This window comes from Mya arenaria, chromosome 9 (genome assembly GCF_026914265.1).
Source record: "Mya arenaria isolate MELC-2E11 chromosome 9, ASM2691426v1".
Taxonomy (NCBI): domain Eukaryota; kingdom Metazoa; phylum Mollusca; class Bivalvia; order Myida; family Myidae; genus Mya; species Mya arenaria.
Window position 1 is genome coordinate 458001 of NC_069130.1, and position 144179 is coordinate 602179.

At 36.2% G+C, this 144179-nt stretch overlaps 2 protein-coding genes, 1 long non-coding RNA gene and 2 pseudogenes across 14 annotated transcripts in view; 1 reads left to right on the forward strand and 4 right to left on the reverse strand.

The window, feature by feature from the left end:
* The window catches only part of LOC128203638 (NACHT and WD repeat domain-containing protein 2-like), a 19120-nt gene extending 5019 nt beyond the window's left edge, over positions 1 to 14101 (forward strand). For both annotated transcript variants that reach the window (XM_052905143.1, XM_052905142.1), the window contains exons 4-12: positions 593 to 709; positions 1556 to 1642; positions 2311 to 2427; positions 2582 to 2714; positions 3185 to 3425; positions 4650 to 4809; positions 5457 to 5627; positions 6040 to 6174; positions 7378 to 14101. In XM_052905143.1, the coding sequence (XP_052761103.1) occupies positions 593 to 709; positions 1556 to 1642; positions 2311 to 2427; positions 2582 to 2714; positions 3185 to 3425; positions 4650 to 4809; positions 5457 to 5627; positions 6040 to 6174; positions 7378 to 11058 (4842 nt within the window). In that variant the 3' untranslated portion in view covers positions 11059 to 14101. The remainder of the gene's footprint in view (positions 1 to 592; positions 710 to 1555; positions 1643 to 2310; positions 2428 to 2581; positions 2715 to 3184; positions 3426 to 4649; positions 4810 to 5456; positions 5628 to 6039; positions 6175 to 7377) is intronic.
* Positions 14102 to 15877: 1776 nt separating this feature from the next.
* LOC128246625 (tripartite motif-containing protein 2-like) lies at positions 15878 to 83302 on the reverse strand. Of its 11 annotated transcripts, none has more exons than XM_052964923.1 (6): positions 83199 to 83302; positions 64105 to 64229; positions 39688 to 39726; positions 26822 to 27049; positions 22140 to 23940; positions 15878 to 20834 (listed from the first exon to the last, which is right to left on the reverse strand). In XM_052964923.1, the coding sequence occupies exons 4-6, from the start codon at positions 27045 to 27047 to the stop codon at positions 20831 to 20833; spliced, it is 2031 nt and encodes a 676-aa protein (XP_052820883.1). In that variant the 5' UTR covers positions 27048 to 27049; positions 39688 to 39726; positions 64105 to 64229; positions 83199 to 83302; the 3' UTR covers positions 15878 to 20830. The 11 variants fall into 11 exon arrangements, 9 of the variants coding, with proteins under 9 accessions (XP_052820883.1, XP_052820882.1, XP_052820879.1 ...); XM_052964922.1 differs by lacking the exon at positions 39688 to 39726 and adding an exon at positions 62923 to 62966; XR_008263299.1 differs by lacking the exons at positions 39688 to 39726; positions 64105 to 64229; positions 83199 to 83302 and adding an exon at positions 55602 to 55741 and having other exon boundaries at positions 15878 to 17178; positions 17306 to 20834.
* Positions 64198 to 65740, reverse strand: LOC128202777 (uncharacterized; annotated as a pseudogene).
* Positions 65987 to 69085, reverse strand: LOC128202779 (uncharacterized; annotated as a pseudogene).
* A 21844-nt stretch (positions 83303 to 105146) lies between the features above and the next one.
* Positions 105147 to 107429, reverse strand: LOC128203527 (uncharacterized). The gene is made up of 3 exons (XR_008255969.1): positions 107264 to 107429; positions 105913 to 106119; positions 105147 to 105468 (listed from the first exon to the last, which is right to left on the reverse strand). It is a non-coding gene; the product is annotated as an uncharacterized LOC128203527 (long non-coding RNA).
* Between the last annotated feature and the right edge of the window lie 36750 nt (positions 107430 to 144179).

Here is a 144179-nt window from a genome sequence, read left to right on the forward strand (position 1 = left end):
CTGAAACTACCAGGCCCTAATTTAATGAAACTTTACAGGTAGCTTCATTACATGACCCTTTACAAATATAAAACAAGGCATCGTCATCCATAAAGATATGTTTAAATTGCAACATTTTTTTTATGCTTTATCACAGAGTTGTGGCCCTTTCCTTAGGTGAGCGTTTTAGGGCCATCATGGCCCTCTTGTTTTGAATAAGTCATATTTGCAATAAAACCTATTTCTGCTTGTTATGTTTTATATTAGGGATGAACAGAAACAGCATGTGAATAATTAAGAAATATTACACACCATGAGGGTCATATAAAGACTGGCCAGTCACCCAAGAAGGTGGCAATACATTTCAACATGTTTTTGCCATTGTGAAAATTTCAAAGCCGCACTCAACAGTTTTATGATGTCAGTGGTCCATAAAATATTTTTGGACAGGTGATGTATGGACCAGCCAAATGTGTTTAAAGAACTATTGACATCCTAAAACTGGATTTTTATTAAAATACAGTAATATACTGATCGATTGACATTATATACAAGGAGGGACATATTTATGTGAGGTATAATATTAAAAAAATTCCTTTCATTGCTTGTACAGCTTGTGGATATGCGGTGGGGTGTGCCTATCGAGGCTTCCGATGACCACCTGGCTACTGACCTGTGTCTTGACGAGATACGAAACTGTCAGAAACTCTCCACTGGACCAAACTTTGTGGTAGGATTGAATGTTGTTGCATGTATTTAAGCTTATACAAGTTTACTCTCTTAAAGCTGCACTCACTGCACTCACAGATTGGCCATTTTAACAACTTTTTTATTTTTTGTCTTGGAAAGAGCAAAATTTTGCATAAATATCTGCAAACCAATGATATAAGATTGCTGACAAAAGATCAAATCGTAGATTTTCATATTTCTGTTCGAAAATTAATGTTTTATGGTTTAAATGGTTTAAGAAACATGCATAAAACATCAATTTTTGAACTTAAATATAAAAATCTGCGATCTGATTTTTTGTCAGCAGTCTTATATAACTGGATTCCATGGATTTTCGCAAAAATTGGCTCGTTCCAGGACAAAAAATAAAAAAGTTGTCAAAACGTTCAATCTGTGAGAGTGCAGCTTTAAGAATGATATACAGAAAGATGTGAAATGGCCAAATATTTTCCACCGGACTAAACTTTTTTGTATAATTGTGCACGTTTAAGCTTACTCCTCTGGCTTGTACAAGTTAATTCTTCTTAGTTTCAATGATATTTCAACCTGTTAAGTTTACTTGAATATTAAGTATAAGTTCTAATATAAAGTGTCTCTCAGTCTGTCTACATGGTTCCCTTAATAGAAATCTAGAATAAAGTGTGCCATGAATAACAAGTCTCATAACTCTTGCATCAGTAACATTGGAATTATGTTCCAAGTTTTACTGAAAAAGTAACAGATGAGCATTGTGGTTGCTCCATGAGGTTCTTGGTCTAATGATTTGAAGGCTTCATTTCAAATATTTAACCCAAAAGTTTTTTTTTATACATTCAACTTTTCAAAATCACATTTCCTATTGTTGCAGACATTTCTGAACCAGAAGCACGGTTTTCGACCCCTGCAAGCTTCCATCGTGGCCACCGAGTTTCAAATGCTGTGTGATGCACTCAAGGTAGGATTCAATAATTCTAAAAATGAAAAATAATACAATGATAATAGTGTACCGTAGTAATAAACAGCTAAATTTTATTTGGGCTTTGCAAAGTGAGGTGCAAGTCAGCACACTGAACTCCTACACTCAACAGTAATACATGTAACAAGTATACATTGTTTGTCATTAGAGATAGAAGGAATCCAATCTAAGGAATATTTCCCATACAAGCTTCTAATTTTTCTTGGAAAGCATTGTATAAAAAGTTTGATTATTTATTTATTTCAATAAGGCCTAAAAAAAAATACATTTGGTTCGGGTTACCCGACCCTACCTATGGAATAGGCGCCGACCCTACCGTTTTAATAATCAGTTTGAAAAAAAATAATTGAAAAACTAATAGTTTTTTTGTTTTTTTTTTATTGCTTTTCAATATGTAGTTTAAAACCTTGAATGCTTTATACAGAAGATTACTTTATCACCATTCTCAAATGATGAAAATAACATTCTTATATAGAGCCCCCCAAGAAATAAAAAAAATGAAATAAAAAGCCTACCTACCCTACCTATTTTTGAAAAAGATGTAACGAAACCATTTTTTTTAAGGCCTAATTAAAAATCAGCCACATATTTTGGTTGAAAAACACCCATATGTGTTCATATAGCAACTGATATAATTCTGTTTACAGGAACTCGGAAAAGACACATCCCAGCTCAAACAATGGTATAAGAAAGACGAGAACCAAGTTCCCCCTGTCTACATCCTCCAGCCAATCAGCACCTACATTCCTGGTTACAGAGACAAGGTAGGCACCCTTTACCTTCCATCTTATATTCATATGTATACCACCTTAATAACCCTTTCTTGAACACATCCTTTACTCTACTTAAATAACTTAACAATAATTTCAGAGTAACCAGTCTTGAACTCTCCTTTACTCTACTTAATGATCATTTTAGAGTAACCAGTCTGCGAGAGAGGAGTGGGACACAGTCTTCAACCATCTAAGGGAGAATTTGCGGACGGCCAGTCGAACCTCCCACCAGCAAGGCAAACTTAGCAAGGAGGACATGCACAAATACTATATGTCAGGTTGGCCAGAAATGTATTTAAAAAGTCTGGAATGGTATAAAATATTTTTCAAGCATGCTCAAAATAATACCTTCTGAGCTTGTCTGGGGTTTTTTGAAGAAAAAAGTTTGGGTATTGTGATAGGCGTGGTGTTTTTGCTTCACCTTGTCCAGATGCCACTTTTTCAAATTAAATGAAACTCAAACTTTTGAGTTAGCTCTGAAGCTCGTCTTGTATATGGTAGTTTGAATGACAATGGTTTTTTATTTTGATACAAAATGATGAAAATGTAACCATGTGGCAACTGTTCCAATTTGCATTAGGAGCAATGACTTAAAATAAAAAAACATCAAATCAAGCTTAAATAATTCAACTTGATAAAAAAATATGTTCAAGTACCCAATGTATATATGGCTTTGTCAAAGAGATTAAACTGTGCAACAAACACCTATTGTTGTCATTAATGTGATTGGTTTAATTTTCTATTCCAGTGACAGAGGCTGAGATTGCTAGTGGAATCCTCAGGCTCCCGGACAGTGCGGCAGATCACTGCCTGTGCTTTGTACGCATTATCGAAGACATCACAAACCATCTGGATCACAGCAAGGCTTGGAGATTTATCGATGTGCTCACCGAAAATCAGCGCGCCCTGGATAATGAGGCTCAGACAATCCTCGGGGAACTAAGAGATGATAAGATAGTGAAAAAACTCAACAACTTCAATATTTCCAGGTAATGAAGTTTTTATGATTGGTTTTCAATTAAGGCCACACTAAATTTATATTTCTTTTGTCTGATTCACCACACATATGTTTAAAAAAATCTATGTTTTTTTGGATTCCTATTTTGTTCACTTTAATAAGAAATTACAGATAGTCTGAGTATTTTAGGTACTTAAATGCCCAAAATGCTCTCTTGTAAAACCATGTTGTGTCAAATTAAGCTGAAATTGTTATTTTATTGTTCTGATGATTTCAGGAAGACTTAAACAGTTATCAGTAAAGTCGAACCCCATTGGCTCGAACTCCTAGGGACTGGCAAAATAAGCTCGAGGGTTGGGGACTTCTAGCTAGGCGGGAATGCTAACTTTCAGTATAAAGAAATCGGTCCTTCACATCCATTTTGAGCAAACAAGGAAATCGAGCCAAGCCAGTTCGAGCCAAAGGGGTTCGACTGTATATAAAATGGGTACTTTGTGGGGAATCTTCATAACATAACACTAAGATGGGACAGTTATAATGGCTCTGGATTTATATTTTAAATATTGATTTATAATATCTGTCATGTGTTCCCGTTTCGGATAGAAAAATCCGACCCGAGGGCACCTGCGTTGCCAGGTAACGAGGCTTGCCGAGTTACCGGCTACGCAGCGTGCCCGAGGGGTCGGATTTTTCTATCTGGAGCGGACACACATGATAGATATTTTTTCTAGCATACATTAAATTACATTTTTTGGTGAAGAAAATACGTAAAAAGCGCATTTTTGTACATATCACCAAAAAGCGTGTGCGATGATGTTTACTGACGTCATGATGCGCAGTAATTTGTATTCACATATGTCAATAAGTTCCTTCGACATCACGTCTTTAAAGGGCTATTTTGTTTTGTTTTTTTACAATTTATTTTTTGTAAAGTTAATGTTAATGGAACTCATCTTTTTAAATCTCATAATTATGATTACGTAAGGTGTATTATAAAAGAAATTGAAATTATTACGTCACAGCGCGTGACTCATCTGGCATGGGGGTATGCCAGATGGAGTTTTCCAGCACGGCTGATTTCACCGGAAATGCCTATCCGGTGTGCTAGAAATAATTATATAGGTAAAAAAGTAGTTTTGGTTTCAGCCACGACTTTTTTTCAACTAATTGTTTAAGCATAAGTTAATATATCTTTCTTCACAGTCCATGTAAAAAATATGATGTTTGAAATGAAATTGAAAACTGCTTTTCGCAGGCATGTTGTGAAATGGAGTGAAAAAGATGGAATAAATCGTCTCGATCATGAAGAGTATCTGAATGCCTTCAAGCAATCGTTCTTCGACAGTATGGTGGCTAAAATCGACGCTGCTGTCAATCGAGAGAAATCTTTGAATACTGATGAGATTTACATCGAGGTAGTTACCTTAAGTTTCAGATCAAAATTCCAATTAATATCAATTGAGGATTTTTTCTGACTTTGGGGAAGAGACAATAGATCTCTATTTAGGAACTTAAGCACTAATAACATCCGGTTAGGGGAATACTCTTTTTAAAACAATGTTAGGCTACACTTTTTACTAAGATGTAAGTCAAGTGTGGATATGTTAAAGCTACACTCTCACAGATTAACTGTTTTGACAACTTATTTATTTATTTCTTGTCTTCGACTGAGCCAAGTTTTGCGTAAATATCTAACAATGATATAAGACTGCTGACAAAAGATAAGATCTAAGATTTTCATATATCTTGTTAGAAAATTAATGTTTTATGTCTAAAAGATTAGGTACTAACGTTTTAGGAAAAAGGAGTAAAACATCAATTTTTTATCATAAATATGAAAACCTACAATCTGATTTTCATAAGCAGTCTTATATCACTGGTTTCTATACATTTTTGACAAAATTGGCTCTCTCCAAGACAAAAAAATAAAAAAGTTGAGAAAACGTCCAATCTGTGAGAGTTCAGCTTTAAAACAATATAAGATTGTAGAATCATGAATTATGCAATGTAAACCTGATTAAATTTCATAAAAGACAGTAATTCAACTTTCCACCAATTCCAGGTACTACAACACTTAAGTATGGCACGAGAGCGATGTGAAATGTTCCATGGTCGAGAGGAGATATTGGAGATGATCTCCGAATATCTCCATGGCAATGAGCAGCAGATTCTCGTACTTTACGGACAATCAGGCTGCGGAAAAACCTCCATAATGGCTCAAACCATCAAACTGGTGGGTATATAGATTAAACAGGAGCCGATTTTTTTAAATATAATTTGCGTCACAAAAAATTAAAAAAATTGAAAATGACCTTGACCTAGTTTTCCTTTGTACAATTCATGCTAAAACACAGAGTGGGTAGACTATTGTCTTGCTGCCCACTCACAGAGATTGAAGTTGAACCGAGATCATTTGAATGTTGACAATATATATATATATATATAGAACTGCACAGTTAATCAACTGTATATCATACCCTTGATTCCAGATAAATTGTTAGAGGGAAAGTTTCAGTTGGTAGTGATGGGTGTAAGTTCCCAGGGATCATTTCCACACAGTTTTCCCCGGCATCCTTGTATGTACATTCCATATATAAACTAATATACATGTATATAAGCATCGATCATTATATCCCCAATTCCAGGTGGCGGGCATGTTCAAGTCGGTGGCTGTGGTCGTACGTTTCCTGGGAACATCTCCACACAGCAGTAATCTATGGCGACTGTTACGAAGTCTTTGTGAGCAGATCACAGCCTGTTACGGCAAGGATAAATCAGAGGTTTGTTTACTGATATACATTTTCATTATGCATGTATAAAAAGTGATGCTTTATTTTTGACATTGTCACAATGTGTTTTGATACTACTATTTTGATATTGATCTCCACTATTATTATTTAATGAAAAATTGAAATATTTTCTGGTTTGTGTACCCTTTGGTCTCTCAGGAGCTGTTTCATGAAAAAAAAATAGGAGTAATATTGTTCCTAGCAGAAATCTTCAATAGTAGTAGAAAGCGAACATGGGATCAGGGTTGGGGGTTATTCCCATCTGGTCAGTCAGGCTCATCCTCATGAGGTATTGGTCATCCCTATTATGGTGAGGGTTGGGGTCATCCCCATGGGTGCACGGTCATCCCCATGTGGTCAGTCTGGGTCATCCCCATGAGGTCAGGGTTGGGGTCATCCCCATGTGGTCAGGATCGTGGTCATCCCCATGTGGTCAGAGTCATCCCCATGTGGTCAGGGTTTGGGTCATCATGGGGTCGGGGTCATCCCCATATGATCATCCCCATGTGGTCAGGGTCATCCCCATGTGTTCAGGAGCAGGGTCATCCCTTTGTGGTCAGGGTCTGGGTCATCCCCATCGGGGCAGGGTTATCCTGATGTGGTTGGGGTCATCCCCATATGGTCAAGGTCGGGGTCATCCCCATAATGGCAGGGTCATCTCCAGGGGGGCATCCCGATGTGGGCGGGGTCATGCCCATGGGGTCAGGGTTGGGGTCATCCCCATGGAGGCAGGTTCATCCCCATTGGGGCAAGGTCATCCCCATGGGAGAGGGGGTCATCCCAATGTTGTCAGGGTCATCCCCATGTGGTCATCCCTATGGGGGAGGGGTCACCCCAATGGGGTCAGGGTTATCCCCATGGGGTTGAGGCCATCTCCATGTGCCAATACACTGTCTTGAATGGTTATGTTTTATTTGTTTATAATATGTATAGGAATCAGTGACCAAATTCTTTAACACGCATATAATAAATGAGAAATATAACTCACAAAAATTATTTCATTTTTTTTTATTCTTCGGAAGCAAACTCCATGTTTCAATGTCTGTTTTTTTTTAACATAAGTCTAAAATATTTTAATTACATGAATTCATAAAAGAGATAGGTACTACAATTTTCCAAGAAATCTGCAAACTATTATGAGTACAATGAATTGTTAAAAGAAATGCTATGTGGTTACTGGTACATGTTTTGCAGATCCCAGAGGATTTTGATGACCTCAAAGACTACTTCCTGAAGTCTCTCAAGTTTGCGACTCCCACAAAGCCACTGGTGCTCATACTCGACTCCCTCGACCAGCTGACGAGTGAACACAACTCCTACAAGCTCCATTGGCTCCCTCGTAAACTTCCTGCAAACGTTCGCTTCCTCGTGTCCACGTACACTGAAGCCTCAAACTTGTTAGACACACTACGTCTGGTCTTCAGTGGACATGTTTTTGTCCAAGTGCCGGTTTTCTCCCAAGTGTTGAGCACCGAGGTTTTGACGGCCTGGCTGAAGAATAAGAAGCGAACTTTAACGAAGGAACAGTTTGGTTTTGTGGAAGAGGTATTCAAGAAATGCTCATTGCCGCTGTTTGTGAAGTTGACTTACGACCAGGTGCTGCTGTGGAAGTCGTACACTCCATCAAATCTCTGCCAGCTCAGTTTCACAGTTCAACAGAGCATCCAGACTCTCTTCTCACAGTTGGAGAAAAAGCATGGTGTTACCATGGTTACCAGATCTCTGTCATATGTGACAGCATCAGCGTCAGGAATTAGCGAGACAGAGCTGGAAGATTTGCTCTCTCTGGACGATACAGTTCTCACCGATGTGTTTCAAATCCATATCCCTCCTCTCAGACGAATCCCCCCACTGCTTTGGGTCAGAATTCGGCACGATATTTCACAATATCTTGTTGACAAGGAAGTAGATGAGGTTCGATCGTTCTTCTGGTACCATAGACAGTTCTTTGAAACTGCAAAAAAACGCTATTTGTCAGACAAGGTATACAAACAGGAAATACATTCACTGATGGCAGATTACTATCTTGGTAAATGGTACGGAATAAAAAAGCCATTTCGGTACACACCAGAACAGATGAAGAAAATTGGAATTACCTCCCCTGATGATGAAGCGGATAGAAAGATATCTGCGCAACCATTGATCTACAGCAAGGAGGGAAAGATTGTTCGGTACAACAAAAGGAAATTAAACAAGCTGCCGTACCACCTGTACAAAGCAAACAGAGCGGGTGAGGTTCGATCAGTCTGCTTGTTTAACTACAACTGGCTGCTGAACAAGATCAAAGCAGTTTCGTTGCAGGATGTTTTACTTGACTACACCCACTTCGGGGAGAACAATGGAATCATACACAAAGCACTGAAAGCTGGGAAGTCAACTCTGAAGCTGTTCCCAGAAACTATCGCCATTGAGCTGTGCGGTCGTCTGCTTGCTCTACTTCAGACAAAGACAGAAAAACATGAAACAAAGCTTCTAGAAGACTCTATGCAAGCATCTGCTAAACAGTGCAGACTGGTACCATATGTCTCCTGTTACACCATACCCAGTCAGTCTGAGCTGTATTCTATTGAAAATTCACAGGTACCAGTCAATGCATATATTTCAGATATTTCCAGCGAGTCTTCACATTTTGCGACTCTAGCTGAACAAAACACTGTAATGATCTGGGATTCAGAAGTGGGTGAGTTAGAAACTACAGTGACTCTGATCAGCACTGATGAGGCAAACCTAAACGTTATGAAGAAACCTTCCGGAAAAGATGTTGTCATAGTTGGTACCACTCATCAGGAAAAATTGAACCCGGTGTTTGTGGTCAATATTAATAATGGCGAGGTCGAACACCGTCTGATGCTGGATAAACTTTACAAAAAGATTGTTTTCAATGACCAACTGCATTTTAGCGTAACTGACAAGCTTCTATTGGTGCATGTGAACAACCAAGCTGCTGATGTATTTGATCTGAAATCGAGCAAACTTCTCCATGAATTTGATGGTGAGCCTGATCAAGCCATTTTTGTTGCCATGGATACCATGTTGGTGTTACATCCAACGAAAACAAACTTCTACAAAATTTACAGATCAGACACATTTGAGCTGGTTCACCAAGTGAACTGCAAAGGAACTCCGAAATCACTGTTTATCAATGACAAAACAACACTGGGGTGCGTTGTGATGGAAAATTTGCCAGATATGTTGATACTGAATCTGGAAGAAGGCAGCCAATTGGGCAACCAGAAGGGTCACGTCAATGTGGCTAGCATGTCGAAAACAAAAAACCAGCGGGTGACAATGGAAGCGGGAGTTGGCCTTGTCACTTCTTTGGAGGGCTTTTTGGTGTTTGATGTAAAAAGCTTGAAGAAATTGAGGGAAATTAAAGTACCAGATCAGTTCAAACCTAGGTACAGAGTTCTGGACTTTGATGCTGTTTTAACCCCAGATCAGGCTTACATTATTGCAGGTTACGATCGGCATTTAATTGTCTGGGAAACAAAGACAGGAAAACTCGTTGATTCCATTGAGGCAACTCGGAGTCGTATATCCCATCTGAAAATTTCACCGGACGGCAAATATGTGATACAGACGAATGGCAGAAATAACCAAATTACTGCCTGGAGTGTGGAAGCATTGAAGAAAAACATACACAGTTACAAACCCTTGTCCTTATCCAACAGTGCTCGCTACATGTGTGTTAACCGAGAAGGGACAGTTGCAGTGACACGGAGCATCAATTCCACAGATTTCTCCGTGATTGATGTCATACAGGGTACGAAGCGCTGTGATATCTCGCACGATTTTGAAGGCATGTGTCCATTTGTTACTGAAGATGGGATATATGCCGTCATCAGGGAATATAATTCAGAAAACTGTCTGAAAGTCTGGGATACTGTCAGTGGGGAAATGGTCAGCCAAGTCGCAGTTTCCAGTCTGTATTTGAAAGCTTACATCCTTGGCACAAAGCCTGAAAACATGGTTGTCATGGTAGAAAACGATGCCACACAGCAAAACATACTGACATTCTACAATTTACCATCAGCAACCGAAACGGGGATCAGTGTCACTCTAGGAAAATACAACATGTTGCAGATATTTTTTGCCGATCATGACAAATATCTGTTTGTTGGGATTGAGGAGCACACTGACTCTGGAGTTAAGATTTACACGAAGGGGTATTCAGTTTCTACAGGAAAGGAAATCATGGTTTACCCCAAGATGCACCCAAAGAAGGTTCAAATGATCACACCCGATAGTGACTGTATAATGGGGCAAAGAATTCATGTGGATAAAAATGGCAAAGAATCATGGGAACTCGCTGTGCTAAAAATAGAAACTGGGGACGCCATTGCTACATGCAGGGATTGCCCAGAAAGTGTGCTGTACATAGGGAACAAGGGGCAATATGGGATAGATAGGAAGCGATTTGTGTATGACATTAAGAAAGGGAAGAGGTTATTCCAGTTTGACCCAGAATGCGAAGAATCAAAAAGCACTCCAAAACCGAAACTTACGAAAGATGAGAAGCTGGCTCTATGGATTGACATGAAATCTGGATTGGTAAAACTTGGAAATGTTGAAACACAAGAGTTGATTGGAATGGCGCCAACACACAGCTTAGTGTTGAATCTAGAAGTCACTCCCAAAGGAATCATTCTGGTAGGGTGTGAGGACGGAAGGATTATGCTGCTACAGATCGTTGATGGTGGGAAAAACAAGGATGCGTTATTCCATGGGGTGTTCACCCGATCTATGAAACGTGGGCTTCAAATGCGGGACAGTCTTCTACAATCACTGAAACCAGGGAAAAAAATTGAAAGGGCTCCTGAGACATCTCAGCAGAGGGACGGGGCAAAGACCAGTAAAACTTGCTCACTACTGTAGCATAGCATGACGGGGATGTTGTTGTGGAAATAAGCTGTTATATTTCTGCTCAATGTAGAATCTCTGTATTGTTTTCCAGTGTTATTGAACTCGTGACAAAAGGTTATATGCCACATTTAATTTAGTTTATAGTTTATGCTAATTTGTTTTAGCTCCATTGTGAAGATTTGAATCAATCTCTCCTCTGTTTCCTAGGAAGAAAGCAGTACTGGGATCCTTTTTGAGAGGGGATGAGAACTTCTTGCATACCGGATGTGTGTTTCCGGTCATGTGACCAGTGCTGGAATAACCCATCTTACACCCCAAATGTAAGATGAGTCACACGCAACAAGCGCCACTACTTATTTCTTTTAGTGTAAAGTTTGTGATCGGCAAACCTCGTTACCAGCTTACGTGCGAGCTCTCTGGTCGGATTTTTCTATCCGTATTTGAAACACATGATAGATACTTATATTATGCCTGGTGGGGATCAAACCACAAACTCTTGGGTGAACCAGTCACCTATACAACTAGACCACTCTGTAGCATAGAATAATGGCCATGTTGTCCTAGTGGGATAGGTGTCCATGCCCCTCAAGAGGTCAAAGTCTCAAGACCTGGGGAGAGCACTTACTCATGATGAACATCAGTTCTGATTTATACTGAGGAAACGTGCTCAAACACGCTGACTTTGTTGTTAACTTTTAAATTTGAAATATTTTATCCTGATCTTGTATATATGCATCAAACACATACCTTGTTAGTTAGAGTTATACATGTGCAAGTCTGATTTAGAAATAACAGATATTCCATTTAGACAAGAACATTCCAATTCCATTTTGTAGACATACACAAATAGCTAACTGCAGTACAGCAATGTCTATTAGTTTACATAGTTTGTTGGGTCAAGCTCATTTTAACATTTTCCACCATTTTCATTCTGTAAAGGCATTAAAATTTGACTGCAGATCACAAGTGTATCCATTAAACTTCCAGGGTAGTAACAATTTTAAGGTTAACAATGAAGATGTTAACAATGTTGTTAACTTTTACAAAGTTCTGAACTATCAGCCCCATGAGTGTTTTCAATCATGTATTGTATTTGCAACAAACTGAAAATGTACGAGAAAGTGTATAAATACATGCTTTACAAGGGTTTTTCTGGAAGTTTACAAGTTTCTCCTTGGTTTAACAGGATTTAAAACTTATAACTTCAGAATATGTAGTCATACAGATTTTTTCCTCAGACTTCTTTAAAAGGCGTCTATAATAGTGGCTTTACCCTGCATTAGGCTTCAATCCCTCATACTCAAACAGACGCCCGCTTTTTTCAGGTTATGTTGCTATCATGCCATATAAAATATACCCTATTTTGCATATGTTTTGACCTAGTCATGATCAAACAGGTTTAATTAATTCAGATGTTTAATAAAATAAAAAAAGTCTACCATTAACGTAGTTTGCATTGAAGTTTGTTTACTTTACGAACATGATGTTAAAATTCTTCGAATTCCAGAACAACCCTTGAAAAGAATTGTGTTTTGCACCCATAACTACCTCTTTGTGTTTAGAGCAGAACTATTTTAATGTGAACCAAATAAACCACTACATGTATGTGGAAAGTCATTACAACCAAGAGCTTAATTTATTTTGAGGTTATTCCTCAACCTTCTTAGGGAAAATGAATTTGTGATAGTTATTTTTATTGAATCTCAATATTTACAAAGTTTGATATATTATTTCTGTAATGGAATGCAGATCTTTTTCTGTTTATATAACATGCACAATTTTAAGATTGATTATATACACAATCAAAATTCATTAAAGGAGCTAGACACCAGATGGTCCTAAAATTGGCAAATACATTATTTCCATAAGACAAGCCTGTAATTGTCAGTACGAGCTAGTATGAGCCCGATAATACATCATTTGACATGATTTAAAGAGTATTTTGTCGCTGTCTCTAACCCGTTTAAAATACCGGTTAGCGCATTATGGGTTTCCCAGTTTATAGTGTGTATATTTAGCATGCAAAAGTCACATTATAAGGACAAATACATATGCCGATACTATTTTTAAATTAACTGGGATTTATGTGGTAGACAACCCCAGTAAATTTTGATTCGGAAAAATACGCAAAAACTGTGAAAGACGCATGTGTCATAAACAATGTATGGATCAGTAAGTAAGATTCAATGCGTTGCATATAATGATGTCAAGTTTTTGACAAATTTCATTTTTTCTTGCAATTGTATCATCTGGTGTCTAGTCCCTTTAAGCAATACATATCACAAACTATGTTCGACTGTGGTTGATGTAGTGCAGTACAGCCATATTCCACTTTGCTGGCGTCACATCATATCAGATGTCAGAGAAAAAAATTGTGCATCATTAAAATGAAATTTATTATGATATTAACGGGCTTCTTATATTTGATTGCAAAATGTAATGTATATGATAATAGGTTTATTACGGGTAGTGCTGCATTTGATTTGAACGGTCATATTCAGCTTTCATGGAATTTTACTTAGCAAGTGCGTCATGAAATATGAATCCGCAAAAAATCGAGTGGAATGTAACCTCCCGGAACAAAATGCAGTGCTTATAACCCTATTGTATGTATACTGGAAATATTTTACATGATATTAATACTTTATAGCTTCAACTTTACATAGAAGTCATCATAAAGTCTTCGTTTTGAGGGTTAGTTTTTCCCTTTTTTTCGCCATAGTCTACGTCTTTTATTCAGTACAGGATATGTTTAGAGTATGCTTTTAACTTCCTGTTTTGGGAAATTTGTTTTATTGTTTATGAAAGAGGATTCAGTTTATTGTTACTATTTTTCAGTAAAAAAAAAGTGCATTATAACAATTTTTGGTTTGTTTTATTTTTGTTAAAGTTATTATAGCTGCTAGTGTATTTAATTTACGGTATTTTATTTTTTTTATATTTATAACACTTTTTTCTTAGATTTTTTGCATTAAGTTATTATAAATGTTAGTGTATTTAATTGCTGTATTCAGTTACATTAGAATAAGCTGTTGTGTTTCTACTGAATAAAGTTTCTTTGTATTTGTTTTGCTGTTTTTATTGAGCAAAAAAGGTTACAGTCAACACATTCCAACAGTCTACAAAACTATAAGGCATCCATTGGACTGCTTATATTGCCTTCATTAAGTTTAATATAGGTACTTATTTATGTTTGCCTTATTTTGAAGACAGCTGAAAGCTGCTATGAACAGTCTCAAGGCCAGTTCTAGGGTAGAAACCAGTACAATGGTGTCCTTTTTTAGAGGCCATGAGAAATTACCCTTATGGGGGTTGAACCCACAACTTCTAAGATGAAAGGCAGACTCCAATACTACTAGACCATGATAAATTACCCTTGTGGGGGTTGGACCCACAACTTCTAAGATGAAATGCAGACACCAATACCACTAGACCACTGTCACCTCTTGCTTTTATTTAAGTCCTGTTTTCTCTCTGTGTTGGTCTAAGAGTAACCTTAACCTTCAAGCTAAGGAGAACGATTGCATTAGCTTTTGACTTTTAAAGCAACCATGGGTCTTGCATGCAAGAAATGTACTGCAACAAGCAGAGATGGGTCTACATATCATATGGAGATGTACATATAAAGTGAAATGTTAATTGCTTTGAAAGTACCTATGACCTAAAAATCATGTCACCCCCCCCCCCACACACACACACACACACACACACTCAAACAGAACCTCCTGTCCAGATACAAAAAATATGGTGCAAAAGCTGGAAGACACCAGATATCTTTGACAAAGTTATAATCCCACTCGCCACCTTAAAATAACTTGAATAGACTTTTTACAATTACAAATAAAAAACAAACAATACCAGTCACAGAAAGTAAAAAAAAATGCCCTGGAAATGCCAAACTGGTCAATGGATTATGCAATCAAATATATGCCTATAGACATGTGCAATCCATGGTTGACGTCAAGTGTGGAGGATTGATGCAGTAAGAGGTGGGGACTTGGGTCTTGAACTTGACACATCATCTTTGTGTACCAAAGGCATGTGCAAAGTAATCTTAAAACTTATCCATGCATGACGTACAAGGATACTCTATCTAGATGCATATATGCAGCATTCCTTAATGATAAAACTGTAAGTGTGACCTTGAACTTTGAGGTAGGGACATAGGTTTTGCATGTGACATGTCGTCATTATGTACTGAATATAAAAAAAATTTGCCAAGTAATTTCAAAATCCCCCTGTACAAGGCAAAGTTACAGCACAGAGACGACCAACTATACTTTATACTATGCATCATTCAACAATGAATAACCTTTAAGTGTGGCATTAAGTAAGGGACATTGGTCTTGCATGCGACACGTCGCCGTATGTACTGAACATATGTGCCCAGTGATGTAAAAATCCCTCCCTGCATGCCTGAAGTTACAGCCTGGATGGATGGATCGTGCGGATTTTAATATGGCTTCCTTCAGAGGCATGAAAAATTTGCCAAAATGCACCTTTTCAGGATTAAATAGGCAAACATTCCTATGTTCAGGGATGTGAATGCAAGGTCACGAAATCCACTGAAAATGGGGTCGCCGACCACAAAAAACGTTAATCAATTTTGAACATTTCGGACCAGCTTCAACACATTTTGAAGGTTTTTTTTTTTTGAAAAATACAGCTTAAATCAGCTGATCCACTGAAGATTCTGATGTCTGTTGAAGACCATCCACTGGTGAGTTGAACCATAACATTTTGGTTCTTTGTGAGGTTATGCTTCCAATTTGAGAACACAAAATTCTGGATCTGCCTCTGAGGTGGATGCATCATAAGAAGGAAAAGTCAATAAATTTAAAAGTTTTTATTTGCAAAAACCAAAGACTACCCATAATAAAACGAATTGAAATACAAAATAATTTGCATATACACAAAAAGGTCATGATCAAACCAACGAATCATCTGCAAACAAAACAACAGTTCTCAAGTAAAACTAATATCATATCTTCACATTCTGTACACCATAATATCCATAGTTGCTGAGCACCGTATAACTGGTGGTCTTTCTTCTTATAGTAAAACAAATAATTTTCAGAATTTTTCTGCTCATTATTTTTTGCTAACAGGGGAGGTATTCACCATGCAACTTAAGTAGATCTTACGGTCATACATCATTGGCTCCATTCACTGTATAGGTCTGTTATTTGTATCAAGCAATCCGATTAGCTACATCATTCTTTAGATAGGGGTGGTATTCAATATTGGTCGTAATTGGATCTAAGAATGATGTAGCTTATAGGATTACTTCTGACCAATACAGTGAATAAAGTCAATAATGTATGACCATAAGATTATTTTAAGATGTATATTGAATCCACCAGCCTAGTATTGAATACGACCCCAGGTTCTTTAACATTTTTCATACTAGTGACAAAACCTTGATTAAACCTAACATATTCAAATATTGATTAATTAAACATGCATGGTAAACATTTTTTAAGCGAAATAAAAGTGCAAAAAAAACCTTATATTAATGTCATACAGTATCTCTGTAACAAGGAATAAACTATTCAGAAAAAAACTGCAAAAAAATAAAACAGTCATAAAAAATGGTTTTAAGAAATATATAAAACACAACATAATCAAATGTGCAGAATGTAAACAATACCGTATACACGAAATTATGACTTAAAACTAACAAAATAACACAGAAATTTATCTGTGTTGACACCACTGTGGTCTATTGATGATTCAGAAACCGTAAAATAAATCTTGTTCAGTATTTTTCGCACATACCATGTGGTTTAAACCGGAATGATAAAACACCTGAAAATTTAGTCTGAGTATGAAGGATTCAGGCTCCTGGCAGGGTTAAGGGGCTTAGACCCCTGTTGCAACTGTTTCCAAAGCATTTCATATCCAATTCAAGGTACTATTTTTCAAGCAAATATCCAGCAAAGAAATTATATTTTTACAACTGTAAAATGATCTGTTATTGAAAGCTCAAAAAACTCTCAATTTCAGAACTAGACATTTTTTTCCAATTAAGCTTGTCTGGCCCATTGTTTGGTCATAGCTAAGAAATAATCAATGAAGAACATGAAATTTGTACTTTTTGAACCAACAGTGACCTTGAAGTTTAGCTGTGACCTTGAAGTTTAGCTGTGACCTTGAAGTTTAGCTGTCTTGAAGTTTAGCTGTGACCTTGAAGTTTAGCTGTGACCTTGAAGTTTAGCTGTGACCTTGAAGTTTAGCTGTCTTGAAGTTTAGCTGTGACCTTGAAGTTTAGCTGTGACCTTGAAGTTTAGCTGTGACCTTGAAGTTTAGCTGTGACCTTGAAGTTTAGCCTATTCACTGAGATACAGCAGTAAACACCTACTGCATACGAGATAAACCTATGTTATATATGAAATAAAAACATCTACTCAAAGAATTGTTGTTTTTGTTGTTGTTCTATTCCGAACCCCTAGCTGTATTCCTGGTAGAAATTTAATTCCAGCCCGTTTAGAATGGTTTTGGTGTGTACACAGATACCAGCAGTTGGCTTATTTAACATTGCCCATTCACCTGGATAGTTCAGTTACCAATTCAAAATGGTAAAAAATCAAGTTTTAATCTACAATCCAACCCTGTTGGCTCAAACTCGCTTGGCTCAATTTCCTTGTTGGCTTGAGCTGTATGTAAAAGATCTGTTTCTTTCTACTAAAGGTAAGCATTCCTGCTTGGCTCGAATTTTCAGAGGCTGAGATTTTTTTCGCCTGTCCCTGGGAGTTGAGCCAACGGGTTCGACTGTATAGAAATGCATTGACTTTGTTGTGATATTGTTGCAAAATCCATCCAAAATCAGTTCACGCAAAAATGTCTCATAAATTCATAACTTGTGGTGTTCGCTACTTTGCATAGTCTTACAATCTTCAGCCATTGTGCTTTCAAATTATTTTCATTACATCACAGGATATTTAGCTCTAATTCTGAACCCTTGAATTGGAATTAAAGTTCAACATTGCACTTAGAAAATACTGAACTATTATAATCATGTCAATCACTCATCTTCATCAATATTTACACTTTGGGTCAAATTTCCAGTCATAATTAACATATTTTGTTACATTGGGCTGATTTTTTAGAACTTTGTTATAGGTAACAACTTTTGACTTCATTGTTGTTAACTTTCACATCGTTACTGATCTGGTAGTTTAAAATACTCACTTTTGATCTGATGTATTTCTAACAAGATATGAGACAACTGTGTCAGCTGTATGTGTTTATATTTAAATATTTTAGCACATGATCACAAAATTTACGTTTAAAAGTTAACAACGATGTTGTTAATCCCGTTGTTAACTCTAACAAACTTCTGAACAATCAGCCCATTATGTTAGTTAAGCAAAACCATTTTAAAACAAATAAAGTGATCAACCTACAATTTTAAGACAATACGGCTGAAAGCAGTTTGATATCAGTTACAGTGCAAAAGAAAAATTGGAAAATTGTACAAAGGAAAATATGTATGAAAGCAACAATATTTCACACTTAATTTTTGTATGTACATTGTACACATAAATTACAACATAGAATAGTGATAATGAAATTACATCGCAGTGGCTTTCAGCATACATCAACTTAGACGAAAGTCAGTTTTAAGGACAAGAAATAGTTTCCAGATTGCTAGTTAATCATTTTCAAAATCAGGGGCTTAACATGAAGGTAGTCTTTTAATGCTTTTTTATGTATATTTACATGTACAACATTACATTAAATTAAACAAGAGTGCCAATGAGCAAACTCCATTGCTCGCCTGTTCTTGTTGTTTTGAGTTAAACAAGGGGCATAACTCAAAAACTATTCATGCCAAAGCTGTGTGTGTTGCTCTATACATGTACATATTATATCTGGCAATATGTTCTAAGTTTTGTCTGAATATCTTGAACAGTTTTTGAGTTATGACCAAAGTTTGTAGGCTGACGCCGTCGACAACGAAGCCATAAACTATGACAATAACTTGGACAGTTTTTTTGTTCAAAAACAACAATAACAGATGATGAGCGAACATGTAATGGTCTAACAGATGCCTCGTCAGCATCATTCTACAGTCTTACATGTATTTATACATTCAGACGAGCAACATTTAGACTCGTGACATTTAGACGAGCGACATTCAGACTCGTGACATTCAGACGAGCGATCATACTATTGCAGCAGAAAATGGCACAATCAAATCCAATACATGAGCAAGCTTCTTAGACTGGTAATACACTTTTGTGAACACAACAAGCAGAAAAAGTTGTTATCATGAAAATGTTTCAGAGTTTGCGAAATCATTTCAAAATCTTAATCAGTTTTAAAGTTCTGGCCAAGGTTAAAAAAATTACATAGGGCCGTAGACCAAGGCTATGACACGTTAAAAAATATTCAAAATATTGTATAAAATTGTCAATTGTATAAAACTGGAGAAGTCATCAACAGGATATCTTTTGGCTTGTTTGCAAATAAAAGCTATTTCATTGGTCGACAGTAATTATTCGATAAATATTGACCAATCAATAAATGTCTAACTTTGTCCAAACCAAAACCTTTACCAGTTTAATTAAATTGGCTGGAGATTTCCAGTGTCATTCGGAATTTAATAACCCCTGTTCATGTAACTTACTTTCCAAAAACATGTATAAAATAAATTTTAGAAAATACTTTTGTGATTGTATAAAGCAGACGTTTGAAAATACTACCCCTACATTTCAATTGGCATTTCATGTTAAAGATTTATGTACAAAGTATCAATCATGCATTAATAACGTAAAGTAAGAGAATCTATTTATAGATATGCTTGTTTGTATGGGCTGAGATTAGGTTCCGAAAAACAACACTTCAACATGATTTGAAGGAAATATATCTATTTCTAAATGGGAAAATGTTCGATTAAGTATGTACCACATAAATAACAACATACACATTGTGATTGTGAAAAAAGTTAGAGTCAGTGGGCAAAATGCAAGATGTACGTACAATATTGGTACAGTGTAACCACATCAAAAGCATCGTGATTCTTACTGGCATATTTATGTGCTGAATTCGCACCAAAGATCCAAGATTTACTCAAAACTGTAATGGCCAGATGTGCTTATAGGATTTACATGGCTCCCAAAACAATAACTGAGAAAGGAATGGAATCATTTCAAATAATTTCTTATCTTTGATAATTTAATAATAGCACTAACTGGTGGAAATTTGCAAAAAAATAAATAATCAAAACTCAAATATGACAATTCCAGGCCGGCTAAAATATTAAATGGCAATTTGTTGCACTAAATTCGTTCCGAATTCTCATTAATAATCATTGATGTTTCAAATAGCAGACAATGCCACTTGGAAGCGTAACCTGCCATTACAGTTTTGCTCACATAATTAAGAGAAACGTCGAACATGAACGTGCACTGTCTTAAAACTGACAGAATATAAAAAATAAAGCCCAAAGAAATATTTGAAACTTTCTTTTTTTGATACAAATGTCTTAACATTTTAGATTTTCTTGGCTGATGGTATCCAAATGTCAAAATATTTCAGATTTTCTCGACTAAAGAATTCCAAATGCTCTAGTATTTGAGATTTTCTTGGTTGAAGGCGTCCAAATCTTTCAGCTTTTCTGTGCCGAAGGTATCCAAATGTCCAAAGATTTCAAGTATTCTTGTCGAAATGATCAACATGTCTGTAGAAGGTTTCAGATCTGTGTAAATTGAACATGCAGGTAAACATCACAGTGAAGCTTGTTTCATTCATCATACAAGGTCAGACCGGCTGATGCATCTCATCTGAAAACGCAATAGAAACGTAAACGGTCATTTATTTATATATATATATATATATATATAAATAGTCTCTTAAAAGACCACTATAAAAAAAATGACGTTCCATATTTGTCTCCATGTTAATAGAAGTTTATCGCAATGATGACCAAATATATATTGTTAAATATTACGATATTTTTAGTTTTGTGTAACTTATTATAGTTCAAGAAGGTTTTAAGATGCCAACCACAATGACAGCAAGGTTTCTCTTACATTGGCTCAAGAAATATAGGGATGGTAGGTAAGGATTTATTGGGGGAAATCCAGAGGGCATTTATGGAATGAATTGCGTGATTGATGTCATTATCGGCGTATGAACGCAGTTGTGGTGGTTTAAGTGTGTGGAGTCTGAAGGACTCCCACAATTCATTACTTATATTTACGCCAATAGTTCATTATTTCATTCAAGAATTGTTTAAAGAATTCTTTATTTCATTTAAGAAAACCTTACAGTAATTCCAACCCATTCTGTAATAGAACGACCTGACCATAAGTGGAAACAGTTTATCAAATGACCTCACAATAAAGCGGGAAAAGATTAACAACTTGAAATCACTTTTAAACATAAAATTGAAACATTCCTGGCAACATGACATTTAACATATCATAAATTATTACTTTTTGAAATGTTGATTTGTTTTTTTTCCGGGACCTGCTAACACAACAAACACAATAACAAGATAAACAGTTTTCATCTGTATTGTTTTGATTTGCGATCCGAACATAACCGAAAATGTTGCGTTCATCAGATGATAACAGCAATTGCCAAAAGGCAGTTCATTAAAGGAACGGAAGTTGAGATGTATATATTGTGCTATAAATTCCTATGTGTCCTGATTGTGCACATCAGACAGAATGTTGCCCACGGTCTTCCTGTGTGGAATAAGCTTTAGTAAATATTGAGCTTCTTATTGGCAGCATGCAGTACAAGTTATTGCAATTAAATTGATTTGCGTTGCCATTTAAACTGGAAACAGAAGTCATTGTCACTAAGCAACAGTCTAGTATTTATATTTATAATAGAGTATAAAACTTAAAAATAGTGACATTGACTATTTTTTTCACAGCAAAAAAGAAATATGGTCACCGGCTTTTGAAGACGGTCGGTAGGGAAATTGGAAACATAAATTTTCTTTTTAGGCCTAACCCCCGCTGGTTATGTTTTTAAATGCGGGCAATGCCAATGAAGACACTATTAATCGATTGATTAAGAAATCAACCTTTTTTATTTCAAAACAGACCAACTAAAAATCTTGTCATATTACTGACCTGTATCGGTATTTCTTAATGCAGTTGTTGCCGAGGTCAACAACGTACACATGATGGTCTTTGGTCACGCAGAGCCCACTTGGTCGTTTCAACTTGTCCTCGAAACTGTCGATACATGACATGAGCTTGCCACTAGAGTTCAGTACTTGCACAAATCCCTTCCCTTTTTCTATACGAGTGGCGAGAATATGCCCCGCGCCATCTACACAAATTCCCCCATAATCCCCTTTGGCCTGATTGGGAACAACACGGGAAAATTTCCCGTCTTTTGTGAATACTTGAATTCTGTGGTCTGCGACTAGGATTTCGTCACATCGTCCAATAGTGACGGCTGAAATGTTTTTGAATTGTCCATCCTTTTCTCCCCTATTGCCAAACGTTGTCTGCAGTTTGCCATTTCGATCAAAGATAAATATCTTAGTAGCTCCAATGTCTGCAACAATAATCTCCCCTTTGGAATTCACAGCTACATCAATAGGTTCAACCAAGCACTCGTGTGAAAACTTACTTATAGTTTCCCCATCCTGTGACAAAAACGACACAGATTTTGTCCTCCAGTTTACAACAACAACTTGATTGTCCGACGCAAGAGCAATGCCCATACCACTTTGATTTTCAAACCCCTCCGGTCCTATATGGCGTACAAAGTTTCCACACTCGTCAATAACTTTAACTCTACTATTGGCCGTATCCAAGACAAAAACTTGACCCTCGTCGCCCGTAACCACTCTCAGAGGCTGCAGAAAGCCACACTCTCTTGTACCCTTTTCACCGAACTTCATCACTGGATTGTTATGATCAGTAACTTGTATTGAAAATGGACTGCCTTTTATAGGTCGGTTAAATATTCCAATATATATCTTGTAACTGCCACTCTTTGGGGGGACATACTGGATTTCATAAGTTCCGTCATTCTTGTCCTTTATTTTTGCATCAAATGGCTCACCTTTGTCATTTTTCAAGTCCGCTATCACAGGATCCGAGCCACTTGTTCTAGGGTTACCATGGTAATCAACAGTATTCACTGTAACCATTGACTTCAGGTGAGTAACAGCCTTGCCGATCTTTGCTGAGCACAATGCCGGAAATGTTGTGCTGACCTTAACTCTTCCTAGGCTTTTGAGAGCATTTGTTATATCATTCACAGCAGAATTATGCCTATATTCATACTTCAGAAAGCTGTTTTCTCGAGGCTCTGACAGCGTACTGGTTGCATCCAGTTTCTCGTTAAGATCGCTGATTTTCTTCGTGATATTCCGCACCTCGACTTGATACTGCAGCCCATCACAGTCCCCTTGTACCTTCTGTTTCTCAGCTTGAATTAAATCCAGCTGCTCTTTTAGAATGGTTTTCTTTTCTTCCCGTATTTTTCTAACCATTGATAAACACTCCTGTCTCCTTTTTTCAACTAGAGATATCACATCTTGGAACGATCTGTTTATATTTTCCATAGTTCTATCCACCGAGTTTTCCAGCTGGTGAACTTCAGTGGACACATTGTCAAAAGCATTATTTAGATTTTTTATGCACAGATGAGCTTTGTACAGCAAAATCTCCGACATACGTTTGATCGCGATGGAAAAGGGAATGACAGTATGCTCGCTCGCTCCACGTCCGTTGTGCTCCTCCCCCGTACACTGCACGCAGAACACCGAGTCACATGACTCACAAAAAAGTAGTTCCTCTCCAGAGTGCACGGAGCACTTAGGTATAACATCGCGACGTTGTCGAGACATCAGGTCCAGCAGCTGGTTTACGATGAAGCTCGGCGGAAACGAGATTACACCTCCCCTTGGGATTCCTGGAAAAACGATGACAAGTTTTTAAACACAGAAATTAGAAGCTTATGGACAGTAAGCAATTATTGCTACATTGTTTAATTTCTTATTAACACACGGCCTGTAAACACCAGCTCCACCACTTTATGGTGGTGCAAAGAATAAAAGCTGTCGACACTTCCGTGGTGGAGCTGTGCCCTATGTATACATGGACAAACGTGAGTATGATTTATATTTTATTTGATAATTTCATTTAACGGACATATTTCGAAAATCGGAGAATGTGGTACCGTGTAAGAACACTTCTACTGTAGGCTGGTTACTATTTCGTTTCAGTATTATGCAAACTGTGGTGCCAGGAGCTTTTCTCCCGAATCAGACTTGTGCATATTTTGAGATCTGATTGCATAGCAAGTACATTTTAGTGCTTACACACCCCGTAATAACATTCTCACGCATGCAAACATAACTGTTATGTATAGTACCTATGCAGGAACACAAAAAACTAATAAGCACTTCTTAAAAAGGAAAAATGCACATATTTATAAAAGTGGTGGCGCTGTTGCCCTAGTGGTGGCGCTGTCGAGTAGTGGTGGCGCTATTGAGTATGTTTTGCGCTTGAAGTATAATACAAAGTTAACGCTTTTCGAATGAATACAAAAGTTACTGTGTTTATCATTCATTGGACATTATGCTGGTATGCATACTTCTTGCGGAAACAAAACTCTTCGCGAACTACCTTAACCTTACTTAAAACTATTTCGAAATCAAACGGCTATTATGAAAATGTGGTTAAGAATATACAAATATGTCTTTCAAAAGAAATAAAAAAAAAATAAAATAAAAAATAAAAAAAAAATTCAAGGGCCATAATTTGTATTTAGGGTTAAAATGAGGTTATGTTTCTTGTTGTAAGATGGTCGGAAATAATAATTTTGAATTTTATTAAGTGCATTGAATGAACGGTATAGAAGTTTTTTTTATTAAAATCCCAACTTGCCCTTAACTTTTACTTGCCTAAAACTTTAACCTAAGTCAATCAGGGGCCATAACTTGTATTAAGGATATGGAGTTATGTAACCTCATTGGGTGATGGTCCTGAACAATGAAGTATTAAGTCAATTGAATGAAGGGTATAGAAGTTATTAATAAATATCCCAACCTGCCCTAAAACTTTAACCTAAGTTCCATAGTTAATCAGGGCCCATAATTTGTATAAAAGATAATATGGAGTTACCTAACCTCATTATGTGATGGCTCTGAACAACTGTGTGAAGTATAAAGTCAATTGAATGAATGGTATTGGAGTTTTAAGTGAAAATCCCAACTTGCCCTAAAACTTTAACCGCAGCACTAAAACTTTAACCTAAGTCAATCAGGGGCCATAACTTGTATAAAGGATAATATGGAGTTATGTAACCTCATTGTGTGATGGTCCTGAACAACTGTGTGAAGTATTAAGTCAATTGAACAAAGGGTATAGAAGTTATTAATAAATATCCCAACCTGCCCTAAAACTTTAACCTAAGTTCCATATTCAATCAGGGGCCATTATCTGTGTAAAGAATAATATGGAGTTATCTAACCTCATCATGTGATGGCCCTGGACAACTGTGTGAAGTATTAAGTCAATTGAATGAAGGGTATTGGACTTATAAGTGAAACTCCCAACTTGCCCTAAAACTTTAACCGGACGCAGACGCCGGGGCGAGTAGTATAGCCCACCTATTCTTCGAATAGTCAGCTAAAAATGTATCAGAAAATGCTCTATTAGACAGAAAGGCATTAATAACCCTGTAAGGAATCATGATCTACAAAATTCTTGAATAAGAATCTGCCAGTCTTTGTTTGGTGAAAAAAGTAAAATAACTCTTATTTCAACAAAGTTTAAAAGAAAATGTTGCAAGCAGAAGATCTGTTGAGTAAAGTCCTTTAAGTCAAAGAGTTACATAAATTATCTGAAATATTGAAGCGTAGGCCTATCTTGCATGGATGTATACACTTATAATCTGCATTTGTCCTTTTGTTCGATAAAACCTCCTACTGCATTGCAACATGATCTGCCTTTGTTCCGTTAATGTTTAATATCATATCACCGACGTAAGTCTTCAAAACCTAAGATCAATTGATTGCACTTTAAGGAACTGCACAACTGTTTATTTAGCAGTCAATACAGGCACTGTTCCATGCTTTGCAGACATTAAATGTCTGGCAGTCAGATCTGCATAATTATGTGCATTTAGTTTTGTAAATAATTGCAATATGTTGTTTTTTGTACAATTCCCAGATAATGTTTGTATAGATTATCTCCTATACTATCTAAAAGTTTAGATAAAAATATTCTACATTTCAACAACAAATGATTAAAACTGGGAATCAACTAAACTTGTTCTCTTTTGCAGATCAGATTTTGCGAAAAACAAACTAAAGCACCACGGATTGAACATTAACACTATCTGTCATTTGGTTGTCTGGTTCGCTCAGTGGTTAGCACAATCGCTTCTCACCTGGGCAACCTGGGTTCGATCCCCAGCTTGGGCACATGTGAGTTTGGTTTTTGTCACCAAGCCGGACAAGTGGGTTTCCTCCGGGAGCTATGCTTTCCACAAGAACACAAGGCCACACTCTCGCGTAAATAGTGCCAATGAGAGGGATTAATATAATGTTGTAACAACTTGTTTCACAATCGTTTTAAGTTTAAACTAAGTGCAAAACAAAAGTAGAAAAACTCAATAATTACTGTAAGTCAGAGTTATGGGTCTTCCACAAGTGTGTATTGTCTGTGTATTAAAAAAATTGGATTCAAATTTTTATTGCCTGTGAACAGAATTGTGAAAAAAAGTCAAATCACCCTTGCTTCTGCACTTACGTATAAATCCGAACACTTTCATAGATTACAATTACCTATAGTTTCTCGACAAATAGGACAACGGAAGGTCCCGGTATCATGTATCTGGGTGTCAACGATTCGCTCGAGGCAGTTCTTACACACAGTGTGTGAACAGGGGAGGAGTTTCGGGTGGTGCTCCGCGCCGTCGTACACACACAGGCATGTACCACACGTCAGGAAACTGTCGTTAAAGTCCTCATAGTTGATCGACACGGTCTCGACGAGGGTTGAGCTCATCATAGCTGAAAATAGAAGAAAGAAAGATTAGTCAGAGTAACTTTTAGTTTTTTTAATCTGAAAATTTCAGTCATAATTTACTTTCTGACCCATACTTTAAATAATCAATCTTTTCTTTAGCAACATAGAAACAAGTATTTGTATCAGAATTTGTAAAACTATTTGTAATCCTGAAATACTTTGCAAAAATATGGGTATTTGCACGATTACAAAGAAATTCAATATTGCGAAAATAAGTTGTAATATGAAAAAAACTTTAGCCGAAACAATTTAAAATATTATTATTTATATTGTCATTGTTTTGTTGCTTTATATTAACCACACAAAAACTAAGGTCTTAAAAATAAAGTATAAAGGTTTCCATAATAATATCACCACAAGAGCCAATAAAAGACGCATGATACATTAATTGTTTCGAGAATGCATGAGTAAATGCAATTTCATCTTACACATCTTTTATCACAAATGCATGAATCAGTAAATGAGGAAAATAATTTAATCCAGAAACAATCAACTATCCTTAAAACCAGGAAGAGACATACATGTGCTTTCTTTCAATTATTCACTATATCAATGTTTTTTTTAAATTAAAAACTCATCAATGAATGGAACAATCAGACAAGGAAGTTTTATAACATGACTTAATTTCCGGCCACTTATTCTGCAAAGCCCAACATCCAAGTAATATTTTTATTGTTTATTTTTGGTCGGTGTCTGGTTTCTGTCATATTGTTTGGAGCTTAAAGCTGCACTCTCACAGATTGACAGTTTTACTGTTTTTCATCAGTTGATTTTGATATAATTGCCTTCAAATTCAGGCATATAAGATGATTCACAATTGAACAGATCTCAATAGTTTAGAAAACTGCCGAAATCTCATTTTTTAACGCTTTTGGCCATAAATATCAGTTTTCGAAAGTAAATATGAAAAACTGCAATCTGATCTTTTGTCAGCAGTCTTATATCACTGATTTTCAGACATTTACACAAAAATTGGCTCATTCCAAGACAAAAAAAGAAAAGAATAAAAGTTGCCAAAACGATCAATCTGTGAGAGTGCAGCTTTAAATCTCTACACCAGCCAGCGGGCCTGCGCAATCCCCTGAAAGATCCACTTCATAAAAATTCTCAATGACTAACTATAACTTTGGAGATCAGATGCTAAAATTCCAAACCTATCCCAGGCAAAAACCCAATTGCAGAGACAAAAGGGTTAGCACTAAAATGCTTAGTGTTTACGCCCATGCCCCTGTCAATAGAATCACTGGACCGAATCTGATTTAATCATTTAGAAAGCCTCTATTGAAAACAACCACTACATTTCCATTTAGTCATTGGTTTAATTAATGAATTGAGGAATTAATAGGTTCACGCATATTGCTTGGTCTACAGTTTATCTGTGACTTATAAGCCATACAATTGTTTTTTTTTAGAAAACTACAAACATTTTCAGATTAATAATCTCTAAAAATAGTCATTATTATACTCTTTTTTAGAGCTTTGTTATTATATGGTTTTAAAAACGCTGGTACATTCACTAAAATGAAATTTTGTACTTACTATGATGCAAAATTTTAGTAAGTTGACCTCTATAAAGTTCATTTTAATATTGATGAGTAAAATGGTCTTCAAAGAGAGAAATTTATCTCAACTGTGTACCTATAAAATTAAAATAAACTGTGTATTAACAGATTTAATGAGGAAAAATTTGCTACAGAAGGACACAGTGCAAGCAATTAAAACATTTTGCAAGGTTAATTTCAATATAGTGACTCAGTCCTACTGAAATATTGACAGGTAGCTTGGATTCCCAGCGATTATTGCACTTTTAGAAAATACCAGTATTTAAAATAATTCAGAAAATCTATCTCACAAAATGTTTTATACAAAACATTTCCATTATTACTCATCTATAAAAAAGACCAGCTCTTAATGTTAAGTGCATAAGCACTTAGTTAATTATAAGCAATTAACCAGGTCTGTTATTTTATTTACATTTTAGAAACCTCTATTTATCGTGTATTTCATTGACACTCTTTCAAAGGTTTACGTACCACTAAAATATATCATAAATGCATAATGATTTCAAGCTGCACTCTCACAGATTTACCTTATTGACAACTTCTTTATTTTTTTGGTCTTGGAATGAGCCAATTTTTGCATAAATATCTGCAAACCAGTGATATAAGTTTGCTGACAAAAGATCAGATCGCAGATTTTCATATTTGCGTTCGAAAAAAAAAAAAAAAAAGACCTTAAATATGAAAATCTGTCATCTATTTTTATGTAAGCAGTCTTCTATAACTGGTTTCCATGGATTTTCGCAAAAATTGGCTCGTTCCAAGACAAAAAAAAAAGTTGTCAAAACGTTCAATCTGTGAGAGTGCAGCTTTAAGTACAAAAGAACAAAACAATAAACAAACAAAAAAGCAAACTGATTTTTTATTACACTTGGCAATTTATCACAACCAATGTCCTTAAACATTCGAAGAGACTCGTTGAAAATATGTACTTACAGAAATTGTGTTAAATCCTTCAATAGTGTGATTGGTTACAATGTTATATCACTGGTTATCAGATTAAACCATTATCTTAAAACTACTTAAAAATTTATCACCAAACATTACAAGAAATTCCATAATGGTGGTGTTGAAGTCAACAAGTATCTTTATGTAATATATTACAACTTTAAATATGTCAAGTTCAACATTGTAATATCCGATGCCACATAATTCAACATGCATGTTAAACAAATTTAATTTTCACTCAGTTTCACCAACAAGAAATTTTCCATAAATGAAGGCAATTGCAAAATATCACAATATTGACAACTATTTGCGTGACTGCATTTTCTATATCACACTCATTACTCATCAAAGTAAAGCATTACTTGTATGCACATTAGCTTAATATGACACTTGCGTTATTCGTCCCCAAAAGTTGTATTCAACCCAAAACTTATCGAAAGCCACAACTCGAATACCTTTTCAATGTCGTAAGCTGACTCAGGGTATCATATTGGTACATAAATTAATATTAACATTAACCGTAAATTTCCTAATATAAACCCAGCAGACGAACCATATATGATCGTTCTATTTTTAAAACCACAGGTAAATTTAGTATGCCACAGCCTATAAACACTTTGTAAATCACTGATGTTGTAATTGAACATTGAATAACAAATATGTGAAATATTTTCGTTTTACAAAAATGGGTTTATATCCACAGAGATTGTTCATCATAAAGCCCAGCAACTTCAAATGTCCACAAATTACGAAGCAAATGCACTTCAGAGAAGGGACTTAATGACACTGGGAGATTACACCAAATTAAATTGATGATTCAGTTCCAAAATAATATAATATAATGGCTTAATACGTCACGAACAAGTGCGAAAATACTGGCACTGGATCACCACTGACTGACACAAATATTCATATTATATATATATATATATGAATATAATATATATATATATATATAATAAAATACAAAATCTGACTTCATGGAGTTTTCTTAAACTGACACAGTTCCAGAGTCAAAAATATCAGACACCACAGAGTGACCAGCACTGACCACTCAAAAAAACACTAACAATTTGAAATCAATTTAAAACAGAATATATACCTACAACAGAATTCGTATATACATCAGTTCCAAAGACTCTAAACTAACTGACCATAGAGAACAAACTGACCAGCACACTGACCACTCAGACACATTAGCAAATTACATTCATAACAATTTAAAACAGAAAGTAACCTACAATACAGGTCTTATTTACATCATGCAGTTCCGAAGACTTTAAACTTGCTGACCACAACATCTGATTGACCAGTACTGACCACTCAAGAGACACAAGCAATAAATTATTAACAACAGAAAAAAATGTACCTACAATAATATCAATAAGTCCACTGACATCAGTTCCATAGAGTCAGAAACTAACTGACCACAGAGTGCAGCCTGACCAGCACTGACCATAAAGTGACCAATAACTAACTGACCAGCTGTTTATCTAGTTTACCTAGACTGATTTACATCTCCCTCAAGTCCCAACTTGTGGGCCAAGTCAAATAAGTGAAGTCAAACAAACCAAGCTGGTTCTGTTTGATAATATCCACATCAATAGAACAGAAAGAAAATATCCTTTTACAAGAACATAATGTTCAGAACAGAACAGAACAATATTATCATGATATTAAATTCATAAACATTTTGTCTATGTCATATTTTTTTACATAAAATGTATTGTTGTTCCAATGGAAATAAATACAGAAATACCATGCAGAAACAAAAACAACAACAGAAATACCCAAAACAGCATGACAAAACAGATTGTTATTTATGTTCCATTCAACATGACTATACTGAGTCTATTGATCACTTTTTATGCCTCCTAAAATTTAAACAAATATTTATTGCTCATTTTTTAAAAAGAAGAAATTACTAACCACATAATTAACTATATCAAAGTAAAAACATCTTTTTTATTAATTAAGCCATTGCTTTCAATTCTGTTCTAATCTATATGATTTCATCTTTATATTCAAAATTTCATTCTATGAAGTGAATAGATAATTAACAATGCTTACTTAAGAATTACGATACATTCCTTGATGTCAGAGTCAATTCACTTCCGCAAGCTATCAAACATGGGATCAGCCCACAACTGGCTGTTTATTGGGCTTATCTGACTAACCCAAACAAACTTAATTACTTAATACACATCGTTCATAGTTGTTCCTGCCAATCCCAATTAAAGGTAATCACTGAAGTATCTGAAAGTCCCAATATAGCTCTGATATCATGGGAAGTGTCTGGGTTTTATCATGAGGTCATAAGCAGGGCTCAGAGGTTCAATTGGCAATGCCTGGGTTTTATCAGAAGGTCATGGGCAGGGCTCTGAGGTTCATAGGCATTGCCTGGGCCTTATCAGGAGGTCGTGGGCAGGGTTCCAAGGTTAATAGACAACCTAAGAGACAGCTAGCTTAACAACCATAAATTTAGAAAATAAAAAAATTCACAAAAAAAGTTTATTAATATTCATTTAATTAATATTAAGCGTCATGTAGTATTAATAGGATGGCAGGCTCACAGATATGTCTATTTAGTGTTTTGACTTAAGCCTCCACCAATCAGATCGCAGGACAAGATTGCATTTAATCATTTAGAAAACCCCTGATGAAAAAAACAAAAAAAAAACACCAAATTTCTGTTCAGTAATTAATTGATTTTGTTAAGAGGGTTATTTAGCAGTTAGCGCTGCCTGCTGGCTGGTATACAGACAGTAACAGTTGGCACAACACTGCAAACACAAGAAAGTTATTATTTATTTATTTTTGTTTCACTAAACCTTATATCAGCTTTTAAATTATTAAACAAAAACTGTACCAGCAGAAATAAGACACTGCAGTGCATGATTGGAAAACTACCAAAATATTATATACGTAGTGTTCACTATTAAGATGTTTCAATATAATGTATAGCTATTATTTAGCATATTTATTACAAATTGCATCCTGTAGTATTACATAAAGGACATTCCCTCATAACATGTATGACAATTTTAAAACTTATAATATTTATCAACATTTATATTTTGGTTTCTATAGGATATATACAGTTAATCTTACATGCAAAGTTTATCTATTCCACTTATATATAACTAAAAGTATGGTACAGCTTCATAATCAACCAATTTGTCCATACATTTGCAGACAATTCAAAATTCTTCCACCTCCTTGCCGACTTTTTTAATTAAACCCTGCCAGCCGATTGCTGAACTATTATTTAAAGTCTGATCCTCTAAAATGCTACCTGTTTAAATTACTTGCATCCCAGTTAAAACTTACTCTTAAAACCCCTTAAATACCACCTTTATTTCACTCACCCATTATGGGCAAAAATGATTTATTTTTTTAAACTTAATACTAAAAGTTTCTATCATGTGTTTCTGGTACAGATAGAAAAATCAGACCCCAGGGCACGCACGTAAGCCGGTTACGAGGCTTGCCGAGTTACTAGTCACGCAGCGTGCCCGAGGGTCGGATTTTTCGATCCGGAATGGAAAAACATGATTAATATTTTTTCTTGCATACCGAAAAATTTGAATTTGTGGAAAAATTCATGTAGAAATCGCACTTTTGTACATAACACCAAAAGGCGCGTGCGACGTTGTGTACTGACGTCATAAAGCGCAGTAATTTTAAATCACTATCGACGTCAAATAGTTCCTTTAAAAATCCTTTAACGATTATTTATTTTCAATTTTAATTAAAAGTATTGTAAACTTATATTTTTTTATCCGCTTTAATGAAATTGCATAATTAAAAATACTTGCCATAAACAATAAAAGAAATAAGAAGTGGCGCGTTGTTGCGCGTGACTCATCTTACATGGGGGGTGTAAGTAATATAATGTGACCTTAAGTCTGAGCAAAACTGATCTCCTACCTTACAAGACAATGTTTATTCAAAATAATAACAAGACTTAAAAGCTTGAATCATTTTATAAGTAAATATATAATAATCTCTAACTTGATACCCAGCCCTCAAGAAGATCAAAAGGCATTAAAATAAGCTGGAGTCAAAACCCGCTGACCACAAAAAGCTTAAACAAGCCAGTACATGGTATCCCAAATATTTTAAGGTAGTATAAAACTGAAAGGCTAAACATCCGTATTTATTTGGGTGAGTCTTGGGTGAGGCGATATAAATCTTGATTTTTCAATAAACATGGAAGGCTGTTTGTAAAGATTGTCTGCACCATGAATTCACCGAAAAATTTCTATTCAAAACCATAAAGTAATACAAAATTAGTTTTATGATAATTTATGTGTTTAATATCGTTTTCACATGCCACAATGCCCTTGCATGCTATTTAAGTCAATGGAAAATTCTTGATGAAACCTAAGTGGAAAACTCATTATTACAAAACCATACAGACCAATACATAAACAGTTACAAATATAACCATAGGACAATGAAAATTAATGATTTCTAGTCTGGCTCTCACTCACAGGATTTCAAACCAATAAATTAATCTTGATTTTCAAAATCTTCCTGAAATTCATGACATAATTTATATTGTGGATACAGTCAGGATGGCATCTCATAAATCTTGAAATCTTGAATTATGTAATCCTGTTAAAAATGGAAGAGCCACAACAGGTTTTTAACTGTTCAAATGGACCAATTTCTTCCAATTCATCGCAATTGATGCCACTACCATAAGTCAGCGGAAAATTAAGGCTATATATAATCATGACAGTGTGAGTCAGGCTTTACTTACTATTTAATTACAACTGAAGAATCTCAACACAGCAAGTAGTGACAGTCTGGTGAGATGTTAACTATGCAAGGGCAATAACTCTAGAGTAAATCATGCAAGATGCTGTGTATCAAACTTGGTCAAGGTAAGATACATGTGAACATTAATACCAAATTTGATTACATGGTCAGAAATCGCTGAAATTTAAAAGCAGTAGTCATAAGTTGACAATGCAAATGAAAGCAAGATTATCATACAAAGACCTTGACAATTTAAATGGACGATGACACACTTTAATGACTGCATAATTCAAAAGTTTGGATGGATGTGATTTTTTTCTCTCTCAAATTGGAGTGATTTTTGATTAAAAAGAAAACATTCCAGATTCACTTAGCGAAGGTGTAAACACTACTTGATGATCTCTGGCCTGATTTTGATTCATGTTCTAATCTGACATTGACTGAATGATAACATGATGAAAAGGTCTAGCCATAAACCTGTCACATTAGTCATAAACACCTGAAACTCTAATCACCCTTGAACAATTGGTTGGTTGTAACCTAGTGTTAACTCCACTAAAGCTAACATTACAGGCTTATGCAAATAAATACCTTTAACCCTTTACTTCATAGATACGCAATTTTACTTATCTATCCATAGCTTCATAGATACGGATCTTAACGTTTTATCCATAGCTTCATAGATACGTAATCCTACGTATTCGTAATGTAGGGGCATTTATTTTCATACCTGATGCTTGTTTATGCGCTATAAATTCATATTCATGAAGTATAAACATCGATAAATACAATGCACTAAAAAAAACACTATGTTACTATTTAAAGAATTTCGGAAAATCGCGAAATAAGGTCACTGGTATCAAAGATGCGTAAAACGTTGACTGCGCAGGTTTGTGGGCATTTCTGTCTCGTTTTCCTCGTGGAAATTTACACAATACTGCAAGTTATAATTAACTACCAATAATACAACTATATTTTATTGATCACGCGCCTGACGTCACAGGTCATGGTTCGAAAACGTGTCAAAATGTCGGCCATGTTGGATAAACAAAAAATCATCTGGCTTGTATAAACAAAGGCCATAAATCATTATATGGGACATATGTGTCACTTCTGTTTCGCTAATCCGGTCATAAAAATGCGCATCTGCTTCTACAAATTGAAAGTAAGTACAAATGTGTTATAAAATAATGACTATCCCTATTGTTAAACTTTGACATGACCCAATTTAACATCGATCAGCTGTTGAAACACGTGTTTTCGAATACACAAGAATGCAATGTAGAGCTAATTTCTGCCCTTGTTAACTTCAGTTTAAAACAACATTCCTGAATAATGTCATTTATATTTCAGTGTTTGTCTGACGAATCGGAACATTCTGGCTTCAATTAAAATGAGTTTGAGACATTGAGTACGACGTCGAGAATTCAGACCTCGGCGTCACGCACACAAGGATACGAGAAATGAGGATTTTTAAAATCAAACCCAAATGACAATACATGGACATGCAATAAACGATATAAATTTAGTAAACAATAACATGCAGGCCTCATTTAGTAGTTGAATAATAACTTTATTTGTTCATTGTAGTGTTAAATAACCGAAAGTTATACGTACTGTGACTGTTGATCAACTTTTTTTTTCGTCTGTATCATATATATAAATATACCGTGCTTCTTTGTTGTGAACTATTTTTTAATTCTGTCCATCTTTGTTTCAATTCAGGTTGCATTAAATGAATTATAAAAATATGTTGTTTATATAATATTTCGTGTTGTGTTTGATAAATAAAAGTGTAATAAAAATTAATTTTCATCAAATTTGACATATTTTTCTGTTTGTTTATGAATATCATGCGGAAATAATTTAGATAACAAAATAAAATTTATATGACTGGATTGGAAATTTAATTCTCTATAAACTTTACATTGATGACTTATTGATTAAACCAAAAGAAATACTAAGAAAATAGGTTTGTAATACATTAGGGTTAAAATTCCAATAATATCAATAATCTCCTATGAAGTAGGGGTACTGATATGAACTGATAAGCCATGAACTGGCAGCCTGAAATGGCTTAGGTTTACATGAAGTAAAGGGTTAAATGACTTCTCCTTGGAAACCAAATTGTCTGTAAGGAATTCAATTAAAAACGTCACTGTTTTCATCTTCAGATGTGCTACTTTTTTCACTTATTATGCGCTATCATGAAAGATTACATAACAGTTTATATCGTAATTGATCTAGGCTATAACCGGATATTGTCCAGGCCTTCAAAATTTTATATTTGTTTAACAAAAAGTATATTTAAAGCTGCACTCTCACAGATAGAACGTTTTGACAACTTTTTTTTTTTTGTCTTGGAATTGACAAATTTTTGCGTAAATATCTGCAAAGCAGTGATGAAAGACTGATGACAAAAGACCAGATCAGATTGTTAGGAAAAATGGTAAATCTGTGAGAATGTAGCTTTAAAGTCCATGACTGTGCATTTGTTTGTCTAGGGCATCTCCTTATTGGTATAACGTTTATCATTATACATATCAGGGCCATTTAAGGGTTTTTTGGCATCATGCAAATAATCTTAGTCAGAAAAAACACAGTGCTCAAAAATTTGAATAGACAATATATGTTTCACACTTCAAGGTAATATACAGGTTTTTGCAAGTTCCAGAAATCATATGACTTAATGCCATGAGTATGTAGTTGCAATTGTCATTAGCAGCATTATACTGAGTCATGCAGTCTATTGTCCATCCCTCAAGTCTGAAAGGTGGATCCCAGCTTGGGCACTTAAGAATGATTATTGAATGCAAGTGCTTATATGCTCCTAGGTTACTACATAAGGAAGGGATGAAAGTGGCGCATATTTAAGATATAGCATGTTTTCCTAAAAAATATTGCTATCAGACGACTAAAAATTAATTACTAGATTTTCATACTCGCTCATTATATACTGTCTCTTATGCAATAAGAAAGAGCTGGTATGAACACATATTCAATGTTGAAACAGTCAAACAGAAAAATAAAATTTCAACCCTACCCCTATTAAAAATAAGAAAAAAAGAGAAAATCTAGCAATTCATTTATAATGGCCTAACTTAAATGAAATTGCAGACATTCTGAAGTATAAAATAAACATAAAGGAATATGGAGGTCCAGGGAACAACAGTGGAACATAACATGAACATAACGTGAACATAGCATGAACATAACATGAACATAACATGAACAAAACGTGGACATAACATGAACATAACTATTTATTGTGTAAAAAGAGTTGTTGTTTTTCTTTTGGACTCTGCAAACTCACTACAATCTTAATTGTTATAATTGCTTTCATACCTATCTTATTTCATTTAATAGCTAAATTATTGACTAAAGCATTAATTATCATGGTAAGCTTAAACATAATTACCTCAGCTTTATCAAAACTTTTCAAAAACAAGAGGCCCCTGAAGGCCCTGTATCGCTCACCTGATCCAATTCAATTACCTTGCTGTAATAAGTGCATTCTGACCAGGTTTCATAAAGATAAAGTAGAAAATATGGCCTCAACAGTGTTTTAACAATGTTTTCTATGATTTGACTTTGTGACCTAGTTTTTGAACTCAGGTTACCCAGTTTCAAACTTGACATGGACTTCATAGTTTCATGGTGATCAAAGAGAGAGTGTAACCTCTACAGTGTTTACAAAGTTTTTCTATGATTTGACCTAGTGGCCTGGTTTTTGACCTCTGATTACCCAGGTTCAAACTGTACCTAAAGATCATCAAGAATAACATTCTGATCAAGTTCCATGAACATAATGATCATAAATGTGGCCTCTAGAGTGTTAACATGCTTTTCCTTAAATTTTACCTGGTGACCTAGTTTTTGACCGCACATGACCCAGATTTGAACATGGCATAAAGCTAATCAATATAAACATTTTGACTAAGTTTCATGAACATACAGTCATAAATGTGACCTCTAGAGTGCTTAAACAAGCTTTTCCTATGATTTGACCTAATGACCTAGTATTTCACCACACATGACCCGGATTCCAACTTGACTTAGAGATTTTTAATACAAACATTCTGACCAACTTTCATGAAGAAACATTTATGAATGTGACCTCTAGATTGTTAACAAGCCTTTCCTTCAATTTGACCTGGTGACCTAGTTTTTGACCACACATGACCAAGATTCGAACTTGGTCTAGAGCTAATCAATAAATACATTCTGACTAAGTTTCATGAACATACAGTCTTAAATGTGACCTCTAGAGTGCTAACAAGCTTTTCCTATGATTTGACCTGGTGACCTAGTTTTTGACCACACATGACCCAGATTTATTCTTGACTTAAAGATTATTGATATAAACATTCTGACCAATTTTCATGAAGATACAGTCATAAATGTGACCCCTGGAGTGTTAACAAGCTTTTCCTTAAATTTGACCTGGTGACCTAGTTTTTACTAGATTTATGCTGATCAACAACCAAGCTCCATGCTGATCAAGAACAAAGCTCCATGCTGATCAACAACCAAGCTCTATGCTGATCAACAACCAAGCTCCATGCTGATCAACAACCAAGCTTTGTGGTGATCAACAACCGAGCTCTATGCTGATCAACAACCAAGCTTTATGCTGATCAACAACCAAGCTCTATGCTGATCAACAACCAAGCTTTATGCTGATCAACAACCAAGCTCTATGCTGATCAACAACCAAGCTTTATGCTGATAAACAACCAAGCTCTATGCTGATCAACAACCAAGCTGTGCAGATCAACAACCAAGCTTTATGCTGATCAACAACCAAGCTCTATGCTGATCAACAACCAAGCTTTATGCTGATAAACAACCAAGCTTTATGCTGATCAACAACCAAACTGTGCAGATCAACAACCAAGCTTTATGCTGATCAACAACCAAGCTCTATGCTGATCAACAACCAAGCTTTATGCTGATCAACAACCAAGCTCTATGCTGATCAACAACCAAGCTTTATGCTGATCAACAACCAAGCTTTATGCTGATCAACAACCAAGCTCTATGCTGATCAACAACCAAGCTTTATGCTGATCAACAACCAAGCTCTATGCTGATCAACAACCAAGCTTTATGCTGATAAACAACCAAACTGTGCTGATCAACAACCAATCTCCATGCAGATTAACAACCAAGCTCCATTCTGATCAATAACCAAGCTTTATGCTGATTAACAACCAAGCTCCATTCTGATCAATAACCAAGCTCTATAGTGCACACAGTGACAAAACAAACAATGGTGGCAAGGTACACAAGGAACTTACATGCAAACAAACAGTGCCACACTACTGAGGCCATGCATTGAAACCTACCATTTTATGTAGAAACCCTTCTACAAATAGCATCGTAATCTGCAAAAACAAGAAAAACCAAGACTAAAAGCATGGCAAAAGCAAACAAAAATAAAGCACAAGCAATCTGGCATAATTTGAGAATTACAATAGAAGGGTGAGTTTAGATCAAATCGTCCTCTAGATTAGGTGTCTGCCTCTCACCCAAGAGTTTGAGGGTTTAATCCCCACATTATGGATTTTTTTTTTCATGCTCAAAATCAATAACAGTATTGGCTCAGCTATCTGATCGTTCGTCACAATCAAGCAAATGGAAATATGTAGGAACTAATTTCAATATTACAAAACCAAAGCACTTTTATTTTATGTTTTAAGGACCAGTGTTAAAATGCATTATAATTTCTAAAAGAAAAAAAAACACAGAAAATACAACAAACTTTTTACATAAGTATGTGGTACTTTAGGGTATATAATTTTCTTACTTTTAATAAAAAATCAAGCTGAAGTCTTAAATTTAAAAAATCTTTATTTTACATTGTGTAAAAAGCCCAAGTTATTAAACAAGAGCGATCCAAAGGGAATTTCAACGTTTATCTACATTAGCAGATCCAATCGACCCCCTTGAACTAGAGTCAAATTCTGGATCTGCACCAGAGGTGGTATTCAATATAGTTCTTATCCTTATCCTTAGACATGCCTCAGTGATTCCATTCAGTTGATTGGTCAATTTATTTTACAGTCTAATCAAAAAGCTTAGATTTCACTCTTAAATTTAAGATTGATCTAAGTTGTTTATTGAATATGGCCCCAGGGATCTATTCTTGTTTTTTCCTTTGAACAAGGCATTCAACACGACAGTTATCAAACAGAGAGTTGGGAACCTTGCTGTAAATGTGAATATTGTGTCTGGCAACATAAGTACCAAGTTTGATTTGATTAATCTTAAATGATTTTTGCAATTTGGCCAAAACGGCCACTAAAAACTTTTGCACTGACTGACGACAATGACCTAAAGTTACTGACAATTATAACGCGATTTTGGTCAGATTTTATGCTGAAAACCAGACTGGCAAAATTATCTAAATTTTAATCTTACTTCCACATTAAAATCAACAGAAGCGAAATTTCATTTTTATATTGTATTCTTAACATACTTTTTCTCTTTTATACATGTACATTTCTCATTAAATGTTATAGCATTACAAAGTGACAACAACATGAAAAATTCATTAAAGCATAAAAACCTGATGCTCCGGATAATTCCATCAACTGTCAACATATATAAGACAAACATTAATTGGTCCGGCAAACTTTATCAAACATTGTTCCCTCATCCCACTAAATAATTCCCAAGTTCGAGAGACAATTCTGGACACGTGCCCAATCAAATTATGAGATCGAAGTCTGCTGCCATCCCGCCATCCCACCATGCAGGCAGCAGACTTTTCAAGTTTGTCAGAACTCTTCTCCGACCAAAATCAATACCACTAACTGGGGAATGTAACAATCCATAATGGCTTTAGTTCTTTTTTGACATCAACAAACAAACTGCTTTTTCAAGACAAGCAATATTTCATGAGCCATAATGGTCCAAATGACTTCCCCTTGGTAATATGTCACATTTTTGCTGACATTTTTCTATTCTGATAGTCTGATGGTTTCCGCTAATATGAACAGAAATAACCACCAACGTGCATTCACAGTGAAAAATTCCAATAAATAATACTCCAGTTTTAAAAGAAATAATGTATCTCCATGACATGGAAGGTCTGATCATTTTTATTCGACTATGTTTGAAAGAATGGCAAATCATTTTAAATTTTTATGTATAGCTTAACCATCTTTTGTGAGCTCGACCTTTTTGAGTGACCTTGACCTTTTTGTGTGACCTTGACCTTTATTGTGTGACCTTGACCTTTTTTCTCTGACCTTGACCTTTTTGTGTGACCTTGCACTATAAAGCCAGAGACTTCAGTCTTGTGTGAGAAATATTTTTTCAATGCACCTTTTTCGTGCCAAAGTAAACACATTTCAAAATTCCTCCTCAGTACTGATGATTGAATGTAAGTTTCGTAACATTTAGGATTTAAACGGGTATACATACAATAATTAAAACCAGAATTTAGAGATACCTCCAACACTTTATTTATTAATTGGCACTCAACAAAGTCACTTGACATTCCTTTTCTGTTATTTAAGTGGTTGAAATAATATTTTGTCCAACGAGATTGGCAGGTCTTTTCAAATCTGCCCTACATTTATTTTGTGAAATCAGCAATAATCATTGTTAATTAGATGAATCGGTAATTTTAAACAGGGGCTGGGGCCAGTGAACAAAATATAACATCAACCACTTAGAGCTGATTTAAGGGATTTTAGTATGTATTTTCCAAAATAAAAGGTTTAATTTTTTTGCCACATGCATCACGTAAATACATACCAATAACCTTCAACCATTTTAAACAGGGGCTGGGGCTAGTAGACAAAATATAACATCAACCACTTAGAGCTGGTTTAAGGGATTTTAGTATGTATTTACCGAAATAAAAGGTTTAATTTTTTGCCACATGCATCATGTAAATACATACCAATAACCTTCAACCATTTGTACTAAGGTCATGAATATTGGAGCTGGACCAGATTAATTATTCATATTAAACAAACATACATCTCACAAACTGAATATTTACTAGGAAGCTGTCATTACCCAATCAATACTTATCTCCTATCTGCTCTCATGAAAATGAAGTTTTCCCTGAACTACTGAATGAAGCTAGTTATAAGTTTAAATTAATGCTATATATTTAATAACAGTTTACTGTCAGACCAGACATTAATATTGAGCCTCCTAAGTGCCAATGGAAATTAATTCTGAATGAATGTTTATTAATAGAATAATAAAACACACATTCAGGGATGTGATTGACTTGACAGCTGAAGGGCTGAAACTATTTCAGTGAGGGGTTAGGGGGCCGTTCAGGGCCTGGTTGGACATCAAATCGGGTAAAAGGTCCTGGGGACAGCAGAATCATTTAACAGGCCAGTACGTACTGGCCTGTAGAAACACTCTGCTTGCTTCAAATTGGAAGCAAACTGGAGTGTCAAAAAAGTAACACTTGTTACCGAAAGCAACAAGTTAACTTTATTATATTAAATCACATTTAAAAAAAGGTTTTCAAAAAATACACAACAACAACAACAACAACAACAACAACAACAATGCTGTGAAGAGTATAATATGTGTTTTCAGGGCTTCTAAAATTTTGAAATCTCAATCAGTCCAGGCACGTCAAAATGACACATTTTCGAGATGTGAATTCTGTCAATAATTTGCGCAATGTAGCAATTCCCAAGCCGTGCTTTAGAACAATCATAGCCGATTTACATTGTAATTTATACAAAATTGATTTCAAAGTAGATTCTTATCAAGTTTCTGCAGTGTTTCCTAAAAATGTGACAACAAATTTTTCATAATATTTTCTTAAAATGATGTAAGCGGCGCAGAGTCTGCGGTCTTCAGTCTCTTCATACAGTTAATCAAGCGTGAAGCTTTTAATATCCTTTAATTATGGCACCACTGGGTTAATTTTTTTGGAATTTTACAGCTTCCTGGAGAAAACAATGACATCCTTTAATGATAATATAACTGTATGGCTCTTTGTAGCTGAGTGTGACATTTGTTTACATGAGAAAAAGATGGGTAAGTTGAATTATCTATGAAGTAATAAAACAGCTAAGTCAATAAACACAGAGCAAAGATATGGCCCTCAAGGATGTCTGTTTGGCGATGTGTGAATGACAATTAATATAAGTGTATTACAATTTCTACATTTTTTACTGACTTAGCCATTTTGGAATATAAAAAAATGGCGGATTGTTTAGCCATTTGCTGCTAGTCTGCAATCGGTCCAGCATGGTCAAAATTGATCCAGACCGGCAAATTGTCAGTTTTATAAAGCCCTTTTGTTTCAATATATTTTTATGGTATTTATATCAGGGTAATGTTTAAACTAATGCCATATGGCTATGACAACACATTCACTTTCTTTTCTTTAGAAAAAAAAACAAGCTAAAATACTGGTCCCAATTTCTCGAAACTTCTTAAGCTTAACAGGCTTAAGTCGCTTATTTCAATTAGCCAAAATACATACCAATAATGGATTTTGATAAATGAAAAGTGGTTTCTTCTAAATAGCATACAGATTTTTCTTATATAATTTCTAAAAACTCCTAAAGAAGTAAATATAACACATATTACAGAACAACAAAAATAGTGAGTTTAGCTTAATTTAGCTTAATCCTGTTATAAGGGACTTAAGAAGTTTCGAGAAATTGGGGCCTGGTGATCTTGCCATTTTTGGTTCTAATAGGATTGACACATTTGGTTGTTTTAACTTTAATATGTACGTCATCTGGCCTCACAGAGTCATGTTTCATATGGAAATCTGTGTTATTCCAACACGAAAACTCCATCAGCCCATATTTAACAGTGACACCCTACATAACATTTTTTGGCATTACGGAGAAAAAGATACAATCCAAATGAGTAATTTACACAACTACAAAATTATTGTAACAATGCTTGAGTCCAATAATGCTGATCAATCAGACATGTCCGTCCTCTATCTCACTTATGTGTGACACAGTCTTTTGTGATTTTTGTGAATGACTTTATTCAGAATCAACAAAACATGTCAAAGATCGTGACTTTATCGTACAATTGATAAATAAGCAAATTACAATAATTACATGCTCGTTTATCTTTGCCATAATAACAGAATTAAGTTGTCTCATAAAGTGTAAACAAGATCTTTATCCATTTGGTACCAGTTTGACTGTAGATCTCGGACTTTTTTTGAAGTGTTTTTTTTTTCAAGATTCCTTTCTGATGTGTCAAGATTATAAACCCAATATTTTTTCCTACATGGGAATCTCTTTTATAGTAAGAAACATACAAAGTTGGCTGATTTTTTTCTGTTGCAAAGACGCATCACAACATCCTGGTTCATTTTCAACAGGCACTTGACATGTTTCCTTGAAAAAGAAAGAAAAATTGTGCCTGTGCAGCTCTACTCCTGTGTGAGATGTATCCCACTACTTGTACAAATATGTCTGTTAAAGGCAACTCTATCATCGCAAACCCTATCATCGCTGATTCTGCCATATTACACACCTGACCTTCACAGACCCAAACATCGCAGATCCTACCATCGTAGACCCTACCATCATAGACCCTACCATATCAGACCATAGCATCACAAATTCTACCTAACCCTACCATCGCAGACCTTACCATAACAGACATAGTCTTCACAAATTCTACCAGAACCTAACATCCCCGGCGAAATAATGACCATGGTCGACCATGGTCCCCACGGTTTTTGACAGTTTTTGACGGTCAACCATGTTTTATCATGGTTAACCATCAAGTACCGTGGGAAAATCATTGCCTGGACCACGGTCGACCATGGTCGACCATGGTCTACCATGGTCGACCGTGGTCGACCATGGTCTACCATGGTACAAAAAAATATCACCATGGTATACCATGGTTTGACCATGGTCGACCATGGTCTACCATGGTACAAAAAAAGATCACCATGGTATACCATGGTTTTTGAAGGTCAACCATCAAGTACCGTGAAAAACCCCACAGTAGACCATGGTACAAAAGTTTTACTCCGAGAGTCACCATTTCAACCATGGTCTACCATGGTACACCAAGGTTGACCATGGTCAGCCACTGTGACAGTTTACCATAGTCTACCATCATCCTTTTTTATCTGATTATTTACTTTGGATAAGTCTAAAAATGATTTGTTGATTTTGGTAAATAACAGAAATAGCAACTTAATAAATGTGGTCTTATTCTTTACTGATATTTAGTAAACACACAACTTGTCAACAACAGAAGTTGTGTTTCAGTATTAACCCTTTACCAGCTGTTCTGCTAATTTTAGACTCATCCACAACGAAAGCATCTGATGGAAAGGAAGAATATCTATTGGAAAGGAAGAATGCCAAATTTGAAAACCTTTGAAAACAATTTGTGGGAAATAGAGCATTTGCTCATTAATGAGCATCTATGCTCCATTCCTCTGTGAAATGATGTTCTTGTGTTTAATTACTGTTCAAGAACTATGCAAAACTGTACTAGAACAGTAACTGATCACTTTTAAGAACAGTTGTACTTGAACAGTTCAAGAATACTTTTTAAGAACAGTTCTTGAATTTTTTAAAGACTATTGTTGTTCTAATACTGTTCTATATTAAAGTCTTAAGTACAATATAAGAACAGTTCATGAATAGTGTTTGCACTTAAAATGTTCTTGAACTGTTCATAAAGACAAGTTGGCACATTTAAAGAATAGTTAATGAACTTTTATGTTCTTAATATGTTCTTGAAATGTTCTTTTTAAACAATTTGGCACATCATAGGAACAGCTTATGAACATGGCAAGTTCTTAAAATGTTCTGCATATGTCTTTGAAAGGAAACTTGTACAAAAACAAGTAGTTGCATCAGCAACAGGCAGGAAGTTGAGGTAGCTGTGGTTACAACTGGCTGGTGCATTTAGTGTAACACATTTGGCCCAGTTATAACCCAAAGATTATAAATAAAAAATAACAAACGTAAAGAAAATTCCATATCAAAATAACATGAACATTAAAATTAAATTTATTTTAATTAAAGCACCACATATATCATATGTATCATGTAAGGTGCCATGGATTGCTGGTCACCTTGCCTGGATACAGTAATTTATATTTTTTATATATATTTTTTTTTTAATAGATTTATTTATTTATTTTTTGTCAAGATTTTGTCAAGTTATTAGTAACTTTTTTTCATGAAAAATGTGGAATATTTTTTTAAATGACATATATTCACTATCTTGTCAAAAAAAAAAAAAAAAAAAAAAATATTTTTTTTTATTTTATATAAAATTACTGTATCCAGGCAATGTGACGAGCACCAGTGGTCAACACTGGTTAATTAGTTGTTAAACCGGTTAAATATAATATTTACAAAATACTATAGCCATATTCTTACGTAGCTATATAACTATATTCTAACGGTTACGCATTTAAGACGAAACGCTCTTCACTGGCGGAGATAGTTTCGAACGCCCGCCATTTTTGTCGAAATAATGCGCCAAATAAACTGATGTCTTGTTTCGTTTATTTAAGGTAAGTTCAAGCGATGTAAGGAGTATAATTCAGTAACGTTTATAACGATCTTTTACGCTAATATTATTGTTTAAAATAACATAGCAACATTTTGAAGTAATGAGCAAATATGTTTTGTTGTAATACATTTTCGCGACAAACATACGAAATACGTTTGTGTAGAAACACAGTTAAATGCTTGTTTTTGGCTAGCGTTCAGCTAATACTTTATTTATATATATATTAAAGCAGCTTTTAAATTTGTTTCTTAACGTTGGTAAGCTATTTTTGTCGAGAAAAAGGATCAATTGTAATGGGCCGGCAGCGATGCAAAAGTGGGTGGGGAAGGTCAAAAACTAAAACCTTTAAAAAAGTTTTTATTGTTTTGAGGAACGATCTTTTAGGGGAGTGAAACATATATTTTTGGCGACATGTTAGTAGGGAGTTAACAAATTTTACAATAGAATATTAATATTTTTTATAAAAAAACTTTCACATTTACTCTAAAAAGTCTGTTGACATTATCACTTTGTTTTCATGTCAAAATGCTCCAGACTACCTATTTAACAATGTTGTGAGTTCGTTATTATATCTTGTCAAATAAAAAATAAAAGTTCTTTAGGTTAATAATGAAAAGTAGTGGATGAGAGATCATTTCCGGGTTACAAATATGTTAATATCTTTTTAAATATAGCTGCAATCAAAACAAAGACATTGTTGATTGGACAGTTTCAATAACTTCGACTCAGTCACAAATATACTCTTTATGTTTAAAGACAATATAGCTTTTTGATTTGAAATCTGATAAAATCTTATATCATAAAATATGCTCAAATCCTAATTACAGCTTCTCATGTTGCAATGGATAAATGGGTATGAATCATGCTTGTTAAATATTGAACCTCAAAACTAAGAAGAAATTGATTTTTTTAACATTTTTAAATTTTGGTCCTTCAATGGACTTTTGCATCGCTACCAACCCTTGACCTTTTAAATAACCACTATGCAAGCAAATTATGGTTAAGTGTCTGAAATGTTGTTTCGTCTATTTTAGCCAACCCAAAGGAGCTAACAAATAAATCATCAGTCCTCAAACGAATCAACCAGTGAAGGAGAAAAACATTCAAAGCCGTAAATTGTCAAATCCATCAGTGAGTAGACTATTTTTTAAAGCAAATGGTAAGATTTTCATTCTGGTTTTGAAAACAATATGGTTGGATGTGTGGAGTGGATTTTATATGTAACAGACAAACACTAATGAGAATCTTTAAAAAAAATCAGACTCAATAAATTTGAGTTCTTTGGTTCGAAAGAATTAAATAAGCTATCATTAATTTATATACCTGCAACATTGAAATCTTAATTCGCACTGATTTGATAACCAACTGGCCGTTAGTTATTTGAAAATGTTGGCAGTACAAATAAATAAAAGAAATATTTTTCAGGTTGGAAGATGGATGTCAAAGTCTTAGACAACGAAAGGCTTCCAGAGTTAAGAAAAGACCACTTCAACAAAAATAATCATGCAAAGAATGACTGCAAAAAATCTTTTCGCAGATGCGTTTCATCATCAAGTGTATAAGGAAAAGGGACCTGGGTACAGAGACTAGATGTAAATGTCAAGGACTGAAATGAGCAATTCAATGGTTTCTTACTAATTGTGTTTATATGCGTCATAAGAAATTAAAACTGTTATAAATGGATGTGTAGTAATGATGAAATTATCACCTTGTGTCGAATGACATTAACTATTCATGAATTTAGTTCATGAATGACATTTTGGAAAAATAATGTTCATGAACTGTCAAGTTCATTTACTAAGCAGGAGTTCATGAACTTAGTGGGAGTTCATGAACATGATTTGTCAAAATTGTCATTCATGAATAGTTCATGTTATTCTCATCAAACGCTTGACGTCACTGACATGGATAAGTAATTTGCTGGACTAAAGAAGCTCGATACATGGAAAATGATAAATGCGAATCAATTAATACGCTGTCGTTCTAGAATCAAAATAACAACTGTATGACTAACTTTTATCAGTAAATACAAAACTGAGTTTGGCGCGCTGATGCAAAAAATTAAGTCATTAATAACTATGCATTTAAACTCCAGAATTACCTTTAAGAACCATTAATGTACAGGTGCATACTTTTTGTTTCTTAAATACAATAACTTTATCAACTGTGTTAGTTTGAATTTTTTATCCATGTTTTTATGCACATTGGTTAAAAGTACATGTTTGAAAAATATAATGATATAATTAAGGAGAGATAACAGTTTTACTTGCGTCTATGCTGTAAGAGCGCAGTACTGGGCATGTGAGCAAATTTCATAAAGCATGTTAGAGCATCTTGGGTCATTTGCTTTCTTACCCTACTGCGTTCATACAGCATAAGCGCAGTAAAATGTGAGCAATACTTGTAACTTTAATACATAATCATAAATGAAAAAAATGTTCATTGTGGTAAAACAGAAGCAGTTAAGAAAAGTAATCTACTTTTCATGAAGAATTGAAATTGGTTACCTAAAACTGGAGCTTATAAGAAAGTGTTTTCAATTTTCTTGTTGACTATTTCTTTCATAATAGTGGTTGACATTTTAAACAAGAAAGTTATAATGTAACAATTGTTCAAGATTTGTTCCTAAAACGTTATCGTTTAACAATTGTTATCACATCTAGTCAGGAATGTACTGGGTAGATTTCAAGATTTTAATCCATGCAAGAACATTTCTAGATCCCTACTTGATCTATTCTTAACGTGTACAAGAACCACTAGAAAATGATAAGAACATTTTAAGAAATGTGCATGAATTGTTCTTGGAACTGTTCAAGAACTGTACTTTTACTACTATTTAAGAAATGTGCATGAATTGTTCTTGAACTGTTCAAGAACTGTACTTTTACTACTCTTTAAGTGTGCAGGAACAATTCAAGTTCTTGAAATGTAACAGTTTCAGTTTAAGAACTATATTGAAGACGCTCCAATATTTTACATAATGGACAGTTTGAGGCCTATATCATACTAAATATATATATATATATATATATATATATATATATATATATATATATACTATAATTTTGTTCTAGTCAAAGTTTGGCACAAGTTGTTAGCTATTGCAGAGAAATAAGACATTTTTTTTTCCTTCTCATATACATGTAAATGGGATATCAACAGAATACAGTACTCGGCATGCTAAACTAGATGACGCCATAAACATATTTTAATCAATACAATTCCATTTCACTGATTTTGATCTTTGTTAAGTTTGTTGTCAATCCTATTTATGTGACCATGGTCTACCATGGTATGTGACCATGGTCTACCATGGTATGTGACCATGGTAGTTCATGGTCTACCATGGTAGTTCATGGTCATATACCATGGTAGTTCATGGTCATATACCATGGTAGTTCATGATATATCATGGTATACCATGTAACGTCAAATGGCCGCCCCACGGTTTATGACCATGGTCTACCATGGTGTGCTACCATGGTCTACCATGGTGTGCTACCATGGTCTACCATGGTATCAAACCATGGTAGACCATGGTCTACCATGGTATAATACCATGGTGTGATACCGTGGGGCGGCCATTTGACGTAACATGGTAGTCCATGGTAGTCCATGGTCATATGACCATGAACTACCATGGTAGTCCATGGTAGTCCATGGTTATTGGCCATCATTTTCGCAGGGGATCGCAGACCCTACCATCAAAGACCCTACCATTGTAGGTGCTACCAACACACACCCTACCATCACACATCCGTCAGTCGTTGACCCTACCATTGCAAAGCCCACAGTTCCAGTAGCTATCATCGCACTCCCTACCATTGTAAACCCTACCATCGTAGACCCTAGCATTGCGAAGCCCACAGTTCCAGTAGCTACCATTGCAAACCCTCCCATCGTAGACCCTACCATTGTATATCCTACCATTGCAAACCCTACCATCATATACCCTACCATCACAGACCCTACTATCGTATACCCTATCATTGAAAACCCTACCATCGTAGACCCAGCCATCGCACACCCAGAACCCTCGTAGACAATATAGCTTCTTGTGATTAATCAATAATTAAACCAATTTCTAAGAATTTATATCCTGAATGTCACAACAAACATAGTTACTTTGATATTAACAAACCATACATCCTTGTTGTCATCCAAGACACTATTCCATAATTAAAAAAATTCTTTGTCTTGGAACCAAGGTAACTTTGAAGTTTCCTTCTCTTCATATTAATTAATTACGATCCACTTAATATCCACATATATCATGTAACAAAATCCACTTACTGGAAACTAGAATGATACATCATGCAATATTTCATCAATTAAAACAATGACGAAGGTAAGGTCACAAGAAGATCAATTTCTTTTTGATTTCTGTGGCTGTACCTGAGCACCTAGAGTCAGAGATTGGGAACAAAAGTGTTCTTTCTGTAATGATATAAAACAACAAAAAGTGCCATCTATGAGCTTCTGATGTTTTTCCTGCTATAGAAAACCCAGAACACTTCATCCTGTTTCTGACACTACTTATTCCCAATAAAAACAAACTACTTAATTAGTAGTTCATCAATCCTGACATGCAATCAATTAGAATAATATAGTATCTGTCAAAACATGAACTCTGACGCACATTTTTCTGTAAAAGAGGTGATGCAAAATGGGAAAGTTTCTAAAAGAAATCCTATTAAAGTGTTAGACACTAAATGGATTTTACGCAGGAGTCCTTTACGAGTCCTATAACACATTTAGGAGTCCATAATTACAAGTTTTAGACATCCATTACAAGTTTAAAGAGACCATTATAAGTTTTCCATTACAAGTTTTTGGAGACCAAGTTTTAGTTCATTACAAGTTTAAGGAGTCCATTACAATTAGTTTTAGGAGTCCAAGTTTTAGGAGTCCATTACAAGTTTAAGGAGTCCATTACAAGTTATAGGAGTCCATTACAAGTTTTAGGAGTCCATTACAAGGTTAAGGAGTCGAGTCCATTACAAGTTTTAGGATTCCATTACAAGTTTTAGGAGTCCATTTCAAGTTTAAGGAGTCCAAGCCATAATTTAAGAGTTCATTCAGGGTGATCATCTATTTATTTTTCCTATTCTGTATGACTATGAATTGAATAATTTTACAAAGGTGAACATAATTCAATATTTAATATAGATTCCAGAAAATGAAACAAATACTACCTTGAGAGATGTAATAGTAACCAAAATATATATAATCATTACTTTTTCATTGCAAAACTAGAGGACTCAAACTCCCAAAATTTAGGGGTATATAATATTCCATATTTCCTATAACATAATAAGTGATTGTTATAGGACTTGCCAAATGCATGCATTAATATCCATTGCCATTGTTTATTTCTTCAAACACATTTATATCACTTACAATTTTTTCACTCTCTTTTTCAAGAAATAATACAGCAAATCTGTGCACTGTTAAATCTCGCTAAACACCATTTCTATTTTAGCTGAATGTTTCACACTGATTTAAACTATTAAATAGTTTCTGGCTCTCCCTATGTCTAAATTTAACAGCACATTTTATTTACCAGACATATAATTATCACACAGCAAGTTACAGCCTTGGCCAAACTAAATGATAGTGTCCAAGTTAACCGGTACACTAGCCATTCAATTATTGTTTCATTTCTTACTTATTTACAGTCATTTGAATAGCTGTTAAATTTGATACCAAATCTTGAAAGACCAATAAAATTTTATCTTAAGGGTCGTGTTAGTTCAAGCTATAAAGAATCAATGACTTTGAAACATTAATGAACAGACAAGAATGGGCAACAGTAAGAGTATAATAGTCTGTCAAATATCTGAAGTATCTCTGTAAATATATTCTCAATAGTAAATGATAAATTAATATCTTGGTCACCAAGGTAACCACTGAATACTTCAAATAGTGCCTAACTGTAATTTACAATATATTTCCTAAATTATATAGTTATCTAACTTGTAATTCAACAAATTATTTAAGGAATGAATTGCGGGGTTGATGTCATTATCGGGGTATGAACGCAATTGGGCTGGTCTAAGTGTGTGGAGTCCGAAGGACTCCACGCATACTTTGACCAGCCCAATTGCGTTCATATCCCCGATAATGACATCAACCCCGCAATTCATTCCTTATATTTATACCAATAGTTCATTATTTTGTTAAAAAATCTTTAAAAAAATACTTCATTTCATTTCTGATTACCTTTCAGTAATCCTTTCTTACCCATTCTGTAAATAGGACGACCCGACTGTTACCGGAAACATTTTTTTTAAATGACGTCACAATAACGCGGGAAAAGATCAACCATTTGAAATCACTTTTAAACGTAAAATTGAAACACCTTTGGCAACAGAACGTTTAAAATATAATAACTTAGCACTTTCTAAAATGTTGATTTATATTTTATGGGACCTGATGACACAATACAAACAATAACAAGATCAATAGTTTTCATATATATTGTTATGCGATGAATTGCGACCCGTACATATCCGAAGATGTTGCGTTCATCGATTGATGAACGCAATTGCCGAAAGGCAGTTCATTTAAGAAATGGAAGTTGAGGTGTAAATATTTTTATATGAACAATGATGAATCAATATCAAATTATATTTTTCTTATAAATTAAGGAATCTTTTGAGTCACTTTATTTGCTATATTAACAGTTATTGTAGGTTGTAGCCTATTTAGGTTTGAAAAAAAGCCAGGATGTATAGACAGCAGAGGTGGCTAGAAAGAAATGGGCACCTATATTCTATATAACCTAATATATGGAGGACATGAAAATTTCGGATTTTGACAAAAAAAAAATGTTGGCAGTTGTGTTTAATTGAAGTATAATTAGGTTTAAACTGCCAAATAAATAAATGATGAATTATTTGGAGTCAAATTCTGTTCTACTACTACTATAACAGGTTTTGTGTGTGTGTGTTTGCTTTACTTAACCATTTATTTGGCGAAAGAATCTCGGCACCAAATCACTTAGCAAAGCAGTATAAAACTTAACTTTATTAGTGTTTGGCTTGAATGGTTTAATACAAGCTACACAGTAACACCTGAAAAAACAACTAATAAACAATGAAAAATTAGGGGTTGTTTGTGTCAGAGGCTCTCTAGATCAATAAAGCAGAATCTGACCAGTGATTTCATTGGTTGAAACATGAGCATAAACACTAATGAGGTTTTATATGGCGCAAAGAACATGAAGAACCTTAACTGTATGTGGAATCCTTACTTTGCAAAGATAATGCCTTACTTAATAATTGTCAGGAAGTTTATGTTTTTATCAGAGCACGTACAAGCATAATAACAGTGCCTGCAACTTTATATAAGAAATCGAGTGCATTTACATATAATCTTAACTTCCCATCTGCATAGAGATCAAAAAAGTACTAATGTCTTCTTATTATGCAACAGCTTGAATATATAATCCGGATACTAAAATAACACTGTTGCAGAGTTTTTGAATTACCAGGTATAGAATAATAATAGAATAATAGAAATAGGCTGCAAGGAAATCAATTCATGGAGTGAATAAGTAAAAACGAAATGAGGCCTATAGGGTTACCTGAGTCCGTTGAGGTTCAAGCCCTAGTAATTAACCCTCGTAAAAATACTTAACGATTCTTTATATCCACAAACTTGATTGAACTGATTGTATTTATATAATGAAGTAATTTGATTCCTATATGTTTGCTCTACATTTATGTAGAAATACTGATTAAAGGGACTATACACCAGATTGGCACAAAAAAAGTTTTTTTTTCTGTAATGAATCTCAGGACAATTATCTAATAAAATGTTTTACTCTTTGATATCATAATTGTAAAAAAAACCCACCAAAATATGTAAACAAAAAATCAAGTCGGAACCAAGGTTCGAACTGGTCTCGCCAAAATTGCAGTCCAGTGTTGTATCCACTGTGCTACGACGGCTTACCCCTCACCTTTGGAATATTTAAGCTATATACCTAACTTGGTAATATCATGTGATAACATCGACTAGTCTGAATCACGCATCAGAATGAATTCTACTAGGTATACATACCTATCTTTTTTAATGGAAAAATACCAAAAAAGACTGCGAAAAAATAAATTAATTGTTAACTATGTGGTTACTACTTCAGTTAGTTAGTTTCAATGCATTGTACACATCGATACCACGTTTATGTAAGCTTTCGACAATTTTCTTTCTTTTTGCTATTTCATCATACGGTGTATAGCCCCTTTAAAAGATAATTAAATTTCAAAATACTTACCACTTTATTATACCACTTAATAGCTCTCAATGTTTGTTTTTTCCTAAAACCATTTCTTATAATGTTGCAACATTGCTGAAGAAATTAAATATTCATGTTAGAGGCAATTTTGGATCAGCTGATTTTCCTCTAATTAATCTCTACATAACGAGAATAGAACCCTGCCTTAATCAATTAAACACTCCACAAATCTTAATTGGTTTTATAGTTTATTGGCGCATTTGGGGGGAATTCTGGCACTATCTTTATCATTTTCAGGAAGCTCGGAAAAACAAACAATCGGAATCCAACATGTGCTATTCCTCATAAATATTTCCCGAGAGTTATCACGACTTTTTTGTACCTGAAATATTGCAACCTGTTTGTTGAACTTGAAAATGTCATAATTAGGTTAAAAACAAATAGCACAGAAATTAGCGTCACTGTAAGGCATGATAAGAATGTTTTCTACATATAATGGGCACTTACAAACTTCATTGTTGGTCCACATGCACTTCTTGTATTAGTACACAATATCTGTCGGGGCAGATTCTGAGGATTTATATAAATCTCTTTGTCCGTCATAAAGGTTATTTAGGGTCCGTCATTTACGCCTTAACAGTCCGTGACCACTAAATTGGCCCTGTAAATTAAAATCTTATTAAAATCCCTAAACAAATCAACAAATCACTCCAGTCAAGATGACAGAATTTCTTACACTATATCAAGCCTATAGAATCTTCAAATGCTTGATCCACATTTCCTGACTGTTTTTCAATCTGTCTTACAGAATCTGATGCCTCGATCTGACCTTACTCAATCAGCTATCACATCCACAATCTCCTGGATTTATAACTTTTATCAGCAATATCCTGGAAATCTCTTCAAATGAGATTCTGTTTCAAACTAAATAACAAGTTGTTTAAACTTTAATGAACACACTGGGTCATTGGCCAATCTGTGCAGAGATGTTATCTTTGTAACCAGCACAACATTGAGGATGAAGTTCATTTCAATAAACAAGTGCAAAGTTTAAACAAGAGCAGAAAATGTACACTGTGACAACATAAGCCAGTTTGTGCAAACATGTATAATTCTTAGTAAACATAGGGGATGAAGTTTATGTCAATACATATAGCCCGGAATTAACATAACTGGGTTTTCCCATGCCGGTACAAATAAAAGGTGAATTTCGAGCTATTGAAATTCATGTAACAGTCCAGTGATTCTATTGTTTCCGAAGTAACGTGTGTATATTACAACGGTTTAATTCCGTTTGTACCGGGGGGGGGGGGGGATTAATAGGTTGGGAAAACCAGAATAGCTATAATTCCGGGCTACAACTATTAATAACTTTATAACAAAGAATTAACAATTACAACTGTAGTTTAATTAAAGAGATACAAGACCAAGGATGGCTTTGACCAATAGACTGACCATTGACCAATAGATGTGCAAAAAAATGTATTTTTTGTAAACAGCAAAGCATTTTTAAAATGTAGTTCATTTCAATTATAAATTCAAGTGAAAACAAGTAGTGCAGAACATTGGCTACTAGCTCTGCAGCTGTAATCTTTGTATCAGATCAACGTACAGGATGAAGCTCATTTCAATTTAATTAATACATTTCAACCCGAACTAATTGGAACCTGAGAAGCGAAATTATAAGTTCACATCAGTGTGTTAAATATAAAGCTGGCAAGAATCAGCTGATGACCAAATAGGCACGAAGTAGAAAGGACTATAAGTATCTTCCATGGTTGAGAGTGTAAGATAGGTTCATTCCAACCCGAGCATATGGTGTTTTGCGGAAACGAGGTTTACCGATGTCGGGATGAACCTATCTTACACGAGTGGCTATGGTAGATGCTTTTTCTCCCACCAAAGTTAAACAAAATTAAGTAAAAATATATTTTTTGCTGGAACTCTTTTGTGCATAGTAAAAATAATTGCGTCTGGATATGTGATGGCACGTGGTTGTCATGGATACGTGCGTAGTGATCCAGTTAATGTTAATATTTAAATCGGTCTTTTTAAATAGTTCTAAGGAGAATGAAGCATTATTTCTTGAATGATGCGTGAAAACTATTTTATGGTGACATTTGAATCGAGAAATAATTAATTAGTGCTCTAAATATTACCATAAGACAAGATTTCCTTGATGCTACTGACGAAAGTCTTCAACAAGGCTGGTAATAACAATGAGGTGACCATTAAAAAGGAGTTCCGTACGGGCATTTTATCTTCGCCCGTGGGCAAGACTGAGGTGGGAGAATTCAACTTCTACCATTTAGTATTTTACTGAACATAATATTGTTTTACTGAGAACTTAGTAGATAAAAACAACATTGTTCAACAGCAAAATGTCACTGTTCAAACAGGCACATCATGGCAAAATGAGAGTTAAATTATCAGTGTGAGGGAAGACTGATGCGTCTGTCCTGTCACTCTACTAGGTGTTATAAGGTGTTATATATAACATAGAGGTACACCTCTGAATTATTCATGTACTCAAGTTTGTTTGTTTTCTCATTTATTTTCTACATCGAATGTTGACATAAAAGGCAAACGAAAATGATATTTTGTAAACATTTCAATGCTTAATACATTTTACAAAAAATAACAAACATATACACACACACACAAACACACCACACACACACACACACACACGCACGCACGCAAGCACACTCGCACTCATACATACACACCCACGCCCACACAAAAGAAACTCATGCACGCGCATTTACACACAGGTACTCAAGTTAACAATATTTCAACAGTACTCATTCAAACTTTTGATCTGTGAAGTGTGACCTTGACCTTTGAGATACTGACCTCGGTCTTGTTTGGGCCACATTGCCAGTCACTGTGGTGAACTTTCATGGCAATTAAGTTTTTACAAAGTCCTACAATGCATGCATGGTCAAGATACAGCCTGGATTATAAAGGCTCAGGATGTTCTCACACACTTACATACACACTTACACTGTCAGGACTCAGACCTTTCTAAAGATTAAAAGTGCAAATGAACATGCATGCCCACAAGCATTCCATAACATGAACAAGCAGGTGTTCCATCTTGCCGCACCAATATTTACATGTTCCTGGGTTTGCTATAATCACCAATGGTACGTTGATGTTTCTGGCTTTCCACAAATAAATCACCTACTAATTATCTTCCATCTATTAATATTCTATAAGCAGCTAGAAATAAGTAGGCAGCACCTAAACAATGTTTGAATGATGTGCTAATGGTCGAGGCCACAATAAATAAATCATTTTTATCTTAGTTTGTTTGGCATAACCTGAACAACTCATAAAAGAAACCCTGACTCCCAATATTTTTGAGCCACATCATTGGTCATTTTTAATTATTTTTTTCATTATGGGTTTAAGGCTAAAGAGGTCAACAAGAAAACAAACCTACCTACCCACCCTTCAAAATGTGAGTTGAATGAAGCCTAACAACTTTTTTTTAATTTGGCCTTAAGCAATCATATTTTTGGGACAGGAGACATGGCTTTTTTCAGAGTCTGAACCCACAACTATCAGGACCAGTTTTTTACCAATGAGTGTCAGCCAGGGCCGACTACTTTTCTGAGTCTGCATCAACAACCATCAGACTAGTTCTATACCAATGAGTATAACGCAGGGCAGACTTTTTTTTTCTAAGACTGAATCCACAATCACCAGAACCAGTTCCTTACCAATGAGTGTCATGCACGAAGAGCAGACTACTTTTTCCAAGACTGAGTCCACAACCATCAGAACCAGTTCTTTACCAATGAGTATCAAGCAGGGGCGGACTACTTCTTCCGACTCTGAATCCACAACAATCAGAACCAGTTCTTTACCAATGAGTATCACGCAGGAAGAACTACTTTTTCCGAGTCTGAATCCACAACTGTCAGAACAAGTTCCTAATACTAATGAGTGTCATGCACCCAGGGCAGACTACTTTTTCCACGACTGAATCCACAACCATCAGAACCAGTTCTTTACCAATGAGTATATATATATATGCAGAGCGGACTAACTTACTGAGGAACTTTTCTGAGTCTGAATAAACAACCCACAGGTCCAGATCTTTACAAGTGAGTATCACTTAGGGTGGACAACTTTTTTCTGCAGATATTGTAAACATGTGCTTCTGATTGCTTAACTGAGTAAGAATACATTTAAGATACACCTAAAATAATCAACCTTAGCAACCTTTGAGCAGCTTATCCAGAATTAACTGTGCTTGTTGGAGATTTAATGAGGCATTGTTCTTGTTTAATTGAGTTTGAAGGCAAATTAATCCCTGATGGGCCGGAGATTATTCCAAACTCCAAGATGCAAGTTAGCAGAATTCTGAGAACATCCAACTGTCACAATGGATTACAATTACTACACTTGCCTGGGAGTTTACACCATCTCTTCCGGAGCCTAATGATTCTGCTATGATTCATAATAGGAACGTTTCGGAAGTATCATTTTTCTTCATATCCATTTTTTTTTCTTTTATTTCTATTTTGACAATTTAATAATTCTGCGTCCATCAGTCATATGCCATATCTCAAGGCGTGGGGAATTCCGATCCATAACCTGGCCCCAATATCACGAAAATACTTAAGTCAAATCTCAATCTCAGTCTCAACTCATTTTTCCACATTACAGTATGACATTGTTAAAAATTACTAATGTTTTATTATTTTTAAAAGCACATTCTCACAAGCATTATGTTGATTAACATTATTGTTCAATATTCTGAAAACAATTATTTCTTCAGCACAAAATATACTTGAGTCAAACTCAAAAATAATAAATTTGACTCAAGTACAATTTTTGCTCTCAAATATTTTTTTCTTTAAAATATTTATCAATTTTTTTAATCAGCATAATGAATGAGAGAATGCAATTTTAAAAAAGGTAAAACATTTACAATTTTGAATCGTATGATACTGTTATTTGATAAAAAGAGTTGAGACTGAGAATGAGATTTGACTTGAGTATTTTCGTGATATTGGGGCCTGGTCCTCCGGCCTGGATGTATAATCGCCCGGAATTTTAAAACTGTGAGTGTAGACCTAATGACTTGGAGGAAAAACAAGATTTTCTTATAACCTATAAAAATAATACAGCTCTTTTCAACTGACATAAAATGCTTTTAAAAGTAGAACATGCAAAAAGGAATGCCCATGCCGAAGAGATTAATGATGATACCCCTCCTAGTTGAGGGGAAAACAACCTAATTTCCTTTCCAAACTCTCTGGGAAAACATCCAGAAACATGACATGTATGAGATATCTAAATGTTTTAAATGCATAAGAAATCCCCTCGGCAAATGACAAAATCTCCTGGTTTTCTGATCAAAATCCCCTGGTTTTCTGATCAAAATCCCCTAGGAAGCCTTCCAGAAATATGGCATGTATGATTCCTTACATTTTGAAGTCTCTGAGTGGATAATTTATTTTTAAACAGATTTTATTATTCATAATAATTCACAAAGATTTAGGAATAAATATATTTGAAAGCATTTTTCTTACCATTACGGGTAATTTATTCCTCCATTTTAGTATGTTCTGGATTTGCACGTTAAAATCAATATTTAATGTTAGTTCGGCAAGTTAAGCACCTAGAATACTTTTTTCAACTATCTATACCAGTATAATAATTTATATCAGAGCCATCTAGTCAACTTAATTTATGACACACATTTAACTGCCTCATTAGTCACAGGTCACATTATACCAATAGTTACAGCCATCAAAGTGATCGTTATCTGATTAGGACAAAACGTTCACATCCCCACACTGGGCCATCCATATTGTTCTGTACAGATTTGGTAATAAAACCAGCTCAAATAATACAATATTCTATTGCTTCAGGTCTCTAGTAATAAATAGAAAATTGTCTATTTCAATTTTAACAGCACTGTGGATAATACAATTTTACATTGTCTAACAAACGATTAAAGAATAAAAACATATCAATTTGAAAATAAACCAATATTTTCGACACTTGATTAAAATCTTTTATCACAAAAACACACCTGAGTGTCATAGACCAGGGTTCAGCTGATAATTGTCCATCATGAAAAATAGATAATTGTCCATCATGAAAAAATTGATAATTGTCCATCATGAAAAATTGATAATTGTCCATCATGAAAAATTAATAATTGTCCATCATGAAAAAATGATAATTGTCCATCATGAAAAGTTGATAATTGTCCACCATGAAAACTAGCCTAGCTAGGGGGTCTGATTGAGTGTGGGGAATTCATGCCCAAAGCAGAATTGTAAAAGGGGCTTTGACCCCTTTAGAAATTGTTTCCATATAAATAATGAAACTACAGAAGGAAACATAGTTGCATGTAAGGGTGTAAAATGATAAAATTCCATGTTAACTAGTGGAGTAATGGTACTGGATTAACTCTTGACACACAGAAGTAATTTACAAGCTACCGGACCCAAGCATACCTTTGTCACCATAGCAGGTGATGTCACAGAAACTATTAAGCTACCCTTGTTACTTTTCCCACATTTATAATGAATGTCAGTTATGTTCTCATGTATGTACCATGCTCAAAACAAAATGGTTTTAGAGGAATGAATCTAACTTAGCTTAGAACTAAATTCAACAGGAGACTAATCAATAACACAAGCCAGCCTACCTTAGAACCAAACTTAAACAAGACCAATGAATAACATAAGCCTAGCTTAGAGCTAACCTTTAAACAAAATCAATAGCACAACGCCAACACAAGACCAATTAATAAGACATGGCTCAAATCAAACTTCAACACAATACAAATCAATAATGAAAATCTAGCTTAGAACTCATGTTATCACAAAACCAATAAATAACACAAATATAGCTTAGTTCTAATGTCAACCAATTCAGCAAACTATAACATAAATCTGACTTAGAACTAAATGTCAACACAAAAGCAAACAATATATTTATAACACAGGCCTACCTACCTGCATACCAAGTTTGAAGAATCTATGCCAAGTAGTTCAAATGTAATTGATCAGAATGAAAGTACCAATAACTTCTCTAGTAAAGGTCACCGTGACCTTCACCTTTGACCCCAAATCAATAGGAATCATCCTCTAACCTTGAACAATGTGGATACAAATTTACCAAGTAGCTCAAAAGTTAATGATAGGAAAACAATAGCGCTCTTATCTTTTCTAAGTAAGGTCGCCATGACATTACTTTTGACCTTTGACACAAAAATCCTAGCTTAGAACTGACAATCATAACAAATCAAGAAAAAAAAAACTAGCTTAGAACTGAAAATCCACATTTATCAAGAACAACAGCCTAGCATAAAACTGACAACAAAACTATACAGTACTAGTTCATGACAAACCGCACCTGTCATTCTATATAGAACACAATCATGCCAAGCCTAGAACTAAGTGTGGACAACAACATACTAGAAGATTACACTGCACTCTAGTAATGGTATGAGAATACAAACCCTTAACACAGAATACAGATGTAGCTTAGAACAGAGTATAGACGTAGCTTAGAACAGAATACAGGTGTAGCATATATGAAGCTTAGAACAGAATACAAATGTAGCTTGGATGTAGCTTAGAACAGAATATAGATGTAGCTTAGAACAGAATACAGATGTAGCTTATATGAAGCTTGGAACAGAATACAGATGTAGCTTGGATGTAGCTTAGAACAGAATACAGATGTAGTTTCGAACAGAATACAGATGTAGCTTAGAGCAGAATACAGATGTTGCTTAGAACAGAATACAGATGAAGCTTAGAACAGAATACAGATGTAGCTAAGAACTTACCTCAGAAACAGCAGCAATGAGGATTATCAAGATTGGACTTCAACCTGAAGATTTATCACATCTCTCAACTCGAAACTAGGTGTGTCACTCAACATAACAATTAACAAAAATCACATTGTTTTCACTCATATTTCCGATACCTAATTGCTTCAAAATTATTCCTTGTAACAATATAATTTTACAGACCTTACATTTAGATATTTCAAATATTTAGTATGTTTTATGACCTATGAAAATATATGGTTACACGTGTTCACTGACGATTATACTCCGTTTTATTTGCGAAATGGGCGTTTTTCTGCATGAAAAGGATTGCTGTATGGTCTTATATGCCTTCTCTTTCTTCAATTTTACACTTTGTTGCATTTTTACCATTCTCATTTCTCTACCATGCAATTAAAGTCCCAGTGGCCAATTAGTTTCATTGAAATCGGGAAACTTAATAGTTACATTAAGTCAGCAGGTTTTGTCGCAGCTTTGTTCAGTTTTTTTATCTTCTGTATCATATAGACTTCCGGTAGGTAAGGTTTCATGGCATTGAAACAAATATTGATCTCATGATAAATGGGAGTGCAATCAATGATTAGAAGGTACTGTCATGGGAATGAGATATTAACAGGGAAATGTACACCATGAAAATGGTGTCAAAGAAATGTCAAGAAATTAAGAATAGCTTTATAAGAAGTTCTTGTATCAAAAGGGAAATTGATTTAAAAATGCATGATGGCTTGGTAAAACACACTTCAGAAGAAACGCATTTAATGTATGGAGAAAAGTTTTTACACAACACAAACAACTATATGATCATCACAACAATGACATCCACAGGCTATAACAAGATCTCTAACCCGTTTTATACTTTGAAAAACGGACAAGCAGAAAACTAGCCCTATCTTTAGCACCAATTGCAATATTCATAAATAATAAATGCATGTTGGATATTATCTATTTGATGTTTCATTGAGTTAGCTTAGATAAAAGCAACAAAGGACGCCAATATTCAATTGTCCGCAAAACAATAACACATGCTACACAAACATTTTTTGCTTATTCCAAGCATAAAAAAAAAAACATTTTGAGCTCGGTATTTTGGCAAGACAAACAGGCCACTTTAAATCAAGCATTTTAAACAATGGTTTTAATAAGCCACTTCAAACTACCATTGAGAATAACAATAATTACCTGAAGTTTTATGTATTCCCTCCCCTAAATGCTAAACACGGTCTGTCTGTGATGTCATCACTTTCTGTGCTAACAACTATGATGTAATCAACACTATGGAACTTGGGGTGTTTGATCAACCATGTCTGCAAAAAAGAAAGAACAGCATAAAGTTAAAGTATAAAAATCCTTTCCAAGCTACAACCAGCTGTGTATGATGTCATCAATTTCTGTGTGCACAACTGTGATGTCATAAAATTGGGGTACTTTTGCCTGCCAAGTCTGAAAATAGGAAGGTCAAAGCATACAATATAACAGAAAATTGAAATAAACTCTATACGTTGACAGTCATTAATGACCCTTTTGAAGGACAAGTGATACATGGTAAGTCTGTACCACACTGATACATGGTAAGCCTGTACCACACTGATACATGGTAAGTCTGTACCACACTGATACATGGTAAGCCTGTACCACACTGATACATGGTAAGTCTGTACCACACTGAGACATGGTAAGTCTGTACCACACTGATACATGGTAAGTCTGTACCACACCGATACATGGTAAGTCTGTACCACACTGATACATGGTAAGTCTGTACTACATGGATACATGGTAAGTCTGTACTACACTGAGACATGGTAAGTCTGTACCACACTGATACATGGTAAGTCTGTACTACACTGAGACATGGTAAGTCTGTACCACACTGATACATGGTAAGTCTGTACTACACTGAGACATGGTAAGTCTGTACCACTCTGATACATGGTAAGTCTGTACTACACTGAGACATGGTAAGTCTGTACCACACTGAGACATGGTAAGTCTGTACCACACTGAGACATGGTAAGTCTGTACCACACTGAGACATGGTAAGCTTGTACCACACTGAGACATGGTAAGCCTGTACTACATGGATACATGGTAAGTCTGTACTACACTGAGACATGGTCAGTCTGTACCACACTGAGACATGGTAAGTCTGTACCACACTGAGACATGGTCAGCCTGTACCACACTGAGACATGGTCAGTCTGTACCACACTGAGACATGGTAAGCCTGTACCACACTGAGACATGGTCAGTCTGTACCACACTGAGACATGGTAAGTCTGTACCACACTGAGACATGGTCAGTCTGTACCACACTGAGACATGGTCAGCCTGTACCACACTGAGACATGGTAAGTCTGTACCACACTGAGACATGGTAAGCCTGTACCACACTGAGACATGGTCAGTCTGTACCACACTGAGACATGGTAAGTCTGTACCACACTGAGACATGGTCAGTCTGTACCACACTGAGACATGGTAAGTCTGTACCACACTGAGACATGGTAAGTCTGTACCACACTGAGACATGGTAAGTCTGTACTACACTGAGACATGGTAAGCCTGTACCACACTGAGACATGGTAAGTCTGTACCACACTGAGACATGGTAAGCCTGTACTACACTGAGACATGGTAAGTCTGTACTACACTGAGACATGGTAAGCCTGTACTACACTGATACATGGTAAGTCTGTACCACACTGATAGATGGTAAGTCTGTACCACACTGATACATGGTAAGTCTGTACCACACTGGTACATGGTAAGCCTGTACCACACTGAGACATGGTAAGTCTGCACTACACTGATACATGGTAAGTCTGTACTAAACTGATACATGGTAAGCCTGCACTACACTGATACATGGTAAGTCTGTACTACACTGCTACATGGTAAGTCTGTACTACACTGATACATGGTAAGTCTGTACCACTCTGATACATGGTAAGTCTGTACTACACTGATACATGGTAAGTCTGTACTACACTGATACATGGTAAGTCTGTACTACACTGATACATGGTAAGTCTGTACTACACTGATACATGGTAAGTCTGTACTACACTGATACATGGTAAGCCTGTACCACACTGATACATGGTAAGTCTGTACTACACTGATACATGGTAAGCCTGTACCACACTGATACATGGTAAGTCTGTACTACACTGATACATGGCAAGTCTGTCCTACACCACACTGAGACATGGTAAGCATGTACTACACTGAGACATGGTAAGTCTGTACCACACTGATACATGGTAAGTCTGTACCACACTGAGACATGGTAAGCTTGTACCACACTGAGACATGGTAAGCCTGTACTACATGGATACATGGTAAGTCTGTACCACACTGAGACATGGTCAGTCTGTACCACACTGAGACATGGTAAGTCTGTACCACACTGAGACATGGTCAGCCTGTACCACACTGAGACATGGTCAGTCTGTACCACACTGAGACATGGTAAGCCTGTACCACACTGAGACATGGTCAGTCTGTACCACACTGAGACATGGTAAGTCTGTACCACACTGAGACATGGTCAGTCTGTACCACACTGAGACATGGTCAGCCTGTACCACACTGAGACATGGTAAGTCTGTACCACACTGAGACATGGTAAGTCTGTACCACACTGAGACATGGTCAGTCTGTACCACACTGAGACATGGTAAGTCTGTACCACACTGAGACATGGTCAGTCTGTACCACACTGAGACATGGTAAGTCTGTACCACACTGAGACATGGTAAGTCTGTACCACACTGAGACATGGTAAGTCTGTACTACACTGAGACATGGTAAGCCTGTACCACACTGAGACATGGTAAGTCTGTACCACACTGAGACATGGTAAGCCTGTACTACACTGAGACATGGTAAGTCTGTACTACACTGAGACATGGTAAGCCTGTACTACACTGATACATGGTAAGTCTGTACCACACTGATAGATGGTAAGTCTGTACCACACTGATACATGGTAAGTCTGTACCACACTGGTACATGGTAAGCCTGTACCACACTGAGACATGGTAAGTCTGCACTACACTGATACATGGTAAGTCTGTACTACACTGATACATGGTAAGCCTGCACTACACTGATACATGGTAAGTCTGTACTACACTGCTACATGGTAAGTCTGTACTACACTGATACATGGTAAGTCTGTACCACTCTGATACATGGTAAGTCTGTACTACACTGATACATGGTAAGTCTGTACTACACTGATACATGGTAAGTCTGTACTACACTGATACATGGTAAGTCTGTACTACACTGATACATGGTAAGTCTGTACTACACTGATACATGGTAAGCCTGTACCACACTGATACATGGTAAGTCTGTACTACACTGATACATGGTAAGCCTGTACCACACTGATACATGGTAAGTCTGTACTACACTGATACATGGCAAGTCTGTCCTACACCACACTGAGACATGGTAAGCATGTACTACACTGAGACATGGTAAGTCTGTACCACACTGATACATGGTAAGTCTGTACTACACTGAGGCATGGTAAGTCTGTACCACACTGAGACATGGTAAGTCTGTACCACACTGAGACATGGTCAGTCTGTACCACACTGAGACATGGTAAGTCTGTACCACACTGATACATGGTAAGTCTGTACCACACTGAGACATGGTAAGCCCACTGAGACATGGTAAGTCTGTACCACACTGAGACATGGTAAGCCTGTACCACACTGAGACATGGTAAGTCTGTACCACACTGAGGCATGGTTAGTCTGTACCACACTGAGACATGGTAAGTCTGTACCACACTGATACATGGTAAGTCTGTACCACACTGAGACATGGTAAGTCTGTACCACACTGAGACATGGTAAGTCTGTACCACACTGAGACATGGTAAACCTGTACCACACTGAGACATGGTAAGTCTGTACTGCACTGAGGCATGGTAAGTCTGTACCACACTGAGACATGGTAAGTCTGTACCACACTGAGACATGGTCAGTCTGTACCACACTGAGACATGGTAAGTCTGTACCACACTGATACATGGTAAGTCTGTACCACACTGAGACATGGTAAGCCCACTGAGACATGGTAAGTCTGTACCACACTGAGACATGGTAAGCCTGTACCACACTGAGACATGGTAAGTCTGTACCACACTGAGGCATGGTTAGTCTGTACCACACTGAGACATGGTAAGTCTGTACCACACTGATACATGGTAAGTCTGTACCACACTGAGACATGGTAAGTCTGTACCACACTGAGACATGGTAAGTCTGTACCACACTGAGACATGGTAAACCTGTACCACACTGAGACATGGTAAGTCTGTACCACACTGAGACATGGTAAGTCTGTACCACACTGAGACATGGTAAACCTGTACCACACTGAGACATGGTAAGTCTGTACCACACTGAGACATGGTAAGTCTGTACCACACTGAGACATGGTAAGTCTGTACCACACTGATACATGGTAAGTCTGTACCACACTGATACATGGTAAGTCTGTACCACACTGAGACATGGTAAGTCTGTACCACACTGATACATGGTAAGTCTGTACCACACTGAGACATGGTCAGTCTGTACCACACTGAGACATGGTAAGTCTGTACCACACTGAGACATGGTCAGTCTGTACCACACTGAGACATGGTAAGTCTGTACCACACTGATACATGGTAAGTCTGTACCACACTGAGACATGGTAAGCCCACTGAGACATGGTAAGTCTGTACCACACTGAGACCTGGTAAGCCTGTACCACACTGAGACATGGTAAGTCTGTACCACACTGAGACATGGTAAGCCTGTACCACACTGAGACATGGTAAGTCTGTACCACACTGAGGCATGGTAAGTCTGTACCACACTGAGACATGGTAAGTCTGTACCACACTGATACATGGTAAGTCTGTACCACACTGAGACATGGTAAGTCTGTACCACACTGAGACATGGTAAGCCTGTACTACACTGATACATGGTAAGTCTGTACCACACTGAGACATGGTAAGTCTGTACCACACTGAGACATGGTAAGTCTGTACCACACTGAGACATGGTAAGTCTGTACCACACTGAGGCATGGTTAGTCTGTACCACACTGAGACATCGCCAGTCAGTGTTCTACACAGAAACATGGCTAGTCTTAGATTGCATGTCAGTTAATTTTAGAATGCAGATGTTTATAAAAAGTAAGAATACAGGAACTGTTCTATTCTCTTTAATTGTTATGTTTGTTTTACAGGTTTTGTTCAGTACTTTCTGAAACAGTTGCTGCCATAATTCAAGTCATGACATGGGAATCACGTCTTTCAGATTACCATTACGTCAATGAGATGAATCAGCATTTCTGATAATGTCTTTGAAGAACAAACACAAGCAAAGATAAATCGATGGCGCTGCTGCATGGACATGAATCACTCATCCAGCAACACCGACATACAGACAGTCATGTGCAGCCAATAATAATGCAGATTTTTGAATACATAAATATCCAATATAGATCCAAGAAAAACAAATGAGACTTTCATCTAATCTCCGAGAAAGATCACAATCATGTTAAAAGCTGTAAAAATAATAGACTAATTATTGGTATAATTACTTATAATTAAACGGAACAGGAAACAATGCTATTCATAAAGTAGAAATATCTTAGCACCAAAAACACCAAACAGTTAACTTGTGTTAAGTGAGTGTATTCACTATAATATCACTTAACATTATTCAAGTGTGTTGCCATGTTCAAAGCAGAAACATTCGTGCATTAAATTCACCTATAAACTCACTTCCTTGAATAAAATTGACACTATTTATCCCTTAATAAACAAGTAGGTCATCCTCATAATATATGTCATTATTAGCTTACACATCGATAATTAACTTTATAATGTCCCATTAAATTTCAATAAATCCACAAACTCTTCAATATCCACAAAATTGTCAATATCCACAGACAGATATATTTTTCAAGACATAAGCGATGACTCAACTCCTAGTTCTAAAATGGAGCTGTTTCCAATAAAATATGTAAACACTGAAGTGTCATGGAGAGTCCGCTGTCTTCACAGTGCACATGTTGCAGATTAACACTTTAAATGAATCAGAAAAAGACAAATATGTCTGAACAAGTGCACCACCAGTGGGTTCCAACACTTGTCTGATTTTCTATAGCGATAAAGGAGCATGACTCGACAATAATTAATGCCTGTTAACTTGCATCACTACATGTGTGCATTGTTTTACAGAAGACGTCAATGTCAGTGCATTTTTATCATCATTAACAAAAAAAAGTCATGAAATCATGGTAAGTCTGTTCTGTCTTCCATTATTGCTCAAAGCAATTTCCCATTCAAATTCCCCAATTTAAAGTGTTTACATACACATTCAAATTTCTCAAAATGAAAAGGCCAGGCTCTTGCAAATTGTTGATGAAAATACGCAGTTTCAATTAGTAATACTTTGAAAAATATAAAGCTACATCAAACAAGTAAGTATTAGTACATTTGGACAACAACAACAACATGACAAATGCTGTGACAAAACTGCAACTTATTTCTTTGCAAAACAGACACAACCTAAAAATGGCTTTACAGCAAAAGTGAGAACTACCTGACATAGGGCCACGATGTATCAATAGTTTGGTGTTTGTTAACCCTTTCCCACATGGATACGTGTTTATGCGCATGTGACCAGTGCAGATCCAGATCAGCCTGCACATCCATGCAGTCTGATCAGAATCTCCACTGTTCGCTTTTCAGTCAGAAATTCTTCTATGAATATAAAAGCGAACAGTGGAGATCCTGATCAGACTGCACGGATGTTCAGGCTGATCTGGATCTGCACTGGTCGCATAAAATCCTGATCAGACTGCACGGATGTTCAGGCTGATCTGGATCTGCACTGGTCGCATACACATAAACACATATCCTTGTGGGAAAGGGTTAATTAAGCGCTTCTCAAATAACGCAAAAGAATACCTGTGGAAAAAACATTTTCTCTGCCATTCTCCAGGTCATAATAAGCTTTTTCATTTGTTATTTTGAAGAAAGTGAAAAATATAGAAAAGAAAAAAACACACCCTACCTCGCTACTCACACCTAAAAATGGGCGTAGGACTATTTAACGCCAAACGAACTATATGCCTCTAAGGTCGCCAATAACCATCACACAACAACAATTATTGTCATGTGTTATTCCTGGTAATACCCCGTACTCATTTTCCTGTTAACAGGATTGTCTGATAGTCATCAACCATGAAGGTATATCCTATATTTATATTGAACAAGAGGGATTATAACTAAGGTATCAGATGTACCATTGAGTGAATTACAGATGCCTGGGCCTCTAAAATACAAGAACATTTGGTTTGGGTTACCCGACCCTACATACAAAAAAGGTGCTGACCCTACTGTTTTAATAGTCAGTAAAAAACAAAAATAATGTGTGTGTTCCGATATTTTGTTTAAAACCTTTACAGCTTTATACAGAAGATTACTTGACCACATTTCTCCAATTATGACAATAACTTTCTTAAATTTACATTACTGTAAAAGCCTAATAAAAAGTAAAATAATAAAATAAAAACCCTCCCTACCTTACATGTATTTCGATTGCAAAAATGATTGTACTCGTTTCCTGTTTGACTATCAATAATCGGTTCCACTAACCGATTATCGATAGTCAAACTGGAACTGATTCTCAAAACTAATTAACAAAGTTAAAGTAAAAAATAACTTTTTTGCCAGATGCTTGATCAAACATGTGTTCATCAGATACCTTAATAATACCAGAATGTGTGGGCTCAGTAGCTGTTAAATGTTGCCAGGTCAACATGTTGCTAAAATGGTTCCTATTTACATGTTCAGCTGTAAATATAAGAGAGGTTGCGAAACACTTATTGTACCCAAAACACTTATTGTTCACGTGTAGCACATTTAGAAATGACATTGAAACGATGATGAGCCTACAATAACAAGTAAAAAGAAAAGTTTCACATAAGACTTCTAAACTCAATAACCAGGCGAATGTCCGTCGGACAGTCGGACATGTCCGGTATATTTCCATTTTGACCGACGGAACTTTTGATTTGGTCGGTCACAATGTCCGGTGAAAAATTACAGTCAGCACCGTTTAATTTTCGGAAAATTTACTTTCAGTTTCTAAATAAATGTTCAGAGTTATTTTTAACTATTATATCATGACTATTCAGCGTGTTAATCAGTGTATCACTATTTGTAAAACCCGTTTTGCACATGTTTCCGTAAAAGCCGAAAAAAACACGTAAGGTTACGATTTCAGTTCGTACTCTAATACTTTTTAATAGACCAAATTTTACGGAAATGTTCGGACCTTGCAAAATTCCGTATGTATTTTTTTTTCGGCAAAGTGGTTCCCGGCAATCGTGTTAATTTAAATATGATGATGAATATACCGAGCTGACACTCTTTCCGCTCTGTTTAACATTGCCAACAACAAGAACTCTACTTTCGTTTTTGCATAAATGTTTTGTCTGAGTTTGACTTGTAGTACAATTCGTTATATATTTTAACCGCACTGTATCTTTAATTTAAAGATGAATTAAAAGAGTAAGATCTGGCTGCTCCATGGGTAGACGAACCGGATATGAGTTTTTTTGGGAGGAATGGGAGGAAAAAAATAATGACTCAAGATCCGAAATATTGATTTTTTTGACCTGATGTTTAGCTTCTTTTTTGTAATTTATAATAGTAGGACACATCTAACCAAGAAGATCTAAACCTGTTATAATGGGGAATTACAAAACTTATTTAAATAAGAGGCTTAAAATCAAGTTTTAGGCTGATGTAACTGAATACTGTTTGCTACATTGCGACAGATAAAAATTTGGTGCGACAGGTAAACTTTCAGGGTTTACCTGTCGCAATGTCCTGTGAAGAAAAAAAAGTTTTCGCGTTGTCTGAATAACTGCAACTTTTACAAACTTATATGCTTATTTTATTAGAAGCAGAGTTCCATCGTGGGGTCATAAAATCAGATGATTTCACATTCATATTAAACTCAGCAGTAAATGAGCAATGCGGAGTAACTCAGCAGTAAATGAGCAACGCGGAGTAACTCAGCAGTAAATGAGCAATGCGGAATAACTCAGCAGTAAATGAGCAATGCGGAGTAACTCAGCAGAAAATGAGCAATGCGGAGTAACTCAGCAGTAAATGAGCAATGCAGAGTAACTCAGCAGTAAATGAGCAATGCCGGAGTAACTCAGCAGTAAATGAGCAATGCCGAGTAACTCAGCAGTAAATGAGCAATGCCGAGTAACTCAGCAGTAAATGAGCAATGCCGAGTAACTCAGCAGTAAATGAGCAATGCCGGAGTAACTCAGCAGTAAATGAGCAATGCGGAGTAACTCAGCAGTAAATGAGCAATGCGGAGTAACTCAGCAGTAAATGAGCAATGCGGAGTAACTCAGCAGTAAATGAGCAATGCGGAGTAACTCAGCAGTAAATGAGCAATGCCGGAGTAACTCAGCAGTAAATGAGCAATGCCGAGTAACTCAGCAGTAAATGAGCAATGCGGAGTAACTCAGCAGTAAATGAGCAATGCGGAGTAACTCAGCAGTAAATGAGCTATGCCGAGTAACTCAGCAGTAAATGAGCAATGTGGAGTAACTCAGCAGTAAATAAGCAATGCGGAGTAACTCAGCAGTAAATGAGCAATGCGGAGTAACTCAGCAGTAAATGAGCAACGCGGAGTAACTCAGCAGTAAATGAGCAATGCCGGAGTAACTCAGCAGTAAATGAGCAATGCGGAGTAACTCAGCAGTAAATAAGCAATGCGGAGTAACTCAGCAGTAAATGAGCTATGCGGAGTAACTCAGCAGTAAATGAGCAATGCAGAGTAACTCAGCAGTAAATGAGCAATGCGGAGTAACTCAGCAGTAAATGAGCAACGCGGAGTAACTCAGCAGTAAATGAGCAATGCGGAGTAACTCAGCAGTAAATGAGCAACGCGGAGTAACTCAGCAGTAAATGAGCAATGCCGGAGTAACTCAGCAGTAAATGAGCAACGCGGAGTAACTCAGCAGTAAATGAGCAATGCGGAGTAACTCAGCAGTAAATGAGCAATGCGGAGTAACTCAGAGGGTTTTCAGCAATGGAAACAGTTCAACCCTCTGAGGAAACCGTGCTCATTGACTTTATCCCTTGGAGTGAGTGAGGAAAGTGAGTCTAAATTGTTGAGTAATTAAGTTCTGTACAAGTGCCCATACAAGGCTTGTTTTACAATCTCTTTATTCTTTATGTTGGAGTCAGATATATAAGAGACCGAGTGAAAAATATAAAGCCATTTTTTAAAACTAGATAAAAAAAATCCACAAATCCATAACCAGACAAGGATAATTTTGAGAAGTGAGACAGCAATAGTGAAGGCCAACAAGAACCAGACAAATTAAAGCCTGCTTATCTTAATATTCAAGGGCTATATTATATTATCACTATAGATTTCACTTCATTAAGATCAGAATCCAAGTGTTTTGATTATAAGGATAATTTTGAGAAGTGAGACAGCAATAGTGAAGGCCAACAAGAACCAGACAAATTAAAGCCTGCTTATCTTAATATTCATGGGCTATATTATATAATCACTATAGATTTCACTTCATTTTAAGATCAGAATCCAAGTGTCCAAATATCTCGATTGGAATGAATATTAACTGGACTGAGTGGAATCACTGTGGCGTGCCTTAGGAAAAGAATGATATTGAATCTGCTTTGCCAGAGCCAATGGTATGTATATAAGCTTATTTATATTCACACTCGGGCCTTGCCCATTTGGTGAGTGCTCCGATTATAAGATTGTTTAAGTCAGGTTTTTGGTGCATAGTGCACAGACAAAATGTAACCCTGGTTAGAGCTAGACTGGTTCTTTTATGTGCACCAGCGTATAGCACTGTCACATGGGACCCCCAGTTAATGTCCCTACCAGAAGAAGATTAGTATTTTTTTAGTGGTGTGGTGGGGAATCAAAGCTGCGACTCCTGGAATGACAGTCAAGTGTGTAAACAATTTACCTTAATCACTTAAAAATTGAGAACACATCAGTATTAAAATAAATTTCACCAAAAAAAAATGATAATGCAACTTTTAGATAATTCACCTTTGTTATCATTATGATCGAATCAAACAACTATGAAGAACTCGATGACACTAACAGCCATTCCACAAGTGTGCCAAACATTTATCTCCCCAAATATCTTGAGTAATCTTTCTACTATCATTCACAGCTTTTATCATCAATTTCTTGCACATGTGTATACACCTTTTTTCTCAAGAAATATTACAAATTTTTTGGCAATAAAAGTTACAAGGCAATTACAGCTTCGTTTGCAGTGCAATACGATCCACAGGTTTCCGTGCATCATGAATTCCAGGCTTTTCCTCAATAATGCTGCGTGACTGTAGTTTAGTACCATTAAAAACCCTTTAACATATTAATACCAATTCAACTTGGCACCAAATTAGACTTTTGGATCTGCTAGCCAAAATTCTTACACTTATGCTTATTATGAGCCCTGCTATTTAAAATCCAGGATTTGACCGAGCCCGGAAAGTATTTTACAAGTGCAGGGCTGGCTAGTTTGTGGTCAGTTTGATTACGCTCACCGCCCCAAAGGACAAAACCAGTACACAGGTGTGCTTTTCAGGAGACCTCTAGAAATTATCCCTAGTCAAGTTTGAACCCAAAACCTATGGGGTGCAAGGCTGAAACACCTTAATTTACCACAAGACCACTATCAACATTAGATATATGAAGGCGTACGTGATCTACTCTCAGCAATTATAATTTATTCATATTATTGAAACATAAAATCTCCTGCTGTCATAGTATGCTGCACAATGCCATTTATATAATTACCATCCATATTAAAAAGCCAAGCAATGATAAATGTCAACATGCTCAAAAGGTAACTGGAGCCCCTCTGGATGAGAATGAAATCAATACACATGTCTGTCAGCAAGAGCATTGTAAATACTGCCTTCCTGTGGCAACAGTAGACTTCTAATAGCTTCCATATTGCTCCATGACAACAAAGATGCAGCTATGAAATTAGACAAATGTGGAAAAATGGAAGTAGGCCATGGTACCGGTAGTTTTTCAAGGTTGTCAGCTAATAACTGCTATACTTCCTCATGGATTACAGATCCTAAACATTTGGAATATTTGAATTTGAGTGTAAGTATTTCCAGCCCAAGGCAGAGTTACACAACATGTAAGAAACCTAAATTTCTGTTTAAATGGTTTTCAAAGCCATTTGTATCCATGTTAAGGGGCTTCTTACATTTTTGAATGCAAAAGTCCAGCGAAAATCTTAAATTTACAAATGAACAATAGCCTGAAAAGGGAAGCTCTCAATCCTGGCTGCATGGTAAATCCTGAATTGCATTAGCCCTGTACTTTTCATAAGGCTCACAGGTAATAGCATAAAACAAATTTGGGCAAAAAAACACATTTTATCACATATTCCCTTTTTTGTAAAAATACAGTTTTGCATGTCCAAATGTTGCTGATTGTCAGGCTTTGGAAACAATCACAGCAGAAATCTTACATTGGTTCAGCATTAGCTGTGGCAAAGTAATTTTAGTTGACATCACCCAAGAAAAATTTGGCCAAAACAATCAGATTCAAGGAGCTGATAATGATAAAATAAGTCCTGAACTAAAGCTGTTACTGTTACTTGTCAGATGGATAGCCATTATTATTATAACATATATGTTGAATGAAAGGTTTGATTAAAATTCCATTTAACTTAGCAAATGCCTTCAACAGGGTGCCCTACACATCTGTCAAAAATGATTGAAATCCTGTAATCAGGTAAAACATCATGGATTAAGTTTTGTTCAACATTGACAACAAAATGTGACCTTGACCTTTAAGGTGAGAACACATTGCTATGGAGCTTGACAATTATATAAAATATCTCTAACAGTCACGGCGACCATGACCTTTGACCTCACTCATCAATACAGTCATCTGCTGATCATGACCAACCTGCCCACCTAGTTTGGCGACCATGACCTTTGACCTCACTCATCAATACAGTCATCTGCTGATCATGACCAACCTGCCCACCTAGTTTGAGGTTCCTGGATGCGAGCACTCTTCTGAGTGAGCTATTGATCATGCAGAAACCGCGGGGACAGACAGACACTCCTGAGTACTGACTGATACAATGTATGCCACCCTTCGAGGGTGCACAAAATAGTGTTACGGTGAAAAGTTGTCAAATATGGACCTCTAGAATGTACATGGCCTTATCATGAAGTAACAATGATTGTTTTTGTCCATGCACTTTGCTAAATATATAATACTGAATTTGGTATGGCCTTATAAATTACTAAGGTTACAAGGTTCAAGAGAGCAAAGCCCTTAAGAAGCAATTTTCTCAATAACATACCTTGCCCATAGCTTCTACATCCCACACATAACTACCCCCAAGGGACAAATACCGATACCCATTAAACATGCCAGCTGCATTGTAAGCTCATCAGGGTTATTGGCCCCTGGGGGAAAATTAAGGCTTACTGTATACTGACTCCATTGTCATTTTTCTGTGTTTGGTTGACATAAAACAAGACTGTTTATGAGCAATTTCACAGAACCATTATGTGATGGATAGACAATAACTTTGTGGTTATGAACTATACAAAGCTTCAAGACAATTGTCTTTCACTTACAAATGTCTTTCAGTCATCAAAGTATTAGACTTATGGATGAACAAGCTAGAATTCTTACACTTGTGCTTTGCATTAAGTTTCCCAACTAAAATCAGAATTTGAGCAAGGCCATTTTACACAAAGTGCAGGGCTTGCAGAATTGTCAGCTTTTCATATAAATATTGTTTTAATAATGATGCTTCACAAATCTAATTTATGCAATTTAGCATACAAATATGATTGCTATAATACAAAATGACCCATAGGACCGTTATTTCATGACCCAGGTGTGGATCTAGAAAACTGCAGTTATCTGCCCTTCATAGACAAAAATCTGATCTTACTACTCACAAAATAGTGCACATGTTTAGGTCATGATTTCTGAATTAAATGGTGCGAGTAATATTTTCTATTTAAGAGTGTAGACAAATAGAAAACCGAAGAGATTTATTTAATTCTAATGTTTCTTTCATGAAATGTGGATGTTTAAAAACATAGCAATTTAACGGCTTACAGCCAACTATTGCAGGGTGTTGTTCATTGTTACTGAAAGTGGATATCTAAATAGATTATCAACATGGTGTTTTATCTTTCCTCATGATGACAAACTTTAATATTGTTTGGGACTGTATTTATAATTTAAGAGGGGTATAAATATCTGTATGAAACATGCCTTATAGAACTGGCCATCAACATGTAGACTTGGATGAAAGGTAACTAATAATGATAAACACATAGCCGGAAAAGATCTCTGGTTCTGAGAGAACCTGTTGAACCAACCTGCCTATTGCCAGATGCCCATTGTCTGAACACAGACAAGCTATCAAAAGCCAATTAACTTTCAAACAACAGGCCGAAAGAGGCTGGATATCCCAATGAAATTCAGCACATGGTAGCCATTTCAGGGCCAAGTTTCTGCAGTGGACTATTCCTGAGCCAAACCAATTTCTTTTTGGGCCAAATCACATTTCAATCATCAGTAAATAAAAAATCTGGCCAAAAAAAATCAACATTATAAACTATCCAGATTTGGATATTTCGAACTTCCTGTGATTTGACCTTTTTTACTGAAATCATGGATGTTTCTCTTCTTTCAAGACATGCACAATTTTTGGAAGCATTGCCCACTCTGAGTTAATAATCCACTTCTTAACAGTAGCCCTGATGGACAATAGAACTATAAAACCTTCTATTAAACAACAAAACTGTTGTTTTTTTGGTTCAACTGTATAGAAGAAACAAAAAAATAATTGTATTTCAAATAATTATTAACCCTCTATTTCATAACGAATAATGGCAAAAATTAAATGACCACAAATGATCAAGGCCGGAAAATAATTCAGTCACAGCATTCTTTTTTAAATCATTATTCAGGAAATGCCAAACAAGCCATTTATATATATATCGGCCTTATCAATAATTTATAATTTTCCACCTCATTCTTGATCAAGCCAATAATGTTCACCTTTTATCTTTTCAAGTGAGGCACACTTCTGAACAACTTCAACATTTGTAAGCCCTTTCTCCACATCAATTTATACTGCGATTTTTAACAACTATGAAATCTGAAGCTGCTTTTTTATCCTTAATGTTCATGTGTTTGAAAACATACCAATCAACCTGGACAGACATTCAAGTAAAGGTCCTAAAACGAAAAATATGTCTTGATTAATTTCCATGACTAATGGATATTAGGTGTAAAAAACTAACAAAGATTTGGTTTGGGTAATCCAACCCTGCCTACGAAATAGTTGTTAAAAACCTTTAAAACCTTTAAAGCTAACTTTCCAACAAAAAGCCTCAAAAAAATATAAAATAAAAAGCCTACCTACCCTATACCTGTTTTTGAAAAGGATGTAACCCTAACCATACCATTTTTTGGCCTCATTAAAGGACTGTGAGTCAGGATGTTATAAAGCAGGGCTTGTTCAAAAGTTTGAAGCAAAGCACTTAAATGTAAACACGGAAGTCTAATTTTGATAAGGGCAATCTTTTCTGCTAACATTTATATAAGCAAAAATATAAAAATCTCCTGCACTTTTATTCTTCTTTGCTGTTATTGAGTACAGTATGTCATATTTCTGGAAGGGTATATTTTTTGCTCAGAATACCACCAGATTTTATCAAGGTTGTTCTTCATTGAAAGTCATTTATCGTTTTGGAACAGGATTTTTTTGCGTGTTCTACTTTTAAAAGCATTAATTGTATTTAAAAGCATTTAAATCTTTTTAACTGAAAACTCAAAAGTAGCTTATGTAGTATTTGTATCTGTTGTAAAAAAAATGTATCATATACAAAGCAATCTAGTCTACATTTTTCCTTATTACACTCTCAAATTTTAATTTTCAGGAAATATTCACCTCCCACCGGGAGATGGAGCGAAAATCTGGTGGAATTTCTCCCCAACCGGGTGATGTGGCATGTATATATATGTAGGTTATACAATGGGAAGCCTAGCAGTCCCGGGCAGGGTGCTAAGTCAGAAAGGGCACGTTTTCATGAGCCTTAATTGGGCACTTACAAGGGCCAATGTTCATTTTTTACTGTGTATCTAAGTAACTACTATTAATACAATATTTATATATAGTTTATTATGAATATCTGAGCTGTTACCTTTATTTTAGTGTCAAAATTATGTACATTTACAATTTTTATACTTATTTCTGAAAACTGACTCCGTCAATTAAACATATGGGCACAGCAGGGTGTAGTAAAAAGGCAAAAGGGTGCTAAAAAGGGCATCAGTGTGCCCCAGCCTGCTATTTAGGCCTAGCTTGAGCACTGCCTAGTAATGTTAAATAGTTCCAACCTTAGCTAATACGTTGCTCAAACATTATATAACACACACCATCATGGTTCAATTTAATTCATGTAAACATGTAATCAAATATCATATTTCATCTATTAAACAGAGCCAGCTTGTCTAACTTTGGCTAAACACACACAAACTCTGGACAATTTCCTTAGTCAAATATACTGGGTACTAAACTTTAAACTTTATTACAATGGTTATGTAATATATATTTATCATGCTTATACACCAAGTTTATTACACAATATTTGTTGACTATGTAAATTAGTGCAATAAAGTTTCATAGGTCACAATGACCTCAAATGACCATCCACTTATTTTTAATCGTGTTATTATAATAGCCTGTTTACATTGAAATCGAATGAAAGCCGAAACACAATATATTCAAAACTTTACAATAAGCCACATTATTACTCTCTGACAATATTGCACTAGCGGTTAAGACATAAAATATAGGTTTTCAGAAAAAAAAACATACTGAAAGGGTGTCATTTGAGACGAAAAAAACAAAATGTTCATTCATATTTTTTTTAAATAAACACTAAATCTCTGATGAAAGACAACCTAATACTGCCAGGCAACAAAAGGTTTGAAAAGTGATCATAATTTACATTCCAAGATTCTTTATTTAAACAGAATGTAAGCAAATAAGAAATAATCTTAATATACAGAAATCTACAATTTAAATAAAACTTCCTAAATTTACAAGTTAAACAGCTATCTTTTAAAACAGGGAAACATTAAATGATGAAAAGCCTGGGGCCAGCACTTAACCCTCTTAGAAGAAAACAGAAAGACAACACTAACCCTTTAAGAACATCAATGTCAAATCACTTACCCTATTTATCTTGGGTGTCACCCTGCTCTAAATTATATGTTAACACCCGATATTGTAATTATCAGCTAAAAATTGCCCCTCTCCTGGGTCACCGACCTTTTGAGTATGTGTAAGGGGCACTGAAAATATTTCCCCATTTGAATAGTTGGTGCTTTGACATGGCAGTTCAAAGTTGATCTATGATTAATCTAGTAGTACATGATGACTTTAATAGTTACTGCATACACATATCCAGTTATGGAGAATTATACACATGAACATCAGTGTGAGTGTATAATTTCATTCTCAAGGATTGCGGATGACATTTATAACTTTTGTACCTCCTTGTCAAGGACAACATTCAATAACTAGCATGAAAATAAGTGAAAGGGTATTTTTAATAAGCATACTAGTTATTGAACAGCTACCATTCCGATACAGGAATAAATGCAAAAACAAAGGAAACACTACCAAACATGATTCAAGTATTGTTCATCATATACATGTAATCATCTTATAGGGTAGATTAAGCTAAAAGTTCCAATTTATTGATATGCTAGGAACTGATAATCCATTTTGGGGGATTTGTTTGCCCCTCATTCAATATAATTTTTGTGTTTTATTAGCCTTGTCCACAATCTACAAAAGGTGAGAAATGAGTTTGCCAGGTTATTGCACAAGATTTAGATTTAAACTGCCAGATAAATAATATATGAATTTTTATGTGTTTATAATTATATAATAAGCTTTTAAACAAAACAAAGAAATCGTTTCGAGTACCTAAATCATTCAATTCTATGAAGGCAGATGAGTGCATATACTGGCCTCCATTAGGGCAGAGCGGTGCTACCAAAAAAACTACAGGGTACAGCGTCCTTTAACTCGATCACTAGCTAAAACACAACTCACAGTCACACCAAATCCACTTTCCTGCTTTTGCAGGACAATGACAGGTTAAATTTTTAAAAGCATCAAAATTAGAACTCTCCTGGACCTTGACTGAAGAGTAAGCACAAAGTTATTTTTTTTCTTTTTTAATATTTACATGATCAGACCATAAAAGTAACAGATAAGGTACTGAACTTGTGTAAAAACACTTTGAAATTTACAAGATATAAAATGGCCTCATAAATTCACTGACTGTACTTTTACAGCATAGATTTTTATTAAGTTGTTTCGACTGAATATACAATTTATTGAATTAATAATATTCATAATTCAGTACCAATCAATACGGCGTCTTATCTGCAGCAAATGTTAAGCACCAGTCAATTGTAACCACCCCCCAGGGCCAGGGAATAGCTGGGACTTTTGGTCCAGCCAAGCCAGGGTAAAGTCCCTGCCCTGTAGGAATGAGCTGCTGGTTAAATCCCGCCAAATGCCCCTGCACCCCAGGGACCCTAGGTAAGGCGCATTCCCTGCTATTTTTGGCATGAAGACAAAATCACCGCATTCACACAGCAATTGACTGGTTCATTACATGTTGTAATACTTATAGACACTGGTTAAGCAAGTGTTTAAAGCCATTTCATTATGAATAGACTGTTGATTGTTTAACATGTCATGACAGATTAATAACATTAACACACGAGACAAATTTTGTTGGTTAAAACAATTAATTTATCATTTTTCCAGTACCAGAACGTGCTACCTGTTAATCAATGAAAATTCCTGAATCCAATTTCTTTTGCCAATGTAAGTAGGGTCCTTATTTCGAAAAAGAAACACTGCACATATATAAGTTCCAGATTTTTAAGCTAAACAGAAAATACAAACACATAAAATAAACCCATCAAAATATGTAACAAAGCATTTGACCTCTGACCTCAACTTCTCTTTCGCCTTATTCCATCGAATTTTCTCCCAAAAGGCAACTATATTTTCGTCAACAACAAAAAGGAACATACAACATAATAATATATGACACTTACCAGTGCAACAGAAACGAAATATGTTGCTAAATTATGGTACAGGATGCCAAAAATGTTACAATATATTCATCCTTGTCCCTATCAGGCCATTTTCTTCAAGGGAGATAACTTTCTTGTTGACAAAATAAAATCCCGAATAATAATGTCGTTCACGTCTTCATTCAAAAGCAGTGTCCTCCCATGCCGACCGCTGTATGACCGCCGTAACCCCCCCCCCCCCTTTTCCAACATCATCATCAGCAGCAGCAGTAGCATCATCATCATCACCATCATCATCATCATCATCATCATAATCATCATAATCTTCATCACCACCACCACCACCACCACCAGGAAATGAAAGTGAGGATAACTACAGTGAATAATTAAAACGAGAGGAATGAGAGGAATTTGAGCCTTTAGGGCGTCAACTTAACGGGCTGGCATGGTGACTGCATGGAGGCTGTTCCACTCTCGGATTCAGCCCAAACAATGAACCAGGAAACGTGGACGTACCTGACATTACTGGCCTTGGGGGAAATTACGAGTGTGACGGTAAATTGTCTTGCAGAGTGGGGTGTGGAAATGGTGGATATTTGCTCTTAATAGTGGTTGACGCAATGTTGAGGTTTCTTCGGACGAAGAAGCTAAGATTTCTGTTTGCTAAAAAATTATGTCAAATGTTGTTCGCCTAGTCCAATTGGTCATAGATAGTGCATCCAAGGTACTTCACAGGTTGTACGACGTGGTTATGGAGTTTGTATTCATAATTATAGTTTATACTCATGACATACTTTCCTCTCCACTATACACCAAGCTTCCCCACTATCCACATACATTATTATTAATCGTTTGTTTGTTTAATTTAGTTTATTAAGGTCTCTCAGCGCCCATTGGCTGCATTATGGCTTGACCCCGTATCGACGCTATCACGGCTTAATTTATATTTCAGAAACAAAGCGAGACACAAGAGATCCGGGTGCGGATCCCTAGCTTTTCGAAAAGATCTCTCTTGGTTCTATTATGCAGTATGCCACAGTCACATTTGCAACGGCGGTCGTAGGGTCTGAAATGCCTACGACCAGTATCACCTACGACCGCCGCCGTGAGTATTCCTACGGTCACATGCTGTAGTAGTTATACACATGTTAGGTAGCAGCACGGCGCATTTTGAATTTGTGGAGACAGAAAACCTGCGGCTGCCAAACAGCCTTTGAAATGATGACACACAATCGCCTTAGGGATTCCGTGCAGCGGCCGTTGTTGTTTTTCTTTTTGACAAATACCAACGCAGAATAAGGACGCCTTAAAACCACCATAGGGCCTTAAAGTTGAACAAGGCCGCCGCGATTTATTGGGGGTCCGCAAAAGTCACCGTTATATTAATAAAATCCTAGGACAGCCGTACGGCAAACGCACCGTGCGTCCGACGTTTGGTCGATCCGCTCTATGGCGTGGCTGGCGATGAAAAAATGAAAAAATATTACTTCGCGCTATAAACCCAACGGTGACCTAAACGGCCTGCAAAATACACGGATACACCGTACGGTTACCCTGCGGCCATCGTAGATCCTCTGCAGCCGCCCGCGGCACGTATCTATCGATGTCGGGTCCTACGGTCGCCGTTGAGCAAATGTAACGGAGGTCCTAACGTGCTCGGTGTATCAGGGTTTATCCAGAACTGAGTATACCATTTATTTAATCCCCCCTTATGCCGAGTTCTAGGCAAGGGTGCCACTGGTACCATATTTTAACGTCTTTCGGTTTGACGTCGCCAGAGTTTGAACCCGAACCTTCCGTACCCGAAGCTGGGCGGTCGGGAAGCTCATCATAATGAGCATATAGGTTTTGGCCCCAAATGAACATGTTTCAAAAGCCATTTACATTAATTTCAAGGTCATTCCTTATGCTTTTGATGCAACTTTCCGAGCAAAAAAATTCTGAAGTTAACAGCCCTCAATCCTTATTTCGGTCGGATTAGTAATGAACATGAATAAAAAAAAAAGTATTTTGGGTTTCAGTCACCGTAACCTTGACTTCACTGACCTCAAATGTAATCGCAGTTGATGTTACCATATTCAGTTTTTTTCTTATTCTTATAACCTGGTACCCGTTAAAATCGTGGTTGATCCATAACAAAGACGATACAGTAACGCATGGAAAAACAAAAACAACTCAATAACTATAACTCTGGTAAGATCAATGTGACTGAGACATTCCGAACTCCTCGGCCATTTTATCGAAAACAAAGGTTGTTTTCGATAAAACTGGCCGAGGAGCTCCGAATGGTGACAGAGATTGTTGCAAAAAACGGTGCTACCAATAATAGCTGTTTTAGAACGGTCAAGGTCAATGATTGACACTTGAAAGTGTGACGAACTAGCTAGACCACAACATACATCTCGCGAGGACAACGCAAAAGCCACCTTCCGGGATATGGCTATGGCAATAGGCGCAGAAATGGTAATTCTTAATATAGCGGAATAAAGAAACTGTGTTCTTATCATTCATATTTATACAGTGCTCCAGCTAGGCCTGAATAGCAGGGTGTGTGTGTGTATTCGGGGGTGTTCTGGTATTATTTGTTTTGTTTGACAGAGACGAATTGCGTACAACCTGGTTTCTCTTACAGTTTTGAATAGTATTTAATATTTATTGGGATATATTGTCAAGTAAACTTTAAATATATGTATAGAAATAATATACTAGAACACGTTTATACAAAATGTGGGCACCTAAGTAAGATAACAGCTAAGGCATTCATAAGAAACTATTTGTATTGAAAGTAGAGTAACAACTCGCTGTGTCGATGGCGTTGGGACCTCGGGAAGCACTTCGAGATAAAGAAATTTCGATATACCCGAAATACAAAACATGTCGGTCTTAACCAAACGCAAAAGAAAACAGTTCGACATACCAGAACATCTAGAGAACAGAGTTTGGATTGAGCATTGTCCCTTCCAAGTACCCCATTAAGGGTAATTCATTGCGCATCAAAAGTCCCTTTTCTGACCTAGCACCCTGCCCTTTTCAAGTCATGGATGGAGCATGAATTATATACTGTACAGCCGAAACTCGCTATGTCGAACTCTGTTTACTCGATATTCTGGTTGTGTCGAACGTGTTGGGTTTAGTAAGGCATGTTTCGTATTTCGGTTGTATCGAACATTCGTTATGTCAAAGCATTTCCCGATGTCCCAACGACTTCGACATAGCGAGTTTCGACTGTATACATGTGTCCCTGTGATATGCCTTACCGATATTGCCACTTATGGGTGTGTTCGTGGTATACATGCAAGAAAATTTCACTGCCGAGTGAAGGAGGAGTGACACTTTCAAATAAAAAAATTAAACACAAAATACTATTGCCTGTAAGTAAAGCATATTGACAGGGGCGGATCCTTTTGACTTGTGCCCCTCACTGAGAACCGAATTTGAGTGGGATTACAGTGTTGGAAGGGGGTTTGGTGGTACCCCCCTCCCCCAGGCGTATTTTATTATCTTTTTATACCTATATTGAAATAAATAGTAAACATTGACGACTTGGGGGGGGGGCGCTAGTTGTGAGACATTTTTAGTGTCTATTATGCTCTAATAAGTTAATAATGGGTTGTATTCGCACCCGGAGCCCTGCTTTTGTTTCGAAAGGGAGAGGACAAAGCATATATTTACAAAATATTTATTAATTATATACATGGCATACTAGATGTACAAATACTACAGTAAAATAATAATTTAAAATCTAAGTATCTATATGTCATGATGTGTTTCTCGAATTTATACCTGCGGGCATACTAACGTTTGCTGAATTAGTCATCTAGGACTTGAATATAACTATACATGTACCTCTAAGTGTAATTTTGTATCCAGAATAATTTCAATATTTATGTGCTTCCTCAATATAATCTTTTTTACTTTAAATAAAGGTACTACATCATTGAAAAGCATTGCGTCCATGTTTGTTGCCTAGCTACGCATGAATTAATCTTGCAACTTGCATGCGCATGTTTGCTTTCACACTGTTAGCCCATGAGGGAACCAAGGAGCTGTGTTGGATCAACGCCCGTCTTGGAGAGCAGCCCTTGTGCCTGGTTGGCCATGGACATCAGTTCCATTGGGTTCATACCGGACATGACGTTCGTGAGCTCGGACGGGTCCATGTTGCCGCTCATCATCCCCTCCATCGCCTTCATCAGGTTCCCGCCCTGGGGACCGCTCATCATCCCATTAATGGAGTTCATGAGGCTCTTTCCCTCCTCTCCTTCAAGCATACCAGAGAGGGCGTTGGTGTCAACGTTACCCAGTAAACTTGCCATATCCATACCACCACCTCCTCCACCGCCGCCTAGTAACCCAGCAAGGGGATTTCCTCCTCCACCGCCACCTCCACCTCCTCCAAGTAAGCCGGCCAGTGGGCTACCCCCGCCTCCTCCGCCACCTCCAAGAAGGCCAGCCAACCCACCGCCTCCACCGTTTCCACCGCCACCGCCTCCCATAAGGCCAGCTAATCCTCCGCCTCCACCGTTCCCACCGCCGCCGCCTCCCATAAGGCCAGCTAACCCGCCGCCTCCACCTCCACCGCCTCCCATAAGGCCAGCAAGTCCACCCCCGCCGCCGCCACCCCCGGTATTTCCTCCACTGCCACCTCCAAACATTCCACTCATTGTATTTCCGCCGCCCGTGCCCATGCCACCTGCTCCGCCGCTACCAAACATATTTGACATCCCACCCATGGTGCTCCCTGTGCTTGCTGCACCTTGACCAGATGGTGAACTACCTGCGCCCCCGATTCCGAACATATTGCCGAGATTCGAGCTACTTCCGGTAAATGCTGGTTGAGTCTGCTGCATACCGCCACTAAATGTTGGCATGTTATTTGCTGGACTTTGATTATTCAGAAAGCTTCCGCCTCCAAAATTATTCGAGGGCTGTACAGTGTTTGGGCTCTGATGAGTGGCTGAAGGATTCAAACCACTAAATCCTCCGCCGGATACTGACATCGGGTTAGTTTGCGGTTGAAGCTGGCTTGTCGCCATTGTATTCATAAACTGTTGATTCTGCTGCATCAGCAACTGGTTCTGTTTGATCAGCTCGTTTAACAGCATATCATTTTTAGGATCTGTCTGCAGTTTTGTCTGACCGAACAATGTGTTCGTCGGCATGGTAAGACTTGAGGTGCCCATAGAACCGGTGCCAAACAAAGAACTTCCGGTGCTACCAAAGCCGCCTCCCGCGTTCCCGCTGTTCATCTTGGCCGTAAGTTGAGCGATCTGTGCCTGAGCCTGCTGTAGTTGCTGTAAAATCTGCTGGTTAGAATTTCCCTGAGCGCCTTGCCCGCCGAGTCCACCACCGAGCCCCCCAAACCCGGCCGTCGACTGTGTTGGCGCCATGCCGAACCCGCCCATACCCTGCTGCGGTTGTTGTCCAAACATGCCGTTCTGCTGGCCGCCGGGTGGCATGCCGAATTGCTGCTGGCCATTGGCGCCCATGCCACCGAAGCCGCCCTGTTGTCCCTGCTGTCCAAACGGTGGTCGTCCCTGCATGCCCTGTTGTTGAAATCCTGGTGGCATCCCTTGGTTCTTTTTACCGCCGCCTAGTTTTGACATGAGTCCAAAGGCGCCCATGGCCATGGGAGCAAATTTAATGATTTTCCCAAATTTAGAACCGCCTCCAGTTGTTCCTTGCACGCTGTTGCCTATTGGTTGTGCAGCTGGTGCACTTTCAACAACCGTAGATGGGTCAACACCGAGTAGGTCGGCCAGTGAAGGTTCTTCCGTTCTCGGTTTCACAGGTTGGCCACTAGGCTTTGGCGCTAAACCTCCCAATAAATTCCCTATGCCTCCTCCTCCACCTCCAGTATTTCCGGTGTTAGCCTTGTTTCCACCACCGAGCATTGATCCCAACAGGCCGGACATTAGCCCACCTCCTGGTGCGCCACCAGTTGGTCTCGCGCCCCCGCCCCCACCACCTAACAGCGGCCCTAACATTCCGAGAGCCCCAGGCGCTTGACTAGGCGCGCCCCTACCCATACCACCTAACAGCGGCCCTAACATTCCGAGACCCCCAGGCGCTTGACTAGGCGCGCCTCCGCCGCCACCACCAAACATGCCTTTCATTTTGTTCATCGTTCCTAACATATTCAACATTGAACCCATGCCACCACCGCCGCCTCCGCCGCCCCCGGAACTCATCATGCCTTTCACCAGCGAGCCAATAAACTCCGATGTCTGTGGCGGTTCAAAATCCTCAGGATGCTTGTTCATAGGATTGTAAATGTATCTGTGTTCAAGTTTTGACCCAGTGTTAGGAATATCGATTGTTAGTTCATCCTCTTCTTCCGGCTGATCGACCAGCACACTCGACTCCGGCTCTATAATTTCCCCGGTTGCTATTTTCGCCACTCCCCTGATGCCCTGGTGTAGCAAAACCTCTTTGACGGACTCCATGGGACCGTTTACACTCTCAAACGTTTCAGACACGGATTGAGACAGGCCTTCGGGGTTTACAGAATTGTCAGAATTTGGCACTAATGTCGTGTCGATAATTCTACTTCCGCTTTTATCAGAATCTTGAATGTTGTTTCCATCGTCAATCGCGCTTGTTTTGACGCCATTTTCAGCTGGTTTTATATGACCGGAACTAATGGATCCAGAGTTCGGGCCTTGCGCTGCTCCGGGGGTAGCGCCGGGGAGCTCAGTTTCAGGATGGTTGATGACGGCGTCTAGGCCGGCGGCGACCACAGTGACGTCAGCAGATCGCACGTCCATCCAGTACTGCCGCCTCGCACCCACAACCGTTCCACTGAAATACGTTTAAAATTACCATTATTGCTTAATTTAAGTTTCTAGTTTTGCAGTGAGATTACTTTTTTAAATATATTTTGTTTCGAAGATGCAAATTATTATTCCTATTGCCAGAATGAAAATTATATTCGTTTATTATTACACGCTCGAAAAAGAAAGTACGAGAACGTTTTATTTATCAACAATGAATATTGAAACGAAGCAATGATTGCGCGCGCTTACCGGAAGTGCACATCTCCGAGCTCCTGGGGTACCGTCCACTGCAGGACAACCTCGGTTTGACGGGCACCCTGACTGGAACTGGCACTGTCGTCCGCCGACCCGCATGACTGTAAAGGTAAACATACTTGGTGGCGTACATGTATGATAATTTGAGTACACGACTATGTTTACTTGACCTTTTATGCCTTTTTAACGACAAAAACGTTGTAATATAATCGTTTAATCTATCTAGCATACTAGATTCCAAACATGACCACCCGGGTTTAAAGGGGCTGTACTCCGTATGATAGAATAGCGAAAAAAGAAGAAGAAATGTATCGATGTGTACAATGCATTGAAACTTACTAACTGAAGTTCCACATAGTACCTACAATTATTATTTTTTTCGAAGTTTTTACGTATTTTTCCATTAAAAAAGATTACTAGGTATGTCTACCTAGCAGAATTCATTCCTTATGTATTAAACGTTAGCGTGTTTTAAAAGCCTCCCGCGTGTTTGCATATTTTTGAATAAGTAGATATTACCACTACTATAAACCATATGTCTATATTTGGTCCGAAACATTAGCGGGTTCCTTTAGAAAGTGATTGGACCCACGACGGGGTCAAGCCATAACGCAGCAGACTTTTAGAAACTCTGAACGACTTTGATTTCACATACCTGTAAGTTAACTTGTAAAGAAGGGACGAATCGGCCTGTGGTGATGTAACTTCCGGCCGTCTGTCTGCTGGGGACGCCCTGTAGGAAGAACCCCCTGATCACGTGACCTGCACTCGCCCGCACACGCACTATGGAGGGATAGAAGAAATTATTAATACTTAAGTTATTCTGGGGTAAATTTATTTTTCCTTGACAAACCAATTACCTTTTATGGTATCTGCTGTACAACCATGTTAATTTTGAGTGCCTTAACAGTTATAGTATTTTATAAAATAATGATTTTTTTTAGGTAAACCATATACCCGCAAAACAATGACTAACAAGATTTTTTGTACTTGAAGGAATTCGAAACAGATATGTTTACGCCCAATTTCAGTTACATGAAAAAAAACTTGAAAATACAAACTGAAATAATTTTATCTATAAGAAAGTCCAGCCATTTATTTTACATATTAGTAATTCGCAAGCAATACTATTTCAAATAATACCGTCACATTACATGGAGTGAGCAGCCAGGCATTTTTGTTGATTGTACATCGGATACTTTAATTTACAACAATCATCACCAAGAACAACAACAACAACAACAACAATGCGAGTTCAGGCGTGTGTGAGGCTGGCGCACCCCTGCAATATGCCCAGCAAAATTGTTGTGTCGTATATATAGCACAAAAGGGTAACGGACCAGTTCACGCTAGTAGTCAACCAAAACTGGCACACGAATACTGTGGGGACGGGGTGTGTACCAACGCGCACCCACTCTAACGCCAAATTCTTGATCGTCCCTTGATGACTTTGCCAAGATTAGCAAAACAACTGGCATAATGTTCCAACAACAACAACAAAAGAAACATAAAGACATGCCACTGTTTATGTGATTTCTACAGATTCACATAAAATACATTATACGTGTCTTTGGTTTATTGATAATTTAATTTATATACCAGTGATGCAAATGTTTTTGCCAAACAAATCGGAAAAGATCGATAACGTTTGAAGACGGTTTAATGTGTATAGTGATTCAAACCAACGTTTTGCTGCAGGCAATTTGAAATATATTGAAACCGTTAGTACTTCCGTATTTGATTATAATTATACTGTATTCAGTAACTTACATGTAACATTAGTAAGCTATCAATAAATATTATATATCAATATAATAATTATAGCCTGAAGTTCTATGAACGCATACGTGTAAGTCACAAGCCTTCAATTGCTATATTGGTAGCAAAATGTAGTTACTGCTGGTGTTGTTGTTGTTGCTGCTGCTGTTGTTGTTGCTTATGATGATGGTGATGATGATGATGATGATGATGATGATGATGGTGTTGGTGGTGGTGGCGGTGAGGATGATAATGATGTTGATGCTTCTGATGCTTCTGATGATGATGATGGTGTTGGTGGTGGTGGCGGTGATGATGATAATGATGTTGATGCTGATGCTTCTGATGCTGATGCTTCTGATGATGATGATGCTTCTGATGCTTCTGATGCTTCTGATGCTTCTGATGCTTCTGATGATGATGATGATGATGATGATTTATCTACTATCTACTTTCATCGCATTTATACAAATGAGAGGGTGTAGGATGTGCTTTCAGAAAATCAGAAAACGTCACATAACCATATAAGGCCAGGGCTTGTATTTATAAAACAACTTAAGTAATATCTTTACCTAAGTTGATGTCCCATTTTTATATATATACAAAAAAATAATGATAATAAAGCATTTTAAAGATGACCAGTTAAATACTTAACATAGGAAATTGACTGAGTTAGAAAATGATTTTTCAAGATGTTTTCTGAATACCGGTCCGGGAAGCCATTATCGTCTACAAAGCGCAAAATATTGGGCAACTTATAGAGCAGACATTTACACTAGGGTTCGTAAGGACCATGCCTTACTATGGGGATATTTTAAAAGCATTCAATCCGTTAAGAAAGGATTTTAAATAAAATCAAAAACTACAATCCATAATTAGGAAATCACCGTTGACATATTCCTATGAAAGGATTTTATCAATTCTGAAATAGAACTATCTTCTGCTGGCGGGAAGATTTTCACTTTTTATAAAAGCCAAAGATTGAAAACCAGTCATATATGATTCGATGCATAGAGATTTGGTAGAGGGTCACCAAGGTAAAAATCGGAGGGTACGAAATGGTCAGGGTACGAAATGACTATAAACCAACACCAATACAGTATTCGGAGAACATACCAACATTGAAATTTTACCAAAATGGCGGTGTTATCAAAGCGCATTACTTTGAAAATAAAATGCCTATAACGTGCTCACAAAAATATTCTTAATTTTGCCATAAAGGTATAATCAAAAGGAAGAAAATTAGCCAAAACCTACCATACACAGTATCACCCGGGGAAACTGCAGGTGGGTACACTGCTATCTCGAACGGACTACTTCCCGTCTGCGGTAAAATATTCCTCCGCAATGCGAACAGTGGCAGTAAATCCCTACACCGGAACCGTATAGGTCTCTGATTATTGTCAATATCATCGGCGTTCGGCGAATTTGAAGCACTGTTTGTGATATCTGAGTTTATATTCGAAGGGTTCCATTGAGACCTACCGAAGTCCGGTGGTTTATTTCTTATTGTCTGTATTTCCATATTATTACAATTTACGTTGTATTTACAACACACCAAAATAATTACAATAGCACATACAATCTTAGACACACAACTTGTCAATACATTCATGTTTTGTGATTTATGTTTTAGCACAATTATATAATAAACTTATAAGCGCCCGCGCTTTTTTCCTTGTAAAAATTTCACAAATTCGAAAACATAACTCAAAAGAGATCAAGCCCTTTTGACGAAAATTATGAAATTGTTGTCAATCCTTCAACGCAACTAGTTTTTGTTGTGTTTACATGCCTTCAATCACACACGTATTAGTAATACTTGTTACACATACGAGTACACTGGCGCACCTTAATTGGTAAGCCACATACTTTTGTCCGGAAGTTATTTTTATTTTAGGAGTCAATAAATTGACATAAATTTCCAATAAATCCAATGAAATACGTAGTCCCCAAATTTACAACAATTCCTTTAACGATTATATTTTACATATTTTAAGATTTTAAGAAACAATGCATTCATGAATTGTCAATTAATACATTTTAATTCTGCAAATTTTGATCATTGATTTTGCCCAAGGCTTTTCATTTTCAATATACACTACTGACGTCAATATTTTTGACAGTAAACACTTGAATTTTCCGGTTAAATATCAAACGAGATGAGTTTGTCAAAATGACTTAACACCGTCTTGGCCAATGAAATTTAACCAGTATTTAAGTCGTATTAATATTAAAATTAATCACAATTCGCTCTATTATTTACGTCAAAATAGTGGCCAACCAACCCCGCACTTGTGAATGACCTTTGATTATATTTTGAACATTTTCAATCGAACATCCCAAATTTATTTTAATCAGCCCCATAAACCTACTGGCAAGCTTGTTCTAAAGTCAGTAGATAGATATACATTTATATTATTTTATTTTATGACTCTGTTAACACAATATTTAAAACAGTTTTGATTAATTTTATTTTGTTCATCGTTGTGTTTTTCCCCGAACATTTGACCTACTGACCTAGTGACCTATATACGCCAATATATGCCCTAAAATAATAACACTTTGATTAGTCTTAACTTATTTATTTTACAACGATTGTGAAACCTGTTATTACAACATTATATCAATCACACTCGTTGGCATGATGTTACGCGAGAGTGTGATCTTGTGTTTTGGGGTAAACCGGAGTACCCGGAGGAAACCCACTTGTACGGCTTGGTGACCACCACGAACTTCACTGAACTTGACTTGAAATCGAACCGTTAGAGACGCACGTCCTGACCAATTTCCAAACCTGCTGCCCCAGGGTAGAAAAAAATGTCAACAGTTCTTCAAACATTTGGCCAAGTGACCTAGGTTTTGACCAGATGTGATTCATTTGAGAATTTGACCCAGAATTGGTAGAGAAAGTGTCAACAGTTCTTCAAACATTTGGCCAAGTGACCTAGGTTTTGTCCAGATGTGATTCATTTGAGAACATGACCCAGAATTGACAAAAACAAACATTTTGATCAGGTTTTATAAATATTGGTAGAAAAAATGAGCCTCAAGTGAGCATTTAAATTTTTATATAATATTTAACCTTAATGTAATATTTACATTCGCACTTTTTATTGTACGATAAAATTGGTGTATGCCTTTCGTGACCTCTGTAGGCGGAGTTTCGCAAGAAAGACCTGGGTCATGCATATATAAAACATGAATTAAAAAATCAATCAATTTTTATTTTTTTTTAAAAACGCGAAAACCATTGAACCAAGATCATTATTATCACAAAATAATGAAAAGTGCGAATGTAAATATTTAAAGAATGAATATTATTGTTCGTGCGTGCTTTGAACGCTCGGTCGCGATTTTGCAAATTTTCCAGTATTTGCCAAATACCGACCAAGTGTTCACACGAAAAATAAGCATTGAAGATTGAGTAGAAATGTGGTTGCTGTCTAGATACTTCACCAAATAAATGTTGACGACGGGCAGCAACCGACAAAAAGGACTTGGGGCCGCGGGAGAGGGTAATTCAATCACAAAAATGCTGGACATAACTTAATAAAGTTAAACATTACAAGAATCTCCTAGTAGTCCGGTCGCTAGAGGTATTTGTGAGCATTTCGTGGAGCGTTCCTTGGTGTATTTGGGTTGGGGGAAGGGGGTATTTGCGTGAAATAGTTATAGCATATACCGAGCAAAACCGTGGACAAAAACCCCATACAATTTCCCATGGGGACAGTAATACAGTGAACTCCTGATTCGATGACCGTTCTAAGATGGTGTCCGAACAGGTAATTGGTGAACGATATGTTATAACACGTGTGGTATATCTTTGTTGTTTGAAGGTTATTTGTGAAATATTTGGCTACTGGGCATGTCCCTATTGTTCGATGTATTCTCAATAAAAAACCCATAAAAAACAACATGAGCATATTCAGTATTCAGTGACCTTTATTTCGGCTCATTCAGGTATACAAAACAACAGTTAGAATAGAAACATAAATACATTAAGGGACTCACTCACAGATTTTATATGGACAACGATTTATTACCAACTTTTTTTAAAATTTTTGTTATATTATGATCAAACACCAACAATTCGTTTGAACAGATTGTTCATTGTCCATAGCGTTAATCATGATTTTCAGTACAAAGGAGGATTTTCTGTCTTTTGGTTTATTTTAATTCTGTAGATCTTTAAAGCTGCACTCTCACAAATTGAACGTTTTGACAACTTTTTTATTTCTTGTCTTTGAACGAGCCAATTTTTACGAAAATCCATGGAAACCAGTTATATTAGACTGCTGACAAAAATTAGATCACATATTTTTACATTTAAGTTTAAAAATTAATGTTTAAGGCATTTTTCTTAAACCGTTTAAAGACATAAAAAATAATTTTCGAAAAGATATATGATAATCTACGATCTGATTTTTTGTCAGCCATCTTATAATATACATCATTTGCTCGCAGATATTTATGCAAAAATTTGCTCTTTCTAAGACAAAAAAATAAAGAAAAAGTTGTAAAAATGGTATATCTGTGAGGGTGCAGCTTTAATATGAACCCTTGAGGATGTTTAATCATCGTAGGAAGCATTCTGCTGACGGTTTTAGACGTCTGACCATAAAAAAGTGAACTAGTCCCTTTGAACATACACATCCAACATCTTTCGCTAGTTGAGTGTTGTGTATATTTTAAATGTTTTCTTCTGAAAATTCAAGAAGAAAAAAAACAACATTATTTGTGAATTTAACTTCGTAAAAACACAAAATAACGCTTCCACCCAAGAAACAAAACCCAGGTGACTGTATTCAACAGTCATGACTTATGACACGTGTTAAATAATCTAGAAACCGCGCGGTTTTGAACAGGGACAAATGTGCGCGTATTATCACGTGTCACGTAGTGAATTATGTCACGTGGTATGTTTCTTGGGCCTCGGGCTTGCACAGACAAAACAGACTCTGGACATCTTTCAAGTAATTCACGCATACATGTTCATCACGACTTGGTCTTGCCTTGTAATATTAGGCCTAGTATAGACCTTCACAAAGGTCAGGGGTCAAGGTCGAACAATTATACATATAAAAGATAAGGTATTAGAAATTGTGTCAAAACATTTTGGAAGCGAAGAGGTAACATGGGCGATTTTTCAATCAAAGGATTTGCAAACTTCAACTTGCTTTGAGGACAATCTCGTTCCCATGTCACGTCTTCCGTTCTTGTACAGTGTCACGATGAAATGTATAAAATATCTATAAACTGACTTTAGAGCTAGGTTTTACTCCAGCGAACACTTTCTAACTGGAGACTATTAATGACTTTTAAACATCTTTTTAACACCATTCGGAACTCCTCGGCCATTTTACATCGAAAACAACCTCGAATGTATGCCGGTGCATAAGTAGAAGTTCGTAAAAATAAATAATAGTATTAATTAATTGTAGTGTTTTAACGTGTATTTTGTATATCTAAGTTTAATATGATTGTTAGTGAAGTGAACTATTGCATAGATAATTAAGATTCCCTAGAGTTAAGTCATTAAGTTTTACTGCTTAATTGAAATTACTACTACACGATCTACTTGCAGCGTATTTAAAATGTAAAGATTTGTGACATTGTAAACCCCTTATATGTTAACCCTTATATGTAAACCCTTATATGTACCCTTATACGTAACCCTTATATGTACCCTTATATGTTAACCCTTATATGTAACCCTTATTGTTAACCCGTATATGTTAACCCTTATATGTAACCCTTATATGTTAACCCTTATATGTAACCCTTATATGTAACCCTTATATGTAACCCTTATATGTTAACCCGTATATGTTAACCCTTATATGTAACCCTTATATGTTAACCCTTATATGTAACCCTTATATGTAACCCTTATATGTTAACCCTTATATGTTAACCCTTATATTTTAATCCTTATATGTAACCCTTATATGTAAACGCTTATATGTAACCCTTATATGTAACCCTTATATGTAACCCTTATATGTTAACCCTTATATGTAACCCTTATATGTAAACGCTTATATGTTAACCCTTATATGTTAACCCTTATATTTGAACCCTTATATGTAACCCTTATATGTTAACGCTTATATGTAACCCTTATATGTAACCCTTATATGTAACCCTTATATGTTAACCCTTATATGTAACCCTTATATGTAAACCCTTATATGTAAACCCTTATATGTAACCCTTATATGTTAACCCTTATATGTAACCCTTATATGTTAACCCTTATATGTAACCCTTATATGTTAACCCTTATATGTTAACCCTTATATGTAACCCTTATATGTAAACGCTTATATGTAACCCTTATATGTAACCCTTATATGTAACCCTTATATGTAACCCTTATATGTAACCCTTATATTAAACCCTTATATGTTAACCCGTATATGTTAATCCTTATATGTTAACCCTTATATGTAATCCCTTATATGTTAACCCTTATATGTAACCCTTATATGTAACCCTTATATGTAACCCTTATATGTAACCCTTATATGTAACCCTTATATGTAACCCTTAAATGTAAACCCTTATGTGTTAACCCTTATATGTTAACCCTTATATTTTAATCCTTATATGTAACCCTTATATGTAAACGCTTATATGTAACCCTTATATGTAAACCCTTATATGTAACCCTTATATGTAACCCTTATATGTTAACCCTTATATGTAACCCTTATATGTAAACCCTTATATGTAACCTTATATGTAACCCTTATATGTTAACCCTTATATGTAACCCTTATATGTTAACCCTTATATGTAACCCTTATATGTAAACCCTTATATGTAACCCTTATATGTAACCCTTATATGTAACCCTTATATGTAAACGCTTATATGTAACCCTTATATGTAACCCTTATATGTAACCCTTATATGTAACCCTTATATGTAACCCTTATATTAAACCCTGATATGTTAACCCTTATATGTTAACCCTTATTTGTAATCCCTTATATGTTAACCCTTATATGTAACCCTTATATGTAACCCTTATATGTTAACCCTTATATGTGAACTATTATATGTAAACCCTTATATGTAAACATTTAATATGAAAACCCTTATATGTGAACCCTGATATGTGAACCCTTATGTACTCCGGACTACATGTACCTAGATGTATTGCTGGAATGTTTCCCTGGCATGTTTGTATCTGTATGTCAGTGTTCTTCACGATGTAGCCGTACTGAAAATGAATACAAACATAAGTTGATAATAATGTATTCATGGTTGAATGAGAATGTGCAGTGTCTATTTATTAGCGATTGTCATCTGTTATCTGTAACCGTAACTTATGCTACTTAGCTATATTCCATCTATTGCATATACTTGGAAAAGAAAGACCTTGGACATGGGTTTAAATTGAGTGAGTTTTTAAACTTCGGCTGGATCCTGTAATTCAGTTTGAGTTTCAAAATTAATTTTCCAAGAAAGGGTTCCGACCCATAATACAACGCAAGAATAAAACAAACAAAAAACATCAACAGATATGAGTTCAGCTTTCTATCGGTTAATTAATAATTATTCCTCAACATTTTGTTTCATAATAATACATGTATCAATAACATATATAGTTTTTTTTTATTTCAAACATTGCATGAACTAAATGGCATATATTTTGGAATTCATGTTCACCATTGTACGATGAACAGATACAAAATTGTGATTCCTGTCTTAAGTGTTGACATTGAAAAAACGTGGTGTTCTTGTTTCACAGATTTAATTTCAAAATTTACAAAACAATGTCTACATATTGTATCCTCTCATGGAGTCTCCAAATGACGACCAGGGCTGGTATTCAGCATTGAACTTACGTTAATCTTATGGTCATATATGATTGACTTTATTTACTCTATTGGTCAGTATTTAATAACAAGTAATCCGATTAGCTACATCGTTCTTAGGTCCAAAAGACTAATCTTGAATATCAGCCCAGAGTTTCAATAGACAACTTATGGACAGAATATTGAAATCTGGATAAGGATTTCCTGACATACAACATTTCTTAGTATTCTCCTGGATTAAACACGGATTTAAAATGTTTATATGCGTCAGAGCCGAGTGAACATCTAATATTAATGAGCCTTTAAGAATCTAAGAGCCTTTTATAGTTCAAAACTTCAAATATATAAAAGTTCTTTGACAAAACAGTCATATTTAACTCCCTGGCTAAACCCAACAAATCCAAAAGATCGTCACAGAGGTAACCCAATTAATTCTTCCAAATGTCTTTATACATGAAGTAGCAATTTCTGAGAGATGAATATTAATTGCATCAGTATCAGACACAATTGACCTGATGATCAATATATTAATTCAACTGCCACATTCTCCTAATGCAACACAATCATTAAAATGATTATTTACTTTTACATGATTTTTTTTTTATTTTAATACTTTTGTAACTGCATCAAATAGGGTTTTGACGCTGACCATGTTCGTAATGAATACAACATTACGTAATAGTTTGGCCATATATATTTCAATAACAATTTAACTGGTGGATATTTTCTTTGAAATATTTTAAAACAAATGAGTTGTCGAAGGACATTTTTGCCGAGTATATGTCGATCTGCATTTTGTCTCGTTTTTAAAAAAGTTCAGTTTCTCTAATAAAAGAAAGAACGTCAAAACTCAGCTATTAACACGGTGTTGTAGCATGCACCAGACTAACGATATTCAATTTGATTAATATTACGTCTTTGGCCGTTTCTTTTTTAATTTAATTTCGTTTACTATAATTAATAACAATCTCCAAGGCAAAGCTTGGTTGTCCGGCTAGCGCAGTGGTTGTACACTCGCTTCTCACCAGGGCGCCCGGGTTCCATTCCCAGCCTGGGTACATGTGATTTTGGTTGGTGGTCACTAAGTTGGACACGTTGGTTTTCTCTTGGTTCTCCGGTTTCCCCCATAACACAAGACCACACTCTCGCGCGACTTTCTTCACTATCGTGGTAAAATATTAAATGTTATGTTTAAACTAAGGCTCGCTTGCATCAATTAAAAACAAACGTGTATGATAAAAATCGTATTGCATTACCTCTCATGAATATCATCCATATATAGATTCTACCATTTCATACAGACGTCTAATCACCCTAGAAGACAAGTTAAAGTGTCCTGTCCTGACCTTGTTTTCGTTTCCAATGACTGCAAACTTCGGGTCGATTCCTGGTAGGTCATAGAACGGTTTACAGTCGAATTCGTACATATACCCGTCCACAGTCGAACTCTCGTCTGGTGTCGCGTGAATTGCCGCCTCCACCTAAAGGTTGAACACAACTAATGTATTTTTGTTATTACACTCGGAACATTTCGGCCATTTTTACATCGAAAACAACTTCAGATATATGCCGGTACATCAGTAGAAGTAGTTCGTAAACTTCTAAATAACAGTATTGATTGTAGTGTTTTAACGTTAATTTTGAATAACTTTGATTAAATACATTGACAGTGAAGTGTATGAATGCATGAATGATAAAGATCCTAGGAAAACTCATTAAGCTTAACCGCTAGATTGAAATTACTACGCGATCTATTTGCAGCGTAGTAAAATGTAATATTTCGGATATTGTAAACCGTCCATATACATTCGATGTTGTTTTCGATGTAAAATAGCCGAGGTGTTCCGAATTGTTATTGATTATCAAGAGTTATCTAGAGTCCGTATTCTATTCAATTTCATACGTCTCTTAATCGTTAGAAACTTTTCTCCTTCATATTATTAAAAAGGCCCCCTTTATTTATTTATGACATTCAAAATTAGCATTTCTGAGTCTGAATCTCTCAGTGAGGGTCAAGAATATGGGTTCTGACATAACTTACTGATCAATGCTTATCAAGTTATGTTTTGCTATGCTATCTGTACAAGTGGCGTTCAACCATTTACTATTAAGTATGTTATTCACCGCATCACATTTTGAGAAACTCGGTTTAAACATTTAGTAAAGTTTAACCTGGTAAGAGCAAAGACATGGGTAGTCTCCCTTTGCAGACCCGAGGAGAAGGGCAAGGACAAACACAATTGGTCCCATTGTACACCAAAATGATCTGAAAAGGAAACGTGGAATAGATATAAATTATAGTGGCTTAATGTTGATACTTGTTTGTGGTTTGATCACCTTGCAATTTCGATATCAAAGAGTGAAATAATTATAAATTTAGTGTTTTAAGATGCATTTTCGGGAAAAAAATATTTTTCCAACAACATGAGCGAAGTCTTTTCAGTAGTTGTTTGAAACCAGTGTCAGCTGACGTTTCATGGATTCAAGAGAATTACATAATGTTAGATATCACCATTGATCAAATCGATGGCCTAGAGGATGGCTGTTGTATCGCCTCCTTTTGCTTTATAGAGTTGACAACCTCAATATCCAAGGAACCGGACAAAATACTTCGAGCCATTCGAATATCGAGCCAAACGGGAATGCTTACAAAGAGTAAAACATAATCGGTCGTTTACATTAAGTTCGAGCCAACGAGGAAATCGAGCCAAGCGATATCGAGCCACCGGGTCTTAAGACTTAAAACCGTCCAGCACTAAGTCCGCGATACGTATAAACGTGTATGCAAAATATCTCTTCATTAAATTGGTCTTAACCGACCTTTTTTAGCAACAAGAAAGAACCATGCTTAAGAATTAAAATTAACAAGTTAAAATGCATGTATATATATTACTGACGGCAAAATTCAAAAACAATTACCTTCTTATAAGTCAATTCTCAATGTTATCCTACATAGCTCCACTTAAGCATCGGCGCTATCTATATTTGTGTTAAGAGATAAGACGTCAAGTTGGAACAGTACTTAAATAGAACTAGGCTTTGAAGCCGCACTCTCACAGATTTACTGTTTCGACAAATTGTTTTATTCTTCATCTTAGAATGAGCCAAATTTTGCGTACATATCTGAAAACAAGTGGTATCAGACTGCTGATAAAATATCAGATTGCAGTTTTTCATATTAATTTGAAAATGATAATATGATGAAGCCTTACAAAGCTTTAAGAGAATATGGACATAAATATGAAAATCTGCGATTTGTTTTTGTCAGCAATCTTATATCACTGGTTTCTATGCATTTTCGCCAAAAAAGGCTTGTTCAAAGACAAAAAATAAAAAGCTGTCCAAACGTTCAATCCGTGAGAGTGCAGCTTTAAATGTTAACGGTTGTTATATATATATATATTCATTTTTTTTAATTAGTATGTAGAAGACCTGCGATATTTCAGTACAAGATACAAGATGCAAAATACATAAATCTTTATTTAAAGTCGGGTATATGCTAACAAGTAACCATAGCTCAATGAGCTATTTTCCGACATTAATAACAAACATACATAACATATCAAAAAAAATATCATTGCTTTAGAAAAAAACGCATATAAAAATGCTCTGAAATAGCACATCTATACGGCCGCCTTGTTTATGTATGAATAAAAAATATTAATTTACCATTGTTATCCAAGAAAATGTACGAACAATTCCTTCGAAATAGAGAATCAAAGCGCTGAAAGCGCTGCAAGACTGTCGGTGACGTAACTGAAGCAAGCAAACACTACCGCAAAGTTCTTTCAAATGAAACGTGATCAAATGATTTCATACAAATGATGAACACTCTTTAAGGTAATGATAAATGTGATTATAATAAGCACAAATATATTGGGCCTACTTAATCATGTATCCAATGGCCTACAAGATTCTTAATTCAAATTTCCTAATTTTGAACCGCTTTAAATTAGTTAAATGCATATTCATATGTTAAAATTGCTTCAATTTATGACGTCGCTTATAACAGTTTCAGTAAGCAATTACATTCCTTCATTTCATTAGGGTCTGTTGAAGCCAATGTCTTTAAAATGCAAATACAATACAAACTATACCCAAGATTCAAGGGACATAATAAAAATATAACTTTAAAATGATGCTCTTTCAAGCCTAAAAATGCCTCCCAGAACTTCTATCAACAGAGTCCACATATCTACAAAATTTGTGCTCGAGTTACTTTCTTTGATATAAAAGTGAAAACAAATCTGCATGGTGCTGTGGCATCATACCATGAAAAAAACTAATATCTTTAAAATTTGTTTTCTAGTTTGTTTTTATTATAAAGTGTTAATAAATCTGCATGGTGCTGAAGAAAAAAAACTAATGTCTTAAATTTCAAACCTGCAGCATTAATTAGCGCCATGTTGTCAAGAATATCTGGACAATTGAATGAAATATGCATGGACCAAATGACAGCTGGTTTTTCATTGACAAAAGATGCCTTTGAGGCAGTTTTAAGATTATGCTATTCAAAGTATGAGGGTAGTTGGTACAGTTTTCACTCATATTCAGATGATGGCTGATATTTGCTGATAAACATGTATCCTCTTAGCAGCAGGGAATAAGTAAATGACATAGTTTTAATGACCAATATTGGAGATGTGACCTTGACCTCCAAATCCAAAGGGGTCATCTGCTGGTCACCCAAACCTAAATTTCAAGTTTGAAGGCCATGGGTGCAGACTTTGTCGAGTTGTCACACAGGCAAGCTTTTTGCGTTCAATGGTCTGTGACAAATCAATAGGGCTCACCTACTGGTCAGGCCCAACCCCAAAGTCAAGTTGTTCAAGGGCCATGGGTGCAGGCTTTGTCCAGTCATTATTAGTACAACCTTTTAGCATTCAAGGTCACTGTGACCTTGACTTTTGACCCAATGACCCCTTAAATCAATAGGATCTTCTAATAGTCAGACTTAGCCTCCATGTTGAGTTTGAGGGCCATAGGTGCAGGCATTGTCAACTTATCAGTCAGATGTATGGTTTGACACCTTCCTGTTCAAGGTCACTGTGACCTTTGACCATATTACCCCTAAAATCAAAAGGGGTCATCTACTGGTTAAACCAAACTTTCATGTCAAGTTTGACAATAGGTCTAGGAATTGTAGAGTTATCACCCGGAAAAGCTTTGGTACTGTCAGACAGACGGACGTAGCGGCCAACATGTGCAAAGCAATATACTCCTCTTCTTTGAAAGGGGCATAATAAATTGAAATTGATTAAATATTTTTGTTTATGTTAATTAACTTACACTACATACAACAAGTACCATTTTGATATTTTCGAATGCTCATTTATACATGTACATGGGTTTTGATCTGACTATGAACATGAAACTACATAGTGATGTTCCCTCCTATCAATTCTAAATTTAAATAACCATGAGAAAAAAGAATGTTTTCACTGCACCATGAATAAATATGTCAAACAAAATAAATGTCAAGTTATTCAAGATTAATTTAACACTGTTCTTTTGATGATTTCCGTGCATTCCTGACTGCAGGTTTTTCCCATTTTCCCACACAGTTATTTCATATTGGCCTTACAAGGTCAGATCTTGAGTTGGGTCTTCATTGCTGGACACTATCTCTTTATCTCCACAGAAAACACACTGGTGCAAGTTTCACTGCAACAACTGCAAAAAAAGTTATATTATATTCTAACTGAACTCTGCATCAATATTCAATTATTTTTTTGGGTTCATATAAATTAATGATTTTTTTCAATTTAATGCATTATCATGCTGGACTCTTTGACATTGATGGTTAAAACAAAGAAGGCATATGATTTGTGTACAGATTAAACATTATTAATTATAAATGTTCTTTAATTAATAGACAAGTGGCAACAATTTCCCCAGTTAAAAAAGCTTACATTTGTATATCTGCAGATTAATCATTTGCATTTCTTTTGCTTTGATCATTTAAGTCAAATGAGTTAGACATGATAATGCATTAAAATAAGAAATATATTTTTGGGCATCAATCTATAGTGTGTGCCTTCAATCTAGAAATAAATTTCTTCTCAACAGATGCTAAATTATAAAAATATATAAACCAAGATTTTGATTATGACATACCTGCATAGTTAGTGGTCTCCATAACTGCTCAGAAATGCTCCCTATGACAAACTAAGTGCTGGTGTATGGCTGGGTAATAGTGCTGCTCCAACCAATAGCGCAATTCTTCCTACAGGTGGACCAGCTCCTCAATATGGTTTCTGTCATGGCAGTGATAACAGTATGTAACATGCCCTTTTCTACTTTCCAGAGAATGAATCTTCCAATCTAAATTACAAATTTAAGAACAAATTATACATATGCATGTAATGTTGTTAAAAACAACCATTTAGATGCACAAAACTATAAGATTTTAGGTGAAAATTGAGCCAAATCAAAACATTTAGTCATTTAAAGCTGCACTCTCACAGATTTACTGTTTTTACAACTTTTGTATTTTTTGTCTTGGAATGACCTATTTTTTTGCTAAAATATCTGCAAACCAGTGATATAAGACTACTGACAAAATATTAGATTGCAGACTTCCATATTTCAGGTCGAAAACAAAGGTTTTATGGCTTAAAGCGTTACTAACGATTTAAGAAAAATGCATAAAACATTTTGAACTTAAATATAAACATTTTCTGACAAATTTATTGTCAGCAATCTTATATGAATGGTTAACATGCATTTTCACATAAATTGGCCCGTTCCAAGACAAAAAATAAATAAAGTAGTCAAAACATTCAATCTGTAAGAGTGCACTCTCAGTCACAGATTAAGGTTTTGACAACTTCTTTTACTTTTTGGCTTGGAATAAGCTAATGAAAAGCAGTATGAAAACTGATGAAATAAGACTGCTGACAAAAGATAAGATCATGTTTTTTATATTTACATTTGTAACTATTGGTTTTATGGTTAAAAGCATTACTAACGCTTTACTAATAATGAGATTTTTGGCACAGAACATCATCTTTTGACCGTATTAAAATAAGAAAACAGCGTTCCAATATTTTCAGTTGTCTTTTTTGACTGAATTAATATAAGAAAGCAGCGATCCCCTTTTTCCAGTTGTCTGTTATGTCCAGTGTTAGAAATTCGCATAAAATAATTCATTACAAGACCAAGAAATAAAAAAAGTTGGTAAAACAGACAATCTGTGAGAGTGCAGCTTAAACATATGATATGCATTATCAGCCTACTCACATCCTGGCTACACAACCAGTACATTCATCAGCTTTACTGATTCGAACCAGGCACATTTATATTGGTAGACTAGCATTTTACCATTCTGTGCTGGCCAGTAAAGTCTCATTTGAATTAGAATTCAAAATGTATATACCTTTGTTCATTTTTTTTGCCAACTCTGTTTCAACTGAACTTTAAATGAATGAGAAGTTTCAAAAAATAATTACAATATCTCAGTAAATACCTGCATTTATGTGTTTCTTGTGCAATCTGTCAGCTTTGGTAGGCTCAGGTTTCATTTTGTCCACCTCAATACTTGTAATCTTCTAGTCTGATGTACTGCCATCCAATTTTTAAGTCAGGTCAGGCAGCCATTTCAGCTTTGTTCCAGTTGATATCAGATGATGTTAACAATACTAGCCTTGTATCCAGGCACTTCTCAATCTGAAAGTTTACAAAAGAACATGGCCTGTAATATTTAATAAAAAAATCATAATTGTTTACTCCTGGATGATGGGTTCTAAAGTAAACCTTTGAAAAAGATGCTACTGGTATGGTGCTTGAACCCACGACCATGTGAACACTTGCATGGAGATCTGTCAAACTGAGCTAACTGGGTAACTGATTTTTAGGCAGCTCCCAGCTTGGCTCTACAATTGACAGGTGCATTATACATTATAGAGACAATAAATCAAACACTTGAAGCACTAGTCCAAATAATAGTAACTTAACTGATCTTTTTACAAATTTTGAAATGGCATATCCGTCATATACAATTTTTTTGTACCAAAAGTGGGTAGCTATTCCGATTGGGATTCCGGGTCAGATAATTATATATATCTAAAATATGAGTTATGTACACAAAAAATAAAAGCTGACGAATTATTATGAGTTTGATGAGTGTTTTTTCTTCATTTCCTGTCAAAACATAATGATATAAACTGTTATACATGAAGATCACCTGCAAGGCTGCGTGCATAGATTTACATAGGTAGATGTAAAATGGTTGTGTTAAATGCATTAAATGCTTGTTTTGTGAAAAAAATCTTTGCACTTACATGGTAATAACTAAAATACGAATATAAACCTTTAATATCTATTTCAAACATATAATACTTATCTAACTACGATTTCAATATCTTTCAACCCCCACCCTGTTTTGCACAAACCCGATTAGACGTAAGGGATTGGAAGAATCCCATATAAAACGTCTATTTTTTTAGACTATTGAAGCATATATGTTCTTTTTTGATGGTTGAGACATTTCAGGTTAAACAACAATTAAAAATGCAAAAATTTTAGTGAATAATCAACTCTGAATTGAAAGTAACATGAAGATGTTGTAGTGAAGGATTTGCCATATATATATTATATATATACATTTTTTTTAATCGCAAAAAGAGTCCGTCAAAGTACAAATATTTAGACTAAGAGATGTAGATCAGCTAGATGTACCTTCTAGTCCAAATAATTGTACGTTGACAGATTTTTTTATGATTTTTGATACAGCAAATCCTTCACGTACAAATTGTTTTGTACGAAAAGTGGGTAGTTATTCCGGGTTAAAGCATATTGCATCTATAACATATCATAAAAACAAGAAATATTACCAGATAATGTTATTTTATAAAAATTCCGTAACCAAAAAGTAATATCAAGCAAATAATTATGAGTTTGATGCTTTTTTCTTCATTTCATTCTGTCAAAACATAACAATATATACATGAAGGGCACCTGCAAGGCTGCAGTTCACAATTTTACAACAATCGGAACATTTCGGCCATCAATTGTAACAACTCGCCATCTTTGGTAAGCTTCGAGATAGTCAATCCCTGTTGGATACTGGCTGAGGTGTTCAGATTGTTCGGCCAAGGCTGAGTTGTTACGATTGTATTATCTCGAAGCTTGTCGGAGGTGGCCGAATTATTACGATTGGGTCAAGTTGTTCAACTTGGCATAATTGTTGTCTGTGTCAGTCAACTTTCCTTTTAATGAAAAGGTGAATAATGTGTTTTAATGCATTAAATGCTTGTTTTTTGCAAAATAGCTTTGCACTTCCATGGTAAAATATGAATATAAATCTTTACTTTATTATCCATTTCAACCATAAAATATTTCACTTAATACAATTTCAATATTTTTCAAACACCCCCGCTTTTTGCACAAAACCGTTTAGACGTTAGGGATTGGAAGAATCCCGTATAACACGTCTATTATTTCAGACTAATGTACATGTACCTTCTAGTCATTCTAAAATGCCGTCCAGGCTTTTTTTTAATGATGGTTAGTCCAGGCTAACCATCATTAAAAAAAAGCCTGGACGGCATTTTAAATGACTAATCATCTAATGTACCTTCGTGTCCGAAATCGATCACTTCCTGGCAGCTCATTTCTGGATTGTCTCCATCTAAATTCAACATTTTTAGACGCATACATTGATGCCATTTTTGCTTTGATTGATGTTAAAGCAATAGCACTAAATACAGGTAGGTTATTTTGTAGAAGAACGTGTTCGAAGTAACATTCAATTTCATTTCCGCATAATCGCCGCCATATTGTGTATAACTTTAAAAACTACACCCTACAGTATAGTTCAAAATAACAATAGGCATAACGTTGACACACTGTGATAGGTATAATCCAAATAATTTACTCAAACAAATACAATAGTTCGATTGCTGCTGAAAAAATCATTTGAAACATAAAAGCTATTTCACAAAATATTACATGACATGAACTCTTTAACCGCGTATGATTTATTTCTTAATAGCTTTCATTCATAAAATAAGTTCTTTGCCGGGGTTTGCCGGGTCAGTCTTGAATGCCGATATGTGTGACGTCACACGGGGTGCAAACATGTGGTGAAGCTTACTATTGGATGTAGGGTAAAATGACTTCGTATGTAAATGCTATACTTTCATTATTTTTCATTATTTGTTCAATAAAACTCACCAAATTGCAACGGTACAACTATACTTTTAAGAGTAACACGCAATGTTTGTCATAAAAAAGGCAATAACGCGTTAAATACACATAAGCAGGTACTTGACGCCCCACATTAACGTAAGTAGTTCCGTTGCTAAGCAGGTGGTGTGTATTAATATATTCATGTTCAATATGTCGTGTCAGGCGACTAGTCGCGTTTCTGAAATACCGCTCTCTAAAGACTGTCGGCTTGCAGCCGACAGTCTAAAAATAGGCCGCCATGCCGCTAACTTCACGCCGCTAGGCCGCCATGCCGCTATCTTCACGCTGCTAGACCGCCATGCCGCTAACTTCACGCTGCTAGGCCGCTAGGCCGCTAACTTCACGCCGCTAAAAGGAGAAAAATAAGACCATCCTTTATTGGTTTAAAGAGTAGTTTAAAATTTGCTTGGAATATTTATGAAAAATCAAATATTAATGAAACAGAACTTATAAATTGGTCAGTTGTAAAATTGTTTATCTAGACCACATACGTTTTAAAAACAGTAAAAACTTATATACTTTGTACAAGAACATAGTGTTTATATTTTCTTTACTTTTTTCACCTCTTTGCTTTGTTTATATATATATATAGAGATATATGTATATGTGTGTTTATGTGTATGTATGTGTGTGTATATATATGTATGTATATATGTATATGTATATATGTGTATGTGTATGTATGTGTATGTGTATGTGTATATATATATATATATATATATATATATATATATATATATATATATATATATGCTTTAGTTTCCTAGAATATCTGTGACAAATCACTCCCTTATTTGAAAATCGTGTACTAATTAACGACGAAGGACTTACGTTTTAATGTGTTTTAATGTCGATGACATTTGCTTAAGGAGGTTTTTCATATCTATAATGGGAAGGTAGGAGTCTCTCTGTCCTAGTAATCAATTACATTAAACATCGATATTATATTTGAGGCGCCATTTATCACATTACATTCCTTTGATCACACACTGAATTAATAGTTTGTGTTAGATGACATAAATTAAAATCTAAATGATTTTATAAATGAAGACTCAAATATAAAAGAAGTACACCATTGCTGAGCGTTACCATGCAACACTCTAGATAATGATTTAGGACCAATCCGGCGTTTCACATCTACTTTATAGAATGTAAGCAATCCCTCTCTCTCTCTCTCGTTTTCACTCTCACCACCTCCCCCCGCAAACAAACCATCTATCTCTTTCAATCTCGTTTTCGCTCCCCCCCCCCCCCCTCTCTTTCTCTCTCTCACTCTCTCCGACTCACTTTCTCTCCATCTCATTCTCTCACTCCCCCATCTCACTCATTGTCTACCGTTCTTTGTCTCTCTCCTGTCTTCTCCTTGCTTTCCACGCTCTCTCACTCCCCCTCTGTGTCCCCTCTGTCTCCCCACCTTTCTCCCTCTCCCGCTCCCTTTCCATTTACACGATCATTTCCTTACTTACGATCTTTTTAAAGTGACTAATATGTTTGAAATGTTTATAAATTGTATTTATATAAATTAAAAACACATGTATAATTTCATTCTAAAGGTAAATCTATCGATATTTATTGAGAATATTAAACTGATGAATTGTTTTCCCACCATACTATGTTTGGTATGATGTTATGAACTTATAATCACGTTATAACTTTCCTAACCATTATATATAGTTAATTTGAACAACTAACTATTATAATGGCAGCATGATTTTGCTGAAACATATATTTATATACAGTAAAACTGCGATCGCTCGAGGTCGCCAGGGACCGAGCCAAAACCTCGAGGGAACCGATGTTTCGAACGACCCGATTTTCAATTTTTCAGTTTGATATGAGATATCTTTCAGTGTATTTTAAGTTTGAAGTCGTCAAACAGACTGTTTACTAAGACACCGAGTATGTGTTTCGTTGTGGAAATCGCTAATATGTTCAAAAGTTGACGTAATCTAAATGTAAAACGCAAAAGAAAAAAACAATAATTGAATGAAAAGAAAATGTTTATTTTAACAAAAAAGCACATTTTCGTAACAAGCAACATTTGAATGACAGTACATATTGTGGTATTAGTCAGATTTAAGTTTCGCAAAATGAAGGATTGTTGATTGGCGCATCTTGTCGGTTTCGCGAAACTGTTCAATCGTAATGTGACGTGGCAGCGTGCAGAGCGTCTGAAGATCACTGTCAGCATCGGCAGCGAATTCAAACAACCTTCTGACCACATCTAAAGCGTTAACTTCTCTTCATTAACTACTCATAATTATCATCTCAAATGCTCATATCAACTAATATTGGTCATGCGTTAACAGTAAAAAACGGTTTTTCACACCTTATCAAATTGCCTTTCAACTGTCATTGCATTTTTTACAACTTGCGAAAATTTTAACACCTAGCAATTGTTTGTTTATTTTGGAACACGCGTTCGGGAAAAAGTGTGAAATTATGTCCTCGAGGGAGCCATAAGGTTTTGTGCACGATTTGTGTACTTGGGACCGAGGATATTGCTCGAGTGCTCGACATAATTAGGTTTCGATGCAGCGTGGGTATATTTTATATGAAAATAGAACGAAAATAGTTCGTATAATGATATTGTTGCACAAATGTATAGAACTGTATGTGCAAACCAGAAACTTTCTTGTCATAATCAGAGATCAAATCAGTGCCTACATACTTGTCATAGAGCAGCAGCCTTCAATTGTCATTTCCTCCTTTTATACCGAAGCTAGCGCTAGCTACTATATGTAGATTATAAAAAAGGGTGCAAGATCTTTTTAATTGTATTTATGTACATGTGTGTACATGTTCGTGCAACGATATGTAATAAACACAACTTCATTTCACTTTACATTCTGTTTTGTCTGTTATAGCTTATACCGTAGCAGGTCTGTGTATACAGAAAGACTGCAACCTGTAATTAACAAACCAAATAGCATACTATAACAATACATATCAATTCTAACACAACTCAGTTTTAAACATATAAAACATTCATTATTTACAATAAATCATATATTCAATAACTGGCATCCATGGCAAAATACACTACATGTACTTCCATTAAAAACTGACCTAAATAGTCAAAAATAGAAATACTTTATCGAAAAATAACTTGGTAATGCCTCTCCCCTACTACAAAATATGCTAACCCGCATCAACACATGCACTTATAAAGTCCACCAAACTAGAACACTAACAAAACCCAAATCATTAGCATCATATGACAAACATACATATTTGAAATATGTCATATCAGTTACCTCACTGAAATATTGACGAAATTAGTCGATGAACTTCCTCACTATCCATAGAGTTCGGTTATCTATTTTTCATCAAAGCATCAATTGCCAAAATTCAGTTATCAATAGGACAAGCCAAGGCCTGAGCAGCATTCACCACAAAGTATTTCTCTTGCAGACCTTCTATGAGGAGGTTTAGGTGAAACACGTCATTCTATCTCCCCAATTTCTCATTAACTGCATGGCACAATTCTACCTGTTATCCCATGTCATGTTCATCGACTTCGTCATTAGGTTTAGCTACAGGTAAGACAGTTTCATCTCTTCTTTTTCGCCTTTGTATACCTGATAAATGTTGCTGTTCTTCAGCAATCTCTATATCTTTGTCCTGTTCAGTACCATCCCCATTACGTGAAGTGTCATTCTGATTGCCAATATCTTCCATTGGTTCAACTTTAAACGGCTGACGTATATTTTCTTTCTCGACACTATTAAACTGTTGACTTCTCGTTTCATGGCTATATCAAGTATCAGGAACTTCTTCATTTCGAAGTTAATTCGCATGATATTTCTTCCATACTCTTCTATATCTCCTCCTTGAATTTTGTCTAGACTTAATCCGGTGTACGGGCGTTCCCATCGTGGTAGTAGTATTTACAATACTATCCCCGTCTTCACTTTCAGAATCTGAGTCTTTTCGATGAAGTTTTTTCTCTCCTGCGCTGGGGCGAACTTTGTACTCAAGTAGTTCAGGGTTTCCTTGTTTCACAACTCTGTATTCATTATCATCGTATGTGCCCTGGATTATGTGTTTCCTTCAAACTTACATCTGCATACTAATACATGAACTTCTTCTGAAATAAAAACTGTCTTTGCCTTCTTGTTGTACTTTTTTCTCTGTTTAGACTTTGATTTTTCAACATGTCTATTCACTATTTCATTACTTTTCACTATCCTGTCTCTAAGATCTTCAATATACTGTTCAGTTTTTCTATTGGTGATAGGTTCTTGGCGTGTAACTTCAAAGTTTGCATCAAAAGAAAGACGCGGTTTGCAACCAAACATAGGCTCGTAGGGCGCTAAATGTGTAACCCCATGCTGCCTGCAATTGTATACAGACACCATTGGTTGAATATATCTCTTCCAGTCATGCTTCTGGTCGTTTGGCGATGTCCATAACATACTCAATAGTGTGCGACTGAACATGCCCTGACCAGAGCTTCATAGTGGATGATACAGAGTGGTGAGGGTCTTAGACATTCCCACAATCCTCCATAACTCGCGTATCAACTCACTCTCAAAGTTCGCGCCTTCATCGGAGTGTAGCCTATCATGTACCATACCAAACTCATTATAGAACACTTCTGCAGTGGTCTTCGCTGTCTGGTTCAGTGCTAATATGGCTAAGGCGAACTTCGTATAGTGGTCCATATCAACCAATACATTACTTATTCCCTTTGCAGTTACCAATGTCAGGTAATCGGAGCACTCTAGCTCAAGCGGATAGATGGTGATGACGCTCACTAAAGGTGCTCTTTCAATGTTCTTATCCTTTCTTTTTAGACATTGGTCGCATCGCTTTACCCATTCTTCTATGTCAACAGACATTCCAGACCAGTAACAGGGCTCCTTAAGTAGCCTGCTAGTCCTTTCCGCTCCTGGATGACCAACATGTTCGTGTAGTCCTTTAAGAACCTTCTCCCTGTATCCTTCGGGAACATCTTACTAATCAATATTTTCATTCTTAGTATGTACCTTTCTAACCAGTTCCCCCTCTAAATGGTTAGTTTACTAAAGTATATTTTCATGATGAGATCATCATTCCCAAAGTTGCTAATATATTACAGCCCGCCTTCATCGGTCTACAACAGGATCATGCCTTTGCATTCTTCTTATTTTTATAATTTCCTTCTGTACCTGTCCTTGTTCTTCAAACGCCTAAACCAGATCAATGTTTTACACGGTAACATTTAAAAACTGTTTAGGAACTACAGCAGAACAAATAGCCTTGATGATATTGTCATATAACTTCACTTGATCGCCTCCTTCAGTTGCAATCTTCTCATACAGGAAACGGCTCGTCTCGTTAGCATCCGATGTTTTAAGCCAGACCTGTGTGATGTCGAAGCGGAATTCGCCAAGTACAGACGCCTTTCTCTGACCTATAGTATCCAGCTTCGCACTCGTCAGAATATGTGTGAGCGGATTGTTGTCATTAAAGACATTGAAGTGGTTAATGGTGAGATAGTCGGCGCTCTTTTCCATGATGGCACACTTCAAGGCGAAATATTCGAGATGAAACGCACTATAGTTTTCCTCGGCCTTCGTCAATGCCCTACTCGGATAAGAAATGATTGTCATCACACCATTCTGTTTTGGTAGAGAACAGCCCCTAGTGCCTTCATTGATGCATCTGTAGGCATTTCAAGCCGGTATGAGAAGTCTGGATATGCAAGGATGGGTGGGGATGAGAGAATGTCCTTGACCTGGTTGAATGACGCCAGCTCCTGTTCAGTCCATTTTCAGATCGGTACATTCTTCTTCGACCCTCTCTTCGTCGACGTTAGTGGCAACAATTCTGAGAGAGGTCTCGTCAACTTGCTAAACACCCGTATAAAGCGGCGATAATATCTCGCAAATGCGAGAAAAGTCTCAGCTCACCTGCGTTCATAAGGACTGACTAATTCCGGACTCCATCTCATCAGGATCCGTATAGACTCCGTCCCAACCAACAAGGTGTCAAAGGAACGTGTTGGTCTTAAACATGGCATGCGTTTATACCCAAAGAAACCCAGAGTTCCCATAGAGAATGCTGTACGCTGCTTGTGTTCATCTTCTGCTTCCACTTCATGATAGCCTTAAGTCTTAAGTTGAAAAGTGGCGGGCACCATACAAACTATCAAAAATATCCTCAATGCACGGCAGGGCATAGGCATCCATGCCATCTTGTAGTTCAGCATCCGGTTATCCACACAAAGCCGGAGCTTCCCGTTCTTCTTTCTGACGAGGAGGACATTGGAGGTCCATCGGTGCACGCCACTTATACAAAAGCTAGCTCTAGCTACTGTTATGTAGATTGTAACTAAGTTCTTTCATATCTATATCTATATATTTCACCATAGTTACTTAAAGATGCACTCTTACTCCCAAATAAGATTCACCACAATAAATAAAATTGTTTTAATTTACCGATCTGTCGCAATAATAATCATACAACAGGAACTAGAGGGGCAAATCCAGTAGCCAAATGATTAACGAAGAACCAGTTTAAATTGACTCGCTCAAGTTTTGGCAGCAACTATTCTTTCCCGGTAATGCACATGAAAACGTTTATATTATAACTAACTTTAACTCTTTGATACCGAAATTGCAGAGAAAAATACATTCGACGTATACAACAATTATTCTGGTTTTAGTGGTGTGCGCACCGACGCCGGTACAGTCAAGCAAATACTTGAAAAACGGACAACAAAACCTCACGCCCACAAGGACTTAAACGCAAACATAAGGCTAACTTCACCTGCAAGCCATTCGTAATATCGCGTTTCTAATGATGTTTAATACCGTGGAATTTAAAGACAATATATGAGCATATATCAACATTTTTGTTGAAAATTCCAGCCGCCAGTACCTTTAAGTTTTAACACTCCTAATGATTTGCAGAACTTTATTTTCTCATACAAAAAGGTTGTACAAAAAGATGAGCCAGTCCCTTTTTTATGACAGAAGGCTAAGGCCTGATACACAATAACGAAAGAGAAACACAACGTCCCAGTGTTTCTATAAGAGGGTTTGACGGTCTCACAATGGGGGAAACCGAAAGCTTACATGACACTTTGTAGGAACAAAAAAGCTAGTAGAAATACACGTTTTTGTTTTTCATAAAAATATTAAAATAAGTAATTCCGAATGGTGATCACACTCAATAGATATCTCTGATGCATTCACAGAATGTCACCATCAGGAAATACACCGCATATATGTGTTTGACAGTTACATTTTCACCACGAAAAAAACCTTGTTGACATCACTTTCTTGAAAAAAAATCAATAGAGAATCCAAACAGCCTAACAAGAACCGCGACAATCCACCGTTCTTTAACAACAAAGATTTAAACTGTCCATGACATCCAAAGAAACAATTCAATGTTCAACCTCAATGTTCAACCTCAAGCAAATGCCTTAATTATGCTAATTCATAACACTTTCCTCGAAAGGTAAAGAGTGAATTCAAATACGTACATCAATCGATAGTTAATCCCTCACCAGCTGATATGAGTATTTTGAGCAAATATCGACATATTAACAGCCAAAGAAATTTAGCCAGAAACAACCTGTTTTCTTTTTCTTTTCAGATGATTACAAGCTTCATCTAAATGTCTGAATATGCTGAACTATGAACTGTTAGACATACCTGTGACGATAACCGAGGACAACGATCAAAAATACCTTCACTTTGCGGATTTCACTGGCTTATATATTTTGTTGAATCATTATGTCCCGTTTATTTTATGAAAGGTTTACCAATTGGATAGTTCAATTCCACACAGTCCTTCGATACTGAAGAAGCCGGCGGTCGGATGCCCGATACTCGATCGGCATTCACAATTCAAGCTGATTGAGTTCCTGTGTAAGATCTGCACAATTCCGCCTTAGCCACCTGCTTTTGCAGAATGTCTTCATTGGGCAAATTGTATAAATCAGACTCAAGCCACCCTTCTTGGTGGATTTTTTAAGGCATGTCTAGCAACCTTAAGGGTTTTGTTATCTTGTCCTTCCAGCTTGCTCATGGAATCCTCCATGACATCAATAATTTTGTCTTTTTAAATAATCTGATGACTAGGTGAAGCTATTTTTCTTAGCGCTTCGGATACTTCACTTAAATAATATGTATCGTTTATCGATTATTAAGGAAGAGGTTCATAAAAATATTAGCTAAAGGTATTAAATCAGAGATTGATGTAGCAATGTATATTTACTATTGAATGAAATCAGTTATTTATCGACAAAACGTCCACTTTGCTTAATATTATCGAACAGTTAAGTTGGACTAAGACGACTACAGTTCAAACGGTAATAACAGATGGATATGATACTTAGAATACAAATGTGGGGCCCGTGCGCCCAGGTGGGATTTGATTGGCCGCGGATACCAATGTTCGATATAATTGATCATACATTAATATGGAAGTGGTGCATGAGCGATACCTCATCCATTCAAAAAGTCAAATGTGTCTTTGAATAGTGCGTTTATCCTTTAATTTAGTAATAGCAGTTTATTTGTCATTATATAATTAGACACTGAATGAACTATTCTCAATACATATAAATAATACAGTAGACGTATTCCATATATTTTGAAATTGCTGTTGATCTTATTTTCGGTGCATGTTCTTTCAGATGAGGAACGTTCTCGCTTTGTGTTTTCTTCTGGTTTTTGTCTATTCCCTAGAAGGAAAACCAGAATTTCGACAACACAGTAAACCCCATGGTATTAATAAATATTCATATTCTGTCTAATGTTTTCATTAATGGATTTATATCACAGCTTTCCTCCTTAAGTATTTTTAACAATTTTATTAAGTGCTGGTGAAACACACGTAGAGAAAAACAGAAGAGCTGTGATATTTATAATCACTAAAATGGTGTTCATTGGTTTTAACTTAATTCAATGAAACCCCATACATATTGTATGAGCTCTGTAAAACAGATAAATTATCATTATTTTTTACAGGTATTGTGCATCCTTTCGTGCCGAATTGTGATCAACAATTCCAGTGTGGAAGCGGTCATTTCATGGGCCATCCGGAGTGCGTACCTGCCAGTGCCGTTTGTAACGGCGTCCCTGACTGTTCAAACGGCGCCGACGAAAACGGCTGTGCATGTATGTTTTTACGCGTTTATTAACTAAAAGTGTACGTGTACTTTACGTCTCATGTGAATAAGTGGACGCAATTGTCATTTGTACGAGATACATTAATTCTACTCCTCCACAGAGTGATCGTTTAAATAAACTTAACTCAGTTTTAGCTAAATTTAAGAGACAACTTTATTCACTAATCATCAGTAGCAGTGACCCTCACAATTTATTTAATTTTGCACTACATTTCCGTTGGTTCTTAATTATTATTGTTTACGAAGTCGACTGTTTAACGGAATGTGTTATCCTAAATCATGTCTACTTTTCTCAATTGTTCAGTGCCGTATTATTAGGATGTTCTTGCTTTAGTTACTCCGGTTGGAAGACACAACAAAAAAGATAGGTTTCATATATTTTTTGTCAAAATATTTGTTTCATCCGTACGTAGTCTAATAAAGGAAATTGATCGCGCGACAAAAAAACGAGTAATAAAGGCAATACTGACAAAAACTGTAAATTAATAATGCGGTAAATGAAAAGGGTATGTAAATGAAAAGGTGACAGATAACAAATGGTGGGAAATGAAGAAAGGTCGTTTATAAACAAATACTTTAGTAAAAATGCGGTAAATGAAAACGCGGTAAATGGCGACTGAAAAAGGTGTTACATAAAAGGGCCGGAAATGAAAGAGGTAGTCAATAGAACAGGCGGTAAATGAAAAAGACGTGAAATAAAAGGGCCGAAAATGAAAATGGTGAATGAAAAGGGCGGTTAATGAACTAGGGATTGTTACAGTGGTAAGAAAACGCCCATAATTCTAAAAGTAAATTAGGCAAATGCGTGAATATGGATGTTCGTTTGATTCCGATCTCGTATAAGTGGAAATGAGTGTTGGATGAATCAAGTTGATTTGTAAAATTTTCTTTTATTTGAAGACCCAAACTGTTGGTCGCGCGGTATGATCCAGTGCAGCGACGGGAAAACCTGTGCGAAATGGTGCGACGGCTTTCCTCAGTGCCCAAATTTAGATGATGAAATTGGATGTCGTGAGTACTATTTCACGCATTCTGAGTTTTTGTTTTGTACACATATGGACTTTTCAGCTATGGAATGTATGATATGTAACTGCATATATTGTTTTTTGAAATGACATGTGGATTTATTCAGATTTTGATTTTAATCTGAAAAAAATCCACTCGATTCTAATACAACCTCCCAAATCAAATCGCACTTCTATTAACCCTATCATATTTTGTTCGTGTATGTACGTCCTATCTTATTATCGAGTTATTGATGTCGCATCCGTCCTGTGTATCAACCATAAGGTTTGCACAGGTAGGACTGCTATATCGCTCACTTAACACATTATGTATACATAAAATGTTCCAGCTACGATCTGTCCTAAGGGTAATCTACTATGCAACGATGACAAGACTTGCATCAAATTAGACAAGATTTGTGATGGATATGAAGATTGTCCATCGGGGGAAGATGAAGACAGATGTGGCCCAGGATGCAAAGATCATGTCCTTTGCTCCGATGTTTGTGACGGACACAAACAATGCTTAGATGGAGAGGACGAAAAGAACTGCCTGACCGATGAGACATGTTAGTATCATTTTCATGTATCCAGTGTTTTTTGTCGAATCCAAATCATTTTCGATATTTAATCTGTACGTCATTACCAATACCTCATATCTGATAGAAGACGAAACTATCGAGGTAGGTGGTGTCCAACCCCATTGAAGTTTCACAATACTGCACGAAACTTGCTCGACACACGTCTTAAGCACCAAGAATACTACTCTGAAATTGAGCTATGCGTGTTTTGGTGGTGAAGGAGAACGAGCTAGTAAATGAATATATGGCCAATCAATCTTAACACATTATTTGGCATGACCATATCAAGAATAACAGATTGGTATCTTTGAAAAATAAGAAATATTCAATATTTGCAATGTGGATACAGGTATATTTTTTTTCTAATTCTGACAAATCAAAGAGTCGGCCTGTTCCGTTCATTGCTCACTTGTTTTTTAAGCATATGTGTCAGATTGTAGCACAACGAAGCGAAGAGTTGGAAGCCAAAAAGGTTTCGACATTTAGATATTATCACAAATTGCTTCGATTTTTTTAACGTTAGTAGTACAAATCAAAATAGAATTGCGTCAGAAATTGTATATAGAACAGCTGTATTATTAAAATACATTACATGACGTAACCAACTGTAATAGAACAAGTGATAGTACATACTCATTGACGTCATCGACTGTGAACAGCACTCCATAGAGACAGTCATATTCTGGTCTAGAGGAAGAATGTAATTTTGTTTATGTAATTAGTTTGTATGACTACGATATTTTACTTTACGCCGTTTATTCATTTGTTTGCAGATCGGGCGAAGTTGGTGGAACAGATCCTGTGCGATTGCATAAATACTTTATGTAATGGTGGTAATGATCCTGGTTGCCGGGAATCCTGCCGTAATTTAGCCGAACAAAATTATCAGATTTTGGTTACAGCCTGCTAGATACGACGAGAATTAAGAAACGTTTTCTTTCTACTCACTCATCAAACAAATTGAATTTTTCTCACACTGTCTCAAAGGGGATAACTATCTTGGTATTCTGTTTAAAGAAAATGCAACTTACATAAACTAAATGCATTATGTATATGATATTAAGATGATTGTTTGAGCAATAAATCCTGAGACGGAGCACACCGTTTAAATCTGGATTGTTGGGGGATTCGGATGTTTATTTTATGTACTTGGCGTGTAATACTACATGTACAAAACTTTGCCAATGTATTAAATTATGTTAATGTAGCATACTGTTATCAAAGCGCTGTTGGCACTGGCGTATTCACTATATTTTTAATACAACTTCAGTGACCCTCTACATTTATGATTCTTTGTGTGTGCAATATTGCACGCATCAGTATAGTCAGTATTGTTGTTTTAGATCGGACGGAATTTGCAACCAATTGAGAGTTAAGCACAAAGTACGGATAGCAACGCCGAAAGGAATAATGAAATAAGAACTGAAAAGTACTACCAATAAGTAACATGGCTTTTACAATTCTGCGGTCCATTAGGCAATACACACCTTTAAAAACTTTAGCAATCCAAATTGGAATTTAACACGTGCGTGCAAAAGGCACTCGATCATGTTTTTGGTAAAAAATAATAAAGTTTGGCAAAACATTAGGAGTGTTAAAACTAAGAAACTGGTTGCTATAACCCTTCAACAAATGTTGATATATGCTCAAATATTGTCTTTGAAATCCACGAATTTGAATAGCGTTAGTAACCCTTTCGAACAAAATGCTTAAAGTTTATGTTATCCTTTTGCTTGTGAACGAGTCCTTGTGGATGCATTGTTTTGTTGTCAGTTTTATATTAAATCCTTGCTTGAACCGGCGTGGGTTAGCTCCCCATGAAATATATTTTTATACTCAATACTTATGTGAAAAACAACAGAAACAAGCTCAGGGCCTCAAAGCGTATTTTTTGGCAATATCCTCTAGACCATCTGGCTTTCGTCAACTATGTTTTTAAGGAACTTCACATGATTTATAACAGTCCATGTGCACTTACTTATTTAAGGATATACTTATACTTGATGTCATTATCGGGGTACGAACGCATTGTGTGGAGCTCGAAGGTCTCCACGCGTACTTTTGCCAGCCAAACTGCCTTCATATCCCAGATAATGACATCATCAAATCATTGGATGCAATTTATAGCCTATATGTACACCAATAGTTTATTATTTGTTTGAAAAAATGTTAAACAATTCTTCATTTCATGAAAAAAGAACGACCAGACCGCAACCGGAAACATTTTATTATATTACATCACAATAGCGCTTGAAAAGAAGAATCACTTCAAATCACTATTAAACGTAAAATTGAAACGCTGATGACTAGAATGGTTAAACTATTAAACGTTAACGTTTTTCAGCTTTTTCTGTGGGCCGATTTTTAAAAGTTTTTTATGGTCTTAGGGCATTTAAATTTGTTAGAAATATGTTAAAAAATGGTTAATTACAGTCAACACCAAGAGAGGGTACTACTATCGTATCATTGCATTATATAAGTGCATTTTAAATCATAAATCATAAAAATCTAGCTTTTCCGAATGCCTCTTATTCATAGAACACTGTGGAATATCGTATAGCGAATATGAACGAAAATCTATAACCTATATAGTTTTAGAAACTCACAATTCAATTTAGGCGTTTCTTTATTCCCTTTAACATGGCTGAATAAGTCAGAATGATTTAGTGTCCTTTTATTTTCTCGCTGCCACCACAACTTAAAGCTTTTCCAATCCAATGTCCACTCATTCTAAACTTTATTCCCAACCATATCCGCATAGTTATTCCAAAGCTACTAATATACTAAATTTAGAAAGTTAAACATTTGTTGGATATTATTAACCTGACCTCACCACGATCTAAAATCTACATCCGTATACTATGCTGCACCTGCATCTACTGACCCAGTTATTGAGCAGTCGTTTTGGGCTTTTTTAAATCACCAAAACAGGTGAATTACAAATAACTGGACAACAACTCACCGGCTACTACACTAAATATATTCATGAGGCATATGAACTAGCCGATAAGCCCTATATCCCTATATCATTATACCTTTAACATATAAGAAAACTTTGATTATGATAACATTTTGATGGCACACGCGGTTTAAACACCGTTTATATATTACTTCGTATTTTTAAATAACTGAAGCCAATTGGTTTTACATCAAATAAATCTGAAAAATATTTTCACATCACCAAAGCTTGCCATGGATTCCATTTCATTAGTTCCTGTGTGATACATTCTAGCGATGAACGTACTAGTTTGTAACTTGGGAATAGTTACCCTTGCATCGAAAGTACTTTATATTCCGTATACCCGTACGCTTAATAATTTCTATATAAACGGCTTCCTATTATTTACCAATTTCAAATACACGGTAGCGTTGATACAGATGTTTAAGACCAAAGCATTCCGCGTTTAGCTATAGAATGCCCTGCATAGCACTACTTGGTGCTGCGTAGTAGAGTCCTTCGGTGTGTGAGCATGCTCCGTCACGAATGAAACGCGCTTCTGAAATACGTCCTACATTGTATTCACTGTTCACTTAGAGCACTGTGCGAAGTATGCGGACATGCAACTTCAAAAATGTTGTTTCGGTGTGAATTCGGAAAGTAACAAACTATATTTACACCTCAACTTCCATTCCTTAAATGAACTGCCTTTCGGCAATTGCGTTCATCAATCGATGAACGCAACATCTTTGGATATGTTCGGATCGTAATTCATTGCATAACAATATACATGAAAGCATGATCTTGTTATTGGTTGTATTGTGTCTGCAGATCCCGTAAAATATAGATCAACATTTTTAAAAGTGTTAGTTTATTATATTTTAAATATATTGATACCAGAAGTGTTTCAATTTTACGTTTTAAAGTGATTTCAAGTGGTTGATCTTTTCCCGCGTTATTGTGACGTCATTTGAAAAAAATGTTTCCGGTTATAGTCGGGTCGTTCTATTTACAGAATGGGTAAGAACGGATTACTGAAAGGTTTTCTTAAATGAAATGAAGTATTTTTTTAACAATTCTTGAATGAAATAATGAACTATTGGTGTAAATATAAGGAATGAATTGCGGGGTTGATGTCATTATCGGGGATATGAACGGAATTGGGTTGGTCCTTCGGACTCCACACACATTGACCAACCCAATTGCGTTCATACCCTGATAATGACATCAACCCCGCAATTCATTCCTTAAATAATGCTACTCACAATACGAAAAATAAGCATTGATGATGTTGTTTAGTCATTTATGTAAAAGTATTCTAAAGTTGTCCAGGACCTGCTTATTCCGATGTATCTCAAGCAAATGAGAATGCAAGAAAATAGTTGGAAGAAAACGGCTCCCAGAAGATGCATTGGTTTATCTAGCTGTTGAAGAAGAGCAGATAAGAAATCAGGAGTAAGGTCCATAACAATATTTAAATGAAAAAGAACTACATCAACAAACTCAGTAGCCAAAAGTTTAAACATAAACCCCGGAACAGAAAAAGCCGAGAGTTGCAGACAACTTGCAGGATACATTGTTACGATTCCTTAACACTATGAAGTAAAGCCTAACCAATTTAGTTCTCGTAAGCGTAAACCTCAACCAAGAGGACATGATTTTGTCTCTTTATGTTGATCAAACACAACAATATCAGTTTATTATGCATTGGTGTTTAGGAGCTGGATTTGGGGAACACCACCTGATTTGAACAATTGTTAAAACAACATCTACACTTCATCGCGTTGGGCAAAGTGAAGGAGACATAATAGTACTCATTGGAGCATTCACTGTAGTTACACTTAATATTGGTGGATAAACCCTGCACTCGATATTTCAGTTTTCAGTATTTCAGAGAAGATGAGCTGATTATATTTATCTAGTTTGAAAGCAACGTGCAAAGACGGTAATCAGCAATGGACACTTGTGCCTTCTAAAGATTCATGAAATATCGTTGGTTTCATATGAATGTCTGCTCCATATTTATTAAAGGTTGTGTGACATTAAATGAGGTTTTATGCTTTCTAAATGAGGTCCACTAGCATTGTGATGATGAAGAGTGTACTAAGAAATGGAGGAAGCTTTCAAAACCAACCTTTGGAGTTATTGTACTTATTGTATTATGTATATTCAAACAATGAAGACATAGATTGGAAGTTATTGTTTTGAGGGACTTTGTTTTTTATGGTACATATCTGTTAATTAGATGCCATCCTGACAGAACCTAAGAGGGGGAGATGTGTTACAATATTAAGGGTATGGGGATATTAGCGGTTGACTATACTCCGATTACAACCTCATTTTTTTGCACATTTTAGCACGTTGTCACAGGCATGTCATGTTGGAGCCACGCCATGATAGTCATATGCAGTGTGTGTCCAATTTGACCCGATCACTGCGGTCTTGGACAGGAAAAGTTTGCATCGCGGCTACCTGGCTGCAACTGCAACGCTAGGAAGAAATAGAGACCATGAAAAGACTTGTAGAACATGCACAAATCTACTGTTAAATGACACATTTTATATAAGCACAATGGCGGCTTAAACATACTTAGCACAAGGAAATAAAAGCTAGAAAAAGGACCAGAGTACACAATGTAAAATTGTCAGCTTAACTATAACCGATTCGATCATTCGAAAAGTGAAGGCCCATGCATCGGGCGTGGCTCTTTTGAGTTAAGTCGACAAAAGAGGGCGCCGGATTCGGTTGAAAGCGCCATGCTATGAGATAGGATGGTTACAGGAATCGACACTCCATGGAATAATTGTACGAGTATACAGACAAAACAATATTAACCTAAAGTTTATTAAAAAGCTACATTGCATTAAAGGCGCACAATATAGGTGGATGCATTTTTAAATTTTCATGCATGATCGTGTTGAACTCATTTGACATTATTGATAAAAAAAAACAAACCATAAAACAAATGATTTCGGTGCAGATAAAACTATTATCTTTTATAAATGTTTATTTTAATTAATGGCTAAAAGGCAAAAACTTCTCAGTTAAAAAGCGCCTAGATATCGCTTATATTATTTTATCCGTACCTAAATCAAATGCAGTTTTTGCTTTGATCATTGAAGTCAAATGAGTAAAACAAAACAAATGCATTAAAATGGTTTTGCAATTAACCATATTGTGCGCCTTTTACAGCAACGTGGCCACATATTTCCCACTTAAAAAAGCACCAAAATATCGCTAATATTTTTTTTTATTTGTACCGAAATCACATACCTGTTTAATTATTAAAGACAAACAAGTTGAACATGAAAATGCATTAAAATCAAAAACATGTGTTTGCATCAAACATTTGTGGCCCCTTAAATAATGTGTCAGACTGGCGACTATTTTGCCTGAAAAAACATCAAAACAGCACAGCTGTGTTCGGTATTTGCAATTACTACGCGCACTACTTGCAGAGTAGTTAAATGTAAAGAATTCTGACATGTTAAACCGTCCGTATACATCCGAGGTTGTTTCGAAGGAACATGACCGAGGCATCCGATATTGTCAGCTTCTTGAAAATACGCTTGTCTTATAACAAAAATAAACGTTTTCACCACTTAACAACCAGTACAAATATTGAACAAATCACAACAGCCTCCCACGTGACCATTATGAGCAGCTTGACAGCTTAAAAGCTACTTTCTATGTTCTGTCGTGTTTTTGTTGCATGTGCATACCACATGTTTCCTTTTGCACAAAGTTTGTATATCTTAAAATTAAAATTGTTATCTTGAATAAACATTGTTTAAACCACATACTGTTCGATAACGACGTTTTTTTTTCAATTTTGTTACTGTATACTTAACACAATCCCCGCAAATAGACCGAGTACCCTTGTACTTCTATTCTTTGTTACTACCTCATGCAGGTTTTATTTTAATTTAATTTTTAATTATTTTATTTACTATGGCCTAGAACTATATCTTGCGGTGTTGTGTTGTATGCTCGGTGATGAAATAACACTATACACACACACACACACACACACACTAAACAATTTGTTCAGCAATTCTTTGAATTAAAAAAAAACTATCCCGCTACGATATGCATTAATAATGCACGAATGGCAAACATGCATGTGGTTATTTTACTTAAATTAGTCAATCACCTAAGGAGCTTTAGGTTCCTACAAAATGTCTCTCTAAGATATATGGCACACGTTGAAATATTGTTTTTATACAAGTCATTTTTAACTGGAATTGGATGAAAGGAAGAACGTTGAGCGATAAAGAAAAATATGATGTTGCCTAAATTGCTCAGTGGTATAACAATTTGGACTGCATTGTTATATTGCGGTATGCTTATTTCTTCTTAATATTATCGCATTTTACGACGTGATTTACTAAAGGATTTATTTGTTATTTCTCAAATGCACGAACTCTAATTGCAAGTTTGTTGCTTATTTATATTGCTTTGATTGAACGTTATACTATATTAAGTTGATTTCTGGTACTTCGTGACTGCGGCTTTTCGTGTCGAAAAACGCGACAGGCATCAAATGTGGTGATTTTTTCACTCAGTATACACGTCGAACAGAAGATAAAAAGCCCACCAAACGAGGGCAATAATTAAGACATATTAATTTGGCGCGTTTTCGCTTTTGCGGGGACACTTTTGCCGCTTTCTCTCCAATGATTTGGCAAATCGAAACTCCATTGGCCATTTTCCATCGAAAACAACCTTGGATGTATATGGACGGTTTACACTGTCAAAATTTATTTAACAACGCTGCAAGTACATCGCGTTGTTATTTCAATTAAGCAGATAAACATATGTAAAGTCAAACCCCGTTGGCTCAAACTGCCAGGGACCGGCGAAAATACCTCGAGCCGGGGATAATTCGAGCCAAGCAGGATTGATAACTTTCAGTTTAAAGACATCGGTCCTCTACATCTAGTTCGAGCCAACGAGGATTTCGAGCCAAACGAGTTCGAGCCAACGAGGATTTCGAGCCAAACGAGTTCGAGCCAACGAGGATTTCGAGCCAAACGAGTTCGAGCCAACGAGGATTTCGAGCCAAACGAGTTCGAGCCAACGAGGATTTCGAGTCAAGCGAGTTCGAGCCAACGGGGATTTCGAGCCAAACGAGTTCGAGCCAACGGGGATTTCGAGCCAAACGAGTTCGAGCCAACGAGGATTTCGAGCCAAACGAGTTCGAGCCAACGAGGATTTCGAGCCAAACGAGTTCGAGCCAACGAGGATTTCGAGCCAAACGAGTTCGAGCCAACGGGGATTTCGAGCCAAACGAGTTCGAGCCAACGAGGATTTCGAGCCAAACGAGTTCGAGCCAACGGGGTTCGACTGTATTTGTTATGCAATAATACACCTCATTGGGAATCAACTTGAACATAGTATAAATACCAACCATACAAGGACAAACACGACAAAGAAGAAGATTGGCGTCTTTCGCGTGGCGGGTTTTTCGATTTTTTTTTGGTTTGTTCCTGGTGTTGTTGTCGGCGTCGTTGCCGTGCAAAATCTTTCAGCTTCACCATCACTCAAATACGGTTCACGATAGGAACTCACAAGCAACTTTACACATATAACCTAGCGGCAATACGTGCATATGTAGGAAGGCACATAACTTTGGCTTTAATAGTTGTGCTCCTTGATCGACTGAAAAAATGTGTTGTTACACGCCTCTGTTGCTGTTGGGTTAAGAAAGGCGCGTGCAAATGTTTCTCTTCTTCGACCGATTGTTGAAGCTTTTTCCCATTCTTTGACTTCTTAATTATCTTTATTTTTATGTTGTTGTACAGCTTTGAACATTGAATGGTTAAAAGGCATGAACATATAAAACCATGTGTAACATTGCTTGAAAAACACACCATTGTGTATTGTTATTGGGGTATTTGCATTAGAAATACCTGGCAACCTTTACGTTTTTTATTTGTTTTTGGGATCTCATAGGGATAAGTGTTCCATAGATACCATAGGCAAATCATCTTTTCTTTTAAATATAATTTTTGTATTTTAATCTCATTGCGCATTGAATTGAAATTTATTAAAACTATCCAAAAAAAAGAGAGAAGAAAAAAACGTTTAAACAGTTTATATATCAGAAATCCAGTTATAATCGCGCATGGTGGCAGATATATTCAGCATGCTGCGATGATTCTTGCACTTGGCAGCGGTCGGCAGACTTATAGTTGGTCAAAGACATTATGTAAAGCTGGTTGTTCGGATGATAGGGAATATCAATAACTATAATACAATAAAAAGAAACAGGGAAAAGTCCATAAGTCGAAAATTCAAACATTTATGGTTCAATTTTGGCGTTCTATAGAAAAAAGAATTGACTTATCTCGACCGCATTTGGTGTTTGTTGGTGCATTCCTCAGAATCTACTTGCGAACAAATAATGAAAAATTTAAAAATTGTAATTGATTTTCAATAAAAAAATGCCAACACTAGGTGTATGCTACCTTTTACTACTGACACTAGTGTTACAAGTTAGCTTTGGTGAAACAGTACACTGAAATATATTTATAAAACAAGGTTTTGGTGCATCGTCATAATCGATCTTCGTAAAATAAATGAAAAGGAAATTTCAAAAATCAGCGATTTTCTTTGGACAACACAAAAAGTTAAACACAAAAATGCTATAATATGTCTGCCTTAAACAGATTTCATACTTCCAGTCGAGTGTGGAGATTTCACCCACCTAACATTTAGCAGCAGCAGACCTACCTATAGTGATGCAAAGACGCTGTGTAAAGCTGGTGGTTATGGCGATCTGGCCATCATTGACTCACAGGCGGAGTATGATAGAATGAAGGATTACTTTAACGTCAAATAGTAAGTTCATATTTATATTTTTGGTTTTATGGGATACAGATGCTGAAATTAAATAATAGAAATAAAAGGGCCAGGTCATGTTTTGGCACCGAAAATAAATGTTTCCTGTTATGCATCTGAAAATACTTATATTATAATTATTTTAGTCGTTATTACCGAAATTGCAGAAAAATACACCAAAAGTATAAAAAAACCTAGTTGTAGTGGAGAGCGAACACGTGCCGGTACAGTCAAGAAAGAAAATGAAACTAACACTTTATCCACCCGCCCACATGTACTCATATATTAGATTTCGGGTATTTTTAAATGCATTGGTAGCATTACTTGATAATAACATTCAACCAATAACGCTAAAGCCCTTTGCTGAATCGAGTTACTAAGGGTTTTCAAAATCGTGGACATCAAAGAGCATTTGTCAACATTTGTTGTAGGGTTCCAGTCGTCAATATCTTAGTTTTAAAACTATTGATTTGCCATACTTTATTTCGAAATACAAGTAATTTTCCCGTAGAAAGTACATTTTTACGAACCATGACATAATCCCTTTTAGGGATACAATACATGTAATTACAACAAGATTTTACTCAATTTTAAAATTAGAAATCCGAGTGTTTTGATTGGACAGTGTAAAAATATTTTACCAATGGACTGAATGGAATCACTGCATAATGCGTGTCTAAGGTCAAGGATAATAACCGCGGTATTTTGGGTACAACATTACTCGTTTGGCGAACCATCAACTGGTGGGGGTAAAACCCCCCTTCATTTTTCTAAGTCACACTTGCAGATGTGACGGGGTCAAACAATAATGCAGCAATTATAGAGAGAGGACTGACCTTTATAAACTAAACAATAACAACAACAACAACAACAACAACAACGATATTGAATACGGCCCCTGTTTGACGACAGAAAACTTATCTCAGTTCTGATCGTTCAAATAGGCTAAGACACATTTAATAACTAGTTTGTTTAGTGTTTTCCTACCGCAATTACGGTGTGGTCGGGTATGTAGTTTTTAACATTATAACCCCCTAATTCCGTAATGACAGTCGAAAACAAAATTATGGCCTCCGGAGGGGCCGAAACTACTCTTTCATGAGTCATTTTGGAAACGCTAAACAAGTAGTTTATTAATCATGGCCTGAGTTTTTTTTTGTAGTTTTGCGAGGAATCGCACCTTTTCCTCTTTCATCATACATTCCTGCACAGATTTTGCATTTCCGTATATTTTTAACCATATATTTTGATAAATAAAGTTTTCAATTGACGTCAGTTATTGTATTTATTTCGACAAACCTTTTCACAAAAAGACCGTCTGACGGAGCAATGTCAAAACATTATTTTGTTTATGTTTGTCGATGTGTTTGAGGAATCTAAGCACCTTATCAAACTCCGGTAAAAAACGCAGACGGGGCTCTTTAAGCGGCATAGACTGCCCTTTGTTTCATTTAAAATGGTATAGTAAAAGAAAAGTTATCTTTGTGTTAAGCAAAAAAATGCATTCCGACGTAGCATCTATGACGTAATTTATCATGTGGTATACACACACAGCTGTTCACCAGGTGTTACCCGTCTGACAGGCGTTTATCCCCGTAAAACCGTCGGGAGCTAAGCAAAGTCTTAATTAAATGCCTAGTTTAAGGAATGTTTGGCATGATAATTCCCTGTTGTGCATCTTCTGCTAATTGCACTGGTGTCACAGTATGGGCCAATTTCCTGTGTATTCGTTTATTGGCACAGGGCCATTTAGGGTCCATTTCCATAACAAAACCTCCCAAACTGCACAGCAGGATACTCAGATCAGAGATCTGATAAGAGGGATCAAGGCAAGTATATTAAGATCAATACACAGAGGTTGTGTACTATACACAGACTTTATTATTATTATTATTTTTTATTATTTTTTTTTGTGGGGGGGGGGGGCACTTATAGAATGCTTAAACTAGGCAATTGATACATGTTGTCACAACCAAGGTTGCATGGTTTTCTGTCTCCCGATGAGACATTTGTCGCTGTATTGACCCATGGTGAGGGATTGACCAATGAAAGTGACACTCGTATTTTAAAACCAAATTCTTAGTGATAAACCTTGAATTACTTACTACATAATGCATTTATGGAAGATATTAATTACTAATAACAAGATTGTAACCGTGTATTTAATAGCTGAAAACGCACACATATTAAATGACTGGTGGGTCCTAAAAGATTTACAGTGATAAACTATCGTCTCATGTGTTTCCTGTACCTTTCTGTCAAATTAGACACGGTATCCTTCCATTAGAACCATTGTTTTCGATATTTGAATGTTGGTCTCAGAGTCAGCTGATTTTAACATCAATGCCTTCACGTCAGTCATATAAAATAACCCACAATGTATCAGATCTCAATTGGTGGGAAAACTGCCCTTAAAGTCATTTTTCTAAAAGCGTTAGTAATGCTTTTAGCCATTACACATCAATGTTCGAGCATAAATATGAACAACTACGATCTGATCCTTTGTCAGCAGTCTAGTATCACTCGTTCCCAGACCTTTACGCAAAAATTGTCTCATTCAAATACAAGAAGTAAAAAATAAGTTGTTAAAACGACCAACCTATGAGAGTGCAGCTTTAAACCATCCCGGTAGCATGCAATCCTAAGACACCGTATGGAAGTGTGATAAGGGGTTTGCTCATTTTCGCGGCAAAATTGTTCTAGTTTCATGGTAGGAAAAAATGCATTCAATGCACCAATTGGTACTTCAAAACGTCAGCTATTGTCGCTGGACGGTTTTGGTGTCGATCTTGGAGTCGGTCTTGGAGTCGATCGTCAGGTTAATGCTGTTGTCGCAGGTTAATGCTGTTGTCGCAGGTTAATGCTGTTTTCTGCTCTTGAGTAATAAATTACCAACTTATTTCGATCGGGAGGCAGTCAGAATTTAGTATTTTTCCAGGGAGGTGGCGGGTGGGCGGTGGGGGTGGGTAGAACAATTGCAAAGAAACCATGGAAAACGAATTGATTTAAGCAAACATTTTTTTACACAAATTAAGAAATATAACGATTAAATAAGCATTATGTACACAGTATGCTGAGTCTTCATAGGTGTTCGGAATGTCCATGGATACCCAGAACCTTGCTATTTTACGTTGACAGAGAGTATGGATTCTTTCTCATGGTCAGAGAGCAGTTCTAAGAAATACATGTGGACTTGGTACAATTCCCAAACCCCGGTATATAAATGGTGCCAGGTACAATTCCCAAACCCCGATATATAAATGGTGCCAGGTACAATTCCCAAACCCCGATATATAAATGGTGCCAGGGACAAGTTAATTGGGTCAAGTAGCAGACTTGTTAAAACAAGGGGCGTTTTTGATGGTGATAAACTGGTTTCGGTTAAACATCGGTTTCACGAACTGTGTATTTGTTGTAACAGTTCCAAATGAAATGAGAACCAGTTTTTTCGTTTGTTTTACGAAAACCGAAACTTTTTTTTGAAACTATCGAAACTCTATCCGGAGGCGGTTTCGTCGGTCCGTGCCATCCCAAAACTACTTATTTTTTTTAAAAAAAAACCATGGCGGACAGGTGATCAGTGAACCGGATCGCTGTGTTGAGATTTAAGTTGTTTTGTTAAGTCGACTTTCTTTTTAAATATTAAAAAAATGTTGTTTTGCATTCAAGATATTAAGTCATTTCGAGATTTTCTGGGATTGTTTAACTGCACTAATTCATGGTTAATTATGTTAGGTCGTTGGAAGGAGTTACCACTTTGATAAATCTAAAGAAAAATATAGATTTTTCTGGTGAAATATTTCTAAATGTTTACAGGTTATATGACACCATAAGTAGGAGTTCATTGCAACCAAATTTCTTTGGCTTCGGCCAGTGATAAAAACTATTTAACATAAATGAACGAAAAAAGGTTTCAGGTAAGATTATTGCATTTCTAAATTGTGTTCTATATTTCAACTGAAAATCTGGCGTGAAATTAACTACAGTCGAAACTCACTTTGTCGAACTTCATTATCTCGAATTAGCGGTAATGTGGACCATTTTCCGAATATTTCGGGTTAAGTTAGACATGTTTTGTATTTCGGTTACACCGAATGCTAGTTATCTCGAAGTATCTCCCGAGGTCCCAAACAACTCGATATAGCAAGTTTGGACTGTATTTTGCAATCTTTCAAGGCTTTTGTTCGTATGTGTGTTTGTAATTTATGATATGGTTGGAAATTAAATAGCCACCATGCTTCCAGAGCCGGGTCTTTTACCGGACGAATCTTTGCGGTTGAAGCGTTTGTGTACATCCAGCAAATGAACATATATCTGAAATACAGTCAAACCTCGCTATGTCGAACTCTGTTATCTCGATGTTCTGGTTATGATGACCTTTTTTGAATGAGTTGAATTAAGTTATACATTTAATGTTTATCGGTTACATCGAATGTTCGTTATATCGATGTTTTTTCGAGGTTCCAACGACTTCGACATAGCAAGTTTTAACCGTGGTATAAATACAATGACGCTTTGCCAAATCCTCGGTCATACACTCTGAAAAAGTCGAGTCATTGGCTAAAAAAAAGAAGAATCGAGTCGCAGTATTTTACGTAGTTCGAAAAGAAAAGATGTTTCAAAAGATATTGTTTATTTACCTTAATAAATATGGTGGGCATTGAATACGCATTGTTACTTTCTTAAAATTGGTATTTGTTTTGTTGCTGAAAAATGTGTCATCAGTAGGCTTAAGCTCACAATTTTCTGCATCCCGTTGACCAAGATGGTGATGTTAATACAGAAAAAAGAGTGCTTGCATGTTCAAGTATCATTATTTTATTAAAAGATGAAAGAGAAGAAACGGGTGGTCTTTTTGCATAAAACTTAACTTAATTTGACACTGTATTGCTAAACATGATAGTTTCCAGTGTAAATATTGGAAAAAATCATTGCTTGTGGAACTATGTAAAGTGGTTGTTGGTAGCCGTATTCCGTCTTGACCAAAGGGTCATGTATTTCCACTCAATTTTGTGAGACGGCGAATTGGTCAACATTATGTTTTCTTGTGATTAAATTTTGTTTCTTGTTTCTTGGACTGGCCTTTTTGCTTGTCATATTTCAATTGTACTGTAAAGTGAAAGCCAGGTCAGTGTCTATATGCAAGAACAATCAGCTAAATGTACGTGGAGTTAGCAGCCTAGCGGCGTGAACTAAATTTGTTCTCTATTTTAAAGTTATTGTTCATGCATTTAATTGGGAAATATGATAAATCATTTTTTTTATATTTATAATTGTTTTGGAAAAGAACTCATATCAAATGCTTTGAAATAGGCAAGAATTTTAGGCCGCTAGGCACATGAGGCAGCTAGGCCGCCAAGCCGCTAACTATACGCCGCTAGGCCTCTAGACTTTACGTACACGGTTTTACGCAATGCTCATGTTCATTTCAGATCGTGGTCAGAGAATTGACATGTATTTTCCAGCCGATACTCAGTTGGATCATCATCATCATCATCATCATCATCATCATCATCATCATCATCATCATCATCATCATCATCATCATCATCATCATTACCACCATCACCACCACCACCACCACCACCAACAACAACAACAACAACAACAACAAAAAAACATCATTTTTATTATTATCATCATTATTATTGTTATTTTTATTATTTTTATTATTATTATTATAATAACTTATTTGTTTTTCACTCCGAGGTGTAATTTCCCCATAAGAGGTAGATTCATTCGCTAATTTTATCCATGTGATATTTTAAATTAAGGGTTTTCAACTTTCATATTTTACTTTTTAAACGTCAAATACCGCTTTATGCAGACTACAAAAGCAAGATTATATACCAAAATATATTTCAATCATGTGATACAATTGAAAGCGGATACATATTTAAAACAACAACAACAAAAAAAAACATGCATTTAAACGCATTTTGCAACAGTTATTTACAATCCAAAACGTTTATTTTTGTTAACCAAATGTTTTAAAATGTTAAAGCTGCACTCTCACAAATTTACCGTTTTTACACATTTTTTTATTTTTTGTCTTGGAAAGAGCAAACATTTGCTTAAATATCTGCAAACCAATGATAAAAGATTGCTTACAAAAGATCAGATCTCAGATTCTGTTTTATGTCTTAAACCGTTACAAACGGTTTAAGAAAAATGCATAAAACATCAATTTTTGAACTTAAATATAAAAATCTGCGATCTGATTTTTTGTCAGCAGTCTTATAATAACTGGTTTCCATTGGGCCGAATTCAGAACAACCACTCTCACTCACACTCAATGAGTTAATCCTCTGTCATCACATAACGGTCCAGGTATTTTCGAGTGAAAAGTATATCCGTATTCACAGGTGTGAGTGAGACTCAAGTGTTTTGCGTGAGTGGGACATTTGTGAGTGCTCGGCTAGGCCACTTGAACCGCCCTCAAGGATTGGTTGTGAATACGATTTGAACGAGTGTGAGGGATAAATGTACACGACAAGTAGAAAAGGTGAAACATATCAGATTTTGGAACAAATAAGGGACATCCTCGTTCCCAGAACATATTTAAGAGGCCGGGATAATCCATTGAAGTATGTGTGCTTCAAAAACGTTACATTCTATAAAAATCATTTTTTCAAAGAGATGCGCCAATCATATATTTGTTTTGTTTCGTAATGATCTTAAACGCCCAGCAAACTTGATGGTTGCGTTTCATCGATGGCTGCAAGAACATGCAGCTAAAAGTACTCGAAGTAAGCAGCCTAGCGGCATGAAGTTAGCGGCCTAGCGGCGTGAACTTGGCGGACTTAGCGGCCTAAATTTGTTCTCTATTTCAAAGTTATTGTTCAAGCGTTAAATTGGGAAATATGATAAATCAATGTTTTTTATTGAGTTTTCCTCTAAAACAATGCTAAAATAATGGTTTTCAATGCAAAATTCATCACGCTGGAGCATTTTTCCCCCCAAAAAGTCAATCAAGCATTCCAGTGGCCGAGTGCCGTGTAGTAAGCGGCCTAGTGGCCTACGATTCCCAAAACCTCAATCCAGCAGCCCCCCAAAAGGGGAAAATGCTGATATTCGCTAAAGGATGTGGATTTATGTATATAATATTTAATTTATCATTGTTTTGGAAAAGAACTTATATGAAATGCTTTGAGATAGGCAACAATTTTAGGCCGCTATGCACATGAGGCAGCTAGGCCGCCAGGCCGTTAAATATACGCCGCTAGGCCGCTAGATTTTATGTACACGGTTTTACGCAATGCTCATGTTCATTTAAGAGCGTGGTCAGAGAATTGATATGTATTTTGCAGCCTATATTCGGCCGGATCATCATCATCATCATCATCATCATCATCATCACCACCAACATTATTATAATAATAATAATAATAATAATAATAATAATAATAATAATTATTATTATTATTATTATTATTATTATTATTATTATTATTGTTATTATTATTATTATTATTATTATTATTATTATTATCGTCATCTTCATCCATTTTCCCCTAAATTTCTAAGTTGTTTTTCAATCCGAGAACGTCAAATACCGCTTTATGCAGACTACAAAAGCAAGATTATATACCAAAATATATTTCAATCATGTGATACAATTGAAAGCGGATACATATTTAAAACAACAACAACAAAAAAACCCATGCATTTAAACGCATTTTGCAACAGTTATTTACAATCCAAAACGTTTATTTTTGTTAACCAAATGTTTTAAAATGTTAAAGCTGCACTCTCACAAATTTACCGTTTTTACACATTTTTTTATTTTTTGTCTTGGAAAGAGCAAACATTTGCTTAAATATCTGCAAACCAATGATAAAAGATTGCTTACAAAAGATCAGATCTCAGATTCTGTTTTATGTCTTAAACCGTTACAAACGGTTTAAGAAAAATGCATAAAACATCAATTTTTGAACTTAAATATAAAAATCTGCGATCTGATTTTTTGTCAGCAGTCTTATATAACTGGTTTCCATTGGGCCGAATTCAGAACAACCACTCTCACTCACACTCAATGAGTTAATCCTCTGTCATCACATAACGGTCCAGGTATTTTCGAGTGAAAAGTATATCCGTATTCACAGGTGTGAGTGAGACTCAAGTGTTTTGCGTGAGTGGGACATTTGTGAGTGCTCGGCTAGGCCACTTGAACCGCCCTCAAGGATTGGTTGTGAATACGATTTGAACGAGTGTGAGGGATAAATGTACACGACAAGTAGAAAAGGTGAAACATATCAGATTTTGGAACAAATAAGGGACATCCTCGTTCCCAGAACATATTTAAGAGGCCGGGATAATCCATTGAAGTATGTGTGCTTCAAAAACGTTACATTCTATAAAAATCATTTTTTCAAAGAGATGCGCCAATCATATATTTGTTTTGTTTCGTAATGATCTTAAACGCCCAGCAAACTTGATGGTTGCGTTTCATCGATGGCTGCAAGAACATGCAGCTAAATGTACTCGAAGTAAGCAGCCTAGCGGCATGAAGTTAGCGGCCTAGCGGCGTGAACTTGGCGGACTTAGCGGCCTAAATTTGTTCTCTATTTCAAAGTTATTGTTCAAGCGTTAAATTGGGAAATATGATAAATCAATGTTTTTTATTGAGTTTTCCTCTAAAACAATGCTAAAATAATGGTTTTCAATGCAAAATTCATCACGCTGGAGCATTTTTCCCCCCAAAAAGTCAATCAAGCATTCCAGTGGCCGAGTGCCGTGTAGTAAGCGGCCTAGTGGCCTACGATTCCCAAAACCTCAATCCAGCAGCCCCCCAAAAGGGGAAAATGCTGATATTCGCTAAAGGATGTGGATTTATGTATATAATATTTAATTTATCATTGTTTTGGAAAAGAACTTATATGAAATGCTTTGAGATAGGCAACAATTTTAGGCCGCTATGCACATGAGGCAGCTAGGCCGCCAGGCCGTTAAATATACGCCGCTAGGCCGCTAGATTTTATGTACACGGTTTTACGCAATGCTCATGTTCATTTAAGAGCGTGGTCAGAGAATTAATATGTATTTTGCAGCCTATATTCGGCCGGATCATCATCATCATCATCATCATCACCACCAACATTATTATAATAATAATAATAATAATAATAATAATAATTATTATTATTATTATTATTATTATTATTATTATTATTATTATTGTTATTATTATTATTATTATTATTATTATTATTATTATTATTATCGTCATCTTCATCCATTTTCCCCTAAATTTCTAAGTTGTTTTTCAATCCGAGAACGTCAAATACCGCTTTATGCAGACTACAAAAGCAAGATTATAATTTATACCAGTACATATTTAAATCATGTGATACAATGGAAAACGGCTACATATTTAAAAAACAAAAACAAAAAAAACACTAACATGCATTTAAACTCATTTTGCAACAGTAATTTACAAATTTGTATTCATTAACCAAATGTTTTAAAATGTTTCAGTTTCAGAATAACAATTATTGTCATTTGTTTGTCGCCATATCTACCAATACGGCACTCAAATCGCAAATAAACATATGTTTACTGTAAACATCACCATAGTCGAACAGATAATCTGCTATGATCATGAAAACATGTATTTGTACTGTATTGGTCACTTGATGAAGTGGAGTGTTAGCGAGGCGTGTGAATACGAACAGATCACTTGAGTGTCACTCCCCCTATTTCACTCAAGTGACCACTTGAGTGTCCCGTACGGAAATGTGGTTGGAGTGTGAGTGAGAGTGGATGTTCTGAATTCGGCCCATTGATTTTCGCTAAAATTGGCTCGTTCCAATACAAAAAAATAAAAAGTTGTCAAACGTTCAATCTGTGAGAGTGCAGCTTTAAGTTTCAGAAAAACAATTATTGTCATTCGTTTGTCGCCATATCTAGCAATTAGGTACTCAAATCGCAAATGAACAGGTACACAATGTGTTTGTATTCGTACATTGACATAGCGGCCTTAAATTGTTTTCTACTTCAAAGCATTTATATATGAGTTTTCTTCTAAAACAATGCTAAAATAATTGTTTTTCTATGCAAAATTTATCACGCTAGAGCGATTTTTTTTTCAAAAGTCGATCAAGCAGTCCAGCGGCCTAGCGGCGTGAAGTTAGCAGCCTGATGGCCTAGCGGGCTAAAATTCCCAAAACACAATCCAACAGCTAATGTCAATAGAAATATCTGTATTTTACTGGCGTTGGCTGCTAATGTCAACAGAAATATCTGTATTTTACTGGCGTTGGCTGCTAATTTCAACAGAAATATCTGTATTTTACTGCCGTTGGCTGCTAATGTTAACAGAAATATTTGTATTTTACTGGCGTTGGCTGCTTATGTCAACATATATATTTTACTGGCGTTGGCTGCTAATGTCAACAGAAATATCTGTATTATTCTGGCGTGTTGGCTGCTAATGTCAACAGAAATATCTGTATTTTACTAGCGTTGGCTGCTAATGTCAACAGAAATATCTGTATTTTACTAGCGTTGGCTGCTAATGTCAACAGAAATATATGTATTTTACTAACGTTGGCTGTTCCTGTCAACATATAGATCTGTATTTTACTAAGGTTGGCTGTCGAAGTCGTTCGCATCTCTGGAAATACTTCGAGAAGGGAAACATTTGATAACCGAAAAATAAAACATATTTTATCTAACCCAACACATCGAACAGTATCATACATCATCAGAAAATCGAGATAACCGAGTTCGACATGGCGAGTTCCGACTGTATGTTTTATATTAAGATAATATTGTACTATTATCATTTGAATGAAGTTATATATGTATAACAAAACAAGAAAATGCACGTGCAATAATGAATTTGTAGCTATAGTCAAACCCCGTTGGTTCGAACTCGCTTGGGTCGAATTCCACTTTGGCTCGAACTGGATGTAAAGGACCGATTTCTTTATATTTAATATAATCGTTCCCGCTTGGCTAAATTTTCCGAGGCTCGAAGTATTTTCGCCGGTGCCTAGTCAACGGGGTCTTACTGTATGTGTGTTTTTGTATCTTCGTTCAATATAGTCATGTTAGAGCAAACATCAACTTTCTTTCATCGATTTATTGATGACTATGTACAAATCATGTCAAGAATTCCTCTACAGACCTGAAAAAGAAAAAACAACACAATTTAGATATGTAAATTATAACCAACGCAAATTCTGCATTTAAGGCTATACATGATAACGTTCCACGTGTCTCGGATGTAGGGATAATTATTTCAAACATGTTCGGTTAAGGGGTATTGTTTCTTTTTTAGATTTGTTTTCGTCCCTAATTCATTATAAAACAGAGTTAAGATCATTTTTCGGGATTTGCCAACACTATGGCAAACCTTAATTATACTCCAGATAAGGATTAAATTGGTCCAATCAAAAAACTCAGTTACGTTCACCGGTTCGAGGCGGTTACCCCAACAATGAGTTACCCAAGGCCAATACGTCTGTTTTTTGCTGACTGCTTCGAGGCGGTTACCCCAACAATGAGTTACCAGACGCGAATACGTCTATTTTTGCAGACCGCTTCGAGGCGATAACTCCAACAATGATTTACCCGACGCGAATACGCCTGTTTTCTTTGACCACTTTGAGGCAGTTACCCCAAAAATGAGTTACTAGAAGCGAATACGCCTGTTTTCTTTGACCACTTTGAGGCAGTTACCCCAAAAATGAGTTACTAGAAGCGAATACGCCTGTTTTCGCCGACCACTTTGAGGCAGTTACCCCAAAAATGAGTTACTAGAAGCGAATACGCCTGTTTTCTTTGACCACTTTGAGGCAGTTACCCCAAAAATGAGTTACTAGAAGCGAATACGCCTGTTTTCTTTGACCACTTTGAGGCAGTTACCCCAAAAATGAGTTACTAGAAGCGAATACGCCTGTTTTCTTTGACCACTTTGAGGCAGTTACCCCAAAAATGAGTTACTAGAAGCGAATACGCCTGTTTTCGCCGACCGTTTCGAGGCAGTAGCCCCAACAATGAGTTACTAGAAGCGAATACGCCTGTTTTCGCCGACCGTTTCGAGGCAGTAGCCCCAACAATGAGTTACTAGAAGCGAATACGCCTGTTTTCGCCGACCGTTTCGAGGCAGTAGCCCCAACAATGAGTTACTAGAAGCGAATACGCCTGTTTTCGCCGACCGCTTTGAGCCAACAATGAGTTACTAGAAGCGAATACGCCTGTTTTCGCCGACCGTTTCGAGGCAGTAGCCCCAACAATGAGTTTCCCGACGCGAATACGTCCAATTTCGTTGACCAGTTCGAGGCGGTACTCCAACATGATTTGATCAAGATGTGTTGCTTAATGTTAGTTTATCTCTCTTGGTTTGTGTCAATGTGTGACTTGTTCCATATGTGTTAGGCCTTGAATCTTTTGGCTACTGGACTTGTCCCTGTATTTTCCATTTGTAGTAATCAATACAGCATTGGTCAAGCCATACGTCTGACCTCTGCACACCAACCCATTGACATACTGTCATAACACTATTCAGAAAATAATACTTAATAACTATTTTTGCAAAACATGTTTCGGATAACCGCCTTAGAACGGTCAGCGAAAACAGAAGAGACCACTGGGGCTCATACATGGTTTTGGAGATATCAACCCATCAACCTAACACGGTTGTCCGGTTCGCGCAGTGGTTGCCACACTCGCTTCTGGCCAAGGCGACCCGGGTTCAATTCCCGGCCTGAGCGCATGTGAGGTTAATGGGTTGATATCTCCAAAGCCGGACAAGTAGGTCTTCTCCGGGTACTCCAGTTTCCTCCACAACACAAGTTCACACTCTCTAGCAACATCGTGCCAACGAGAATGACTTAGTATAGGTTATTATAACTTTCTTCACAATCGTTGTAAAATATATAATGTTTAAACTAAACTCACATTCATCATTATATTAATATGTCTAGAAAGATCAAGTACAAATGAATAATCAAAGTAAAACAAATCTTTACACACATATCAAACTTACGGAATTGACAGATGTAGGGGAAAGACAGGACTATGTCGTAGGATATTCCGTCACAGTCCATATCGTCCCATTGGCCTTGACGTGCTTGGACGAACACTCCACAATCTTCCGTGCTGTGGTACTGGTCGATGAAACGGCCCGGCATCCGGTTAAAGTATGTAGCAGGGATACCTGGGTAAATGGAAAGTGTTGATTGTTAATTAGATCGTTAGGTATGTTAATGGTCCGCCAAACCTTCGTCAGCCGAAACTTCGTCCTTTCCTTAATGTAAACTTCATCAGTTGATTGCTTAAGGTCAGACATCACGAACTATTTTTCGATGTATTCTATAGTCAGTTAACCAATTTGCATACAAGATAACACTGATTTCTAGTACTTCACGACCCCAACACTTTATATCGAAAGAAGGCTCCACTTGTGTTATTAACGTGGAACAGCGATAAAAAAGTAAAGTTTCTCGCAAGAAAAATAAAATTGGTTGAACGTAACCACTGTGTTTTCAGTAAAATGACAATATCCGGTATACAAGGACAAACAAAAGGATGAAAATGTTAATAATAAAAGGTAGATAAAGTAGATCTTGCATGTTCAGCGTGTTTTTTTAAATCACAGTCCATTTAGCTTCAGAACCTATAAATATGGAAGGTAGCCAATGGTCTGAGATGGAATAACCGTGCTTTGACTCACTGTCATGTTTCGATTA

Coding starts and splice junctions, on each gene's coding strand:
- LOC128246625 (XM_052964917.1), bottom strand. CDS start 55,623: ATGTGGACCAACAATGAAGTTT. Junction 27,050..55,601: donor GTGGACCAACAATGAAGTTT/GTAAGTGCCCAT, acceptor TTCTATTTTCAG/CTATGATGAGCTCAACCCTC. Junction 23,941..26,821: donor TATTTGTCGAGAAACTATAG/GTAATTGTAATC, acceptor TCGTTTTTCCAG/GAATCCCAAGGGGAGGTGTA.